Below are 144,179 nucleotides of genomic sequence, written 5' to 3' on the forward strand. Positions count from 1 at the left end.
TTACATATGGGGCATTCATTATAAGGTACTATGTTCTCCTGGAATACAACTTCCATTTTTTCTAGGTGTTAATGAGAACCGAATTCACCTCTCGAAAATTTATGCATCTGAGGGTTGGGAGACTTTCCCACAGCTCACGTGACTCCATACACATCACATATTAATACTCCTTTATGACCTATATACGGGTTTCCCTGGTAGCTCAGCTGGTAAAGAATCCAGCTGCAAAGCAGGAGACCCCAGTTTGATTCCTGGGTCTGGAAGATCCTCTGGAGAAGGGATAGGCTACCCACTCCAGTATACTTGCCTGGAGAATCCTCATGGGCAGAGGAGCCTGGTGGGCTAGAGTCCATGGGGTTGCAAAGAGTCATACACGACTGAGCATGTCAGATGCTAAGCACAGCACAGCACATTACCCATCTACTTCAATGCCAGGTGCAGTAGGGCATGTTTATATCAGGATACATTTAACCCTACACCTTTTTTTTACACTGTTTCTGGGAAGTTGGAATGGTGGGCCATAGGATTATTCCTGGAAGTCATTCCTACACCAGAACCAGCTAGCAATGATTAACTGTACATGGATGTTTGTCATCCTCCTCCATAGATCCCACAAAACCCAAACTAAATGTGTTCCTAACTCAATCTTTCCCTGGTTTGGAGGCTCAAAATGCCTAGGGCCACTCCAATACAATACCACCCCACCCAATACAAGGGAAAAAGTGTTAGAAAGTTGAGGTGAAAAGAAACGACAGTCTTAACCAATTGCAGTCCGAACATCTTATTTTGCAAATTTTATGAAAACACACGCATATGCAATCATATTACAAACTCTATCCCAGAGTGTTGGAAGGAGCTCATGTGTACAAGTGAGGGGCTTTGAAGCAGAAGCTTTATTAGTTTCATGGGAAACTCACATTCACACACTGGCCATATTAGCACAGTTTGGAAATACTGAGTCTACCACTATGTCCATTCTCATGGCCATCAGACCCAGTTAGGAGCTCAGCATCTTCGTTCTGCAACTGTTCTCTCCCTTTTCCTAGCTTTCCACATTAGCCTCATCTTTCTCCACTTTGTTTTTCTACTTCCCACGTCAGAATCTTAAACTAATGGCCAACTGTCTCACTGAAAGGTGAAAACTCTTCATTCTCCAAAAGTAAATTTCTAAGAGTTGGTGTTCAGTTTAGCTAATGGTAGATCCCGTGGCGGTGATGAGAGCTACTTTCTCCTATAGCCAAGTATGTGCCTGTAGGTACGTCAGTGTAAGAGTTGCATTCACATCCACTCTGTCATTCAATCCTTAGAACATTCATGTAAGGTAATAACGTTATTAACGTTTTAAAAAATGGGTCATTAAACTCAGAGTTTAAGTAATTTGCTCAGGAACACACAGTTAGTAAGCAGTGGAGGATCCCATCTGACTCTCAGTCGCTTAATTAAATCTGTGTGTGCTTAGGAAACTAAAGCTGTTTGCGGACCCCAGTTCTAATCATATGGCCTAGGATGAGTATCTCTCCAACGTCTATGCAGCTCTCTTCAGTCACTGTTATCAATTTACTAAATCCTTCCTCTAGGTCCAAAGTGTGTCCATCTGGCTCCTTAAGGCAGAAAGTTACACATAGGAGACTTTGTGTTATACACCCATTCAATTTCCAGCTTCCTTCCCATCTTGACAATACACTTTCCAAAGCACAGGAGTTAGGGAATTACAGGGAGGATATGGACATTTAAGATTTTTCTTCATGCTAACAGCCCTATGATATTTATAAATAAAGCACATTTTGAATATTCAGAGAACAGGAAAAGAACATGTCTTCAAAAGACTACAAATACAAATATCTTTTCAAGGGAATAAACCTGAGACCAAGCAGATGAAAAATTATGAAAGGAAATACATATAAAATAAACTAACAAGTGTCAGGCTATAAGAATGAACATGAAGACAAAAAAAATTAATGGACATTTTAAAAATTTTTATTTTTTGACCTCACGGCATGGCATCTGACATCTTAGTTTCTCAGCCAAGGATCAAATCCGTGCCCCCTGCACTGGAAGCAGGGGAGTTGTAACCACTGGACTGCCAGGGAAGCCTCAACGGAAATTTTTAAAATGATTAACAAAATCCCCTTTTCTTCATCCCTGCTAGGTCTCAGGGAAAAGCTGTTGGCACTTGCATTTTATTCTCCTGCTAACTTTTTATAGCAAATCGAACCAGGATGCCCTTGAGTTTCCTACCACCAAATGTGTAAACTTACCATCATCTGCTCTGATTCCATTTCCTTCCCTCTTGTTAAACAGACCAGAACAAGTGTCTTTTTTTTTTTTTTTTTCTATTTAAGGTCAATTTTATGTTATTGAAAATCATCCCAATGTGTATAGTCAGAAATCTTACAGAGTCCATTAAATTGATTCTTATATACTCATGTTTTCCCACTCACTGCAATATTCCCATTAGCTTAACAATTGTTTTGTTATCAGATTAGTACATGTACATTATGCAAAAAAGGCAAACAGTAAAACTAAACCTGTGTGAGAAAGAGCAGCTCCTACTTAACTGCCACTCCTGTTTCCCAGAGGCAAACTCAGCCAACTCTCAACTCCTCCTTCTTTCCAATTCCAAAACTTGCTGTTGCAGCTATTTATTCTTTCTTTTTTTTTTGGCTGAATCTTGGCATATGGGATCTTAGTTCCTCAATCAGGGATCAAACCCATGCCCCTGCAGTGGAATGACAGAGTCCAAACCACTGGATTGCCAAGGGATTCCCCTATCATTTCTTTTACTTTTTAGTTTCAGACATTATCTATCAATTTCCCACTGAGAAAGATTAAGAACATCACAGTTCGTAGCTATGGCAATATTCAGTGTTTACATATCATGGTAGTTCCCAGTTAAACTACATAGTATGATCTGACTACATTTCTTCCCTGTAGGATTATTTCTGTTCCCTAGAGTTAACAAACGTTTTTGTATATTTGCTTAGTTTTCTAGTTATCAAACATTAACTTATTCACTAACTCTGCGCAGAATTCTCTAAATAAGTGCAAAAACAATAGAAGAAAATTCAGATCTAGGGGAATAGGTAAAGAGAACTGAAATTGTAAATATGCAGTTAAATGGAAAATATTTTATTTTCCTTCTTTTAATTTCTTTAAAAGATATTGGCTGTTTAGAACAATAACAATAACATGATAATTTGGGGGCTTATAAGGTATATACCCTTGGAGGAGGAAATGGCAACCCACTGCAGTATTCTTGCCTAGGGAATTCCATGGACAGAAGAGCCTGGGGAGCTACAGTCTATTGGGGTCACAAAGAGTCAGAAATGATTGAGCAAACACAAAACCACCATAACATATATAGAAATAAAGCACATGACAAGGGTGGTACAAGAGATGGAGAAGGCAATAAATGAAATTAAATAGCTGTACTTTTTTTTATAACTTACATGAAATGGTGCAACATTAATTATAAGTAGACTGTGATAAGTTAAGGATATATATTTTAAGTCTAAAACAGCTACTAAAAATGCAAAACAATAAAGCCTAAAAAGTAAATAGAGGAAATGAAACAGAATATTAAAAACATTTTTAAAAAAGGGTGAGGAAATTTAACTTATAACAACTACAAAGAAGGAAATAAAGTAGGAAATCAATAAAATAGAAAATAACAATAAAAAGAATATTCAAAAGATTATTAAAAAAACAAAATTTGATCTTCAAAAAGATTAATTAAAGCTGATAAACTCCTCCCATGATAGTCAAGAAACTAAAGGAAAATAAATACCAATATTAAGAATGAAAAATGGGTATCACTACAGATTCTATAAACATTAAAAGGATACAAAAAGGAAACATGATGAGAAAAAAGATGAGAAACAATTCATGCCAGTTAAGTTTGACAACATATATAAAACTGTCATAAGTAAAAAAATACAATTTACCAAAATGTCCATGAAAAGAAGTAAAAATCTGAATTGCTTTATATTATTAAATAAATTGCATAAAAATAAAATTCCTAGAGAGAAAATTTCTGGTCTAGATAACTTCACTGGTGAATTCTTTTGAACATTTAAGAAGGCAATACTACCATGTTACAGTCTCTTTCAAAAAATAGAGGACAAAGGAACATCACCTAACCCATTTTAGAATAATTTAGCTAGAATAATTGTAATACCAAAAGCTAATACAACTGCTGCTGCTGCTGCTGCTGCTAAGTCGCTTCAGTCGTGTCCGACTCTGTGCGACCCCATAGATGGCAGCCCGCCAGGCTCCCCCGTCCCTGGGATTCTCCAGGCAAGAACAATACTACAAGATAAAATGAAACAAACACACATATACATACCAAAATCTCTCACAAACACACACACACAATTCCTTAAACATATACTGGCAAATTTAACCAGTAAAATAGAAAGAGTATCTTATAGCCAACTTGGCTTTATTCCAGAAATTCAAGATTGGTTTAAACAATTTGAATTTCTCAATGTAATTCACCACATTAAAAGAATAAAATCATCTCAACAGATAAAAAAAGAATATTTGCCTAAATTCAACACCTGTTCATGAGAAAACCTGCAAACCTGGAATAGAAGGAAGCTTGTGTCTGTTAAAAGCATCTATGATAAATTGCAGATAACACCATACCTAATGGAAAAATAGTAAACTTTTCCTCTTTAATTCAGCAAGCTGGGAACGACGCTCACTCTTTTCACAACTATTCGACATTGCACTGGGGGTTGTAGATAATGAAATAAGCCCCTTCCTCGAAACAAAACAAAAATTATAAAGAATAGAAAGGAAGAAGCAAAATTTTATTTTGTTCTAAAAGATAAAAATTTATGTTGAAAATTGTAAGGAATATACAAAAAAACAAAAACAAGTGATTTCTTCAACAGAAATCAGGAATGGAGGAAGAAACAAGTGGATGAGATAAATATCAAGATGGGAGAGTTAAACCCAAACACATCAACAATCATATTAGTTGGAAATAGACTAAACATCCAAGTAAATTGCAGAGTTTTTCACACTAAAAAAGCAAGATCCAACTATGTCCTCTTTATAAGAAATATGCTTAAACATAAAGACAGGCAGTCTGAAAGTACAAAAAATGGAAAAAGATATACCTTGAAAACAGTGTAAGAAAGCTGATGGGATAATGTTAATCATTAAATCTATATCTCAAAAGGAAGAGTATCACTGTAGGTAAAGATCTTTTATGAAGATAAAAGGATCAACTTAGCAAGAAAATGGGCTTCCCTGGTGGCTCAGCAGTTAAGAACCCAACCGACAATGCAGGAGACATGGGCCTAATCCCCTGGAGAAGAAAATGGCAACACATTCCAGTATTCTTGCCTGGGAAATCCCATGAACAGAGGAGCCTGGCAGGATACTGTCCATGGGGTCACAAAAGTTGGATGTGACTTAGCGATTGAACAATTGGGACTTTATTTCTCATAAATGATTCCTGCCATGACCTATTATATTGCAGAGTGTCTCCAGATTTTCTTAGCTATTTTACTAAACTAGCATTAAATTTTAAATTGAATTTGGGTCTTTTAGGACAACAATTATATGTACCTTTCAAATATAGGTTTCCTTCCCCATACTTAACATTTCTTCATAGCTATTTCATTGCTTAAACTTTCTAGAATAATTAAAAAAAAAAAAACATAGTGTCAAACTACTTGTATTTTGGCCCTGATTCTGGGGAACTGCCCTAATGTGTTGTCATTGTGATGTTTTTGGCTAATGGTGTGAGGGTGAAGTCTCCATGGTTTTGAAGAATCTCTCTCATACTAGGTTTCTGAGAATATTTGTGCAGAATTCAATTAGAGGATTGCATCATAATACTGAACTATCCTCAGAGTTTTAGGTTAACCTTAGGTGACTTGGTTTTTCATTACTGCTTTCTAGCTCTTAGGGTTTTATTTAGGACTTTCTTATGCTTATAATAGAGATGGGTGTGTAAGCCTCACTTTTGGGTTTTCTCTTAGTAAAAGGGAGAAAGACACTAGGAACTAGCATTTACTAGGCTACTGCTACCACTAGGATAATGCATTAGTATCTTACATATATTCATTTTTTTTGCAGTTTTGTAAGGATTTCTGGTTTCATATTACACTAGTTTAATAAAAGTATTGCTGAATTTATCTTTCAGTGTTTACTTCAATGCATATATCATGTGAATTATCATGAACGTCCTAGAAAGTTCAAATAACTTCCATATAAGTCAACCTATTAATAGTTCCAAGACTTGTGTGGAGGTAATTTGTTTGCATTTTTCCCCCTCGATTGTCAATTTGGCCAGTAAGAGATTAAAAGGCCTTTGCTGACTGCAGTCCTAGGTACTCTTTCAGAATTCTTACTTGTATTCATTCTTACTCCCTTCAAAAAAAGACCTGCACACAGAGGCACTACACAAACAGAAAGCACTGCTTTTCATCTCTACTGAATTTCAGTAAAATCATCATCTCCTCTCACCCCTGAGCCTCCACACTTACTCCCTTATAAAAACACTCTCCTTTCTGCCCAGCTAGCATAACTATTGTTGAGATATACTACACAATACCCACTGCTCTCCTATTCACAGGCTCATATTTTATTATTGATTTTATTAAACTCCGTAAGAACAAGGATGTCTATAACAGACCACAAATGAGATAATCACTGAATAGGTTTTTCTGATAGTAGATACATTTTGTCATACTACTTCTGCTAGATCTTTGTGATGTTATCTTTGCTTTCTTCCTTTTTTGTTTCCTACTTGGTTCTTTCCCCCGACTTTGCCACACACACAGTATTTTGTGCTTTTGAGAATATATATTAAATGCTACCAGTGGATAGCTTAATTATTTTCAAAAAAATGCTTAAATGTTTATAACTCAAAGTTTAAAAATGAGAAAACATTTTAAATTCTTAATTTATAGAAGAATTTTGCACTTTTACTTCCCAATTCCAGCCCCTTGTTCCTCTCATCCAGTTTCCTGTTTATTTACAATAGGTGATCACCATCATGTTTTACATTTTCTATTTGTGAACCAGCCAGGGTTCATCAGTGAGGGAAGGGAAGGAGTACCTTCTGTAGGGTTGTGGGTCAAACTTCAATGTTTATACTTGTAAGTTCAGTTCAGCTCAGTTCAGTTGCTCAGGTTCCGACGACCCCATGGACTGCAGTACCGCCATATTTGTAAACAATGTTACAATTTGTCAGATTTCCTTCTAACAGTTTAATACTCATGGCCAATCCTTTTAAGCCTCAACTTCCAACGCTTGAAATACTTTTGATCACTTTTCAGCGTTTTCTGTGCTTTGGGTACTGTTAATACAATGTCCCTGTATAATTTGTGTTAACTTTAGAAGTGAGTTATTAAACAGCTAAGAAGTCTTATTCAAAATTTTTTTTCACTTAAAAAGTACTGCCTAAAAAACACATTTTAAATTTTATTTAAATTTATTGCTTACTCACACTACTTTTGTTAGAAACATTAATCACTCCTTCTATTCCAATTATTTTTGAACCAATTATGCCAACTCCTCCTCTGTAAAGTCATGGCCGCTCCAATTTCAAGTGGGCCATCAGGGTTTTCCTTCACATCTGCTATTCTAGAACTCCTCTGCTCTTCTCAAATTTCTGAAATCAGCAAACTGTAGCACTGAAGTGAAATCCAGCCCACTGCCAGCTTTTGTATAGTTCTAATGGAACAGTCTGGAGAAGGCAATGGCAACCCATTCCAGTCCTTTTGCCTGGCAAATCCCATGGACAGAGGAGCCTGGTGGGCTGCAGTCCATGGGGTCGCCAAGAGTCGGGCACGACTGAGCGACTTGACTTTCATTTTCACTTTCATGTATTGGAGAAGGAAATGGCAACCTACTCGTGTTCTTGCCTGGAGAATCCCAGGGACAGAGGAGCCTAGTAGGCTGCCGTCTATGGGGTCGCACAGAGCCAGACACGACTGAAGCGCCTTAGCAGCAATGGAAGAGTCACCTTGTGTTCACAGTCTATGGCTGCTTTCATATTACAGTGGCATGGCCAGTGAGTAAAATATTACTACCTAGTCCTTTAGAAAACCAGTTCGTTGCCTGTGTGCATGCTCAGTCGTGTCTGACTCTGCAACCCCATAGACTGGAGCCCACCAGGCTCCTCTGTCCGTGAAATTCTCCAGGCAAGAATACTGGAGCTGGTCGCCATTTCCGACACCAGGGGATCTTCCCAACCCAGGGATGGAACCCACATCTCCTGCATTGGCAGGCAGATTCTTTACCACTGAGCCACCTGGGAAACCAAGGCTCCTAGGCTTTTTCAATTGCATGCTACTTTCAACTTTTCTTACGCTTGCAAAATTTTCCAATGACCCCCACATACTTTGGGCATTTATAAAGTACACATTCTAAAAACCTTCTGTGTCGGTAATATCAGTCTTCATGACAGTGGTTGCTTTTATGCGTGTGTGCATGCTGCAGTTGCTATTCCTAAATTCCGCAATTTTTTTCTTTGCACTTACCCATTAAGGCCGGGTCTGAATTTGGACAAGAGGTAAGATTAGATACCAGAGGAATTGTTTGGCTCTGATGTTAGACTGGACAGAACTATACCTGAATCCTTTAAAAATGGGAATTAAGGGCAGAGAGAGAAGGGGAAATGAAGTACTCATAACAGGGATGACAAGCTCCTTTGCCACTATCCACTGCAGATGCATGCAAACCTCGGCACAGAATGTAAGAAGGCAGCAATAATGTAAATGTCTCTATTAATGTCTTCTATCTAAAAATAGTGATCAAAGCAAATGCCCGTCTTGACTTCTCTTAGAAAAGAATGAGGTGATAGAATGAGGAAAACACAAATTCAAGTGTTCTAAAGTAAAGCATGAAGGGGGCCAGCTGCTGCAGAATAAGGGAGGTCAAATATAGTTCAAAGTTTACAATATGACCACTTGTCCTATCTTACTGTAGTTGTATAGGTAATATTTAAGTGTTTCAACTCTTTTATTATTTTAAGGATAATTTAGTGTGTGTGTATGTGTGTGTTGAGTATATAGACTTTTCACTGTACATTTCTGTCACTTTGGCCATATATGTGTGTATGTTTGTATGTAAATTTTTTGCCACATTTTGTGGCATATGGGATCCTCGTTTCCTCACCGGGGAGAGAAGCCACGCACCCTGTATTGGAAGGCAGAGTCTTAACCACTGGATAGCTAAGAACTTCTTGGCCATAATTTTTAAGCACTAATTATGTTGCTGTTACCAAGTTGGCCCAGTAATATGCTGTCCGAAAGTTGCTTTTTGACAGCAGCAAATAATTAGTTGAAATTAAAAAGGGGTAGGAGAACCAGGGAAAGGAAATATTTAAGTGCTACATTAAATTACATAATATGAGCATTAAGTCACTCAAGAAAGGTGGTGAAAAGTGAAAGTCGCTCAGTCGTGTCTGACTCTTTGTGACCCCATGGACTGTAGCCCACCAAGCTCTTCTGTCCATGGAATTCTCCAGGCAAGAATACTGGAGTGGGTTGCCATTCCTTTTTCCAGGGGATCTTCCCTACCCAGGCACTGAACCTGGTCTCCTGCATTGAAGGCAGATTCTTTACCATCTGAGCCACTAGGGAAGCAAGTACACACATATGCAATATCCCCAGATCAAGGAACAGGTCTTTAGTAGGTTCCAAAAAAACACTAGCTTCCCTATGCAGAAAAGACAATTACTATGCATAATTCTAAAGGTTACCACATCAAATACATAGCTCTTCTTGTAAAACATCACAATAATCTGAAAAAGAATCATTCATACTTTTCAAATAAACACAAAATAAACCACATAATTCTGAATAAGTAGTAACAACTTTATTTTAACTCAACGTGCTGAAATGCAAAAAATATTTTCAGCAACAAGATACAAAAAGTATGTATCTCATCATTGACATCAGCTGATTAAAAATGAGGCTGAAAAGTTCAATGTGTCTTTATACATTTGAATCTTGAAAATCAATTCCCCCCAGAACTAATTTTTAAATAATTTCAGCAGACTTTTATTTTCAAAAATGGGACTCAAGTTATATTTTCATTCTAAAAAACTGAAGGCAAAAATTAACTGGGTTACAGTATACAATGATAAACTCTAACAACAAAAAAAGATTTAAATATAAGAATTCTTTTTCAAACGTAAAGTACACATACTGCAAACAGAAGACACGGTGTGGTGATTTCATTCTTAGTGAAGAGGAAATCTCGCATGGTAGGCACTCAATATTTGTTCAACTGGACCTAAAATTTACATCATTCCATTTTAATACTTAAACAAAGTAGAGCTCATAATCTGTATAAAAGAGGTTTGCAAAATACTCTTATGTGTGCTGAAAGTGCTGTCTTTATAATCTGAAAACGCTAAAACCCACCCACCCACCTTGTTTTCCAAGAATACACTGAATATTTTCATTCTACCCATCAAAGAGCATGAACATCCAACTCAGAATAATTCATCTCTTCAAGCAGACTTGGCTTTGAGAAAAGCTTGCTGAGTTGGACTTAAACAAAACAACTTGCTGAAGTCCTAGTGTTCTATTTTAGTTAACACTAGGAAGCATACAAAGATTTTGCTTAGATTTTGAATTTATGCACAAAACTTAAATGAGTAAATAAATTAGTTAATTACATGTCTGGCAATTTAAGCTCTAACTTAAATTTAGTTTAAAAATAGAACAATAATGTCCATGACAAATTTTTAAGAGATCTTCATTATATTTTTAAACTCAATTTCAAAACTGATGTCCTAAAAAGGCACTGTTTTCACATTTCATCATGCAGTAAATTGGTCACATTTTTGAGAATTATAATTTCCTCAATTGTCCCCCCAAATAAAGCACATTTAAATGGAATACATTTCAACTAACCTAAACTTTCAACATTTAACTGAGTCCTATTTTCAGAAATTCACTTTTGAACATACCACACACAAATCCAAGCAAATATACATATACACACATACACACGCACACACACATGCCTAATGACCACATAATACATGCAAGGATCTCCAATTACTATTTCAAGACAATGACACATGAGTATTCAAGGAGGTAACAATGGCAGGCCATATGTGATGGCACCTTCATATTTGTGCTCCAAATATCGATACATACTAAAATTAAAAAATGAAAAAGGCACAAATATAGTGTTTCTGTATCTCAATCTAAAGAACAGTTCTCCAATGGTTACTTTTATAATATGTAACGTTAAGACCAGTAACTACTTTTCTAAGAAAGAGCTGTTTAGGTGACAAAAGGGAAACAGGAGCAGGCTTTAGTTCAAAAGGCAACACTGCTGTGAACAAAATCTGTGTCTACTGAAAACCATGTGAATAGTTGTTTTTTTTTTTTTTAAAGGCTATTAGAACACTCATTTCAGAATACATTAACAGTTTTACATTGCCTCAAGAACCCACAATACCAAAAATATACATAATAAATAAAAAAAATAAATCAACTACCATGTGATTCTGTTAATATAATTGGTAGGCATTAAATTATCTGAAAAGTGGACATTTCTACAAACGTGGATATCCTTACAGCACAGTGTTTGACATTTTTGGTACAAAATGTGTTACCAAACTAAAAAAAAAAATCTTTATAATAAAACCCTTCAGATTTGCAATAAACACAAAAGTAAGGGTAAGCTGAAATGTACATTATAGATGTTACCACTGAAGTCACTATGGTTAGAAATGTAGATTCAAGCAGTGAATTAATTCACAATGCATCTGTGTGCATTTGATATAAATGGATACACCAGTATTTTTTTTTTTTTTTAATATGTGACAACAAAATTCTAGGGCCTGAGAGAGGAATTTTTTTCTTCTAAGACCCTGGCAAAATCTCAAATCCTTAAAGTGTGTATGTATGTGTTTTGTTTTTTTTTTTAAGCTGCACACTGTAAATTTAAAAGGCTCAATCTTATGGTTTAGTTAGGAAGTGAATTTCTGCTCTTTGTAATACTCTTACATAGTTTTCTACTCCCTATAATACTCTTACATAGGACAGAGTCCATTCATATCTAAGAATCCTTCTTCTATCCCAAGGTAGTCTTTCAATATTAAATTTAACTTAATACAACAAAGACTCAAACTACAAAAGAAGAAATGAAGATATCTGAAAATACCATCTTTTCAAACTTCAGTTTGATGTGGATAACAAACGATTATTTGACAGTGTTTGTTCAATGTAAATATGAATCATTCTTGGCATATTAGGATTCAGTAAATACCTAATAGAAAACAAAAATAATATCTATTTTAAAACTTTAGCTTCATTTTTTTTTTTTCCTTTTGCCCTAACTTCAAAAACTAAATAAACAAATTATACAAATTTTAATCTGGAGAATAGTTACATAGGTAAATATATAGATATATGCATTCTTTTTTCCAGTGACACACTTTTTCCCCTTGTGGTCAAACACAAATCTTGCCTAAGAAGCATATACTACCACTGTTAGAGGAAATCCGATGCAGGGCTTGACACTGATCACTCCTGCTTCGCCATGACAATGCAATAGAACAGACCTCTGCTGTGAACAAACTGAAGATGTGTATGTGTTTAAAGCTAAAATTCATTTATAATAAAGAACTGGCCTGTGAAAAGCAGTTTATAAACAGTTTATCCTGTTCACATTATGCATTATTTCAATTATCATCCACAATGTTGGTACAGTTACTGAGATAGACAGGAGAAACCTAGGGAGGAAAAAAGGTTTCAGAGTGTAGCCTGACATATTCTAAGGGTCCTCTCCTTTGGTCTTCACATAATAACAACAGTTCATTGTTTTTAGAAGGAGAGTAGACTGCCTAGGATTCATTTACTGTTCAGGTGCCTTCTCTAAAGTGTGATCAAATAGTAGTAAATTCAATAATGAATGTCTGAAAGTCAAACCAATGTAACTGTAATTGGGAATATCTTTCTTATCTATTATCACAAACATCCCAGTTGCCTCCATCTTTCTTAAAAAATTCTTTCAAAAGTTAAGACAATTAATTATACCACATCAATTCCCTCAAAAGAAAGAAAAAAAAGTACCATTTAGCATATAAAAGTTACACATTAAAAGTGCATATATATCTTCTTAATTGGCCCAGTCATTAAATTTACATTTGGTCATCCTTACTTTTAACATATAGAATTCTTCATGTAAATGTAGGTCACTATAAATTAAAAAAAAATTAATTCAGCACTAAACATGCTTTCTTCTTATTGAAATCTTAACTTCAATCAGTTCTCAATCATTGTAAACTTGGATAAATTCACAAAGAAACACAAGTAAAGGTTTGTTATGCTTCTCTTAGTTTGCTGGACAATTAACATACAAACATAACAAATTTCACTAAAAATTTGGGCCAATTCATTGCATATTTGCCCCCTGAAAAGAAAAATAAATTAGAACTGAAGCAGTGTATTGCCATAACTTACCTTGAAGGTAAGCAGGTTCTCCTGTATTTATAGAACGTAGACTACAAACATTACCAGTCATCTCCAACACAAGTGCTTTTTTAAAGGAAAACCTAGTTTTAAATTTTTAGTACAGGACAAACCCTACAAAATTCATCTGCCTTTCTCAAACTAATGGAAGATCTTTTTGAAACTTAATATCTTCAGTTATCAATATTACTGCATTATGGAGCTAGTGCAATCCTGCATAGCCTTGGTCACAATGACAAGGCACAATAAAAAAATTAAAGTATTATATGAACAAGAGAAGTCACTGAAGATAATTTAAGGCCTTGAAGTGAATTAGAGTATAATCAGTCTAATTTAAAGCTGAAGAATAAACCATAAATTATCCACCTGAAATGCAAGCAATATGCTTTTTCAGCTTCTGTTCTGTGGACAAGACAACAGAAACAACTCTTGCTTATGGTTTGTGTATTAGAATCCTTCTGGACCTGGAGGAATAAAAGTCAATTCCATTTTTCTACAGTTCATGGAAGGTTTCAAGACTGTTTTAGCCGTTTTCGTGGAATACCAAACTGTGGACACTGTGCAGATGCTAGTGCTCGGAAGGCTTCTGCTACCAAATGTGGGTGAGAATGAATCATGGACTTCCACCCGGATGTTTCCATTATGTCCGCTGCTTGGCTGAAAAATAAAAGTAAGAGATGTTTACTAAGGAGTACTTTTCAAAATGCATTGTTACACTATCTTTTTTTTTTTTTTTAATTTACAGATTTCAAAATTCTGTCTCCCTATGTATCCACACCACTTGAATTCATTAAAATATCATCTTTACCTTATTGGTATTTTCTGTTGTAACTGAAACTGTTCAATTTTTCTGCAAATTCTACTCTCCTGAAGTGTATGACACTTGTCTGCAGAGCTCTACTCCCACTGTTACCATTTCTACACTCACTCTTTCAAGAGCTCCTTTCTCTGGCTCTTACACACAGGTTTTCTCTAGAGTTCCAAGTTTTGCCCTCTACTCTTCTTTAGTATTCATTGTTCATCTTATCTCAGCCACTTTCACAATTTTAACTATCATACTCAACAATGATAAACAGTGATTTACTAAGTCCTAGGCCTCCCACAAGGTCTGTCCCCAACCACCTCTTTTCTTTACTTGGACGTGCCTTGAAAGCCGTAAATTTCAGAATGAGGATAAGAACTCAACACATCTCTCTTGAGCCCCAAATTCTTCCTCTCTCATTTCCAATAAGCTAATGCTTCCACCATCACCCAGTGATTCAAGTCAGAAACCTGGGAGTCACCCTAGATGCCATCCTTTCCAATCAACCATTAAAGCCCTATTTGAATTCCCAAAGGTATCCTGAATCCCTAGTTAAGGTCCACAACATCTCATGCTTGAATTATTATCAGAGTCTCCTAATTTGTCTTCTACTCTCCTATCATGCTCTTCTCAAACCAGCTTCCATGCTACCTCAGTAATAAACATCTTAAAAAGGTCTTCTTCTGTTGTTCTCCAATGCCAGTACACAGGTTCTTTAGAAAGAGAAATCAGAAACAAAGTTTCCCAGTTTTCCCCCTAGCTTTCTACCTCCCATTCCATGCTTTGGCACTGTGTAAATTATTAATAATAATAACAACAACAACAGCAATACTGAACTGTTTATTGTTAAAGGATGTACAATATGCTCTGAGTTAACACTGTTACTCAAGCAACAAATCTAGTTATCCTTGCTTGTCTCCTGTCTTCTCTCCTTTGTACCTACCTACCATCCAAATAATACCCAAATATTACAGACTGTCCATTCAAAATATTATATCCTTTTATTTCTTTCTAGCCCCACTATCACTAATCAAGTCAAATTTTTACCTTCATCTCTTGCCTGAACTACCTTCCATACCTTTCTAACTGGCCTACCTATACATAACCATGCTCCTTAATTACCACCAGCACCTCAACCTCCCCACGCTCAAGCATGTGGAGAGACTGCTAAAACAAACACCCGATCACATTCTACTCTAGGTTAAACTCTTTTACTGTATGACCATCTTCTTTGAATAATGTCTAAAAGCCCTAATGTTATTTAGATGGCCTTCCATGATCTGATCTTTGACTTTTTTCCCCAGCTTCTAATACTCCTCATCCCCATACTCGTCTTTCTTATCTTCAAACCGTTGCACGCCTGTATCTTTTTTTTTTTTTTTTTTCTGGGACATACCTTTCCACCTCTTCCCTCTTCTTCACCGAAGTAACTTCTACTAATACTTCAGGTCTTTATACAACAATTCTTCAAAAGGACTTTCTCTGACACTTAGGTCAGGTTCTTTTGCTATGTGCTCAGATGGGTATGCTCTGCCTTACCTATTATTACACTTTATTTCAACTACTTTGTTTAGTTCCTATATATCTCCTGCTAAACCATAAACTCCAGGAAGGCATGAAAAACAGATGCTGTGTTCATAAATATCTGTCAAATGAATGATCTACTATTGCTTCATGCATCTATACTTAGATTCAAGCGATGCTTTCTGTCTGCAATGCCTCTTATTTCCTCCTCAGTTCTGCTTATTTCTATTCAGATTTTAAGACAAAGCTCAGTCATCTTTACATCTAAACCTCCAGCCTTAGTTGTGTCCTGAACATACCCTTCTTTATGACATTACTTACCATATTATAATGAAATATGCATGGATGTGTTTCTATTATTAGATAAACTTCTTAAGAACAAGGATTTTTCCTCTTACTTGTTTCTATATGCAGCACCTTAGCATAGTGCTTGACACAAAACTGATGCTAGGCATTTAGTTTAGTTTGCTGAACTAAATAAACATTAGCTAATAACAATTAAAAAATTTGCCTGACATCAAATTACCAGTGTACTTTCACGTTTATAATTTCAACTCGCTGTTTAGAATCACACAGATTGTTAATATGCCTGAGGTTTTCATTGATTTAATTCAACAAGTCTCTATTGATGGTCTCTATGTACACCATAGTTTCTACATGGGATACAAAATAAGCTTATATTTTTTGACATTGTAAAATAGTTTAACAGACTAAAATCAGAGATTGAATGTGGCAAAGTATGAAGCATCACAAAATTATCATTTGATTTTTTTCTAGGAACACATACCATGATAATATATTATTTATCACACACTGACCAATATATAGGCTAGCTAGTAAAAGTATTCACTCATTTTTACCTTCAGAAACAGAATTCACGAACTATTAAGAATTCAGTTAACCAACTTCAAATCTATCAAAACAGATGAAAGCAAGGGAACTGTAAGTCATTCATTTTCTTGTCTTTGACACAATCTTTTTTAAATTTCTTACATCAATTTTTGATAATTTCCAAGAACAGAGTTTAATGGTACATAGGTAAAAACTAATCAAAAGCAGATGCAAATTCTTCAACCTACTGACTCTCCTTTTGATTCTGAGTAACTGCAAAGAGTAAAAAAAGTCACTCGAAAAATGAGTGAAGAAGAGGGAAAAAAAACGAATAATAAATTCTCATGGTTATGTCATTCTGAAGATTCAGGCTTAGAAAGATGTCACGACTACCCTGCTCCTTACGAGTTTTACCAGAGGAAAGATCAAATTGCTACCATTTATGGAAGGCTAGGTAATTAACCTAATGCAGATGTGATGCAAGGTACCTGGCTGCCCTAAGAAGCAGTGGCATTCAAATGTCAAGACTTTCCAGGTAAACCTGGAGGGTACATTTCCTCATAGGATAAAATAAATATTTCCCACATTTTTAGAAATGCTTTCTGAAGGGGCAGGCACAGGGTCTCTAGTAGTCACTGAAATACCTGGACTCAGCCACATGCTAATGTGAACATATATGCTTAAGAAAAGACAGTGTCCATCCCAGTTCACATTATAAGCTGATCTACAAGGGAGCATAGCCTCAAGAATCCACTACATGGTTAAATTATTATTTTTTTAAACTGGCAGTTTGCTTCATGTCATTAATATCTGGATTCATACTTATTGTAGATGAACAAAAGGCTATGCAACAAACACTTAATTTCATGTATGCAGATCAACTTTAAGTCAGAAACTGATGTCATCTTACTTGCTGTTCCAGTTTTTCCCATCTTTACACCCAAGCTGTCGAAGTACACTGCACCTGCATTGAAGATTTAAACACACTTAAGAAAAAGTCAGGTGAAAAACTGTTGAAGGTGTCATGTCCACTGAAATACAAGCACAGCTTACCTATTAATAAAGTCTATGGCTTGTGCTTTCAATTGTTCTGCACTGTGCAAATCTGCAAGGACAAGGGTATCAGCAACATTTTCTACTGAGAGGTTACTACACAAAGCTTCTTCACACATGACCTTCAGCCGTTCCAGTGCATACTATCCAGAAAGGAAAACACAAAATAAAACATTTATTCAAACTACCAAGTTCTAAATACATGATATTTATAACTTAGAAAATGAAGTTAAAGCACATTACACATCGAACTGAGGGTACTTTAAAAGTCTTTATTTTAAATATAAAGAAAGTATGAGTTACTGCATTCAAGATAAAGACTAATTTTTCTTAAGAAATTTCTATCTTAAGAAAATTTCTATCTAAGTTCAAGATAGAGGATGAACTGTCAACCCACTCCAATATTCTTGACCGGAGAATCCCGTGGACAGAGCAGCCTGGAGGGCTGAAGTCCAAAGGGATAGACTGAGTGACTGAGCATACGCAAGATATAGTGTATTTTTAAAACAGAGTTTCTTTAAAATCCTCTTAGTACTCAAAAAACAAACAAACAAAAATACCTTTATTGCTTAATACTCTTAATGAGTATATTTCTCTTTTCTAATATTTTAAACACCAATCAGGACACAGCATATTGTCACTACTTAATCCTGAAGAAAAATGATAAAGCTTAATACTCATAACCATAACTTGTATTTGACATACACGTGAAGAGAACATACTTGGCAGCTTTATTGAGGTATAACTGGCATACAATAAAATGCACATATTTGAAGTTTATACAGCCACATAACCATCATTAAATCAAGAGTGAACATAGTCATTATCCCCCAAATTTCCTTCTACCTCTTTGTAATCCTTTCTTACCCCACCCCAGGCAAGACCTCTGATATGTTTTCTACTGCTAGAATTCACATTTTCTGAAGTCTTCTATAAAAGAAATCATACAATTTGCACTTGTGTTTATCTGGCTTCCAGCAATTATAATTATTTTAAGATTCATGCATGCTGTTGTCTGTGTATCAATAGTTCTATGCGTTTTACTGCTCAGTGGTATCCCATTGATCTGTTGATGAACATTTGGGTGTTTCCAGTTTTTAGCCGTTACAAATAAAGCTGCTACAAACATTCATATGTCATTTAACAGGCATATGCTGTCTTCTCCCTTGAGTATAAACCTATAAATAAATGCACTGGATAATATGGTTAAGTGTAAAACTTTAAAAAAATTGCCAAACGGTCTTTCAAAGTGGTTGTATCATTTTACACTCTCATAAGCAGTATATGAGAGTCCACATCCTTGACCATACTTGGTATGCTTTTAATAATTTTAGCTGTTAAAACAATCATAGATGTATCTCATGGTGGTTTTAACTTATACTACACTAATGAGGTTGAGCATCTTTTGAAATACTGAATGGACATTATTTTAAGAAGTGTCTATTCAAATATTTTTATTTTTAGAAATAACTTTGTTTACTTATAATTGTTTTGAGAGTTCTTTATGTAGTCTGAATATGAAAGACCTTTATCATATATATTCTGGATAAAAGTTGTTCATCAGTTATGCTTTGCAAATATGTTCTTCCAGTCTGTAGCTAGTCTTTTTATTCACCTGTGTCTTCTGAAGAAGTTTTAAATTTCATTGAAGCCCAATTTATCATTTTTCCTTTTATATATTTTTGGTGTCATAGCCAAGAAGTCTTTGCCTAATGTAAGACTATAAAGACATTCTCCTGTATTTTCTTTTAGAAGTTTAAGATTTTTTTAGGTTTATAATCTATTCTGTGTTACTTTTTGTATATGATGTGAAGTATACATACAGAATTCAGTTTTTTCAAGAGTTCAACCACAGTTCATCTTTTTGGGTACAGACTACCAATTCCTACAGCACCATGTACTGAAAAGACTATTGTTTCTCCAATCAACTATCCTTGCACTTTCATCAAAAATTATATAGTCATACATGTGACAGTCTATTTCTGTACTGTCTATTCTGTTTCAATGAGTTATCTATCTTGTCACCAATACAACAGTGTCTTAAATACTAAAGCTTTATTAGTTCTCCATTTTATTAATAATGTTTTTCAAAGTTATCTGATTATTCTAGGTCCCTGCACTTGCATATAAAATTTTAAAACAGCTTGTCAATTTGTACCCCTCATCCCTGCAAAGGCAGGTTAGGATTTTGATACTGACTTGCTGCTTCTCCTAATCAAAAGAGAAGTGCATTGTCCGTTAACAAGACTTTCTCTCCATTTACTGAAGTGTACCTGAATTTCTATTATCAGTATATTATAATATTCAGCATACAGGTCTTGAACATCTTTTGTCAGACTCATGTCTATGTGTTTTGTATTTTTCATTCCATTATAATGGCATTTATACATTTAAATTCTGAGACAGTTACCGATTTGAATAAGCTATAAGAAATAAGAAAGCTATAAGCTATAAGAAATAAGATTCCATATACACTTGTCCCAGTTTCTCCCTATGGTAACATTTTTCAAAATGAGTATAATTATCACTATAAATACATATTCATGCGTACACATACAGACATATACATGGACAGAAGCAGCATGGATATTAGTACTTTTGGAGAAAGCTCCCAGTGGGCTTTAGCGTTTTCAGGATTGAGAACTACTGACTTTGAAATCTCCCGCCACTTTTACATTGTTTCCCTATCTTCAAGAATTTAGCACTGTGAAAGAACATTACAAAATAAGACTTTTTTTTCTCTATATCCTTGTATTAAAAAATAAATCTATGAATACAGGATTAAATTAGGAAAATACAAAATATTTTCTTCCTTTTTTATAGATGAACGTCATGCAATGTATCTTAAGACTATCTCAAAATTGCAATAAATTATATGCACTATTGCGTGTGTTCTCATAAAACAGAGTAAAGATACACTCAAAACTACTGAGTCTGAAGTTAACATTCCATTTGTTCCATATACTCTAAATCAGCTCAAGATATTTTTATGTCTTACTGATTTAAAATTTTTTCATTTCCGTATTATCCCACTGTGTTATTTCATAATACTCTCAAGAGGCATCCTCAAATAGTATAAATTAATTCAATACTTCAAGTTATTGAGGGTTCTCATTTGATGGTAGCTTTCTAGATATGTCAAGCTTGAGGACATTTTTCAGCTCTTTAAGACCTAATTACTTACTTTGTCTGCAGCTGCCAACAAGTTGTCAGCCATTTTGTCAAGGTTTGGCGCTTTCCCTGTGTAAATGAATCTCATCATTTCTTTAAAAACCTCAGGGTCTACATCATTTATTTCCACTCGATTCTGGTATTGAAAACACAAAAAATGTTGTATTTCAAAAAAGCACATAGATTATGAACCAGAGCAAAACTGACAATAGTTTAAAAGCCCAAATCTGCACTTAAGCAATGTACAACTCAAATATTCATTAAAGTATATTTTAAAAGTTAAGAAGGCAGGTTTAAGAAGAAGTATACCAAGTCCAGCACTACCATGTAGAAATAGAAACCCCAGTTTCTCAGTTAAAAACTCAAATACAAATAAAAACAAATCTGTAAGGTCAAACTAAATATATCTTTATTCAGTTTCTGACCTCTATCTTAGAGGAAGATGGCTATTAACTTTTTTTGTTCCTCTAGTTCTTTAGGGAGGAGAAAGCTGAGCCACGTAAATAAACTTAGGAAGGAGTTGCCCAGTTGGAGCAATAAGGCTCACATGTAATACAACCAGCAAAAATCAATCTCCGGTCTTTAGTCTGATTATATTTCAAAATGGCAGATAAAAGAGAAATATCTGGGAAAACCAAATGGGTAGTATTACAGTTCAAGGAGACTAATAATAACATAATTTATATCCTTTATTAAATATAATACACTTATTACAGTGGTAAAAAGAACGTAGGAATTGTTTCTGTTCTAGAAAACAAATTCCAAAATCAACTCAGAAGTCTGGAAATAAGGAATATACACTTTAACTGGAGAACTCTCAAATAGGTATGGATCAGAACAGTCCTTTCAGATAGCTATCCTTTTTTAATAACAACTATTCACTTATTTTGCTATTGTGACACGCCACAATAGCAAAAGCTGTTATTTGGAATGTTAGCCCACATTAAGCTAAATCTATTTTTCTACTATAGAACCCATTTCACCCCATCCTCTTATTTCTTTCTAAAATCCTAACAATAAGAACATGTACTGTTACTTGTAAAATATACATTCCAAAATTCTACATGTATATAAATTAGATGTGAGCCCTTTAAACAAGGTTTACCTTTTTACTTTCTTCCATTTCATGTTCAAACATGGCATTAAAAACTGGGGATCGAGCTGCAACAAGATTAAGCATCATTATTTAATGCAAAAATTTATGAAAGAAATGTAATATATTACTCAAAAGTAGAAAGTACCTGCAAGAACAGATTTATGAGCTTTAAATTCTTGTCCTCTCACAAAAAAACTGCAATCTGTAAATCTTGTGTTTTCCCAGAGATTACCTAAATCTTCTGCTAGTCGGCATTCAGGTACCTTTAACATATTTGTATTAGTATGTCCTGATATATTTACTGAATCTTGGACCACACTCACCTAATAAAAAAAAGAACAGCAAGAAAAAATACTTTTATAAATTAATATCAGTAGTAAGCTACTAAGTTTCAACCTAAACTTATCATTAAAATCACGTAGAAAATTCAATGTACTCCGTATCAAAAATGCTAACATTTGGGAACTGAATTTAAAGTCACAAATTAAAAGAGAGAAATGATACAGGAAAAAAAAAAAAATTGAAACGAATTAGATCATTTTAAGTGACATTTTATGTAAATAAATGGCTTACTGATTACTGAGAATGCTCAGTTTTTAAAGTAATCACAAAAACTATTTCTCAACAACAAAAAAAGGTCATAATATAATTCCAAATTCAAATAGGAGAAAATACTTTTCTGAGGAGAAAGAAATTTAATTTTTTATTTCTTCACATTACAGAACTATCAACATTTAAAGTTTATTGACATATAATAAACACAGCATAACACTTATGACATTTTAGAATACTTTAAAATGTTGTTTAAAACTACAGACTATAATATGCAATTTGGGCAGCATTTTAAGTATTGTCCCTACATGTTTCAATGCTAATAACACTGATTTAAATATCTAGTAATATTGATTTAAATTTTAAAGTATAAGAATTCTCATAAAACAATGTAATTATTAATGTTCATGGAAATCTTTCATTAAAAAAAACAGAACAATATAACTTAGTTCGATTCAAAGACCTTTAATTTACCTATGAAATAATCAATAAATAAAAGTTGGTATGATTAAAACCAACAGTGGAAACAATGTCAGACTTTATTTTTTTGGGCTCCAAAATCACTGCAGACTGCAGCCATGAAATTAAAAGACGCTTACTCCTTGGAAGGAAAATTATGACCAACCTAGATAGCATATTAAAAAGCAGAGACATTACTTTGCCAACAAAGGTCCGTCTAGTCAAGGCTATGGTTTTTCCAATGGTCATGTATGGATGTGAGAGTTGGACTGTGAAGAAAGCTGAGCACCAAAGAATTGATGCTTTTGAACTGTGGTGTTGGACAAGACTCTTGAGAGTCCCTTGGACTGCAAGGAGATCTAACCAGTCCATCCTGAAGGAGATCAGTCCTGGGATTTCTTTGGAAAGACTAATGCTAAAGCTGAAACTCCAGTACTTTGGCCACCTCATGCGAAGAGTTGACTCATTGGAAAAGACTCTGATGCTGGGAGGGATTCGGGGCAGGAGGAGAAGGGGTGACAGAGGATGAGATGGCTGGATGGCATCACCGACTCGATGGACGTGAGTCTGGGTGAACTCCGGGAGTTGGTGATGGACAGGGAGGCCTGGCGTGCTGTGATTCATGGGGTCGCAAAGAGTGGGATACGACTGAATGACTGAACTGAACTGATGATTAAAACATTGCTTTTACATGGAGCCCAACATAATATGGATTAAATTATTTCTCATTAAAGATAACTATATTTTAAATGAAATCTTAAAACATCACTAAGTTTGGCACAAACTTTAAGAAAAGGAATACACTATTAATATTACTAGAAATTTCATATTATATTTAAGTGGAAGAAGATACTACCTCAACTAGTAAAGCAAATGTTTCAGAGTAAATGAACCATCTTTCACAAAAAATGGTGTTTTGGTTACCTATGTTTTAAGCTGCTAAGTTTTGTGGTTGTTTGTTATGCAGCAATAGATGACTGTTAATTTAAAGCTGTATTTCATAAGGTTTTCTTTAATTAATAGTAGGTATGTACATGGACAAATAAACTGTAGAAACTGTACACTAGAAATGGATAAAATGGACCAAATTACTAACATGCTAAGAAAGTATAATAATCGTCTAATATAAAATGCTTGAGAATATTAAGTTTCATTAGTCCTTACTCACCTAGATGTAATAACATCTATTTCATACGAATGAACAGACACTTCTAAAGAAAAGCTTTATTTTCTGAGGATATTCTCATTAACCATTTTGTTTTCCTGATTTTACTAATCTTTTTGAAATCACATGTCATAAAAATCATCTAATCCAATCACCTTATTTTATTAAAAAATTTGAAAAAGTGAGATCCAGTGAAGATAACTAAAGCGTCCTAAATCCACTGCTAGTCAGTTTCAGAGGAAGATTAGACCTACATTCCCAGATTCCCTTTTTTAGCATTCTTTGCAAATGGCAACCCACTCCAGTGTTGTTGCCTGGAGAATCCCAGGGACAGCAGAGCCTGGTGGGCTGCTGTCTATGGGGTCACACAGAGTCGGACACAACTGAAGTGACTTAGCAGCAGCAGCACTATATAGTCGGAGAAGGCAATGGCAACCCACTCCAGTACTCTTGCCTGGAAAATCCCATGGTCGGAGGAGCCTGGTAGGCTGCAGTCCATGGGGTCGCTAAGAGTCGGACATGACTGAGCGACTTCACTTTCACGCATTGGAGAAGGAAATGGCAACCCATTCCAGTGTTCTTGCCTGGAGAATCCCAGGGGCGGCCTGGTGGGCTGCCGTCTATGGGGTCATACAATATTAATACTTTAATGCAGTTATGGCTCTGAAGGGATTTATTGCAACAGTCTTGTAAGAAGTTTTTTCAAGTACAGGAGCTAAGACATTATGCATACAAATAAGTCCTCCAATAAAAATTCTTCTATTAACTTTTAACTTATTCAAATTGTTTCTAAAATTTTACAAATTACAAAACAGGAAAAATCTTCAGTAATTCTTACCTGATTGCTGTTATATCATACATTATAACTTAAAGATACTTAAATAAAAAATACTGGTATCACTATTCAGGGTTTAGTCAAGGGTCACAAAGACACTATTCACTTGTTCATATCAGCACTGCTCTTGTAACTTCTAGTGAGCAAAAGCTGGAGTGAATTGAACAGTTCAATTACTTGCATAAAGTACGTAGGATGTAGTGGAGTCATAAGAATGTGATCATATTTAAATTTAAGAAAGGATTTAAGTTCTATATATTGTTTAATAATCGTAACTCAAAACAATATATTTAATGTGTAAGTTTCACAAATATCAGGTGATAGAAGGAAAAAATATTAAAAAAGATACTTCATACATATTGATGTTATATTTGACTATATATAATCATAATTCATAAGAAATTATATTATTGGCATACACATCTACATATAATTATCATAGCAGCCACAAATTTTAAGTAAGACAGAATTAACGCTTCATACACTCTAAAGAGTATTCAAGGGACTACAGAGCAGAAATTAATGATCTAATTTAAACTGCTATGCAATGAGTTGTGATGATTATTTTTTCTAATACCTATAATAAAGAAATTGGTAAAATTTTAGCTTTTTCTAGTACATATTCAAATATAGGTAATGAACATTCTTATGAATGGAACTTAAGAGTAAAAAAAAATTCAGAAGAAAGGCTGAGATTCTTTTCTGAAGTGGTTGTTCTTTCAAAATAAAATGACAAATGTACAATAATCAAAACTGACAAATGCTGCAAAGTAATACCTCAAACCCGTTTGACAGCTCTTTTTCAAATCTGCTTTTGGCTCAACTCTGAGGATATAATTCAGACTAAAGATGAACATGTGCAGGCTCTAATCAGCTATGACTGTCCTAGAAATCTGGGTCTCCTCTAGTGTGGAATTAAGGTGACTACTGGTTCCTATTTTTAAAACTCGCTTGATTCTCTAAACAAATTGTAAAGACTAGCTAGGAATTTACAAAGGTGCATAGTACTACAAATCTTAGTGCTCTAATCAACTATTGAACCATCCCTCACACCGGCTCTAAAATGAGAAACTTCTAAGTAGTCCAATTTCATATCATTTTCCTGAATAGTGGGTCTTAAACTTTCTGGCTTTCAAATATAGGTATCCTTTTTTAGAAACTGGGTGATAGAAATATGGTTGTCAATTTTCCATTTTGTCATTTTTAGAGAATAAAACACAACTCCCATCCATTACCCAAAAGTATATTAAAACAGAAAGGATAACTTAGTAACAGAAAAATAGGAGGAAAAAAAATTCTAAATAAATTTTTTTAATTTTATGAAAAATTCATTACCTATATTATCTATCTGTATATAGAGTCTTCTGTTTACCACAGACTAGCATGGGTCTAAGATTGAGACTATTTAAAATCCGTTGGATTCCAAAAGATAAATTAATCTAACCAATTTTCTATTTTTCCTCCTTATTCTTCAATTCCTGTTTTCTGCATCACTTTGGAAAAGAAGCAGCAGAAAGAACTGTTTACACTGACAGAAATTTCTAGCTCTGGCTACTTGATTCACAGGACTTGCAAGATTACTTATGTCTTGCACAAAAGGGTAGCACCAAACTGCCTTACCTGTCTACAGCACCACTTGCAGGGGAGGGGGAGGAGGCAGTTCTTTAGGTAGGGCAGTGCAATGCTTCCTCCTCTTCTGCAAGCAGTGCTGGAGATGCTGTAGAAGGAAGGGCATCAATGAGAGGTATGGAAGAAACGGTGGAGGGCATGAGGAAAGTTTGTTCAAAGCCCACCTATGTTATATACAGTGCCCAAGGTATCAATGTCTCTATCAGTAAAGGTATGTATTATAGTATCTAACACTAAATGTGATCAACTTAAAATATATGTCACTGGTAGGTTCTATTTTTAGGAGATGACTAGCACGTAAAATTTAGCATGTGGATAAAAAATATACTTCAAAAACATGTATCAAAATAAATCTTAGTTTCAGCCTTCATTCTGAATTTTTTAGTTGTCTAGGTTCCAATAAAATATACTTAGGGAAGCATATTTTAGTAAACAATATTTCAATTCTAAAAACAGAAACAGTTTCTTAAAATTCACAAAAAGACTTTTAGCTGCAGTAGGTAGATTTTTTTTTTCCTTAATTGGATTACATAGCCTTTAATGTCCTTTAAAGTCTACAATTATGTGATTAAAATAAATTAGTATGTTGAAATTTAGGATAACTACTAAAATTCTGAAAATATTCTACATTAAGAATGCTTAAATAACACACCCTATAATTATTTAAATACTACTTAGAATATCTCTCTATTGGCAACAAATGCTTTAGTGTATATTTTTATCAAATTATTTAATGATAAGCTCTGCTCAAGACACTTGTGCCATGTGCATTATCAACCAAATAATAGTATTCATAACAAATTCATCTTATAGTTCGTTTAACTTGTCTAAGTGAAAATAAGATGCATTCCATTTGCACTATGTAGTCTCTGGGGCCATATTTCAATTATTCTTCTGACACAGCATAATGACATATAATTAGTTTGTAATCCTGCCAAGAAATTTTACACATTTTCTATAAGAAGCGTCAAGCTAATTCAGTAGCAGTTAAGTAAGTTATTGTGCTTTTAAGACACTCATCTGTCTAAAATAACCTACTGAAATATATTTAATGTTGAGGTTACCCTATCATTTCAACAACTCATATAGATAAAGCTATGTAATAACAATGACAGAAGCGAGTTCAAGCCTCAAATTAAGACAAATCATAAGTGTAAATTATTGGAAGGAGCAATGCTAGCAACTTTCAAAAGATGGCATTTCATGCATATGATTATATCATACATTTGTCAAAAAAAGTGTAGCTTAAAAATTTTGAGATGCCATTATTTATAATGCTAACATCTGTTTGAATAAGTGAACAAAAAGCTTCCCAATCTTTTCTCAGGCACTTTCACTACCAAGCAAGTATGGATTCAAACTGATAAGCCACTATATTTAATATCATCAATCTGAATATGACAAAAAATGCTGGCCATTTAGAATTATTCAGAATGAAGAAGATATTTAGAAATTTTCATATAAAGTCATACACATCCAGAGTCTTTATATGAGGAAGTATGTGACAGTATAACTGTATAAACAATTTATAGCTAACAATAGGACTTTTTTCAGGCTGGCTACTATACTGATTTCTAAGAACTTGTTAGCTTTTACTTTTAGAATATTTATATAAAACCTTACCAATTATACCAGTTAATTTAAAAAGTGCAATCAATATTGTTCTAGTGCATATTTTTGCTTTACTACTAAATATAACCAAACACTGAGTTCCTTGAATAAAAAAATGTACCCACCTCACAAAATAATGTAAGCTTGTCATCTGGTAAAAGACCATTAGCTTCATCAAGCAAAAAATCTCTTCGAATGAATTTTTTAAAACCCCAGTCCTTCCCTTGTACAAATCGATACGCTCTTTGGCTTTCTGGTGGAAAATACAATATAAGTTTAAATAAAACAAGTATTCACGAAACATTCTGCTAATAATAACAATTAAATGAATGTGCAAAAACAGGACTTGACCAATACATCCATCATAGAAATTACAGATATGTGTTTTCATAAGTAAAATGGTAAGAGTAACACTAGATAGAATCAGATCATTTCACAGTACTACCACAAATTCTGGCTATTATCAATGAGCTCACTTCCAGATTCCTAGATATCTAAGTAGAAGAAAAGCCAGATCAAATCTCAAGGAGAAATAAGAGATCTTTCAAACAATCTAAGCCATTTAATAATAAAGTAGGATCAAAACACATTGGCAAAGGCATAGTATTTATTATCTAATATCAGAACCAGATTAGAAATATTAATTTCTTGCTTCTTCCTTTAAAAAAAGGATGCTCTAAATCACTAGGGCCTTCCTGGTGATAATTCCTGGTGATATGAGCTTTCCTGGGATAACCATCCCACTGATATAAGTTTTATGGAACTAGAGAAAAATCCATTAACTGGAGAAAAAAGCTAAAAAAAAGTCCCCTATCATTGCTTAGGTCTTTAAACATAATCCCATTACCTCTAAAAACAATTTTCATCAAGGTCCACAAGATGGTTTTAGTGTGATGGGTAAAATATTTAATAAATGTCTAAAGTAAATGTTTCTTATGCCTTATATAAACAGGTTAACAACTATATATTATGAAATAAACAAGGTCCTTTCTATATTCACTATTGCTATACAAATTGAAGGTAGAAAACCAGTAATACATCTAATTGAGATACTCCATTTTATGGACTAAATGTATACCATTAAAAGTTTAATGTTGAAACCCTACCCAAAGTGTAATGGTATTAAGAGGCCAATGACTGGGACTAGATGAGATTGTGAGGGTAGAGATGCTCATGAATGGTGCTCTTATAAGAGACTGCACAAGCTCCGTAGTCCTTTCCACCATGTGAAGACACAATGCAACGTGGGCAGGTCTGTAAGTAGAGTCTTCACTAGAATCTGACCATGCTAGAACTCTGACCTTAGATTCTCGGCCTCTAGATTTGTAAAAAATAAACGTCTGTTGCTTATAGGCCACCCAGTCTTATGCTACTTTCTTACAGCAGCCTGAACTAAGACATTATCTTATCTTACATGTCAGAATTATGAAAATTCATGTGAAACTATGTATTACTTCAGCAAGGAGATATAGTATTTAAAATGTGTTTTGGAAAGTTTTTTTGTAATGATGTTACTTGATTTTGTTAATCCCTTCTAGAAATCACTTAAAATTTAATGCACAATATATCTTCCTACTATACACACTGTACATTTTCTATAATGATCTTTTACTATGAAGTGCCAGGCTACATTTTTAGCTGGCTATAATTCAGAGGCTTGAACTGAATTTAACAGGTTCTAAGACTAAGAAGAACTGTTTCCTTTCAGTCACTGTTTAGTCCACTGCTCAAAAAAATTACAGTGACAAAATATCAGGGCATTGAAACACCATTCACATTGTTCTTTAGATTTTATTGTCTGGCAAAAATGGCAAGGAAGAAAAAGAAATGCTTTCTGAACGCTTATTATATATGCCAGGCACTGAACCAGGTACCTTGTCCTAACAGCAGCTATTTTTACAAGTGAAAAATGAATATCATTTTAGGACATGAAAAATTTAAATATGATTTAAAACTAATTTTACACGTCTTATGAAGACTTAGTAAAACAACTGTAACTTTACCCTGGCATTTAAGATTATCAGCCAAAATGAAATGTTTTTGGTTAAGCAGATTTTAGGAAAAAAAATCCTAAGTTTTTCTAGGTAAAAGTGCAAAAGTCACAGTACATGTACACAGTTACATAAAGACGTCTTCCAGTCAGTTTGGAAATCACTTACCCATTGCTTTTGTTTCTTCCCTTTTAGCATTCAGAAGGGAAAATTTGAATTTTGCTCGAACTTCACTTTTTGGACAGCTGACTAAAAGCAAATATAAGGACAAGTAGTCTTTACTTTCATCATCTAATCCCTTTGGATTTACTCTCAGGCACCTAAAATAAAACAATAGGCTCACATGGAGGAAGATAATAGTTTAAACATTCAAGAGAGACGCAATACTGAAATCATCTGTTAAATAATCTAAATAATACAACAGATTTCCTGTCAATATTCTCACAGTTCTTTATAATTCTCTATACCACTAGGAACTTATTATAAATCAAATGTAAAATCTGACAAATATCCATTTAGAAACTAACAATGAATCTATAAAGTGCTAATGATTACATCAAAAACAAATATCTGAAAAAACCAAAAATCTTACCATTTCATTTTGTCACTGGGGCTAGATGAGAATGTTGAACTTTTTAACACTTCACCCATTTCTTCTCGACAAAAACTGAAGTTATTAATGGTCCACATGTAGGAAAATTTTACTACTTTAACCTGGAACATTCAGAAAACAACTTTTACAATGATGACTTTTACATTCTTGACTTGTCACATGTTGAACATCCTATGACTCATCTCCTAACACTTCTAATAACAATGCTGAAGTGCTTCATAATATTCTCAAAATAGTATACAATACCTAGCATAAAGTAAGGCATTTTTTAATAGCATGTACCTGTGTATAACACCAGCTTTCTGCTATAGGACCGATAGACATATCTCCAGAGAGAGGTGGGGTGGGTTCCCGAGACATTGCCACTTTATTGCAGTCTTCTAAGATGTATGCAATATCCCACACAGGTGAGTACTTTACTACAAAGAAAAGAAGTTTCATTTAATAATCACTAAGTTTAACTGAATCAAGACGGAAGAAGTATTTAAACAGTCATAAAACAATTATTTTCTCAAATTATATTATGAGGAAATGTGATTTCATTTAAATTAATGAAAAATAATTTTTTAAGAAATAAATCATAAGCCTTTATGCCATGTAATACTTGAATCTAAATGAAGTTAATACTTACAGAAGCTATTTTACAAAGGCATACTTAAGTTATCACAAATCAAAAATAAAATACTGTAACAGCAAGATCATAAACATAAAAATCACATGGAAACTTACTGACAGCAATGAATATCTGATTCACTTTCCTTCACCTTTCTATTGACATATATGTGAAAATCAAAAGGGTTAGAAAGTTAGAACAGCCCTGGAAACTACAAATATCACTTACTCATCTGTCAGAGCTCAAAGCTTTGATCAACTATAAACAAAGAATGTGGCCTAACAGGCAATGCTGAAGAATTATATTTCACAGAACTCTACCTCTATCTCAGACACACAGGTTCTCTAATAAGACTCTGTCCACATCGGTGTTTCCTACCAGATAACATCTACTGTATCATAAAATTTCTTCCCAATTAGCTGTTCTTGAACTATATCCATTTGGACACACAATCATCATAACCTGGCCAGGACATTAGTAACTAGATGATGCTTTCCAATTTGGAAAAGTCTATAAAAGAAAGAAGCAAAATCCAAAAGATATACATAATTATTGTACTTTCAGGGGTATGGATGGTTTCAAGATTACATTCTAGTACAAAGATTCAAGTCTGGAGAACTCTTTTTCATTTAAGAATAATTAATGAGTGAAGAAAACCATATGAGTCCTATAAGAAGAAACTACTAAAGGAAAAAAGGGAAGGATTTCATTCAAAATGCAGAATAGTTGCTCTGAGTAAGTATCACGCTCCATTAAAGGAACAAGAATCAAGATGGCCCCATTCTTCTTCTCATTGTTAAGTACATATAGGAAAAAGGATTAATTATTACAGAGTTCTAAGGAGAAAGGGGCTGTAGCAAAAAAGATTCTACACTATGTCAGGTTTTTATTCCTTTATGATTAAATTATTTCCCCTTTCAATAATGGCATCTATACTAATATACTGACCCAAATGTTATTTATGTAGGTTCCTCACATACGGAAGAGTTCCTATCGTATCACATACTTGGAGCACAATGCAATAAACTAGGGAACCAGCAAAGTAGCCAGACAAGAAAGTCAGGATGATAACACTGGGAATGTTCTATGAGGAGCACTTGTAAGATAACGACCATTAAAGGAGAGGTGAAGAAGAGAGAAGGTGAAGATGCTCCTTAATGAAGCAAGAAGAGAGGAGATAAATGGTTGGAGGTAGAGTCTCAAAGAAAAGTGAATACACAATTTAAGAGTATTGTACACTGTCACTTTAACAATTATTCACTTCTACATAAAAATTAGGTACTTCTCTTAATGAAGTACCTCCAGTTGTTGTCTTCAATTACTTTTATAAACTACAATTGGTTATTTACGTTTGAAAACAGAACAGCAGACTGACAGTCACAACAGGGAGCTGAGATCACTAATAAGAGTACTGTTGTTTTAAAGATGTTGGTTCCCCTTCCACATTTAAACAGTTTTATTGTGGTATAATTTACATATCACAAAATCCACTCATTTTGAATGTACAGATCAATGATTTTTAGTGAGTTTAGTTATATAGCTGTGCATTTATATAGTTTTAGAGTACTTTCAGTATCCCCAAAAGTCCTTCCCACCCCCAAATTTAGGGAACCACTAATGTGCTCCCCATAGTTATATGTTATCTAGAAATTCCATGTAAACAGAATTGTACAATATGTAGTTTTATGTCTGGCTTCTGCTTTTTTCCCTGAATATGTATCATGGTTTCCCATTTCTTTGCACATCTCATAATACTTGGCTTAAAGCTGGACTGCAGCAACTCTGCATTATGATTTATTTTTCTATGCATGGCTGTTTTCTTCTTAGTAACTTGCTAGGACTTCACTGCAGTATCTCTCTCTACCATATTGTGCAGCTGCTGCTGATACCTGTTTGGCTTTTCATTCTTTTTTTTTTTTTTTGACCTGGTTTGTCCCCTTTCTTTCAAACCAAGTTTGCTACTTTCAGTTGCCAAGGCCATGGTCTTCCCACCCCCTCCTGGCCCCAGATCAAGTCCACCTTATCCGGCTGCAAAGCTCTGATTTTCCTGGCTAGCCCCATTCTAGTAAAACTACCACTGTCGTCTACTGGGCTGAAGGTAGAAACAGGAGCAGAAATATGAGTTGGATATTTCTGAGAAAACTCATAGTTAATAAATGTACCAAAAGGGCAATGATTATTGACTTACCCATGTGAAAAGAGCCCGATCCTAGTCAATACTTTTGCCAGTGATTCTGAAGCAAGCTAATAAGCCACCATGACCAATCTTGAAATCAACAAACCAACAAAAGTATTTGCAATGCATAGAGCACAAAAAGGGGGTAATTTCCCTAATATTTAATGATTTCCTAAAAATTAGAAAGAAAAAAGTAAAGAATACAAATTAATTCACAGAAAAAGAACTTCACTCATAATTATAGTAGTATAAATTAAAACTAAATTAAGAAGCCATGTTTTAACCCAGCATTATCGTAATAATCCAAAAAAAAAAAAAAATGGTTAGAGTTTAAGGATAGGCACTCTCATACACTTCTTGTGGGAATATATGTAACATTTTAATAACCTCCCTTCTCATTTTTTAATGGTAAAATTTCTGGCAAAAAGGAAAGGAAATGATACTAATAATAAGCTACTAATTTTAAAAGTATAAAAATGCCTATGTGTTATTTGATGTCCATGAGAACCAATTAGATGGTTGTCAACCAAGAATTACTTCATAAAAAATTCAGGAAAAGATGAAGAAGCAATTTGCAGGAGAATAGCTAAAAGCAGGGTGTGGGGGGAGAGTTGAATTTATAATTTGTAATTCATTTGTAATCAGTAGAGTATAAAAAAAAACCCATACCATTTTTCAATACAGTATAGTCCAAGATTCTTTTAAACTATTAATTCGTACAGCCAGGAAAACTACAGGGAAGCATATAAATGTTACTGGCAAATCTTTTCTAGGACAATTTTATAGCTAATATCAAGGGAAATTTTTTTTGGTCAGATTCATCCTAGAAATTTATCTTGAGACAAGTATTAACAACTATGGGAAAAGATAAGAATATGCCTTTAAGGACCTCACTTTAACTAGCATACATAGGCATAGCTCAAGATATTAAGGATTCAGTTCCATACCACCACAATAAAGCACTTATCACAAAACAAGTCACATGAAATTAGTCTCTTCTATAACTATGGAGACTAAATTAGCCACTATTAGAGAATAAAGTACTTTAGTTTATTTATATTATTTTTAAAAACCCTCAAGAGAGTCATTTTCAACAACTGTGTAGTATTCCTACGTGTGTTAGCCATCAAGCTTCCAGACTAATGGAATTAGTCGTTGAACTTGGAAGTACTACAAAGATGAATAACATGTAGTCCTTGTTTTGGAGAAGACTATAATACAGTAGGAGAGACAGGTACATGTGTGATTACTTTCAATATGGTAATATGATAGAGGAAGGTACAGAGTAATAATGGAGCACCTTCAGGACAGGAGGATGTGGTCCCTGAGCTGGGTTCTAAAGGAAGCAAACAAATTATAGAAGACCACAACTATAGCAGAGATTTTAATAGCAAGAGTTCTATTCTAAGACCAATGTGAATCATTGCTTTGTCATGAATTCTGTAATCTTACAGATACTGGTTCTTTCTTTTACCTATTAAAAGTTTATAGTACCTCATTTCCCAATGGTTGGTGAGTGGATAACATGAAATTTTATATATATATATATATATATATAAATATAAATATAAATATATATAAAGTACTTACACTTAGCTTAATGTGATTACTAGAACAGACACATAGCAAGGAAAACTTCACAGGTGACAGCTGAAGATAATTTAGGCAGTGGTGGTTAAGACTGGTAATAACCAAGATAATTTAATGTATACAAAAAGTACTTATAGGCTATCATGGGGTCTTCTACCTCTGAGTATAATGAAATAGCTTGCAAGAGAACTAAGTTATGCTGTGTAGCAGAAAAACCTGGATAAAAATAAAGTAACTATCTATTTAGAGGGATTTAAGAGCTACTCAAGCAACCAGCACAGAGGGTCCCAAGATTCCAGAGAAGAGGGAATAATTTGAAGCCAAGCTGACAAGTCTTCAGATACTTTTTTCCTAAGAATATTTGCTGAGTCTAGCCACAGTGTATAGTAGCTTTGCCTCAGATTCAGAACCACAGATACGAAGGAACTACATATGGAGGGCTGACTATAAAGCTACATGAGAATTTTCAATTGCTTAGGAGGTTGGTGCCCCTAATCTTCATTTTGTTCAGGAGTCAACTGTATTTGCTGTTTGGAGAAGACTTCAACATAGGCATCCCTCATAGATATTGTGGGTTCTAGACCACTGCAATAAAGTGAATAACACAAGTGACTGACAGAACTTTTTTCTTTTCCAGTGCATCTAAGTTATGTTTATACTATACTGTAGCTTACTAAGTGTGCAGTAGTACTCTGTTAAAAAAAAATGTCCATACATTAATTAAAAATATTTTCTTGCTAAAAATGCTAACAGCCATCTGTCAAAACCAGGTTGCCATGAACCTTCAATTTGTAAAAACAACAAAACAAACAAACAAAACAAAAAACAAAAAACCCCACATTATCTGTGAAACACAATAAAGCAAAATGCAATAAAAGTTGTGCCTGGATAAGTGTATAAAAAGATCTAGGTTAAAAAGAAAGAGAAAATATATAACTTACATCAGGTACAGCTATATTAGGATCAGATAAGAGAGATTTTAAAGCAAGAAGCATTAGGAAACATAAAGAGGAAAATAAAATGTGAAAAAAGGTCAATCATGAAAACAATTCTAAATTGTCTGTATGCAGTATGATTGATTCAAAAATAATCACAGTGGGAGACTTTAATTAGCTTATGAAAGAACAATCTTAATGACATATATAAATATGCAAACATACATATATGTATTCATATATACATATATGAATGTATATGTATATACATTTTCTGTCCCTTCCATATATACATATATTTATACGTATTTATGAAGGGTGGAAGGGACGGGAAAAGGCAAGAGGCAAGGAGCAAGACGTAATACCCAAAAGCAAAAGAATGAAATTTACTTTCAATAGCATAGGAAACATTTACCAAAACTGACCATATTGCTGCAGGATAAAGAAAGTCTTGCAAATACTGGTCACTGAAATCATTCAGAGTATAAACCTTAATTGCTGTGAGATTAAGTTAAAAATCAATAAGGCAAAGATAACTAGAAAATACCTATATCTCCAAAAATTAAAGAGATTTTTCTAAATTTATGGGTAAAGAAAGAAATCACAATGAGAATTAAAAAAGTTTGAACTGAATATTAAAGATAAGAAATGTCCAAACTTTTTAAAGATGTAGCTATAATACTCAGGAAATTTATACCTTTTGTGCACATATCAGAAAAGGCAGGCTGAAAATCAATGACTTAAGGTTCTATCTAAAAAAGCTAAAAAAAAGTAAGTAAAACCCCAAAGACTGTAGAAGGAATAACAGAGGTATGAACAGGAACCAGTGACTTGGAAAAAAATGTACAAGAGAAAAAAATACAAAGCCAAAAGCTGGCTCTTAGAAAAAAGTAGTAAGATTGACAGCTTTAGTTAGACTAACCATCAGAAGAGACAGAACCAAATTTACAACACTAAAAATAATGCTCTAAAAGATAATGAAAATATCATGAAAATGTTACATCAACTTAACTACCAACTTAGTTGATAATTTAAATAAAATGAGAAAATCACCTGAAGAACATCACTTTCTAAAACTGACATACAATGTGAAAGAAAAAATCATAAATAGTCCTGTTTTTACTTAGTGGCTACTTTGGAAAACTGCAATATCTATTAAAGCTAAATAACTAAATACCTTGAAACCCATCAATTCCACTCCTAGGTACACCGTCAAAAGCATACACTCACATGTTCTTCAAAATATACGTACAAGACAGTTTATAGATTGGCCCTAGGTATAAATACAGACAAAGCAATAAAGCACTTGTGACTGCCAAAAGCTGAAAACCACCCAAATGTTCATACGTAATAGAATGGATAAACTGTGGTACATTCATATAGTGAAATATACAGCAATGAGAATGATCTATTACAACATGCAGCCTGAATGAATCTCACGAATCTCCTAAAGTTAAGCCAAAAAAGTCAAACATGCTGTATAAATCTATTCTAAGCTTTAAACAGGCAAAACTTAAGATGTAAGAAGTCAGAAGAGCAGAGGTATAAATGATAAAGTTTTGAGGAATTATGGATGATATCAAGGTTTGTAGTTTAGAAAACAGGTAAGTCAATGATAAAGGGGATTCATTTAAGTCACAATAAGAAGCTGGGTTTTGGGACAATTTAAAGAGTTTGGGAGTGGGGAAGGAAGTGGAATTATGAACACAGTCAAGAAGACCAGAAGAATATACATTTTTATTATACCTTTACATAAGTATACACACAGAAAAATGATACAATTAGTTGAGTGTTTAATTATTAGCTCCCTATGAGCCTAATCATGTAAAGATCCTACTATTATTCCAGTAGGTACTTACTAAGAGGGAATAGCTTATGGATCAGAGGAAGTTTTCTCTGCAAATGCATTTTCAGTATTATACAGAGAATCATTGTGAAAATTTATTACATAATAATCCACTTCATTAGCCCACTTTGTAGAAAGGGCTATCTAAAATGTGTAACTTTTTCCTGAATAGAAGCAATCTAATAATATCAAGAATAAATATTTTGTAAAGGCTTTTTCTTGATATATGCCAGGCTTAAGTATTTGTCTAATTTGACTCCCAAAATAACTCTATGAGGAGGGTAATCACTGTTTCTGCCAATGTTACGGGCGAGTAAAATAGAGTACAAAAAGGTTTACGTAATTTGCCCAGGATTATAATGCTAAAATTTGGCAATACCTGCCTGGCTGCCTGGATTCAAGCCTAAGCTTATACTAAATTCTTAAAGACAATCTTTCCAGCATGTTACTAACAGAAAACACACACACACACACACACAACCAAAGAAATGAAAAGACAAAGCAAAGGTAATTCATACTGTCCTCCAAACTCATATGATAGATAAATGGCCTTCTTATCAACTTTCTAATTTCTAGACATCTGGATCACATACTATAGCCAAAATGGAACCCTGAAAACAGTGCACAGTTCAAGGCAGTTAAGTGAGCACACTTAGCTGTCTCTTTTATTTCCCAACATTCCAATGAGATGAAAACACATTTTAACAAAACAATGAAGTCATAACAGGACTAGAAAATAAGGATGATATTGGTATATCAGAAATTTTGACTAGTTCAAGGTAGATAAACAGGGACAAATTAGCAGAAAAATCAATTAGATAGGAAAAGATCAGCAGAGAAACTAAAGGAGAAAAATCACAACAGACATTTGGGGAACAGTCCAAAAATGTAAAACAAAACAAAATAACAATGGTAGAAATGGAGACAATTTAGGAGATGGAATGGTACACTTAAATAATATAAGCGTCTTAGAAAAAATGGTCAGAAAATAATTCTTGTTAATTAAAAATGTAAATGATAAAATATTCAATGGGCAAGATAAACAATAAAATGTTACAATTGATGGAAACTACTCTTGATAAAAACTACTCTTGAATAGACAAACTAAAAACCCAAAGAATATAGGAAATAAGAGAAGTTAGGAAGCTGGAGATCAGATAGAAAAGATACAATATTCCAAAAGGAGACCCAACAGGTGTTCCTCAAGGGGTAACAGAAATAGGGCTTCCCTGGTGATCCAGTGGTTAAGAATCCATCTGTCAAAGCAGGGAAATTAGGTTTGATCCCTGGTCTGAGAGGATTCCACATGATGCATGGCAAATGCCTGTGTGCCATAACTACTAAGGCTATGCTCTAGGGCCTGCAAACTACAACCACTGAGCGCATGTGCCTAGAGCCTGTGCTCTGGGACAAGAGAAGCCACTGCAATGAAGTGTAGCCCTCACTTGCAAGCTGAATAAAGCACATTTTCAGATAGCAAATACTTGAAGTTTGCCATTCTATTTTGAAAATTACTCAATGAACTCTAAACATTTTTGTATGACATGACTTGATGAGTTAAAAAAAAAACATATGCTCTCAGCACACATGTCTATTTAAAATTAACATAATATTATACTAACATATGTACAAAGCATACAAAATTAAAAATAATCAGATAAAATCAAATAATTTAATTATTAATATATTGACACCCCCTAAAATGATCTTGTGAAATCCCTTTACGTGGATGCTTCTTTTGAAGACCACAGCGCTAACCAAATGAAAAAGGAATCTAAAGAAAAAAATCATGGGACTGAAAAGACAATAGAATAGGTCTTGGAAGAGAAAGAAACTGAAAAAAAAAAAAAAGAAAACTAGAAGAATCCACTAGAACTTGATATTTAGAAAATTTTCCACTGTACACAGGATTTCATTTCATTCTGTGAGGCTATTCAACTTTGTTCTATAGTAAATATTTATATTATCACATTATAAATATCTGGGTTTAAAAGTTTTAGAACTGGCCTGTAAATAAAGTAAGAGAAATTACAGTTATAGAAAAAAAAATTGCAAACACCTTGATGATGTAAAATTAACAATGAATAATAATTGAGAGACTGAAGAGAGGGAGGTAGGCAACACTGCCTAGACTATAAGCAGGTACAATTACAGTGGGAAGTAGAACTGGGAGTGGGAAGGTAGCTTCCTATTCTTTTTACTCTTAATGTAAAATGAACCTCAATATAATCATGACATTTACTTTTAAGAAGTATTATAAGCAGGAGGGGGGAGTATTTAACATGATATGCCCATTTAGAATGGCAACCCACTCCAGTGTTCCTGCCTGGAGAATCCCAGGGAGGGGGAAGCCTGGTGGACTGTCTATGGGGTCACAGAGAGTCGGACACGACTGAAGCAACTTAGCAGCAGCAGCCCATTTAGAAAACTGAAATTGGTTTGCCAGTCAGTTCAGTTCAGACGTGTACTACTCTTTGCGACCCCATGGACTGCGGTACGCCAGGCCTTGCTGTCCATCACCAACTCCTAGAGTTTACTCAAACTCATGTCCATTGAGTAGGTGATGCCATCCAACCATCTCATCCTCTGTCATTATTCCCTTCTCCTCCTGCCTTCAATATTTCCCAGCATCAGGGTCTTCACAAATGAGTCAGCTCTTCACATCAGGTGGCCAAACTATTGGAGTTTCAGCTTCAACATCAGTCCTTCAAATGAATATTCAGGACTGATTTCCTTTAGGATAGACTGGCTGGATCTCCCTGCAGTCCAAGGGACTCCAAGAGTCTTCTCCAGCACCATAGTTCAAAAGCATCAATTCTTAAGCACTCAGCTTTCTTTATGGTCCAACTCTCACATACATACATGACTACTGGAAAAACCATAGCCTTGACTAGATGGACTTTTGTTGATAAAGTAACGTCTCTGCTTTTTAATATGCTGTCTAGGTTGGTCATAACTTTTCTTCCAAGGAGTAGGCATCTTTTAATTTCATGGATGCAGTCACCATCTGTAGTGATTCTGGAGGCCAAAAAATAAAGTCTGCCACTGTTTCCCCAGCTATTTGCCATGAAGTGCTGGGGCCAGATGCCATGATCTTAGTTTTTTTGAATGTTGAGCTTTAAGCCAACTTTTTCACTCTCCTCTTTCACTTCAATCAAGAGGCTCTTTGACTCTTCTTCACTTTCTACCATAATGATGGTGTCATCTGCATATATTAGGTTATTGATATTTCTCCTGGCAATCTTGATTCCAGCTTGTGCTTCAGCCAGCCTGGCATTTCACATGATGTACTCTGCATATAAGATGATTAAGCAGGGTGACAATATACAGCCTTGACGTATCCCTTTCCCTATTTGGAACCCGTCTGTTGTTCCATGTCCAGTTCTAACTGTTGCTTCCTGAACAGCACACAGATTTCTCAGGAGGCAGGTAAGGTGGTCTGGTATTCCCATCTCTTTCAGAATTTTCCACAGTTTGTGGTGATCCACACAGTCAAAAGCTTTGGCATAGTCAATAAAGCAGAAATAGATGTTTTTCTGGAACACTTGTGCTTTTTCGATGATCCAGTGGATGTTGGCAATTTGATCTCTGGTTTCTCTGCCATTTCTAAAATCAGCTTGAACATCTGGAAGCTCACGCTTCACATATTGCTGAAGCCTAGCTTGGAGAATTTTGAGCATTACTTTGCTAGCATGTGAGATGAGTGCAACTGTGCAGTAGTTTGAACATTTTTTGGCATTGCCTTTCTTTGGGATTGGAATGAAAACTGACCTTTTCCAGTCCTGTGGGCACTGCTGAGCTTTCCAAATTTGCTGCCATATTGAGTGCAAAACTTTCACATCATCATCTTTCAGGATTTGAAATAGCTCAGTTGGAATTCCATCACCTCCATGAGCTTTGTTCGTAGTAATGCTTTCTAAGGCCCACTTGACTTCACATTCCAGGATGTCTGGCTCTAGGTGAGTGATCACACCATCGTGATTATCTGGGTTGTGAAGATCTTTTTTGTAAAGGTCTTCTGTGTATTCCTGCCACCTCTTCCTAACATATTCGGCTTCTGTTAGGTCCAAATGATTTTTGTCCTTTTTTGAGCCCATCTTTGCATGAAATGTTCCCTTGGTATCTCTAGTTTTCTTGAAGAGATCTTTAGTCTTTCCCATTCTATTGTTTTCCTCTATTTCTTTGCATTGATCACTGTGGAAGGCTTTCTTATCTCTCCTTGCTATTCTTTGGAACTCTGCATTCAAATGGGTATATCTTTTCTTCTTTGCTTCTGGCTTTTCTTCTTTTCATAGCTATTTGTAAGCCCTCCTCAGACAGCCATTTTGCTTTTTTGCATTTCTTTTTCTTAGGGGACAGCCTTGATCACTGTCTCCTGTACAATGTCACGAACCTCCATCCATAGTTCATCAGGCACTCTATCAGATCTAGTCCCTTAAATCTATTTCTCACTTCCACTGTATAATCATAAGGGATTTGATTTAGGTCAGACCTGAATGGTCTACTGGTTTTCCCTACTTTCTTCAATTTATGTCTGAATTTGGCAATAAGGAATTCATGATCTCAGCCACAGTGAGCTCCCGGTCTTGTTTTTGCAGACTGTATAGAGCCTCTCCATCTTTGGCTGCAAAGAGTATAATCCGTCTGATTTCAGTGTTGAGCATCTGGTGATATACATGTGTAGTCTTATCTTGCGTTGTTGGAAGAGGGTGTTTGCTATGACCAGTGCATTCTCTTGGCAAAACTCTAATAGCCTTTGCCCTGCTTCATTCTGTCCTCCAAGGCCAAATTTGCCTGTTACTCCAGGTGTTTCTTGACTTCCTACTTTTGCATTCCAGTCCCCTATAATGAAAAGGACATCTTTTTTGGGTGTTAGTTCTAAAAGGTCTTGTAGGTCTTCATAGAACCGTTCAACTTCAGCTTCTTCAGCATTATTGGTCAGGGCATAGACTTGGATTACCGTGATATTGAATAGTTTGCCTTGGAAACCAACAGAGATCATTCTGTCATTTTTGAGACTGCATCCAAGTACTGCATTTCAGGCCCTTTTGTTGACTATGATGGCTACTCCATTTCTTCTAAGGGATTCCTGCCCACAGTAGTAGATATAATGGTCATCTGAGTTAAATTCACCCATTCTAGTCCATTTTAGTTTGCTTTTATCCCTAGAACATCAACATTCACTCTTGCCATCTCCTGTTTGACCACTTCCAATTTGCCTTGATTCATGGACCTAACATTCCAGGTTCCTGTGCAATATTGCTCTTTACAGCATCAGACCTTGCTTCCATTACTAGTCACATCCACAACTGGGTGTTGTTTTTGCTTTGGCTCCATCTCTTCATTCTTTCTGGAGTTATTTCTCCACTGATCTTCAGTAGCATACTGGGCACCTTCCGACCTGGGGAGTTCATCTTTCAGTGTCCTATCTTTTTGCCTTTTCATACTGTTCATGGTGTTCTCAAAGGAAGAATACTGAAGTGGTTTGCCATTCCCTTCTCCAGTAGACCACATTTTGTCATAGTCAGTTCACATTAAATATACCTACCACCTTTTATCACGTACTCCCCTTCATTTATTGTCTTTTATGACTGAGATTTAGGTGCACAGTTTTGTTTTTAACGTAAACTATGATCTCCATGAAGGTTTTTCTCTTCATTTCTGCAGTGCAAGGCCTAGAGTCTATTTTTTAAAAAGAAGGAAGGGACTAATTAAATGGTCTGAGGAATTAATGGACTAGCTAAGTCAAATCTAGATGCAAAAAGAGAATAGCCATCTTGTAGCTGTAATTCACTTAAACCAGTTTATTTCAAGTTTACTAAAGTTCACTAAAGTGTATATAACACAGAGAGAAAGGCTTCTCTTTGAAACAGAAACAGCTGTGACTCTAAGGAGAGTGATTAGACTCAGTGGCATCACACCTAGACACAGGTACTGGTAAAAAAAAGTCTTTGGGGAACAAGAACAGGGGGTGATAAAGGATACAGCAATGGAAATATTCTGAAACCTGGAGAGAGAAAAAAAAAAGCTGGCTAAGGGTGGAAAGACCCTTCTTTCCTCCTGATTATATATACTCCTATATAAGAGGAAAGAGCTGGGGAGAGCGGGAGGAGGGTTTTGGCATCCAGGAGTTACAGCCAACGATGATGAAATTACACAGGGCCTTACTCCCCGCCTTTCCCCACCACAGGGGTTGAGCAAATACTACCTTTTACTTTATAGTCTACTTTGTTGTTATTGTGTTAGTTACTCAGTCATGTCTGATTCTTTGTGACCCCATGGACTGTAGCCTGCCAGGCTCTGTCTATGGAGTTTTCCAGGCAAGAACACTGGAGTGGGCAGCCATTTCCTTCTCCCCAGGGGATCTTCTCGACCCAAGGATCAAATCCCAGGTCTCCTGCATTGCAGGCAGATTCTTTACCATCTGAACTACCAGGAAAGCCCCAGTCTACTTTACCTGGGCCTTTAACTTTTTCCTATTTTGGCTATTAACAGAGGCCTAAGTGAAGTAATTGTTGACAGTCTGAACTCTCTGCCCAGAATAAAAGGTGACTTTTCTTTAGAATTTGGTAATTTGAAGTTTCTGTAAATCAAAAGCAGACTATCTGTAACTTGATATAGTCCAAATAAGTAGTTCCAGCCTCTTACATAATTACAAATGGTAGACTCACAGCTTTATATTTCTCTAGGGCAGTGATTCTCAAATTTAATTGTGCATGAGAATCACCTGGAAGGCTTGTTAAAGCAGAATATTGAGCCCCAATCCCAGGGTTAATGGTTTAGTGGGTCTGGGTCAGGCCCCAGAATTTACATTTCTAACAAGTCTCAGGTAGTGCTGATGGTGCTGATCTAGGAATTTCACACATTTCTAGTGTGAGGATTAGACTAGAAAGCTATTAATACCAATAATACATTCATCTCATCATCACTGCTGCAGCTATCCATTTGTCCTCCACTTATGACTCAGTCTTCACAGACTTCCGTCTACAGGCAGACTCAATATTCTACCTAGGTATTATTCTGAAAGACTAGGCTAGCTTTCAACTTCTTTGTCCCAGGGTTTTATTCCAGTGTTATGGCACCTCTTTTGAAATCTGTAACATCCTCTAACACCAATAGTAAGGAAGAAATTTTAATTATACATATATGGAAACTTAATTAGAACAGACAAAATAGACTTTTTAAGACCAACTCTTTCTCTATTTGATAAGTCCTAAAAGTCATTAATACTTGCTGGGGAAGGTTTGTACACAAGCAGGAATTTAAAACCTCTGCTTACTGTTGCCTTATCATTCAACACCAAGGTTCTCCTTAAAAAAAAAACAAAACAAAAATAAAACAGAGAGGAACCCCTGTGTGCACACACTGTAATCCCACAAAAATCACTACATTTCTGTTGATTTAACTTTTTTTTTTTAAAGGAGTAAAAGTAAAAATCATTTAACATTTCTCGACAGAGACACACTATAGTTTATCTTAATAAAGGTAAAAATGGAAAAAAGCTCTGGAGTCTGTGTTGAGAGACCTGGATTCTACCCCTAGTCCCTTTAGGCTTCAGATCACATATGCTCTTGCACAGCACTGAGCTTTTGGCTAAACAAAGCATTCAGGGCAAGAATCACTAAATGTGATCCAGTTTTATCATAAGCTTATAAAGGAAGACTCATACACTGTAGACCAAGAGGTACTCGGTATCACTACATGGTCTCCTCACAGGGCAATCAATGACATTCTTGGGGAAAAAATAAACTACCAATCACTTCAAAACCTGATTGCTTTTCCTGTAGCATTACATATTAAGGACACTCTGGATCTTTGGCAACCATTCAAAAAAAATCATCATTTAGTCCAGGTTCGATGCACAATACTGGATGCTTGGGGCTGGTGCACTGGGACGACCCAGAGGGATGGAATGGGGAGGGAGGAGGGAGGAGGGTTCAGGATGGGGAACACATGTATACCTGTGGCGGATTCATTTTGATATTTGGCAAAACTAATACAGTTACGTAAAGTTTAAAAATAAAATAAAATTAAAAAAAAAACACACAAAAAAAACAACTAGACATGTATGTCATGCTAGTTGCTACAAGCTCATTTGTTTTCTTATTACTTATGTAAATAACTTAGAGACAAGGCACAATAAGAAAATTAGAAGCCCAGACAGATCTGTATTAATGGCCATATTCCCTTAAAAATATATGAAGCACATAATTTCACTTTTTAAAAGGAGGCTATTTCCAGAAATCTTATAAAGACAGTATTGGGATTTTAAAAAATCAGCCTTATTTAAATGCTTAGCATGGCACTTTATAACTATGTTCATTAAACTCCATGAAGTAAGATTTTAAATTATAGTGATATATAAACTGTGGTGAACCAAAAAAGGGCAAAACTAGCAGTCAGGAGACGACTCAGTATGGCAAGCTGCAAGACCACTAACCTATTATTTTTTTTGTTTTTACTCATTCATTTGTTCCTTTATAGTCTATTTCTCTCAGCCCCTCCCCAATCACTGACTTGTGCTCTACACTGAGCACAAGTGGAGGAAACAAGAAAGGAAGACATAATATGAACTAGATCTCCCAAGTCCCTTCAGGTAAAACCTTTATCAGGGCTCTAATTTATAAACTATAACAACACTTTTTTCTCAAACTCGAGAGAAGCTATCTCAATGAACAATAGATAAGTTAACCATATCTCTTCTTTAAGCACCAATAGTGTTTTAATCTGTCCACCTTAATTGCCACTTCTGTAAAACATTTACTAACCAAACACTTAAGTTTATTCCCATTCCATTTTCTTCAGCAAAATGAATAATTCCTTAGCTACTACCCAAACACTTTCATAACCAATGCCTCACATACAGAATTAATCAAATGTAGTTATTAGTATAGTAATCCATAAGATTTTACTTCATAGTTTAGAATTTTATTCTTACACATATTATCTCATTTGATCCTTTAAACAACTAAATGAAGTAGCTACTTCTACAGAGAAACTGAAAAAGAGAAGTAATATGATCTAAAGTCACAGAGTTAAAAAACAAAACAAAACAAAAACCCAAAAAAGTAACTCAGAAATTGAATCCAGGATTCTTAATTGGAAATACTACAGTTTTTCAATTCATCAAACAGGAAGAACTCCTTGAGATGATTCTATTTTCAACTTTACATAACTACTGCCTATTGTATAAGATGGCATATACTAAGCAAAGACATACTGACTCGATTTGAAGTCAACTATATGCAGGTCAGGAAGCAACAGTTAGAACTGGACATGGAACAACAGACTGGTTCCAAATACGAAAAGGAGTAGGTTAAGGCTGTATATTGTCACCCTGCTTATTTAACTTCTATGCAGAGTACATCATGAGAAACGCTGGGCTGGAAGAAGCACAAGCTGGAATCAAGATTGCCGGGAGAAATATCAATAACCTCAGATATGCAGATGACACCACCCTTATGGCAGAAAGTGAAGAGGAACTAAAAAGCCTCTTGATGAAAGTGAAGGAGGAGAGTGAAAAAGTTGGCTTAAAGCTCAACATTCAAAAAACGAAGATCATGGTATCTGGTCGCATCACTTCATGGGAAATAGATGGGGAAACAGTGGAAATAGTGTCGGACTTTATTTTTTGGGGCTCCAAAATCACTGCAGATGGTGACTGCAGCCATGAAGTTAAAAGATGCTTACTCCTTGGAAGAAAAGTTATGACCAACCTAGATAGCATATTGAAAAACAGAGACATTACTTTGCCAACAAAGGTCCGTCTAGTCAAGGCTATGGTTTTTCCAGTGGTCATGTGTAGATGTGAGAGTTGGACTGTGAAGAAAGCTGAGTGCTGAAGAATTGAGGCTTTTGAACTGTGGTGTTGGACAAGACTCTTGAGAGTCCCTTGGACTGCAAGGAGATCCAACCAGTCCATTCTGAAGGAGATCAGCCCTGGGTGTTCTTTGGAGGGAATGATGCTAAAGCTGAAGCTCCAGTACTTTGGCCACCTCATGCAAAGAGCTGACTCATTGGAAAAGACTGATGCTGGGAGGGATTGGGGGCAGGAGGAGAAGGGGATGACAGAGGATGAGATGGCTGGATGGCATCACCAAGTCGATGGAGGTGATTTTGAGTGAACTCCGGGAGTTGGTGATGGACACGGAAGCCTGGCGTGCTGTGATTCATGGGGTCGCAAAGAGTCGGACACGATTGAGCGACTGAACTGACTGACTGACTGGAAAAGTATTACATATTTACTAGACAGCATATCATTTGTTGCCTCCTAAAAATCAAAGTACCAGGTAGCATTTAGTATTATAGAATAATAGACAGAACACCATCAGGGTTAAGAATTTGGTTTCTGATTTTAGACTTGGGTAAAAATCCTGCAGCTGTGTAAGTTCTCTGGGTCTCGATTTTCTTGTTTGTAAATTGGGAATAATAAATGGTAATATCTCAAATGACTGCTATATTGAATGAGACTGTATAGACAACACCTAATATACTGCCTGGTACACAGAAAGCACTCAATAAATTGGTTCAATGTGTATGAGTACTCATACAAAATTCAAAAATAGAACTAGTTAACAATATAGTAATAATCTCATGAACTATGAGGAACAGATAAATTTGCCTTAATATGTTTTTGAGGTTGTTTTTGCTTTTGTAACCTTTATCATTTGGCTCTTCATCAGCTATTACTGAGCTACAAATGCTGCTGCTCTCACACTGCTTATCTCTAACAGCTTCCACCTCCCTTTTAACGCAAGTAACGTGGAGGTGTAGCTGTACAAAGATAAACTCATGCCCAAAGTGTCTCTTAAAAATTGCATAATCTTCAAGAGAACTTTCTGGAGTAATGGAAATGATCCTATATCTTGATTGGGCTGTTGTTACATAGGTGAATATACCTGTCAAAACTCATCAAAATGGACACATAGGAAAAGATCTGTACATGACATAATGCAAATTAAAAATAAAAACTTTTTTAGATTTTATAACTCTTGAACAAGTTACTTTCTCATTCTGGCCCTTACCTTTCTCATCCTCAGAAAGGCAATAATTTCTCATTCAGAAAGAATATAATGAGTGTTAAGAGATAAGGTCCATAAAATACTTACAGTAGTTTCTGCACAGTTAGTTGCCAATTCTTGATCCACTTACATTAACCCTAGGCATTGTTCAGATTTATGAGTCTTAAAACATTCATCCATAATAAAAGCTATATTTCCTCCCTTCCCTCTCCTTTTTCCTACTCTTCCCCTCATCTCTTTTATTTTAGGAAAATATGAATAAACATTTGATTAAAGCTTTAGCCTCCACAAGGTATTATTTTTTAAAAATCATAAGTCATTTTTCTTCAAAGTTCTCCTTCTTCTCATTTAATTACAGTAAAAAACATGGCAGCTGCCTGGTGAACAAGTGGTTAAGACTCGTACTTTCACTGCTGATGGCCAGGGCTCAATTCCTAGTGGGAGAACTAAAATTTTGTAAACCAAGTGGCATGGCCAAAAACAAAACAGAGTAGTTTACTTTTATTAGTTTTCAAGTCACTTTTTAAAAAGTGTCTAAGGAGATCAGTCCTGGGTGTTCTTTGGAAGGAATGATGCTAAAGCTGAAACTCCAGTACTTTGGCCACCTCAGGCGAAGTGTTGACTCATTGGAAAAGACTCTGATGTTGGGAGGGATTGGGGGCAGGAGGAGAAGGGGACGACAGAGGATGAGACGGCTGGATAACATCACCGACTCGATGGACGTGAGTTTGAGTGAACTCCGGGAGTTGGTGACGGACAGGGAGGCCTAGCGTGCTTCAATTCATGGGGTCACAAAGAGTCAGACACAACTGAGCGACTGAACAGAACTGAACTGAACTGAAGCAATGTTCTTTGTTCTAGAATTCCAGGACACTGGAACAATTTCACGTTCATCTAGCATTTACTGAGCAAACATTTATTAAGAACCTAAATCAGCCAGGCAGTGAAGAAACATAGATAAGGTCAGGGAGGCAAATACCTAGCTAAAGCAGATCAAGTAGAATCACTAATAAAAAAGTCTTACCAAATAACAAAATATTTAAACTAGAAATTCAGCTCCTCAGTTGTACTAGACTCATTTTCAGTGCTCAATAGATGCAAGTGACCAAAGGCTACCGATAATGGAATGTGGGGATCATTGAACCCTTCCACCATCACACAAAGCTCTACTAAAAAATGCTGCTTACCCATTCTATTCCAGGACCACTCAATCACAATTTCAGCTTATATAACCTACAATTTTCCACTGATACCACTTGCTGCCATCATTCTAATTTCATGAATCTTGTAAGCTGCATGAACATGGAACAACAGGCTGGTGCCCAAAGAGATGAAGGCAGAGGCATCAAGTCTCTTACCATCAACTGAGACCAAGAGGAGTTAATTGCTCCTTATCATTAATGTCCCAGCCCACTTCTAATCATGGAGAGCCCCACCCTGATACTGTCACTGGTTATAATGTATCTGAGATGGGTTCGGGAAAGAGAGGAGTACTTAAAATTTTACCACCTGTTAAGACAGACCTCACTATTACACATGTCTCTTACCTATCACTAGACCACACCATGGTAGCAGCTAGAAATAAAAATTCTACCAAACTACTAAGGCTTATTTTAAAGCAGTTGTTAACAATATTTCATTAAAAATTAGACATTACAAATGTTAAGTCAGACAAGATGCTGGGACAGAAGACATAAACTAGTACTAACCTAGACAAAATTAGGAAAAACCATCATCTTTGAGAAAGATATGAGGAACTACAACTTTTGGGAACTCTTAAATTATAAAATCTAGGGGAAAGAAACTGTCTGTATCTTTATACCCTGCATGTCTATAACCATTAAAATGGCTTAATCCTCCTTAAAGGAAAACATTTCGTATAGCTGCTTGGTTTACAGAGGGGAAAAAAGATGAAAAAAAAAAAGGGAGGAAGGGGGCGGACAAAGAGAAAGAAGTTGAAAGAGAAAGAAATGAAGCTGATCCATGAAGAACACTGTGTTAAGAGACCCTGGGTTTTAATTCAGTGTTTTTGAAATGATGTAACACATGGTCAACCTAGACTATATAAAAGGAGGCTATTGCCATCTACCTACCAGCCCTGACCTCTCAAAGAAAACCTTTGCAAAATAGATGTTCTTATACCTCAAGAGAACGCTTTAACTACATGAATGCCATCTCAGCTCTTCTCATGATAAGCTAATAATTTCAAGATTTTTATGACTAGCAAATCAGTAGCTACTCAAGAATATGTAGAGCACCAGTATTAATCAAAGAGCTGCACTACCCAGGAACAGTACTTTGTAGCAGTTAAAAAATAAGATCAGATATTAAAATACTAGCTCTACAAATGCATAAGATAATGTTAAAAAGGGAAAACTATGAGTTCATCTGCAGTTATGAATCTCTATGAGTGTTTTAACAGAAGAAATCAACAACTAATTACGGTTTCCAAAAGATACAGGAATGGTGCTTCCCTACATATGATTCTAACATGATCTATATTCACTGGGGAATGAGAAGAGACTTACCACATCCTAAGCCTCAAAAAGATACACAGGTAAAAATATTTGTCACATCCTTGGTATTTGCTATACAACCTGATAATTAAAAAAAAAAATACTAGTAGCAATACTGTCTTCTGTGACACAAGAAAGATTTCACATATAACAGAAAATTAAGTCTAAAACAACATAGCAAGCTGTGAGCATTTGGTAAAATTTGCTCAACTTTCAAGTTCTGAAAATTGAGTAAGCTTGGCTGTGTAGACAGCACTTCCTTTATTTAAGGGGCAGCAAAACCTCACAACATGAATGAACACAACCTACAATCTGGGTAGACAGTCAAGAGCAAGTGCATTTCAGCATTGCATAATTAGAGCTTTGGGGCAATCCTACAGACTAACTCAATAAAAGGGCCTACAGAACTTTTTGCCAACTTGCAAAATCTTAAAACCTTTCCCATGTTTAGCAACAGCTAGGCAGAAATGCACCATTTATCAGAAAGTCAGTAGACTATACAGTGAAGCTGCAATTTTCATGACAGCATTATTTGCCTTAAATCATACTTACAATTGTTTTACACTCTGCATCTTACCAACTGACAAGGCAACCAGAATCATTTGATGAGTTTGATGAAAATATACAAGTCTCTATTTTCCTTTGGTGTGCACACAGGAGGGGTATATGAGTATGCCTGAAGAAAGGAATCATGTATATTTTGAAAAACTAGCTATACCACTTTACACCCACCAGAACAGCTAAATAAATCAAACAATATCAAGCAAATGTTGCAGAGTATGTGGGACAAATAGAACCCTCATTCACTATTGAAAAGACACTTTGGAAACACTGGGTAATATAAACTGAAATGGAACAAAAGCACATATGATCCAAAAATTCTACTACAGCAATTATGTGCATATGTGCAGCAAAAGATATGTACAAGAAGACTCTATAGGGGCATTAGGCATTGTGACTCAAAACTGGAAACCACCAAGATGTTCATCAACAGTAGAAGGGATAAATTACAGTATTTATACATACACAGTCATACAACGGGATGGAATACAACAGAATGAGAATGAAGAAGCTACCACACTATACCGATGTATCACATAAAAACTGATTTAAGAAGCCATACACAAGGGTGTTGTTGCTGTATGTTACATGCATGTCCATGAACGTATGTTACATTCCAATAAAAGTCTACCTAAAATTGGAAAACCAAATCAATATATAATAAATAAGCAACTTTAATGGCTAAACATAACACAATCTGATTCCCAGTGCCACGTCTCCTCCATGCCAAAACTGGGATAGAACACTTAAAAAAAAAAATCCTCCCTCATGCTAATCTAAACCATTTCTACATTAAAGCAAAGAAGGCTATATTAGGGTAACAGAATGCAACAGTCAAATCATTTTTAGGAGAAGACACTAATCTGAAAAGAATTTTAACACCAAAGCTCTCCCTCTCCACATTACCTTGACCACACTCAGATCTTCACCACCTAAAAGGGCACTCTTCTCTGCCATTTATTTAATGGAAACATTTGAAAAGTAATGACCTATCCTAGCAGGGTAGTTATGAGGATTGAAACAAAAAGAGTGGATATATCAAGTCTTCAGTATTGTGCCTATGCACTGAATGACTAAACAGTATTAAAAATCCCAAATAGTGAGTCGTCCAGGTCAAGGGCTATTTCCAATTTATTACTGAAATACAGAATCCAGCATTTAACAGTTGGTCAATTTATGGAATAAATGAATGATGTGAGTGTAAAACAAAAAGAAAGAAAAACAAGGCAAAAGTGGGAAAAGGGGAAATACCAGGAAGCTCAAAGGAAGGGCTTATTTTTACATCAGGGTAAATGACAAGACTATAAATCTCAAATGAAGCAACAAGGAACTTCTCCGGTGGTCCAGTGGCTGAGAGCCCACCTGCCAATGCACAGGACACGACTTCAATCCCTGGTCCAGGAAGATCCCATATGCCACAGAGCAACTAAGCCCACGTGCTGCAACCACTGAATCCCATGCACCTAGAGCCTATGCTCCCCAACAAGAAAGGCCACTGCAGTGAGAAGCCCATACACTGCAAACAGAGTGTAGCCCCCTCAACTAGAGCGAGCCTTGGCTCAAGAAGGAAGACCCAGTGCAGCCAAAAAGAAAGAAATAAACCCAAAAAAATATGAAGCAACAGGAACTTCTCTGGCAGTACAGAGGTTAAAACTGTGCTTCCAATGCTGAGGGGGCGGGAGCACGGGTTTGATCCCTGGTCAGGGAACTAGGATCCCACATGCCACCTGGTATGGCCAAAAAAAAAAAAAAAAAGTGAAGCAACAAAATCACGTACATATTAAAACTTTTAAAATAAAAACTGCCTCATATATAAAAATAAAAACTTTTCCTCCATATATTTCACAGTGCAGAAGCCAGATGTCTTAAATACAGTTCTTTAATATTGAAACTCTTAAAAATATTTCTGAATGAATTCCTTATGAGGTTGACAGGAATCACAAGTATGTAACAGGTTATATTTAAGACATCTGTCACAGCACATCAATATTCTGATTAAATATGTCATAACAGAAAGGAAAGCGGATTTCACTGAACCCTTATACAGTGGTATTATTTTTATGAATTTAAGTATCAAAATCGTCAAGACTGCAATCTTACGAATACATTAGACTTTCAAAGACAAAGTAGTAAAATACTTTTAATCTCTGTTGTGTGCACAAAATAATAATGAACTATTAGATCCTTTTCCCCTTCCTTTTAAGCATCTCCTTATTCTTAGATTAAGAATAAGAATCTTATTTAATTAACTGTTTTCAATTAACCAACATTTACACAAAGCGATTTATGTGGAAAGCATTACTCTAACTCTAAATGTAAATAAAACTCATTTGGTTCTTGTAACAACTCTTACAAGGTAGGTACAGTGATCCTTTCCATTTTACAGATAAGAACACTGAGGCAGAGACGCTAAGTAACCTACCTAAAGTCAGAAAGCTATTAAAAAGCAGACTGGATGCACTCTTAACTTCTATGCTATACTGCCTAGAGATCTCTGAGGTAAAGTAAAACTAAATTTATCCTGACTTCACTTGATGTTGGGAGGTTAGTTATGTTGATGATCTTGGGTGATAACCATAAAGTGAAAGAGCACTAATGGCACATTTCACAAATTCTAAGATACCCATCTTTTTATATATATATATTTTAGTATGTCTGAAACTGATGGCATTTTATAACTGCAACTGACAGTGCTCTCTCTCTGGCACACAAAACAACAGTGCATCTGGTAACTGCTGGCAAGTACACTTCAAAAGCTTACGGTATGGCCCTCCTGGGTTAGTGCTAAGTAAGTAAGACAAAATATCTAAATTACCTCACAGGTCTGGTACAAGGGCTTTAAAAAGGGTATTTCTTCCCCATAATGATCTATGACAATATTCCAGGTAAACGTAAGGTAAATTCCACTGGAGTAAGTTGTCACTTTCTCAGGCCCACATTGAACTAACCTGGTTATATACTGGTAGGGAAAAATAACTAGTTTCATTATACAATTTGATGAAGAAATACAGAATTTTGGGTGGGAAAAAACGCTGGCAGACAAAATAACAGCCAAAATGAGATACCTGAGAAAATAAAATCAACAGGAAAGCATAAATCAAGATACCTCACCAGTACCACTTGATTCAAGCCAGTTCTCAAACGCCACTGATAAAAATGCTCACCTAAGTATCTTCAGTTTTTTAAAAAATATACTTTGAATGCAACCAGAACTGACCAAATACGCTCAGTGTATGCCCATGCCCTACTTGAACTACTCTAACAAAACTGGACATGTTAAACTTAATGGCCGTATCGCATAGCTAAACTGGTTAACAAAGGTTTAAACTGATCCTAAGAGTGGCCGCCAAAAAAATTTAAATAAATAAAGTTCAATTCATTCAGGACTTCCCTGGTGGTACAGTGCATAGGAATCTGCCTGCCAATGCAAGGGACATGGGTTTGATCCCTGACCTGGGAGGATTCCACAAGCTGAGGAGCAATTAAGCCCCTGCACCATAACTACTGAGCCCCCACTCTCGAGCCGGAAAGCTGAGACTATTGAGTCCATGTGCTGTAAGGAGCGAAGCCCGTGTGCCTAGGGCCTGTGCTCCACACCAAGAAAAGCCACTACAATGAGAAGCCCACACACTGCAAGCAAGAGTAGCTCCACCTGCTTTAACTAGAGAAAGCCCACACACAGCAAAAAAGAACTAGTGTAGTCCATAAATAAATGTTTTTTAAAAATTCAATTTATTTAAATATTCCTGTCAATATTTGCCGTGATAATTTCAGGATGAATAATGTTCAATTTTTTCTTTGTCTGCTTTTGTCTTAGTGGTTAAAACTACCTTTCAGGGTAATTTCCCACTAAAACACCAAAACTGCATCGAGATTACAACTAAAAAATTCAATTAAAAAAAAACCCAACTGTACACTTTACCTTAAAAATCACTTAATTTTGATAGGGCAGGAGGGAGGAGACTAAAATGAACTTTCACAAAACTGAAAATTTGTTCTGTAAATATACCCAGACAGGAAACAATGGTATCTTCTTTAATGGTGTATTAAATTTCAAATAATATTTTAAAAGCCTCATACTACTTTTCAGTTACACTACAACCTTTGAGATACTGCATCACCTAATAGCAGAGTGAAACCTCTCTTCTTTTGTATCCGTTATTCGTAATTATTTTTATTCCTATATTTCTTATGCTTTAAGTGTATAAACAACCTATCCCAGCCATAGTTTGAAGCAAGCTATTTTATATCTGTAGATCAAATTTTTAAAAAACTATTTTTTATGTATGTAAAGTTCTATTTCACAGTTATATAATTCACAATTTAATGCTAATAATTATCCTGTCCTCATTGAGAACACGTAGGTAAGTCTGAAGACTATCTGAAGAGTTCTACATATGTATATATAAATAAAAGACTTGGGAAAGTGTACCTGTAAGGACCATAATATACAAAAAATATATAGTTGTCGTACAAGAATTTATTAAGATTTAAAAAACTAAAAGCCAGGGAGAAGACGAGCAAAAGACAGGAGGAACTAATAAAAGCACTTTTTTTTTAAGTTACAATTTTCTTAATATAAAATGGAAGGAAGACTGCCTTAGCAGATTAGAATAATCTAATGATGTTTCTACAAAAACTTAAGAAAGGTTATCAGAAGCAAAATTTTTGATAGAGACTATCCTGTTTTTTTAAAACAGATGTCTTCTAGAACCTTTATTTACTGTGTTGGTAAACCATAAAGAAGGCTGAGTGTCAAAGAATTGATGCTTTCGAACTGTGTTGCTGGAGAAGACGCTTGCGAGTCCCTTGGACTGCAAGATCAAACCAGTCAATCCTAAAGGAAACCAATCCTGAATATTCACTGGAAAAGAGCTCCCTGATGCTGGCAAAAGGAGAAGAGGACGGCAGAGGATGAGATGGTTGATGTAACAGGCATGAACTTGAGCAAACTCTGGGAGATAGTGAAGGACAGAGGAGCCTTGTATGCTGCAGTTCATGGGGTTGCAAAGAGTCAGAATTCCAATACTTTGGCCACCTGATGTGAAGAACTGACACGTTTGAAAAGACCCTGATGCTGGGAAAGATTGAAGGCAGGAGAAGAGGACGACAGAGGATGAGATGGTTGAATGGCATCACCTACTCAATGGACATGAGTTTGAGTAAACTCTGGGAGTTGGTGAGGGACAGGGAGGCCTGGTATGCTGCAGTCCATGGGGTTGAGTCAGACTCGACTGAGTGAACTGAAATCAAAGAGTCGGACTCAACTTAGTGACTGAACAACAACAAAGCCCATTTTAACATAATTTCTCTTTCTAATACACTTTTTTCTTGTCAACTAAGGTTTTGCCAATTACAACATTCTTTGTGAAGGAATCCCTGAAAATAAACTGTGTTCTACTATGATGTAAGACTAAGTCTCAGACCATTTAGACTATCTAAAATAGCATTTATGGTACCAGAGGACTGCTATTATTCCACTGAGACCCAAAGTATGATCACTGACCATATATCTGATGGATAGGAGTAAACTCCTAGCAATCCTTACTAAGGCCTTAATTTTAATTCTCTAAATTTGAGAAAAAGTTGTATGTATAAAATTTCTCCCATCCAAAAAAAGAAAATCATTAAAATATAACCAAAATATTCAAGTTACACTATCAGTTACTTAATGATTCTATAAACATAGGTTATAAAATATAAAGCTAACCAGCAAAAACAAAACACCACCTAGGACAATAACAAAGAAAATCCTTATGTTTTGAAGGTATTCAGAAGCTATCTCCGTGTTTGGTGGCTAAATAGGTAGTGATGATATTAATCAAAACAGCAAACAGAAAGATGTTCAAGTTCAAGGGACAAACTTCTGGATGGTATGGCCAAACTCTCTCATCTACCACCCATACGTGACAGCCACAATCCCTTGCCTTTGCAAGCTTTCAAAATAAACTCCTCTACCCCTGCATTGCCCTTTCCATCCCTCCATTTGTCCTTCCGAAATGCTCTGCCCAATGGTCTATTTTCTTTTGAAAGCTTTCCCTAAGGTACCTTCTCTCTGCTTACAAGGCAACCTGAATAAACTGCTATGATAGCACTAATCACACTACACAACATTTAACTGTCCATTGCCCCTAGACTCTGAGGTCTAAGTGAATTTCGAAAACTCTAATAATAGTTAATACTCGATAAACAGTACTTAAAAACTACATTCTATTTGAATATATTCTAAATAAATGAATGAATGAGTTTGAGATGCTTATAGAACACCCAGATAGTGATAAACAGAAACATGGCTCTGAGCTCAGGAAGGAAGACATGGTTCATGTTATAGATAACATTTTACCCTAAATCTGTAACTGTTGCTTTGGCAGACAGTTAAATGAACAAAATTCAAAAAACAAAATTCATAATCAAATAGTTTATGGACGGACAGACAACTGAGACATTAAATGTTTTGCCCATAAAATACAATGTGTACTCTTTGTTGTTGTTTAAGTCATTAGGTCATGTCTCACTCTTTTGTGACCCCATGAACTGCAGCCCGCCAGGCTCCTGTGTCCATAGGATTTCCCAGGCAAGCATACTTAAGTGGGTTACCATTTCCTTCTCCAGGGGATCTTCCTGACCCACAGATCAAACCTGCATCTCCCATATTGGTAGGTGGATTCTCTACCACTGAGCCACCAGGGAAGCCCTGTGTTCTAATTTCCAACTTAATTGATTTCTCAGCTTCAATCAACATAGATTAGCCACACCCTCCTTTTTTGGTCTATTGCCTTGGCTTCAGTGATGCTAAGGAAAATCTCCTTCAACCTCTGGCTATATCTTCTCTGTCCCCTTTGCTCCATTTCTTTTTCTCAATGTTAAATACTGAAGAGGCGTAGGGGGCCACATTCCTTTATCTTCTCTATGTACTTTCTGCTTAGGCAATCTCATCCCCCACCTTCCACATTAAGACATCCATTAACAGCTATATACTGATTATTCCCCACTGAACTACAATCAACATGTCCCCTATTACCAGAAACTAACACAAAACTGCTCTCCTCTCCCCAGTATTCCCCTGTATTAGGCACAAGAACCACCAACCCTGGAAATCAGCCTTCTCCTTTCCCTAGACCTCCAAATCGAATCCACCACCTAATTCTATTAACTCTACTTCTCAAATATTTGTCAAATTCAGCTACTTTATCACTGCCAAGTCTGGACCAAGATTTCATTATCTTTTGCTTAAATTACAAAAATAGCTGAATTCAATTCTGCTCAAAGTGTGATCTGTGGACCCATACTGATCCACAAACTCTTTGTTATTGGTGTGAGACAAGGTAAATACAGCAACAGAGGGCACTCAGAAATTTTTAGAGCAATTGACAGACACTGCCACAATATCCATTTTATTGTACATTACCAAAGTACCACACAAACTATAAAGTAAAACAAAACAAAACAGATCCTTTACCACCGATAAGTTTGAGAAGCACTGGCCTAACTGGTCTCCTTGCTTTTACTCTTGCTTATCTCCAATATGTCCTCAACAGAGCGGCCAAGTGATGGTTTTAAAGCAAAAATTTAAGCAACTTATTCAGCTGTTTGACATTCTCCAATGGCTTCCCACTACCCCTAGGATTAATTACAAAAGACAGGTAAAACCCCACTGCTGAGATTTTTACAAAAAAATATTTTTTTTCCAGAAAGGTGAAGAAATCTTGTTTAAAGTAACCAATGAAGAATTGGAAGATCTGAGAGGCAACAAAGGATAATAGACTCTACAACCATATGACCTGGCTCCACTGCTTACTTAGCTGTGTGATTTTGTAGAAGTAATCTGATTCTCAGGTTCCTTATTTGTGAAATGGAAATATAATTAAGGCTCTTCAAAGGGGGATTGTTGAGAGGTTTAAACAAGTTAATATATATAAATCATTTGAAAGAATGGCTAGCCCAGTGCTTTAGGAGTATTAGTGATTATCATTATCTTTAACATTTTACTAGTGCTCTTAGAAGATAATTTTATCTTCTTGCTTGCTTATTGTCTGTCAGTGCCACATTAAGATATAAATTACAAAAAAAAAAAAAATCCGTATTATTATTCTCTAATAGAACTTTTCTCAGAGGACTTAAACCCTACAGAAACTGAGTTAAGTGACTATTTCCTCAGTTCTTTCTCAAGCATAGGGCAGAGCTAGCACCAATCTAGATGCATTGAAGAGTAGTTAATTCATTACGTACTTTGGATGCTTTAGAGCAATAGGACCTGATATTTACTGGAACCCCTGCTAAAAAGGGCTGCTCTTGTGTATTCCCCAAAGTCTGGCATGATGTATGCTATGCTATGCTATGCTATGCTAAGTCACTTCAGTCGTGTCCGACACTGTGTGACCCCATACACGGTAGCCTACCAGGCTCCCCCGTCCCTGGGATTCTCCTGGCAAGAACACTGGAGTGGGTTGCCATTTCCTTCTCCAATGCATGAAAGTGAAAAGTGAAAGTGAAGTCGCCTAGTCGTGTCTGACTCTTAGCAACCCCATGGACTGCATGATGTAGGTGTTCATTAAATATTTTTGGAAAGAATGGTTCTTTTCAAAACCACAGTAATAGTGCTTAGCACAAAGTAGCTACTAACTGTTAATTTCATTCCACCCCTTCAAAGTTTCTACCAACTTTAAAAGTATGATTCTACCGGATTCATTTTTCTTGAACTGAGGGAGTCTATATAATTTAAAGCCAAAAATGCAGAATACAGACAGTAGGAACGCCAAGAAATAGAAACCAATGTTGGCAGGAACTATATGGAAACAGTAAGAGGTGGAAGATACGTAGAATTTGGATATGCAGGGGAAAGAGCAAAGGTTATTCTAGGTCAGGGAATAGCATAAGCAGTAGAGGCAGTGTCACCCAAAGTTTAAAGAACATTCCATTGGTGATACCAAAAAAAAAAAGATTTTAAGCTATACATAGGCAAAATATTTGAAAGTTCCATATGCACATGTTTTTATGTGTAATCAGGACAGCAAATTGTGATTCCAAACTTTTACTACTTAACAACATTAAGTTAACAGAACTTATTTGGACTTTTCAAAGAAGTGAGTTGTTTGAAAAAAGTATCAAGAAAACAATGAACAGGAAGTGAGCAAATATGACAAAATTAGTCAGGATTTTAAAGAGCAAAACTTGGGGAACATTAAGACACAGTCATGTGAATAAAACCCATCAATAAGAGAAAAGCAATGTCTTCTGAATGAAGCCAAAGCCCTAGCCTTAGTAGCAATTCAACATAAAGGACAAGCAGGTATGAAGTATCTTATCAGTTTTGAGTATTTAACTGCAGTACTACAATTTTCCTCAGTAAAATCCTCATTTTTCCCTATGATAAATATGCTACACAATTTCAGTTACTCCCAAAACAAAGATAATTTTAAATTTCCAAATAGATACTTGAAAATGATACAACATATAGCCTGGTAACTCACCTGAAAATACAGAGCTAAAACTATACTTTTCACACCAGAAGGAACTACTTTATACAGAAACAAAGTATGAATCATACCTACATCAAAAAAGCTGTTAAAATAAAAAAAGCAAAAGACAGCTTTCCTTCCCTCCACTTCCTCTCTCAAAATTAACCAATAGCCAAATCAAGCTAAGAAATGATGATAAAGAACACTTATTGAACTTTTATGAGGCACTGTTGTATCTTACCTGAATTAAGTTATGCAATTATCACCACCATTTTATGAAGTACACTCCTATCCACATTCTACAGCTGTAAGAATATGAGGCACAGAGAGATTAAATAACTTGCTCAAGGCCAGATATGGTAGATGGAAAGGCAGGGATTTAGATCCTGACAGTTCAGTTAGAGTCTGAGTTCTTAACCACTGGACACCATTTATCTCAATAGGAGGATGATAATTTGAAATATTCCACCTTCCCCATTATGACAGGAGAGATGTAATGTTTCAAAGTATGAACTTTTTTATTAGTTAAATTTCCAGCCTAAGAAACAGGACGTTCATCAGTTTTATGGAAAAACTAGGAAGATGAATATTATAATGAAATAATATAGGCCCAGGAGTCTTTCAAATACAGACAAAGCACCAGAAGCTTCAGAAGTCTGGCTGTGAAAGACACTATTCACAGAGAAAGATGCCAAAAGTTGGGATAAGCAGAAGGTGAATCCTATTTCTACTCGACCTACTGCTTTGAAGGAGAAAATCCTGCCCATCCCCTTGCCTTTCAGTAATTCAGTTACACAAATGCATAGATTGAAGATTGAGGGGAAATGATGGCAGAGGGAGCAGAAAGATGGTAAGTCAGGACGTCGTGGACCCTGACCCGCAGAGTCCTTCTGATGTCCCTAGTGAGGGAGAATTCTGAGAGGGCAATGCATATCTGGGGGTAGGGAGATTGAGGGCAGGGCCACCAGGGTGGAGGCACCGAGAGGTCCGGCTGGAGAGCTGAGAATTCATCGTGAAACGGGGTAATGGAGATACTTTCAAGTGTATACTTTTGGGATAAGGAGGTATGGACGTGAACGCGGGGGTGGAGGACAGTTTCTCGCTCTAGGCAGGACTCAGGGTGGGAAAACAGACAAGGTATTGAAGGGAGGGCGCGGAGGTCTACAGTTTATAAAGGGGGGAGACTGGGCCAGGCAAAGGGGCAAGGCTTGCGGAGGAAGGTCGGGGGGATCCTGATAGAAGGAAGCAGGGAGTCAATGGGGGAGGGGATGATTCCCAGGGGAAGTAGACACTCGAGAGGTTAGGGAGGTCCGGGGGACTGGAGGCACACCTCAGGAGCGGGGGTCCTGGGCCGAGGAGGAGGAGGGTGCCGAGATGCGGGAGGAGGCCGCTGGGTTCCAGTGCAGGTGAGTCCCAGGGAAGAGGGGGGAGCAAGCGACCACGGCTGTGGCCGGGACCGCGGCGGGGGAGGGGCACCTACCCGGACGTGAGGGGTAGCAGCGGGCAGTCCCAGTGGCGGCTCCTCTCCGGCTGAGGTGATGGCGGCGAGTCCCTGTGGCGACCGCCTCCGCCGAGCCGCATCCCTCCTCCCCAGTCCGCCCTTCTCCCCTGTCTCCCGCTCCTAAACTTCTTCCCCGGGATAAACAAACCCGCCGCCAGGGGCGGCCGCCTCCGCCGCTCCCGCCCCCACGCAGCCCCCCCACTCCGGGCCCGTCCGGGCCCCGGCTTCCGAGTTGCGACTCCGGCCCCAGCCCCAGCCCCCGAGCGCGCATGCGCGCGGCGGAGGCGGCTCGCGAGGCAGTCACTCCCTCCCTCCCTCCTGCGCCGAGCACTTCCGGCCCGGGCCGGATCCGCCGCCGTGGTTTGAATGTAGCCGGCGCCGTTTGCGCCGGGCACTGGCTCGCAGCCTGCCGCGCTCCACATCCCCGGCCGAGCCTCTCCTGGTAGGGACTCCCCCGCTTCAGTGCAGCATAAAACTTTTCTAAAAAACTCACTGATCCCCCCTAACAACTTATCTAATTGACCTAGGGTCAGTGTAAGAGGCGGCTGCTGTTTTCTGCGCACGGTTTTCTTAGGGCTGTACCAGGCTGGAAAGCCAAGATAAAATTTGTACCGATCGCTTCCTGTGAGCTCAGAACTATATGACTTCCTAAAACAAAAACAGCAGTATAGAGACTTCCCTGGCGGTCCAGTAGTTAAGACTCTGCGCTTCCACTGCAGGGGGCGCGGGTTCCATCCCTGGTGAAGAACTAAGTTCCCGCAAGCCACTCAGCGCGGCCAAAAGGGAAAAACAGCAACAACAAAACAGGAGTATACAATCTCTTAATAGGGTTAAAGACAACAGTCTGATAGGCAAATGAAGTGCCACGGTGGAAGCGTTTTGCATAGGAGGAGATGAGCCGTAACTTATCAGGCTTAGGAAGGGAGGGGGTCCGCCGAGGGGCGGCTGAAGGATGCTTGAGAAGCATAGCAGAGCAGGAGGCATCCAGAGACTGGACGTTGGTAAACAGAGCTATAGCTAAGCAAATGTCTTAAGAGATGAGGTGACTGCCTCATGGAGTTCAGAGAATATAATCTTATTTGTGTATTTAACACAAAAAACGTGCGTGGAATACAAACAGCTCCAGCCAGATTTTCAGAAAGGAGATAAGATCAGCATAATCAGGTCTCAAAGTTGCCTTAGGCAAAGGGTTAAAAAACAGAATCGATCCCTGGGTCTGGAAGATGCCCTGGAGAAGGAAATGGCAATCCTCTCCAGTACTATTGCCTGGAAAATCCCATGGACAGAGGAGCCTGGTAGGCTACAGTCTCTGGGGTCGCAAAGAGTCGGACACGACTGAGCGACTTCACTTCTTCACTTTAAAAAACAGAAGTGAAAATGAGCATTGATGTATTGGGGACTGTAGGGAGAGGAAATATTAGTGCAGAATTTCATGTTCTCCAAACATGAAGAAAACCAAATACTATTATTTGCTGTACTCATTGTGGGTGTGTGTTAACTTTATGGTATGTGACAGAAACAGTACAAATTACATGTAATTTTTGCCCAGGCCTTTTAGCTGTCTCAACCTCTTATCACTCATGCACTTTCTTTAATTGACCATTATTATGCACTAATAAATGTAATATGTTCAAGGAATTGAACTGCAATAAATCCTTCAGAAGATTTCCAACTGTGAGTTAAGAAATGAGTGGTACTTAGTGGCTCTTGATACTTGACTGAATTCTAGTTGGGGAGTGGTTCAATATACTTGCCCCCACAGGATGTCAAATTGCTCCTCAGGGTATTATTACAGTCTTTCCCCTAGGCTTGCTCTCTTTGCAGTATTAGGATATATCATTCTTTTTCTGCTAGTATTTGGTGAATTTATCCACTGATAAAATAACAGTAAATTGTAAGAGATGACGCCACCCTTATGGCACAAAGTGAAGAAGAACTAAAGAGCTTCTTGATGAAAGAGGAGAGTGGAAAAGTTGTCTTAAAGCTCAACATTCAGAAAACTAAGATCATGGCATCCAGTCCCATCACTTCATGGCAAATAGATGGGGAAACAGTAGCTGACTTTATTTTTGGGGGGCTCCAAAACCACTGCAGATTGTGACTGCATCCATGAAATTAAAACACATTTACTCCTTGGAAGGAAAGTTATGACCAACCTAGACAGCATATTAAGAAGCAGACACATTACTTTGCCAACAAAAGTCCGTCTAGTCAAGGCTATGGTTTTTCCAGTAGTCATGTATGGATGTAAGAGTTGGACCATAAAGAAAGCTGAGTGCTGAAGAATTGATGCTTTTGAACTGTGGTGTTGGAGAATACTCGAGAGTCCCTTGGACTACAAGGAGATCCGACCAGTCGATCCTAAAGGAGATCAGTCCTTGGTGTTCATTGGAAGGACTGATGTTGAAGCTGAAACTTCAATACTTTGGCCACCTGATGTGAAGAACTGACTCATTTGAAAAGATCCTGATGTTGGGAAAGATTGAAGGCAGGAGGAGAAGGGGGATGACAGAGGATGAGATGGTTAGATGGCATCACTGACTCAATGGACATGAGTAAACTCTGGGAGTTGATGATGAACAAGGAGGCCTGGCGTACTGCAGTCCATGGGGTCACAAAGGGTCGGACATGAGTGAATGACTGAACTGAACTGAATATGGCTTGTAACTAATGCTAATAAAAATGTGATTGGGAATTCCCTGATAATCCAGGGGTTAGGACACCTTGCTCTCACTGTGGAGGGCCCAGGTTCCATCCTTGAGGGAGGGAACTATGTTCCCACAAGTCTTGGGGCATGCCCACCCCACAAAAAAGAGAAGTTTGGCAGAGTAAAAGATGACTCTATGATCATCATAGATTAAAGATTTATTACCAATCCCCTAAAGAACTTCCTTTCTTGATTTCCTACTTGTTGGATACCTATTAGAAAACTAGATTATTAAAAGAGGTTTTAGTTTAGTGCTGCCATAAGTGACTTTTAAAAATATAGAAATAAGTAACAGCTTTATCACTGGTGTAGAGCACAGTGAGCTTCCAGTCATGTATCAAGTTTGCATTGCTTAAGGCGTTAGCTGTCATGACCATCCAACTCCTTAGATGCCAAGAAACTTTATTATAACTGATTTTTCTGCTCACTGTCGGTTTTCTATAGGAAACCAGTCAGATTCTCAGTGGATGTGGCTGATTCAGAAACTCTTATTGCAGATAATAGGTTGGCAGTTAGCACAGATCAGAAGAGCCATTCCTTCTCTGAGCTTAATGCACACAGAGGAGGACCAGATTTTGAACCTTCTTGACTCAGCCCTATGAGACTGTCTGAAAAGCTATCCATGCACTCCACTTTGATGTTTTAGTGACTGTGGCATCTTATGCCTCTTTTCTAAATTAAACATCACAGTTCTTTCCATTTCATGGCATAACCGACTTACCAGTGTTTTCCATACTAGCACCCCGTTTTGTACTATCATTGTCCAATTCTAACTGTCAAAACCTATAGAATTCATAAATCCAATATTACGTTCTGTTTAGAGATAAAACAGAAGTAACGATGTGCTTATTAGCAAACAGTATCCTTCATGAATTCTAAGTGACATGCTCTCTGAGCTCCCCTGGACATTTTGCCTCATACCCTTACCCTACTAATGTGGTTCACCAAATGCTTCTCTTCTAGTGAGCTGGCTTCTGCTAACCATATTCCCTCCTATCTGAAATTTTTTTCAAGGGAACCACTCTGGTCTTACTTTTCACAAGCTAACACTTGTGATCAGACACTTAACATTTAGTTTTTGGAATTTAGGTGGAAAGAAAAGAAAAACTCTTGGTAATTATCTTTCACTGTTGTTGATATTAGGCCTTTTTTTCTGGAGGAAAACACTAAAACCTTTGTTGAATAGCCTGTCGATTACACATAATCTCATTTTTTCCCCCTTTGTCTCCATTTCTTTCTTATCTCTGGCTTTTCATCTTGCATATAAATTCCTAGTTTTGTAGTACTTTTACATTTATAATATTCACTTTTTAGGGATCTAAAAACCTAAGAACTCTAGCATTATACTTAGAACTCTTGTGTAGTGATGCCCCCCAAAAGGGAAAGTTTGATGTACTTATCACTTAAAAATCACTCCAAGAAAACAGAATAGGCACCAGAACTCTGAGAACAGGTTCTTTTATGTCTTTTAAGTCCTTCCTTGGCATTTTTTATTTTCATGTCCTCAGCTATGATATGTCAAATATTTTGAGATGTTCCCTTGTTTCAGACACATTCATGTATTTAATGCTTTGGTTCTTTGCATACTCTGTCTACTGTAGGAGAAAGGATTTTTGTTGTTTTATCACCATGTGGAGAGTAAGAGTTGAGTTGCAGCATACTAGTTGGCATACTGTTACATTTTCTAGAAATTTAACTGAATATTAAATTTAACCAAGTTTGAAACATTTTGAGGCTCTTAAACCACCAATAATCCCTAGATTCTGGATCCATAATGCTCAATGAGTGAGATAGCAATACCTCTACCTACACAATACATTGTCTTGGAAAAATCTTGGTTACCCTACTTGGAAGTCCTCTATTCACAATGTAATGTGAGAAAACAACAAAAATGATCTCTTCTACAGGATTATCCAAGGCCCCTAGAGCATCACTCTAGGTGCACCCTGAGAACTCTCACCCAAGGTCACTTACGGTTGCTGGAAATATTTTTACTGTGCCAGGATCCAGGCGGTCGCTGCTGCCATGATCTAGTAGTCCCTGATGATCTCTCCCTTCTTCATCGTGGCCAGCTAAACTCTCCTCTGCTGGTGCCCCGACCTTGCCCCTTCTCAGCTTCCCAGGTAACCTGAGAAGTTGCGTTGATTCTGGTCCTTGGAGATAGTCCCAGGGGAAGCCTGGAACACTCCACTGTGCTCTCCAGCCAGGATCACCAGCCTCTGCAGCAGCCCCCAGTGACTCTAGAGGTGCAGCCGCTGTCTCCTCCTCTTTTATCTCTGCTCAGTCATCACAATGTCTCCAGGTCAGGGTCTTTGGTCCCCTCCCAGAGAGACACACCCTAATGCCTATCAGGGCGGTTTCTGGTTAGAGGAGTTTATTTAAAACATCTGCCTCTGCCACGCCCACTGGGTGGGTCTCAGATTCTAACCTTCTTCAAAATCGGGGCATATCACTCCACTTTCTTCTGACCCTAACTCAAGAAATGGCAGCCCCATGGCTGTTTTCTCTGGACATATTAAAGGGCCCTGCCTCCAGTGGGATCTCAGATGGGCTTCAGTTTCACTCAGACTAAGGACTCCTTCTACAGGGGACCGCATGTAGAACTGGGCCCTGCTCCCAGACCAGCAATCTAGAAGTCCCACAGGGCCCATTGGGTGAGCTGCAGCGGTGCTCCTGGGGCTGCCCAGGGGCCAATCAGATGCTAGTGAACCCAGGAACCTTGGAATCTCCGGGCCTCAGTGTTCCTTGACTTGCTGCTTCTTCCTGCCCTACAGCCTCAGATGGATTGAGTTCTGTCTTACCTTCTGCTGCCTCCCTGCTTTAGAAACTACGCCATGCTATCTAGCTGTTGCCAAATCTGCATTCATACCCTTACACCACACTGAGTGGCCGCCTGCCTCCAGATGGTTTTCTCTGCTATTCAGAGCCCTTTGCCGCCAGTGTGCTTGCCAGATTGGAAATCCTGGTATGGCCATTTCCAAAATTAGAAACCAGACAGTGCCATCCATATCTGGGGACACTGCGCCTGCACATCCCAGCACCCAGTCAAGCCTAGCCTTTGTGAAGGTACCTGCCAGACACCCTCCCTGCAAGCCTCCCTCCCCTTCCCTGCATTTCTAGCCTAGGTAATTTGTTTTTTTTGCCTTCCCCTCCCTGCCTGTCCATCCCTGCTGAAGTTTTAGCACCCTTGACCTTCTCTATCTGAACTATGCCAGGCTGGAGAAGGGCCAACTTTAGGGCTATATAAATCCTAGATATAGAGACCTCTTCCCAAACATGAAAAGATGTAGCCACATCTTACATGAAAAATACAATGTTTTGTTATGCAAAATGAGATTCATCTAATTTTCCTTTCAAAATATTTAATAATTTCATTTTGCAATTCTCTATATATTTTAGAGCCAAAACATTTTCTTTTCCAGCTCTCAAAACAATTTGATAAAACCTGGAAAAACTTACAGGTCCTGGGCACTGTGCCTGTAGTGAGAACCTGAACCCTTAAAAGGATTAAAAAATGGCACTGGGAGGGGGAAGGCAAGCCCTTCCACACTTGACTCCATCTCAGGGCTTTTCCCCTCAATCTCATCATCACTGAAATCTTTCTCTTCCCCAGTTTTTATTAACTGGGTTTCTCTGATCCTTGCCTTGGTCACTCATTTTTTACCCATGCTGCTCACATGTGTTCTTGTTGTTTAGTCATGTCTGACTCTTTGCGACCCTATGGACTGTAGCCCACCAGGCTCCTCTGTCCATGGGATTTCCCAGCAAGAGTACTGGAGTGGGTTGCCGTTTCCTTCTCCAGGGGATCTTCCTGACCCAGGGACTCAACTTGCCTCTCCTGCATTGGCAGGCAGATTCTTTACTGCTGAGCCACCAGGGAAGCCCTGTTCCCAGTGTTAGCTGGCTGGTCTGATTGCACAGCATCACCATCCTGTAGATTCCCTTTTACAGCACTCCTTCCACCACTGAAGGCCGTGGGGTATTGTCTTGAAGCCCCCTCACCCCCAAGACTGCAGCTTTCAACTATGGCATATGTTTGCTTGACCCTGTAGGTATGACAGTGACGATGTTTTTGGAATGTACTTTTGTAAGTGTGCAGCTCCATCCATCTCTCTGCCTTCCCCCACCCCCCTCATCCCCCACAACCAACTCCCTACTGTATGAGACAGGTCTCCTACTACAGTTTGGATGTACAGTATTACCCTGTCTGCTAGGACTGACCAGCAAAGCCCACTTGTGTCCAAAGCAGAATAACTACCAGAAATCACACTTTGCATTTTTCTACTTAAGTACCTGCTCACATTTCTCTGTGTTGTGTTTTGAGCATCTCCTTCCCTGAAGGAGGCGCTATTAATGCCTCTGTGACACATGGCCTTACTGCTACACTTTTTTCCTGATTATTCATTATTGCAGATTGAATTTATATACAAGAAACCAAAATGTCCCCAACAGTTACCCCAGATTATATCTCTTCTAAGTACTAACTGTTACTTAGCTGAAATAGCCATTAGAAGTTTGGCTTTTACTTTCCAGGATTTCTGGATTTTATTCTAGTGACTCTATCATATCAATATATTTATTAAAATTGAATTATGAATATTCAGTGCATAGAGTGAACCAGTATTGCTTCTTCAGTCTCCTTTTCTTAATATTTCTATCCCCAGAAAGAAAATTAGGCTAGTCTTTTAAAAATTGTGTTCTGCTGCAGTCTACAATTTTAAGAGGAAAGGTGATGCATGTTTTTATTTTCATGTTGTCAAGAGCTCAGCAAGAATTTGCTTCTATTTTGAATGTGGAGCCTACTGTGTGCAAAACGTGTGAAAAAGCCCAGCTTCCTTTCTGAACACCTACTAAAGCTGTTTTCTTTCTTTTCTTTTCTTTTTTATTTTTCTCAGTTGTAATCACTTAACCATAAAAATTCTGGATATTTATACAAAATGATATTACGCTTCATTTGTCAAGTTGACTTTCTGAGTTTGATTTTTATTTTACTGATTTATTTGTTTGAGCCAGTGTAGGCTAAAGATATATTTTCCTTTACTTGAAGGAAAACATGATTTAGGTCCTGGACTATTCACTTAATGCCATGCACTAATTCGTGGTGTCCCTCTTTTGGCATATGCTATGATTCTGAACCTGTTTGCCTTCCCATCCACCCAGTGCCCTTTCCCCTCTCTGCTCCACATCTTAAACAGCTCTTGCAGACTATTTCCCAGGCTCCTGTGTCAACTGGCTTCCTGCTGGAAATTCAACAGGAGACATTGTCAGGATCCTGGAAGGAAGGAAGGAGTGGAGAAGCTGGTGTATTATTCCCCTCTTTTTCTGCCTTAGGCACCCTCCCCTGCAGCAACTGTGATATCTCCCAGGCTCCAACTCTGCTGGACAAGCCTACCACCGAATCAGCCCTGGCAATACTGTCTCCTCCCTCTGGCCTGTTTAAAAGTGTAATGGCTTCTTGTGGTTGCTAATCCCTGAATTCTCAGTTTTTCCATCATTTGTGCAATGGGTATACCAAATCCTCTGTTGAAAGTAATGAGTGTGGTTTATTTTTTTCTGGTTAGAGTCAGCACATTTGTCCATTTTATGTTTTTGTAAGGGTCTTGTCTTATTTATACAGGAAAGAATGATGTTCACAGAGAAGTAGTCATTTTATTTTACCTTATTTTTTGCTGTACCTTGCGCCTTTCAGGATTTTTGTTCTCCCACCAGAGATTGAACTGGTGCCCCCTGCAGTGGAAGTGTGCAATCTTAACCATTAGACTGCCAGGGAAGACTTGGGAGGTTGTTGTTAAGTGGTCAAGGCATGTCTGATTCTTTGCAGCCCTATGAACTGCAGCACACCAGGCTTCCCTGTCCCTCACCCTCTCTTGGAGTTGGCCCGAGTTCATGTCCATTGAATTGGTGATGCCATCCAACCACCTCATCCTCTGTCACCTCTTCTCCTTCTGCCTTCACTCTTTCCCAGCATCAGGGTCTAACTTAGGGGTCTGTTTGTGTTCCTCCACTTGGCTTGGCTAATGTCATTGTTCTTTTAGCTCCTTACCTCCCATACTTGCTTTCCAGTATGTATGGTATTGGACTGGTAATACCCAGCCTGAGACCAGTCCTTCTCCCATTCTCTATCTTTAAAGCACATGACGTCTGTCTTCTGGAGTCATATCCATATAGATGCACAATAGCCTGCTTTAAAATATTTTAAATCCTCTTTTCTATAGTGTTCTGAACAAGAGTGTGACAGCTGTAGGATGGCAGACAGGGCACTAGATTATCCACCCAGAAGCTGAACTTGTGTGACCTCACTCCAGTACCTTAGCTCTTTCTGCACAACAGCATTCTGGGTAGTAAAACAGGGAAAAAAGATGACTTCTTCATCAGAGCTGTGAAGAGCAAATGAGATTAATGAAAAGAGTTTATGAATGATAAAATGTAAGAAATTACTTAAAAGTGGTGAATAAGACTTTTTTCCTCAAGACAAATGTAATTTTGAAAGTTAGCACAAAGGTATTTCTCAGTTGGAATTTATACTGAAGTTTAATAGCATCACACGGCCTTCTTGTAACACTGGATTTCTCAATCTCGGTTCTATTGACGTTTGGGACTGGATAGTTCTTGTTGTAGGAGGCTGCTCTGTACATTGTAAAACGTTTCGTGGAATTCCTGCCTCTAGATGCTAGATGCCAGTAACACCTTCCTCCTCAGTTTTGCCAACCATAACATTTCTAAACATTGCCAAACTGCACTGAGAGAAAAGGTGGAGCAAAAAGCATAAAACCTTAGGTTGAAAACCACTGATCTAACCCAATCTACTTGGAAAAACAGGTATTTTTACTCTTTTAAATTTTTATTTTAGGAAAATTTTAATTTTGCTATTCTTTTTATAAAGTCACCTCTTAATTTAGGCTGTTAAGAAATAAAGATTTTGACTTTCAAAGAGATTTTGGAAAAGGACTTTAAAAATGCAATTCAGTCATGGAACGTACCCTAACATTTTAGAGATCCATAAACCCTGTCACTGGTCACTGTCATAGCACTCGTGTGTGTTCTACTAAGTATTTATTTTGGAGAGACTCATCTTCCTGCTGAATACTGTGGTTGGGCTGCCTAACTAAGTGGACTGACTTAATACAATTAATACCTTTTGTTATTTTTATTAGCTATTAAAAAACCACACTAATACTTTATTCATATGCTGATATCTTTTGATGTCCTTTAAGGCAAGGGACCTCTAATATTACTAGGAGCCTATATCTCTATCATAACTCAGATATTCTGGGTCTACTGAGCGACTTCACTTTCACTTTTCACTTTCATGCATTGGAGAGGGAAATGGCAACCCACTCCAGTGTTCTTGCCTGGAGAATCCCAGGGACGGGGAAGCCTGGTGGGCTGCCATCTATGGGGTCGCACAGAGTCGGACACGACTGAAGTGACTTAGCATAGCATAGCATACTTATATAGACTACCTTGAGTAGCAGCAAAGTTAGAATTTTATGAGCATGACTGCTAGATCATAATCAATCGAATTTTTCATATTATTGGTTCCTAATATGATATTCTTCTTCACCATTGGATGTCTAGGACACTGGAAACAAACTGTAGCTGTTTAAGATCCAGAAATTATTGGGAGTTCCCTGATAGTTCAGTCGTTAGGACTTGGTATTATCATAGCCATGGCCCAGGGTTCAATTCCTGGTTGGGGAACTAAGATTCTATAAGCTTCCCAAGCTACCAGGAACAGCCAAAAAAGAAAAATCCAGAAATTATTATTTTAAAAATATTGATGCCAGATGTCTGAAACTATCCTAGCTTATGTTGTCAACAAGTTCCTAAAGCCAGTTTCCCGTCTCAACTCTGACACTTAGCTTTCTTACTAGCTTAAGAAAATGTTGATCAAAGCAGGTTGTAAAACAGGAGAAACAGGTTGTAGCAATAGGGCTCTTTTTGCTGGGAAGATAGAAGAGATTAATATATTGCTAAGCTTTATGTTTCCAAGATTGATAAAAAGGTTGCCGCATCAGGAGAATTAAATTCATTTCCTCATCTATGTTTGTTTCCCCCCTCTGCCCCGCTGCCGCGTTCTGGTTAATCTTCTTTGGGAACCTATGGACCCTCTTCAAAAGACTTATCAACATGAATAATAATATCACTATAATTAATATTGTAATGGGGTGGAGTGGGCACACAGCTGTTAGTGCCTGTTATTGCAAGACCTTAGTGGGAGGTTAGAGGTCCTACTCTGCCAATAGTCAGCCTCCCAGTGCTGCTCCCAGCATACATTGCAGCGAAAGAGCCTTCTCACTAGGGTCCTCTGGGTCCTCTAGGCCCTAAGGCCTGGACCTGGCAAGTAAGCTAAGGGCACAGGGTCAGGCTGAGGGCTATGTGCCACAGAGCTCCAGACCCCTCCCCATGGCCTCCCACTGGCCAGGCCCAGGCCTCGAGGCAACAACGAACCTCTCCTTCATCCTCACCTCTGCAGCCTAATGATGGCAGCTGTCTCCATGGGTCCCAGTCCACGGAGGCCTCGGCAACTGGAACATATGGACAATGCTATTAAGGTGGCACTAGTGGCAAAGCACCTGCCAATGCAGGAGATGTGAAGAGACACTGGTTCGATCCCTTGGTTGGGAAGATCCCCTGGAGGAGGGCATGGCAACCCACTCCAGTATTGTTGCCTGGAGAACCCCAGGGACAGAGAAGCCTGGCGGGCTACAGTCCATAGGGTCACACAGAGTCAAATATGACTGAAGTGACTTTGCACACATGCACTCCATTAAGGTAACAGCTTCAGGTAGCTTCAATCTCTCTGTTCAAGTTTCAAAAATTCGTACAGTGTGGATATATTGTCTACCCCTGGGAGGTGGCCAGAGGTCAGGGTTAAGCTGCAACGATGCTGCACATCATTACTTCAGGTCCCCTTCTGTAGTTGGGGCTATTCTCAAACAAGGACAGTTGTGAGCTGGAAATGAACGTGAATGGCATTTGCTGCAACATGCATTCCTTTTGATCCTGTACACATAGTCCTCTCCAGTTTAAATGAAAAACCTGAGTCCTGGATGCCTGGTTTGCTCGGTGATGACACCTGAGCAGGGTCTGGTACTGAAAGCACCTCCAGCTGAGATCTGCCTCCTCGTAGCCAGGATTTGGACCTCAAAGGGTGAAGCTGAGCCTTGGTACCTTGCACTGTCTTGTCAGACCAGGTAATAATATTTTGTTTGGTGGAGGTTTATAGGAACATCATTCATTCCTTGGCCATGACCTGACCTCAAGGGCAAAGGGTCTGACACCAAGAAGTGTGCAACAACTAACCATGCCCCTCCCTCACCTTTCCTATAAAAAGGGCTTTGCTAAGTGCTTTCGGGGAGTTTGGGGTTTTTAAGGCATGAGCTTTCCAGCTGGCTTCCCAGGTGGTAGTGGTAAAGAATCTGCCTGCTAATGCAGGAGACACAAGGGATCCCTGGGTCCGGAAGATTCCTTGGAGAAAGAAATGGCAACCCACTCCACTATTCTTGCTTGGGAAATCCCATGGACAGAGGAACCTGGTGGGTTATAGTCAATGGGGTCACAGAGAGTCAGCTAAGCAACAGCAAGGCATGAGCCACCAGTCTCCTTGCTATGGCCCTGCAGTAAATCTTTCTCTGATCCAAAGTCAGACGTTTTGGTGGTGTTTGGCCTCATTGTACATCAGGCACACAGACTTGCATTTGCTAAAAGTATATTACTCTTACAGATTTTTTTCATAAAGTATTTTAGTAAGAACTGTCTTATAATTGAGGTAAGTAGTAGGAGTTTATGATCTAGAAAGTGCCATTAAGCTGAGCCAGAAAGTTTGGGTCCTCTTATTTGCTCTCATACTATTGAACTTGAATGACTTTGGGCCAGGCCTACCTCTACATTCACTGTCATTGCCCCAGTTTATCACGTATTGCTTCTGGCTTACAGCTTAACATCTTCTGTCTACCCTGTGTACACATTTGGATCTGCAAACTCTGCCAGAACAAAACTTTGGCTAGCATACCATACTATAAGTCAATATATTCCCCAGTGGAAGTCTCTTCTTTCTGGAGAAGGAATCATTTGAAGTATCAGTGTTTGCCTCATCCATTTTTTGAGATCTGAGAAGCAAAAACTATCATATATAGAAATGGCCTAGCCAGATTTCCCATCCTCATCATAAATATTGGAGGAAAAATGTTGATGATGGATTATTTCAGATTCCTCCTTGCTACCTCTGCTTAAGAAAAGCTGTATGGCCAAGACGGAATTATAGGGACTAGGTTTACCCTCCCACCTGTAACAACCAAAACAAAACACACACACAAAAATGAAAACAAACCCAAAGCAGATGAAATACATAAAACAGTGGTTTTCAAGACACTGGCTATCAGGCAATGAATGACAGTGATTGTTGAAAGAAAGAACCATGAGAGATGAGACCAACTGTTGCCCCAGTGTAATCACTTGAGAAAGTTTTCAGGCCATGGCATATGGAAGAACTGAGGTAAAGCCTAATTAGGACCCTGAATTGAAGAGATGGAGGTTGGAGTCTAGAGAGATCAAGACAGAGTTGAGATGAGTGACAAAGAGGACAGAGCTACCAGGAGAGCACTGGCAGTCTGCAGAGGGACCCTTATCAAATATTCTGCAGAATCCTGATCAGCATATGCCAATGAGGAAACTACATGAGGCCCAAGAAAGAATCATCTGGAAGCATGAGAGTCTATGCCATTGTCAGTTCTTAGGAGCCGGATGGAAAAACTCATAATTCATAAGGCACTGGGTAGATTATTTAAGAAGGTCCTGCCTCATTAGTGGGAAATAATTAGCCTTATACTGAGAACTGCTCCCAACCTGTCAAGCTGTAAAAGCAAAAACTGAAGGGATCAAACTGTTTCCAAATAACTTATCATCATCCTGAGCAAAGCTCAAGAAAATCTATGAGAATTCAAAAGCATCCAGTACCCAACAAAATAAAGTCCAGAAAGTATGTGCATGTGTGCCAAGTTGCTTCAGTTGTGTCTGACTCTTTGTGACCCTGTGGACTGTACCCTGCCAGGCTCCTCTGTCTGTGGGATTCTCCAGGCAAGAATACTGGAGTGGGTTTCCATGCCCTCCTCCAGGGAATCTTCCTGACCCAGGAATTGAACCTATGTCTCTTACATCTCCTGCATTGGCAGGTGGGTTCTTTACACTAGTGTCACCTGGAAAGCCCCCACAAAGTATGCATGCAGCCAAAGACTACCAGGCATGCAGAGAGATAGGAAAATACAACCATAATGAGGAGGATAATCAGTAAGTCAAAAGTGACACAAATTGGTACAAATAATATTATTAGCAGATAACATTAATACAATTAATGTAACCATGCTGCTAAGTCGCCTCAGTCGTATTGGATTCTGTGCGACCCCACAGACAGCAGCCCACCAGGCTCCCCCGTCCCTGGGATTCTCCAGGCAAGAACTCTGGAGTGGATTGCCATTTCCTTCTCCAATGCATGAAAGTCAAAGTGAAGTTGCTCAGTCATGTCTGACTCTTCACGACCCCATGGACGGCAGCCCACCAGGCTCCTCTGTCCATGGGATTTTCCAGGAAAAAGTCCTGGAGTGGGGGTGGCATCACCTTCCATATTCAAAAAGTTATGCAGAGGTTTAAAAAAAAATCTCAGTCATATTTCTAGAGATGAAAAGTACAATATCCAAGATGAAAAATACACTAGATGGGATTAACAGAAAATTATGTATATCAGTTCAGTTCAGTCGCTCAGTCGTGTCCGACTCTTTGCGATCCCATGAATCACAGTACGCCAGGCCTCCCTGTCCATCACTAACTCCCGGACTTCACTCAGACTCACATCCATCGAGTCAGTGATGCCATCCAGCCATCTCATCCTCTGTCATCCCCTTCTCCTCCTGCTCCCAATCCCTCCCAGCATCAGAATCTTTTCCAATGAGTCAACTCTTCACATGAGGTGGCCAAAGTACTGGAGTTTCAGCTTTAGCATCATTCCTTCCAAAGAAATCCCAGGGCTGATCTCCTTCAGAATGGACTGGTTGGATCTCCTTGCAGTCCAAGGGACTCTCAACAGTCTTCTCCAACACCACAGTTCGAAAACGTCAATTCTTCAGTGCTCAGCCTTCTTCATAGTCCAACTCTCACATCCATACATGACCACTGGAAAAACCATAGCCTTGACTAGATGGACCTTTGTTGGCAAAGTAATGTCTCTGCTTTTCAATATGCTATCTAGGTTGGTCATAACTTCCTTCCAAGGAATAAGCATCTTTTAATTTCATGGCTGCAGTCACCATCTGCAGTGATTTTGGAGCCCAGAAAAAATAAAGTCAGACACTGTTTCCACTGTTTCCCCATCTATTTCCCATGAAGTGATGGGACCAGATGCCATGATCTTCATTTTCTGAATGTTGAGCTTTAAGCCCACTTTTTCACTCTCCACTTTCACTTTCATCAAGAGGCTTTTTAGTTCCTCTTCAGTTTCTGCCATAAGGGTGGTGTCATCTGCATATCTGAGTTTTTGATATTTCTCCCGACAATCCTAATTCCAGCCTGTGCTTCTTCCAGCCCAGCATTTCTCATGATGTACTCTGCATATAAGTTAAATAAGCAGGGTGACAATATACAGCCTTGACGTACTCCTTTTCCTATTTGGAATCAGTCTTTTGTTCCAAGTCCAGTTCTAACTGTTGCTTCCTGACCTGCATACAAATTTCTCAAGAGGCAGGTCAGGTGGTCTGGTATTCCCATCTCTTTCAGAATTTTCCACAGTTGATTGTGATCCACACAGTCAAAGGCTTTGGCATAGTCAATAAAGCAGAAATAGATGTTTTTCTGGAACTCTCTTGCTTTTTCGATGATCCAGTGGATGTTGGCAATTTGATCTCTGGTTTCTCTGCCTTTTCGAAAACCAGCTTGAACATCTGGAAGTTCACGGTTCATGTATTGCTGAAGCCTGGCTTGGAGAATTTTGAGCATTACTTTACTAGCATGTGAGATGAGTGCAATTGTGCAGTAGTTTGAGCATGCTTTGGCATTGCCTTTCTTTGGGATTGGAATGAAAACTGACCTTTTCCAGTCCTGTGGCCACTGCTGCATTTTCCAAATTTGCTGGCATATTGAGTGCAGCACTTTCACAGCACCATCTTTCAGGATTTGAAATAGCTCAACTGGAATTCCATCACCTCCACTAACTTTGTTCGTAGTGATGCTTTCTAAGGCCCATTTGACTTCACATTTCAGGATGTCTGGCTCTAGGTGAGTGATCACACCATCGTGATTATCTGGGTCATGAAGATCTTTTCTGTACAGTTCTTCTGTGTATTCTTGCCATCTCTTCTTAATATCTTCTGCTTCTGTTAGGTCCATACCATTTCTGTTCTTTATTGATCCCATCTTTGCATGAAATGTTCCCTTGGTATCTCTAATTTTCTTGAAGAGATCTCTAGTCTTTCCCATTCTGTTATTTTCCTCTATTTCTTTGCATTGATCGCTGAGAAAGGCTTTCTTATCTCTTCTTGCTATTCTTTGGAACTCTGCATTCAGATGCTTATATCTTTCCTTATCTCCTTTGCTTTTCACTTCTCTTCTTTTCACAGCTATTTGTAAGGCCTCCCCAGACAGCCATTTTGCTTTTTTGCATTTCTTTTCCATGGGGATGGTCTTGATCCCTGTCTCCTGTACAATGTCACGAACCTCTGTCCGTAGTTCATCAGGCACTCTATCTATCAGATCTACGCCCTTAAATCTATTTCTCACTTCCACTGTATAATCATAAGGGATTTGATTTAGGTCAGACCTGAATGGTCTAGTGGTTTTCCTTACTTTCTTCAATTTCAGTCTGAATTTGGCAATAAGGAGTTCATGATCTGAGCCACAGTCAGCTCCTGGTCTTGTTTTTGCTGACTGTATAGAGCTTCTCCATCTTTGGCTTCAAAGAATATAATCAATCTGATTTCGTTGTTGACCATCTGGTGATGTCCATGTATAGAGTCTTCTCTTGTGTTGTTGGAAGATGGTGTTTGCTATGACCAGTGCATTTTCTTGGCAAAACTCTATTAATCTTTACCCTGCTTCATTCCGTATTCCAAGGCCAGATTTGCCTGTTATTCCAGGTGTTTCTTGACTTCCTACTTTTGCATTCAAGTCCCCTATAATGAAAAGGACATCTTTTTTGGGTGTTAGTTCTAAAAAGTCTTGTAGGTCTTCATAGAACCGTTTAACTTCAGCTTCTTCAGCATTACGCCTTGGGGCATAGACTTGGATTACTGTGATATTGAATGGTTTGCCTTGGAAATGAACAGAGACCATTCTGTCGTTTTTGAGTTTGCATCCAAGTACTGCATTTCAGACTCTTTTGTTGACCATGATGGCTACTCCATTTCTTCTAAGTAATTCCTGCCTGCAGTAGTAGATATAATGGTCATCTGAGTTAAATTCACCCATTCCAGGCCATTTTAGTTCGCTGATTCCTAGAATGTCGACATTCACTCTTGCCATCTCTTGTTTGACCACTTCCAATTTGCCTTGATTCATGGACCTAACATTCCAGGTTCCTATGCAATATTGTTCTTTATAGCATCAGACCTTGCCTCTATCACCAGTCACATCTACAACTGGGTATTGTTTTTGCTTTGGCTCCATCCCTTCATTCTTTCTGGAGGTATTTCTCCACTGATCTCCAGTAGCATTTTGGGTACCTACTGACCTGGGGAGTTTGTCTTTCAGTATCTTATCATTTTGCCTTTTCATAGTGTACATGGGGTTCTCAAGGCAAGAATACTGAAGTGGTTTGCCATTCTCTTCTCCAGTGGACCACATTCTGTCAGATTTCTCCACCATGACCCGCCCGTCTTGGGTTGCCCCACAGGCATGGCTTAGTTTCATTGAGTTAGACAAGGCTGTGGTCCTAGTGTGATTAGATTGATTAGTTTTCTGTGAGTATGGTTTCAGTGTGTCTGCCCTCTGATGCCCTCTTGCAACACCTACCATCTTACTTGGGTTTCTCTTACCTTGGACATGGGGTATCTCTTCATAGATGCTCCAGCAAAGCGCAGCCACTGCTCCTTTACTTGGACGAGGGGTATCTCCTCACCACTGCCCTTCCTGACCTTGTACATGGAATAGCTCCTCTAGGCCCTCCTGCCCCCGTGCAGCCACTGCTCCTTGGACGTGGGGTTGCTCCTCCCGGCCGCCACCCCTGGCCTCGGATGTGGCGTAGCTCCTCTTGGCTGCTCCTGTGCTGTCGCAGCCTGGCACTCTCGGCCACCGCCCCTGACATTGGATGCGGGGTAGCTCCTCTCGGCTGCTGCCCCTGACCTCAGACGTGGGGTAGCTCCTCTCGGCCATTCCCGCCCCATCGCAGTCTCGCGCTCTCGGCCACTGCCCCTGACCTTGAACGTGGGTTAACTCCTCTTGGCCACTGCCCCTTGGGCATGGGGTCCTCCCGGCTTCTGCCCCTGACCTCGGACGTGGGGTGGCTCCTCTAGGCCGCGCTATGTGTGCCGTCGCAGCCGCCTGCACTATTTGACCCTTTCATGGATCACAGCCTTGTCATGGCAAAGGGGCTTGTATAACTCAATGAAGCTATGAGTCATACCATCCAGGGTAACCCAAGATGGACAGGTCATAGTGAAGAGTTCTGACACAACTTGGTCCACTGGAGGAGGGAATGGCAATCCACTCCAGTATTCTAGCCATGAGAACTCCATTTTCCCAGTAGTCATGTATGGATGTAAGAGTTGAACCATAAAGAAGGCCGAGCACCAAGGAATTAATGCTTTCAAATTGTGGTGCTGGAGAAGACTCTTGAGAGTCCCTTGGACAACAAGATCAAACCACCAGTCAATCCTAAAGGAAATCAACCCTGAATATTCATTGGAAGGACTGATACTGAAGCTGAAGCTCCAATACTTTGGCCACATGATGAGAAGAGCTGACTCATTGGAAAAGACCCTGATGCTGGGAAAGATTGAAGACAAAAGGAGAAGGGAGTGGCAGAGGATGAGAAGGTTAGATAGATAGCATCACCTACTCAATGGACATAAATCTGAGCAAACTCTGGGAGATAGTGAAGGACAGGGAAGCCTGGTATGCTGCAGTCCATGGGGTTTCAGAGTCAGACATGACTGAGTGACTGAATAACAGCAAGAAGATTAATGAGTTTGATGGCAGAGCAATGGAAACAATCCAAAAAGAAACCCACACACACACAAAAAGAATCCAGAATAATTAAAGAGCATCACTGAGTTGTGGAGCAACTTCAAGCAGGCTAATAAATGAGTAGTTAGAGTCCCCATAGGAGAAAAGAAGATAGGGACAAAAAAATATTTGGGAAAATATGTCCCCAAACTTTCCAAACAGTAAAACCTATAATTCCACAAATTCAAGAGCCTTAATGAAACTCCATCACAAGAAACATGAAGTAAATAAATTACACGTAGGTCTATCATCACAAAATTGTAAAAAAAAAAAAAAAAAAAATAGTGATAAAGAGGAAGAGCCTCACTATCCAGAGATAAAAGATGTTATGTACAGAGCAATAAAGGTGAGAGTGACATGAGTTTGTTTTTTTTAAATTCAGTTCAGTCACTCAGTCGTGTCCTACAATTGAAAACACAGTGGAGGAACATCTTTAAAGTAATGAAAGGAAAAAACTTGTCAGTTTGGATTTATATGTCCTGCTAAAATGTCTTTCAACAAAAGTGGTGAAGTAAATATATCTTCAAACATACAAAAGCTGAAAAAATTCATTAGTAGCAGACACTAAGAAAAGTTACAAGCCATTCCTCAGGCAGAAAGAAATTAAGAATGAAATTAAGGAAAGAATTGTATGCACAACAGTATAAAATTGATAGTCATGTAACATATACAAAAATTAACTCAAAATAGATCAAAAACAAAAATGTAAGAGCTATAATTATAAAATTGTTGAAAGAAAACATGATTATGAATCTTAATGACCTAATTAATTAATGCTTAATTAGGCAGCAATTTTTAGATATGATGACACAAAACAACCAAAAAAAAATCTAAATACATTTGACTTCATTAAAATTAAAAACTCATTTATTAGAGGACACTATCAAGAACGTGAAAAGACAACCAAAATAAAGGCAGAAAATATTTTCAAATTATATATCTGGTAAGGGACTTGAATACAGATTGTATAAAGAAGTTTTACAACTCAAAAATAAGATGAATAGGGACTTCCCTGGTGGTCCAGTGGTTAAGAATCCAACTTCCAATGTAGGGGACGTGGATTTGATCCCTGGTTGGGGAACTGAGACCCCACATGCCATAGAGCAACTAAGCCTGTGAGCCACAACTAATGAAGCCTGCTCACCTCAACGAAGACCCAGCACAGCCAAGAATATATAAATAAAATCACTGATTTATTTTTAAAAATAATATGAATAATTCAATTTAGGGAATTCCCTGGCAGTCCAGTAGTTAGGACTTGGTGCTTTCACTGCTGAAGATCCAGGTTTACTCCCTGGTTGGGGAACTAAGATCCCACAAGTGGCATGGCCAAGAGAGAAAATTATGGTTAATTATATCCTGGTGACTCAGACTGTAAAGAATCTGCCTGCATTGTGGGAGACCTGGGTTCGATCTCTGGCTTGGGAAGATCCCCTGGAGGAAGGCGTGCAACCCACTCCAGTATTTTTGCCTGGAGAATCCCCATGGACAGAGGAGCCTGGTGGGCAACAGTCCATGGGGTCACAAAGAGTTGGACACTCCTGAGTGACTAAGCACAGCACATATCATATTAAGGATGTTTCAAGAATGATTATAATCAGAAGGTAACCAACTTATCTTCCCACTCTCAAATCAGTTATATAAACTGTCCTCCATTTAACTTCTCTCATCTCTCCTTCATTCATCCCACAACTCCACTGACACAGTCTTTCAAGGTCACCAGGGACCTGAGTGTCTAACTCATTGTCAACCTTTGTCCCAATTTTATTCACTCTTAGCAATATCAAAAATAGTTTACCACTGCATCCATTTCAACACAGCACTTTATTTTTTCTTGTTCCAGGAAACCAGGCCTAGTTTTCTTTTAGCAAATCTGTATAACCAGCTGCATATGCATAATTTTCATTTTGATGTCTGATAGGTCCCTAAAACCTAACACGTGCATGACAAAATTCTTATCTATTCATTGTAACCCCATCCCCTAAACACATATCAGACCCATTCTACTCTTCCCATATCTTTCTTATGAAAGTTGGTAACACAATTATTTGTTCACATGTTCAGGCCAAAAACTAACGATTCATTTACCATTTTTGATTACTCTCTTTCCATAATCTTACCACATCCAACCCACTACCAAGTCTTAATAGTTCCAGCCCCTAAATGTATCTGCATTTGCCTTACTCTCCAGTTTTTTATTCAAGTTAATCAAAGAGGGAACATGTGGAGTAATGCTGGGGATTAGATTCTATGTGGTCTTATGGGCCTTTGTAAGGACTTTTGCCTTTCTTTACTCCAGTGAGTTGCAGAATTTTGATTGACGTACTAACATGATCTAACTTAAGTCTTTAAAGATCGCTCTGATTTCTTTGTTGAAATTAGACTGGGGAACAGGGCAGAAATAAACATAGGAAACTCAGAAGGCTATTGCAGTTTTTAAAAATTGATAGTTTGGACTATCAGTGGTACACTGTTAAGCTGGTACCTCAGTGGGTGACTGGAGCTTAACCTCCTCAGTTAAAAATGGGGAAATCTGAGAAAGGAGAAAAACACACCCCTTCCAATTAGTCCTTCTCCAGGGAGAGAGAAAGTAAATACACACCATCATCTGGGAGGCATTGTCTGAGTCCTGCAGATCTGAAGAATGGGGCAAAACGCTGACAACAACTGATAGCAGGATATAAAATAAAGGTTTATCTGTAGGATAAATTACAATAAGCATAATTGTTGGGTCAAAGGAGAAGTATGTTTATAATTTTGATAGACATCTTCACTGATAATGGAGGAGTAAGTGGTGGTTGAATTCTATTCTAATAAAGTAGATGTAACTCATGAGAGAAAAATAAAAATCAAATAATGATACCAGGAGTATGGTCTGAACAACTGGAAGGATGGGTATGCTGTTTCCCAAGTGGGTGAAGACCACTGAAGGAGCATGTTTCAATAAGAAGAGATAGGAAGTTTGACTTGAACATTTCCATTTAAAACCATTTATCCAGGTATCCAGATAGAGATCAAGTAGAATTTTGGATATGTGAGTCTGGAATTCAGAGGATAGGGCTGGAGAAATAAATTATGGAGTTGTTCATGTGTATGTGGTATTAAAAGCCATGAAACTGGATGAAATCACTAATATAGGCAGCATAGAGAAAAAATCATAAACTGAACCCTGGGGCCCTCTATTGGTTAGAAATCAGGCGAATAAGGCAGAACCCACAAGGAAAGCTATGACACAGCAGCCAGTAAAGTAGGACAAAAACCAGGTGAGTGTATTAACATTTTCTGATGGGTAGAATTGCAGTGTACATGAATGCCAAAAGTAGTGACACAGTGGAAAGGGACAAATTGGTGATTCAGGCAGAGAGATGCGATTTCCTGGAGTGATGTCCTTGAGTAGGCAAAAATGTATGGGGTTAAGATACTAGAGAATATGTTGGTCTAGATAGGGTCAGGGACAGTTCATTTGTAGTAACAGGAAGGAAGGCTGTATGGGGCACAGATACAAAGAGGTAGATAGATGTTGTAGTGAGAAGTTCTCTTTTGAAAGAGATAAGGACACTGGAAAAAGAGAGAAGGTCAGGGAACTGAGAGGCCATGGTAAATATTATGGTCACCAACAATCATTGTAGGAGTAGTGTTGGATAGAATGACAATGAACTGGGGGATAAAATCTTCAAGGAGTGAGAAGAAATCTTCATTGGGTACCCTTATGATAAGGGATACATGTTATGGTAGGAAGAAATGAGATTCAAAGCTGGAGTTTGGGGGAAGAGTAAGATAAATGATCTAGAAGCAGTAAATAAAACAGTAAGGAGGATGCCTAGCCCACCACTAGGTCCAATGGTGAGAGGCACATGAGAGAAGATGTTGGTCCTGCTTGTGAGGGCTCTGGGAAAGCTTTGTTCCCAGGAAGAGACAGAGACATGTGGAAATGTAAAAATTCATGGATTAAGTTTTTGATTAAGTAACTAGAGCATTATTGACGTTTAATTTCTAGGGAAGAGGGATACTAAAAGTCCCCAAATGTGGGGGTTGGCCTATATAACATAGACTTACCCTGCCCAAATTCTAGGAACACCCCCATTAGGAATCTAACAAGAGAAGAGGTTAAGGGTACTCTTAGTTGGGTTCCTCCAGAAAGCAACATTGATTGTAAGTTGTTTATTTAGAGGTGCTAGGAAGACCAGTAAAGGAAGAGGAAAGTGATGCAGTGAAAATAAGGCAACCAGTGGTATACTGTTAAGCTGGTACCTCAGCAGGTAAGTGGAGATTAACCTAATAGGAAGTTAAAAATGGGCAAATATGAGAAAGGAGCAAAACATATTCCTTCCAATTAACTCCATCCTGAAGTGGGGAGAGAAAGGTAAATACATACCAACATCTAAGAGGCATTAACTAAGGGCTGCAGCTCTGAGAAACAGGGACAAAACACTGACCACATCTGTTACCAGGGTGTAGAATAGAGGTTTATCTGTAGGATAAATTACAATAAGCAGAATTGTTGGGCATTACAAACAAGTTCCTTTGTGATTTTGATAGACAGTTCCAAATTGTCCATTACACAAAGTATACTAACTTACATTCATACCAGAAATGTATGTGTCTATTTCTTCATATTTTCCCCAAATTCATGTTCTATTAAACTCTGCTTTTTGCCAATCTTCTAGTTAAACAAGTGTTTCAGTGTAATTTTAATTTTCATTTATCTTATTAGGAGTGAGGTTGAGCAACTTAACATATATTTAGAATTCCTTTTTATTTCTTTTTTAACATGCAAACTGCATGTTAATATTCTTTGTTCATTTTTCAGGTTATCAGTCTTCTTACTGATCTGTAGAAAAACAACCCTTTTTGATATGAGTACAAATATTTCTCCAATTCATTGTGTGTCTTGGAAATTTCCTTATGGAATTCTGTCTGTGCTTCTCCTTCTCCATTGCTGGTCCAAGCCTCCATCAGCTCCCACCTGGACTGGAGACCTAAGCTCCTACCAAGTCTCTGCTTCCACTGCTCTCTCCTGGACCCCAGTCTCTGTACAAGACAGAGTGGGCTTTGTCAAATAGGAATGAGATCATACTCACCCCTAAAAACACCCCCCCCTGGGCTATTTGCTACTTTTCAGCATGTTTAAATATAAGCTCCACTCCATGGCTAGTATGACTGTATGAGTCACATCTTACCTGCTCCTCTCAACTAATCTTCTACAGCTCTCCATCCAGAGAATGACCCTCTTTCAGACTCTTAAACAAACTAAACTTGTTCATACCTTATGGCTTTTGTGCTCTGTGCTTAATACTCCTGGCAGGAATGTCCTTCCCTTAAACCTCTCATGGCTCACTCTCTAGCTCACTTGGCCTTCAGCAAGTGTATCACCTCTGTGAGCATCCTACCCTCCCTACCAGAGTCAAAATGGCACACGCACACATATCCACACCCCTAGTTCTCAGGTCTGTCCCTGCCTCTGTGCATTATCTTTGTTTTAGGATTTAGCATAATGCCTAGAATTTAATAAACTCTTAATATTTTATGCAAAAGTATGTCTCAGAATAAAAGGATACCGTCTTACATTCAGATTCTTTTAAGTCTTTCACATTTTAGGGCATTTTTGAAATAATTTTAAACAAATAGTATTGTTTGGGGAAAACAATCAAATTGAGATGGCCAAAATCAATGCTAATTTAAAATGCTTATATAAGTCACTTGACTGAATTGTTCCAAAAGGATAGAAAAAAAGGGAGGCACAATAATGTAAACAGCTTTAGTTTTTTGGCAGGGGTGATGAGTGATGAGGGTATGTATGCCTTTACAAAGATAATCATGTAAGCATGCTTTTAAGTATCACTTAAAAAGCAATGTAGCAAGTGTAAGCATTGTGAAGATAGATGAAAAAAAAAAAAACAAAAACCCCTATCCTAACAAAGAATTTATAGATAGATACAGCTTAGAATAAAAGTTACAGTTGATAGCATCATATTATACTTAAAGAATTCCCTCACTCAATTTTGGTAAAATTAAAAATGATATTAGAAGATGGTGAAGCAGCCTCAATCTCTTGAGTCTCTTTGTGAAGGATATTTGCTTGAAGAGCTACCCTGACTCAAAACAGACTTAAAGTAAACAAGAAAACAAATTTTTGATTTTATTAAGCTGCTAGGACTTGGGGTTGTGTGTGTGTGTCTGTTTTTGTTTTTACCGAAGCACAATCCTAGCCTATGCTGTCAAGTACAGCTGTTTACTCTACAGTATAGCCCTGAATTAATCTAATCATCTAGGAGTGAGTAAGTGAAGTTGCTCAGTTGTGTCCGACTCTTTGCAACCCCATGGACTGTAGCCCACCAGGTTCCTCCATCCATGGAATTTTCTAGGCAAGATTAGTGGAGTGGGTTGTTATTTTCTTCTCCAGGGGATCTTCCCGACCCAGGGATCAAACCCGGGTCTCCCACATTGCGGGCAGACGCTTTACCGACTGAGCCACCAGGGAATCTCTCTGCAATATAATCCTGAATTAATCTAATCATCCAAAGGTAGATTCAAATAGTTGATATGTTTTTAGTCTCCCTTGTATTCTTTTAGGAACAGAGCAATGTATAAAATATATAAACAAGTAAATCTGAACATCTTGTCTATAAATACTCACCTATAAGTATGAAATTTTAAAAATACTACTTTTAAAAAATAAAAAAGTTCCATCAATCATATAGAATTTATACCAGTTTAGCCTAACTTTTAAAAAAGTATCATAACCACAGTGTGGTACATATACACAATGGAGTACTTACTACTTAGCCATTAAAAAGAATACATTTGAATCAGTTCTAATGAGGTGGATGAAACTGGAGCCTATTATACAGAGTGAAGTAAGCCAGAAAGAAAAACACCAATACAGTCTGCTGCTGCTGCTGCTGCTAAGTCTCTTCAGTCGTGTCTGACTCTGTGCGACCCCATAGATGGCAGCCCACCAGGCTCCCCCGTCCCTGGGATTCTCCAGGCAAGAACACTGGAGTGGGTTGCCATTTCCTTCTCCAATGCATGAAAGAGAAAAGTGAAGGTGAAGTTTCTCAGTCGTGTCCGACTCTTAGCGACCCCATGGACTGCAGCCTACCAGGCTCCTCCATCCATGGATTTTCCAGGCAAGAGTAATGGAGTGGGGTGCCATTGCCTTCTCTGATGCATATATATGGAATTTAGAAAGATGGTAACGATAACCCTGTAAGCGAGACAGCAAAGAGACACAGATGTATAGAACAGTCTTTTGGACTCTGGGAGAGAGAGAGGGTGGGATGATTAAGGAGAATGGCATTGAAACATGTATAATATCATATATGAAATGAGTTGCCAGTCCAGGTTCGATGCATGATACTGGATGCTTGGGGCTGGTGCACTGGGCCGACCCAGAGGGATGGTATGAGGAGGGAGGAGGGAGAGGGGTTCAGGATGGGGAACACGTGTACACCCATGGCGGATTCACGTTGATGTATGGCAAAACCAATACAATATTGTAAAGTAATTAACCTCCAATTAAAATAAATAAATTTAAAAAAAGAAAAAGAAATTTGTGGGTCTTCTCATAATTTTTATAAGAAATATCAATACCAAAAGATTTTATTCTAAAACAAGAAAAAAATATACATGGCCACATGCACTAGAGTTAAGAGTGTTAATTTACCAGATAGAAGTCTTAGTTCACACTGTTAATGTCAAGAATCAAATCTTCAGTTTTATAAAATATGTTAAAACTGTATCATGGAAATACCTGTTTACTTTAATAACATTTTAAAACATGATGCATTTTTAACAATAAACTGTATTTTCTATATCCTCGTTTTTCACTGGATATGAGAATTTCCCAAAGACTGGCTTGAGACAACACACAAGCTTCTTGAAAGTGAAAGTGTTAGTCGCTCAGTCATGTCTGACTCTTTATGACCCCATGGACTGTAGCCTGTCAGGCTCCTCTGTCCCTGGAATTCTCCAGGCATAAATACTGGAGTGGTTAGCCATCACCAGGAGATCTTCCCAACCCAGGAATAGAACCTGGGTCTCCTGCATTGGCAGGTGGATTCTTTACCATCTGAGCCACCAAGGAAGTGCCCAAGCTTGAGACTATCTGGAAACTCCACTTTCCTCATTTTGGTGTCTGTTGTGTGGTACTCTTCTTCCTTGGAAAACCAGGATTTTGAGTGAGCTATGCTTGGTGGTGTGTGATGGCATTCTTTGGGGCAAGGGTAGAAGAGTGTAAACTCATCATTCCCATTTGGAAATGTTTAATCCTAGGTTTCCCATATCCTTTTTTAAAATATTAATTTATTTATTATAATTGGAGGTAATTACTTTACAATATTGTGGTGGTTTTTGCCATACATTGACATGAATCAGCCATGGGTATACATGTGTCCCCCTGTCCCAAACCCCTCTCCCACCTCCCTCCCCATTCCATCCCTCTGGTTTGTCCCAGTGCACTGGATTTGAGTGCCCTGTTTCATGCATTGAACTTGGACTGGTCATCTGTTTCACATGTGATATAGATGTTTCAGTGCTATTCTCTCAAATTATCCCCTTCTAGAGCCATCTACCAAAGGACACATGGGATCACAGCAAATTTCTTACCATATCGTGCCAGCATGTTCTACCATATCTTTCTGTATAGGAGTCTTTTTGTTTGTTTTACTGGTTACAATCCTTGACTGTAGAATCTTATTCCAGACCAGAATATATTCTCTATGATATGTAAAAGTTCTATAATTATATGTGTTCATATAAAGATCAGAATAATTACCAATAATGCCTCCTATTATTATTTATCACTGTATTAAAAAGAAAAAATATTTTATTGCCTACAGTATTCTACAATACCTTCTTTTAATTATGATATCGTTATTGTGAAGATACTCTTGAATCATTGTCATCTAGCTTGGAAATTCCACAGAACTCAATTACTAAGTTAGTGTCTATGGCCTGGTTTGTAATAATATAATTTAAATCAGCCATTGTTCCAGGAGAGAAACAGCATGGGGTAGTGGTAGATCAAGGCCCTCCACAAGAGGCAGTTGTCCTGGATTCTTGTGCTTTCTGAGTTGCAGAGAAATTCTAGCATGATATTGAACTTTAGTCCATAAAATGAAGACAGAGACATAGTTATATCTTGATGATTAGAACACAGGGGATAAGGCAAGATGATCTTTTCAGGCCTCTTCTGATCCTAAAACCACTGGCTGACTTAGAATTAATGCGATATTAAGGATCAAAAGTTGTAGAAATTACCTCTTTTGGGTGGAGTTCTATTTATCCAGAAATAATGTCTGTCTATCCAAAACCTCTAGCTATATAGAAAACAATTATCTGTTTAAAAAAACAGAAAACATAAAAAAGTACCCAAACTACCAAAAGATCTTTTTAATTTTGTTGTTAAATAGTATGACTCTGGGAAAGAAAGGGAAAAAGGAAAAAAGCCAATGAATGAATGAACATACCATAAATCAAGTCAGCTCTCATAAGAAGTATCTTACTTTTTCCCTTGCAAGTATAACAGAAAGACAGACAAGGAATTATTCCAAGTTTCCCAGGTCCAGGTGGCTTTAACTGTGGACTAAAGAGTTGGATTACAGAAGAAAGCTCTTTTGAGTTTCTTAAGTCATACTTTCATCCACTTTCTTAAGTCTTTTCTTTCCAAAGAGAAGTAAAATGACAGAATGTTTAGGTTTGGAAAAGTGCTAATTGCTAGAACACTCAGCCACCAACACTCTGGGTTCAGCTGGAATGGAATGGACAAAAAAACCCCCAAACTTCAGCTGGTTCATTTAAAACATACCTGCTTGAAATCTCTTTGATTTGTGGCTTTTTCTTGATGACTTCTCCAGACATCTGCTTTTATTTCCCTACAAGTTGTTTCAAAAGATAATGAAAGGTGGTTAAAAAAGATTTTTCAGGCTCTATGGGAAAAAGAAAGTATAGATTATTTTTGTCCTTGCTTTGATCATTTTTTCCATGACTCTACAGTCGGCTTCATAAACTATTACTGAGATCAAAACAACAATTCCTGTTATCACTCTGAACAGATATCTGTCTGAGTAAATGTGCAGAAGTTTCTTTTCATTGGCCTGCTCAGAGCAGAATTCTTAGAAATATACAGCATAGAACTCCTATAGCCCTATTCATTAAAAACTCTGATTTGTTACTGACAAGGGTTCCTTGGACTCTCAGCAGAGATAACAGCTTTGAAATGAGACTCAAGTGTCATTTCATTTTATGTAGCTACAGATATGTTCCTGTTATCCTTAATGATCTCATTTTTTCTACTTTTATTGTCTCCAGTTCTTCCCAGCTGGAGACAATAATGTCCTTCACTTGCTGGACTAGTCTGACCCCAGTTTCCTAGAAGATCCTAACCAAGTCAGGAGGTTAAAGCAGTTTTGTTAGCACCACCTGTAGATAGAACCTAGAATCACTCTTGCTAGTTTGTAACTGGTATGGCTGTAGGAAGCTCTTGGATTGGAGTACATTTTGTTGCAGGACTTTTTTGCCACTGTTACCCCCCTATATTAATTCAGATCACGAATATGCTCTGCTTTCCTTGCTGGACTGGATATACTCCCTGAGCTGGAGTTCACTTGGCTATGACTCCAACTCCCTATTTGGCTTGCACCAAGTCTCTTTCCTGTGGACTCTGGTTCCTGGCAAGAGCCTTGCTGTGAAGAGAGTTATAATCAACATCAGATGGAATCTGGATGCTATTCTTTGCCTGACTGATGGGGATCCTTAATTATCAGCTTTGAGGCTGCCATGTCCTTTGGCGTTTGACTTCCTGGCTATTCTAGAAGCTAGCTACTCAAGACTGGTTGGTATCCTTATGCCCTGTTTTTCAGTCTCAGCTTTTCTGCCTTCCCTTGTTATTTATGTTGCTAAGGTACCAATGTACCTTAAGTCTCAGTCTGCCTTTTTTTTTTGTGTGTTTTTTTTTTTAATTATAGTTGATTAACAATGTTGTATCTCTGGTGTACAGCAAAATGATTCAGTTATATATGTGCTTACCTGGTGGTTCAGTGGCAAAGAATCCACCTGCAATGTAGGAGATGCAGGAGACTTGGGTTCGATCCCTGGGTCAGGAAGATTGCCTGGAGGAGGGCGTGGCAATTCATTCCAGTATTCCTGCCTGGAGAATCTCATGGACAGAGGGACCTGGTAGACTATAGTCTGTAGGGTCACAAAGAGTTAGACACAACTGAAGTGACTGAGCGTATATATGTGTGTCCGTGTGTGTGTATCAGTTCAGTCAGTCAGTTCAGTTGCTCAGTCGTGTCCAACTCTTTGTGACCCCATGAATCGCAATACGCCAGGCCTCCCTGTCCATCACCAACTCCCAGAGTTCACCCAATCTTATGTCCATCAAGTTGGTGATGCCATCTAGCCATCTCATCCTCTGTCATCCCCTTCGCCTCCTGCCCCCAATCCCTCCCAACATCAGGGTCTTTTCCAATGAGTCAACTCTTTGCATGAGGTGGCCAAAATATTGGAGTTGCCGCTTCAGCATCAGTCCTTCCAGTGAACACCCAGGACTGATCTCCTTTAGGATGGTTTATTACAGGATATTGAATATAGTTCCCTGTGCTATACAATAGGACTTTGTTTATCCATTCTATATATAAAGTATCCCAAACTCCCAATCCAACTCTCCCCTACCCACTAACCCTTTGACACCCACAAGTCTGTTCTCTATGTCTGTGAGTCTGTTTCTGTTTCACAGATAAGTTCATTCTTGTCATATTTTAGATTCCACATGTAAGTGATATCATACCACATTTGTCTTTCTCTTCTAAGTTACTTTACTTAGTATGATAATCTCTAATTGCATCCATTAATTGTTGCTGCAGATGGCATTATTTCATTCTTTTTTATGACTGAGTAATATTCCATTGTATATATTTGCCACATGATCTTTACCCATTCATTAAGGTTGCTTCCATGTCTTGGCTATTGTAAACAGTGCTGCTGTGAACACAGGGGTGCATGTATCTTTTCAATTTATAGTTTTGTCTGGATATATGCCCAGGAAAATAGGTGGGGAAACAGTGAGAGATTTTATATTTTGGGGTTCCAAAATCACTGCAGATGGTGACTGCAGCCATGAAATTAAAAGACACTTGAACCTTGGAAGAAAAGCTATGACCAACCTAGACAGCTTATTAAAAAGCAGAGACATTACCTTGCCAACAAAGGTCTGTCTAGTCAAAGCTATGGTTTTTTCAATAGTCATGTATGGATGTGAAAGTTGGACTATAAAAAAAACTGAGTACTGAAGAGTTGATACTTTTGAACTGTGGTGTTGGAGAAGACTCTTGAAGGTCCCTTGGACTGCAGGGAGATCAAACTAGGCCATCCTAAAGGAAATCAGTCCTGAATATTCTTTGGAAGGACTGATGGTGAAGCTGAAGCTCCAATACTTTGGCCACCTGATGTGAAGAACTGACTCATTTGAAAAAACCCTTATGGTGGGAAAGATTGAAGGCAAAAGGAGAAGGGGGTAGCAGAGGATGAGATGGTTGGATGGCATCACTGACTCGATGGACATGAGTTTGAATAAGCTCCTGGAGTTGGTGATGGACAGGGAAGCCTGGCATGCTACAGTCCATGGGGTCACAAAGAGTCGGACATGACTGAGTGACTGAATTGAACTGATGCACATGTGTGGGATGGCTGAATCATATCGCAACTCTATTTTTAGTTTTTTGAGGAACCTCCATACTGTTTGCCATAGTGGCTCTACCAGTTCACATTCCCACCAACAGTATATCAGGGTTCCTTTTTTCCACACCTTTTCCAGCATTTGTAGAATTTTTAATGATGGACATTGACCAGTGTGAGGTAGTACCTCATTACAGTTTAAATTTGCATTTCTCTAATAATTAGTGATGTTGAGCATCTTTTCATGTGCCTATCGACCATCTGTGTGTCTTATTTGAAGAAATATCTATTTAGATCTTCTGCTCATTTTTTGATTGGGTTTTTTGTTGTTGATGTTGTTATTGACCTGTATTAGCTACTTAATCAGAGAAGGCAGTGGCACCCCACTCCAGTACTCTTGCCTGGAGAATCCCAGTGATGGAGGAGCCTGGTGGGCTGCCGTCTATGGGGTTGCACAGAGTCGGCCACGACTGAAACGACTTAGCAGCAGTAGCAGCAGCTATTTAATATTTTGGAAATTAACAAACATCATCAAATGTCATCAAAATTAATGATGTTGGTAACACCATTTGCAAACACTTTCTCCCAGTCTGTATGTTGTTTCATTTTGTTTATGGCTTCCTTTGCTGTGCAAAAACTTATAAGTTTGATTAGACCCCATTTGTTTATTTTTGCTTTTGTTTCTATTTCCTAGGTAGACTGACCTAAGAAACCATTGGTATAATTTATGTCTAAGAACATTTTGCTTATGTTCTCTTTAGGAGTTTTATAGTGTCATGTCTTATGTTCAAGTCTTTAAGCCATTTTGAGTTTATTTTTTTGTATGGTTGTAAGGGTATGATCTGACTTCACTGATTTACATGTAGCTGTCCAGCTTTTACAACCTGACTTGCTGAAGAATCAGTCTGCCTAATTTATGACACTGTAGCATTTATCCCTATATGCACATGTGAGTGCATTTATTTTCATTATTTTAAGAAAAATGCTCTGAAGATTAAGGCATTATATTTCCAACTTTCTCTAGAATCCTCAGATCCTGATGTGGAAGAAATAACTCTTAAAGCTCTTTGCAGCCCTTGAAGCCGTTACTTAATTGACCCAGATCATTGTGCTTACTATTTATAACCTGTCCATCCACTTTTGGATCTTATGACCTACATGAATGACACTTCATGTATCTACCTGAGCCTAATAGAAATCACTGCTTATAATTCCATTTCTTAAGATTACTGAACTCCCCTGAACTTCAGAAGGCATTCCTTCCCCTAACAATCCAGTTTATACCGAAAGTTGCTTTAAATTCGGCTTTTGACCCCAGTTAGCAGAAAACATGACGTTGATATCTAAATACTGTGATTTTATTTTATAGTCTGTGACAGCTGAACGATATCAAAGTTGTGACTCTGGCACTGGGGTTTTGTTTCCCACAGTACAACTTGAGTAGTACTTAGTTTCTTCCCATCTGCTAAAAACATTTTTTTTTTAAATCAACACAACTTTTAGTTCTCCTTTTCCTCCTGGAAATCTTTTCCTTCCTGACATCTTTCCCAGATCATTTCTTCAATCCTGTTCAGAAACCTTCATTTTAAGCATTCATTGCTCAGACCTTTTGTCCCCCCCAATCTTGTCCTTTGTAATGTAGATTAGATTTTTCTTCAGAACACCAAATTGATAATAATTTCAGTCAAAAGCACAATTAAGGCACATCTAGGTCACTGGAAGAGTTTCATGATGTCCCTGTGTCCTGTGCTCACAAGTGAGCAGCAGACTTCTGTGGTTCCACCGATAAATGGCCAGACAAGGCAATGTGTACATTTTTGTCTTGGTCACTCAGAACTCCTGTGGGTATTGTTTTAAAATAGGTCGCCTTTTGTCCTCCCCTCAGGTACTAATCTGTTAATCTGATATGTATTACTGATTTTCACCCTATGTGTATAGCAAGTAGTCCCCTATTATCTGAGGGGGTACATTCCAAGACCCTCAGTGGATGCCTGAAACTTTGGATAGTATTGAATCCTGTTTCCAGTTGACCCTTGAACCACAAGGGTTAGAGCTGCTGTAAATAATCTGAATATTATACTCTGCCCTCCATATCCATTGGTTCCTCTGTAGCTGAAGTTTCCCAGTATCTCTAGTTCTTCTGTATCAGAGGTTCTGAACGTGTAGATTGAATCAACCTCGGATTCTGTAGTTCTGTGTATGATTTACTACTGAAAAATATTCGTGTATAAATGGACCATGCAGTTCAAATCTGTGTTGTGAGGGAGTGAACTATACTCTATGTTTTTTCCTATACTTATGTATCTATGATAAACTTTAATTTATAAAGTAGGCACAATGAGATTGACAACAATAATAATTAAATAAAACAATTGTTACATTATATAGTAGTAAAAAGTTTGTGAATGTAGCCTCTTTCTCAGCACATATCACACACTGGCTGTCACTTTGGGGTTTGCAAAACTAACTCAAATTTCTTTTTCCCTCTTTGCAATTTCATGGATAGAAGATTCATTCTTACCATAAATCTTAGCAACCTCAGCATACGTTTTTCTTTTCCTTTCTTTATTGAGAACTTTTACCTTTTCTCTTAAAGGAAGCATTCTTATGGTAGATCCGGATCACCACTCTTGTGCTTTGGGGCCTTCATTATGTAAAATAAGGGTGACTTGAACACAAGCTCTGTGATGTCATGACAGCCATTCTGAAAACTGAGATGGCTGCTAAGTGATTAATGGGCAGGATGCGCTGGACATTGGGATGATTTGAGTCCTGGAAGGGATGGATGAGATTTCATTACTCATACTCATACTCATACTCAGAAAGATGCTTGATTAAAACTTTATTTCTGAAATCTTTCATTTAATATTTTCAATTGATCCTGGGTACTGAAACCACAGAAAGTGAAACTGTGCATAAGGGGCAACTACTGTATCCTTTTCTGCTTTTCTGAGAGATGTTAGACATCCTATCCAACCTGGTCCACAGCTGTTATCCTGGAAATGTTCAGTCACCATCATTCTGGGATTCCCTTTATCTCTATTTTAAATTGAATTCTCTGTTTGCTTGATCCTTGTCTTCCTCTTTCTTTATTGAGCCTTTCTTTTCGACAACGTATGTTCTCTGTTAGTTGCCTGAGAAAGGGTGTGTGAGAGGATGTCAGTCAGGGTTCAACCAGGAAAGACAGAACCAATAGGAAAGATACACTAAGGGATTTATATCGAGAAACTAGCTTAAGTGACTGTGGAAGCTGGTTAGACAAGTCCAGAATCCATAGGGGAGGCTGTCAGGAAAGGCAGGCCTGAAGTCTCAGACAAAGGCTGGAGCTACAGTCTGCAAAAAGAATTTTTTTTTCTCCTTCTAGAAGACCTCAGATTTGCTCTTAAAGCCCTTGAGTAGATTGAATTGGGCCCACTGAGTATATAGAAAATAATCTCTTTTACTTAAAGTCAACTGATTATATATGGGTATTTTCCCTATTCTTTTATGAAATCCTAAAAGTTGCTTAAAGGCTATAAGAAAAACTTGCCAAACCATCCTCATTCAATGAGAGTTTACCCCAGGTGACTTAGATATAGTACCTTTTCTTAGAGAGTCTTATGAATCTTTATTTTTGGTTCCTCTCTTCCCAGCCTCAGTTTTAAAATACTGTGGTTCCATAAACATGTCCCACCCTTTCTAGAGATGGTAAATGGATACAATTAATTGTTACTGCTTTTGTTATTTACATTTTATTTCTTGCCTGGATTTGGATTTCCTCCGGAAGAAGAAAAGATGTCTTAAGTATGGAACTTCTCCAGATTACTACCTTCATCTACTGTGTTTTAATTCTCATTATTGTCAGTCTCATATTTTGGCCTTTTTCTGATCTTGCCTAAGCTTCTAAGGGTTTCTGATTGTAGCCATCCCTATATTATAAACTATATATAAATTTGAGCTTCTAGTATGAAGATTATAAAAATATGGACATTCTCTTCTTTAGAAAGCAAATTATAAAGTTTAGCATCCAAATTCCTGCTACTGTGACAAATTCCACCCTGAATAGCATTCCAGCTTCATTTACATTAGCAGTGAATTTCAGTTCATAACCAGTTGGCTTTAGAAGCACTACCAGTCCCTTTCCACATCCTTATCTGTAGCTTCAGCCTACAACCAAGTCCCTGAGACATATGGTTTTGTATTTCTTGGAAGGTTTGCAGCAGTTCATTACTACATTCAAAATTCCTTGAGTCCAGCTGCAATGTGTAATTACTCCAATGCAAAGAGTCAAACTACATGAGAATGTACTTCTCCAATAATTTGTAATTCATATATTCAAAGCAACAAACTCATGTTTATTTAGATTTTAGAATGGTAAGGTAGAAGCTCAACTGAGTGTTGGGCATAATGATACTTTGGACAGTAAGTATGGGGAGTACATGGGTTTTATTCAGCAGTGAACATTTGTTGTTGTTCAGTTGATAAGTTGTGTCAGACTCTTTGTTACCCCATGGACTGCAGCACACCAGGCTTCTCTGTCCTTCACCGTCTCCTCGAGTTTGCTCAAACTCATGTCCATTGTGTTGATGATGCCATTCACCATCTTGTCCTCTGTTGCCCCCTTCTGCTACCCTCAGTGTTTCCCAGCATCAGGGTCTTTTCCAATGAGTCGGCTCTTAGCATCAGGTGGTTAAAGTATTGGAGCTTCAGCTTCAGCATCAGTCCTTCCAATGAATAATCAGGACTGATTTCCTATGGGATTGACTGGTTTGATTTCCTTGCAGTCCAAGAGATTCTCAAGAGTCTTCTCCAGCACCACAATTCAAAAGCATCAATTCTTTGGTGCTCAGCCTTCCTTATGGTCTGAATCTCACATCTGTATATGACTACTGAAAAAGCCTTAGCTTTGACTATATGGAACTTTTTCAGCAAAGTGATGTCTCTGACTTTTAATATGCTTCTTAGGTTTAAGAGAAAAGGCAAGCTATACCCATTTGAATTCAGAGTTCCAAAGAATAGCAAGGAGAGATAAGAAGGCCTTCCCCAGTGATCAGTGCAAAGGAAGAGAGGAAAACAATAGAATGGGAAAGACTAGAGATCTCTTCAAGAAAATTAGAGATACCAAGGGAATACTTCATGCAAAGATGGGCTCAATAAGGGACAGAAATGGTATGGATCTAACAGAAGCAGAAGATATTAAGAAGAGGGGGCAAGAATACACAGAAGAACTATACAAAAGAGATCTTCATGACCTAGATAACCATGATGGTGTGATCACTCACCTAGAGCCAGACATGCTGGAATGTAAAGTCAAGTGGCCCTTTAGGAAGCATCACTAGAAACAAATCTAGAGGAGGTGATGGAATTCCAGCTGAGCTAGTTCAAATCCTAAAAGATGATGGTGTGAAAGTGCTGCACTCAATATGCCAGCAAATCTGGAAAATGCAGCAGTGGCCACAGGACTGGAAAAGGTCAGTTTTCATTCCAATCCCAAAGAAAAACAATGCCAAAGAATGTTCAAACTACTGCACAATGGCACTCATCTCACACGCTAGCAAAGTAATGCTCAAAATTCTCCAAGCCAGGCTTCAACACTATGTGAAACATGAATTTCCAGATGTTCAAGCTGGATTTAGAAAAGGCAGAGGAACCAGAGATCAAATTGCCAACATCCACTGGATCATCCACTGAAAAAGCAAGAGAGTTCCAGAAACTCTCTCCAGAAAAGAGAATTTCCAGAGTTCCAAAAAACATCTACTTTTGCTTTATTGACTACACCAAAGACTTTGGCTGTGTGGATCACAGCAAACGGTGGAAAATTCTTAAAGAGATGGGAATACCAGACCACCTTACCTGCCTCCTGAGAAATCTATACACAGGTCAAGATGCAAAAGTTAAAACCGGACAGGGAACAACAGACTGGTTCCAAATCGAGAAAGGAATACATCAAGGCTATATTTTGACTCCAAGAAAATAAAATGTGTCACTGTTTCTACTTTTCCTGCTTCTGTTTGCCATGAAATCATGGGACCAGATTCCATAATCTTAGGTTTTTCAATGTTGAGTTTAAAGCCAGTTTTTTCACTTTCCTCTTTCACCTTCATCAAGAGGCTCTTCAGTTCCTCCTCACTTTCTGCCATTAGAGTAATATCATCTGCATTTCTAAGGTTGTTGATATTTTTCCTGGCAGCCTTGATTCCAGCTTATGCGTCCTCCAGCCTGGCATTTCACATGACGTACTCTGTGTATAAGTTAAATAAGCAGGGTGACAATATGCAGCCTTGTCATAGTGAACCTTTGATAAGGATTTAAAAATATTTCTACACTGAAAGGACTTCTCAACATCACTGCTACTTTCCAATAGTAGCTTTGTCACCAAGCAACTAGATCAACCAAAATGAAATATTCACAGTCAATCAGTGGTTGGGGAAATATTGCTTACTGTCAAACTATTTTTGTGCTATAAAACCCATTTTACAAACAACCTTATGTGGAATTCCAATATATAAAACAGATAAAGAAGGAATAACTCAGGTTGATGAGTATGAGATGCACACAGAGAAGTGATGTTAGCTTTCTCTTCATAGCATAATGGCCAGGAAGGCACATCTGTAGAAGTCCAGAGCTATGCAGATCATGCTAGGGATACCTTAAATCTGTATTATTTCCCAGAATATTTTGGTTGTTTTCTGAGTAATCTATTGCTTTTTTTTTTCTATATAAGTTGTAGCCAGTAAACACCAGTCAGTGAGCCTACTTTTTGAAGGACTCATTGTACATAGTCTTAAAACAAACATCCAGGGGAAGAAATTGCCATGGAAAATAAAATATTTGAGCTTGGAGAGAATCTGAGAGAGAAAAAAAAAAAAAAAAAAGGCAGAAGGAAAAGCACTTGGAGCACAAATTAATATAATCGTAAGCAAGTATTTTAGAACATATTAAATAGAGTACACCTGATCTTATTTGATCCAGAAAACTAAGTAAAACTAATCTTGGTAAGTATTATATACTTGACATTTGCTAAAAGAATATATCTTATATGTTATCACCACATACACACACAAAATGGTAACTATGTGATATGAAAGATGTGTCTAACTTATTGTGGTAATCTTTTCATGATATCAGTTCAGTTCAGTTGCTTAGTCATGTCCAACTCTTTGCAATCTCATGGACTGCAGCACGCCAGACTTCCTTGTCCATCATCAACTCCTGGTACATGCTCAGTCTCATGTCTATCGAGTTGGTAATGCCATCCAACCATCTCCTCCTTTGTCATCACCTTCTCCTCCTGCCTTCAATCTTTCCCAGCATCAGGGTCTTTTCCAGTGAGTTAGTTCTTCACATCAGGTGGCCAGAGTATCAGAGCTTCAGCTTCAGCATCAGTCCTTCCAAAGAATATTCAAGACTGATTTCCTTTAGGATGGACTGGTTGGATCTCCTTGCAGTCCAAGGGACTCTCAAGAGTCTTCTCCAACATCACAGTTCAAAAGCATCAATTCTTTGGTGCTCAGCTTTCTTTATAGTCCAACTGTCACGTCCATACATGACTATTGGAAAACCATAGCTTTAACTAGGCGACCTTTGTTGGCAAATAATGTCTCTGTTTTTTAATATGCTGTCTAGGTTGGTCATAGCTTTTCTTCCAAGGAGCAAGAGTCTTTTAATTTCATGGCTGCAGTCACCATCTGCAGTGATTTTGGAGCCCAGTAAAACAAAATCTGTCACTGTTTCCATTGTGTCCCCAAATCTATCTGTATATCAAATCACCACATTGCACACCTTGAATTTAGACAAGGCTATTTGTCAGTTGTATCTCAATAAATCTTAGAAAAAGCAAAAATTAAAAAAAAAAAAAAAGAATCTTCTCTTGCTTATATAGGCTTAAATTCACTTTGTTTTTAATTGTTATGTTTATAAGGCATTTGTCTCCTAAAAGAAGATTTGTGTTTCAGTCACAATGGCAATAATGCTTCCTTTGTAGAACCTATCTGTGTGGCCTTGGCTAAATCTGACTGGGGGCAGAGCACAGAGCACCCATTTGCTGCTTCTTCTGACTGGTGCCTCAATTTGGTGGCTGTGCCACATGGATGGCATTCAAAAATAACATTTGTATATCTGTAGAGTAATGAGCCAGTCCTGGTGATTTTAAAGTCGGAATGTTTTTTTGATTCTGCAACCAAATGAATGCAATCATGCATACTTAGCCTGTCCTTACCAGGCTTTCATCCTCTCGTTAATTAACATATGGAGTTAGTTTTTTATAGGCACTTACTTGGGCAACTATATAGCTGTTATAGGGCCTATAAAGTGAAAGTGAAGTTGCTCAGTTGTGTCTGACTCTTTGCTTCCCCATGGACTGTAGCCTATACCAGGATTCTCAGTCTATGGGATTTTCCAGGCAAGAGTACTGGAGTGGGTTGCCATTTCCTTCCCCAAGGGCATATGAAGTTTAACCCAATATGGCTCTCCCTCTAAGGATCTTGTTATGGTTCATTCCTATATTGTTCCTTCTGCCCATCTCTAGAAATTTCACTTTTCTTCTTGGAACATTGTACTAGGATTACATTTGCTTCCAGGGACTCTCCATGGCTTAGAAAAATGAATCTCTTGCTTGCCAGCATCTCCACGCAAACTCTACCAAGTCAAATTCTGTGCCAGAGGGGATGTGTACTCTGTTTGATCAGCACTGATTTCTGAGCTGGGCCCTGGAAGAAGAAAACACAGATTTTGTCAGTCTCTATGGAGCCCGAGGAAAGGGTCCTGACTGCATTCTGTCCTGGTTACAGCTGTGCTGCTACTGAGCGTGGCTCAGAGTATCTACTGTGCTCACACGGCAACTGAACTCAGTTTCTGCTGCAGCAAATGCGAGGGCCTGTTAAACAGATGAGTTGTACAATCTGTAAAGTATCCAGTTCTTGACTTGGAAGTGACTTTGATAACTTCTCCTTCCTCAAGAACATTGTCTCCTACTATGCACCCAGAATGTCAGGTCTACCAGTCCCCATGATGATCCTTAAATATCTACCCTGAACTCATGACAATGATTGGATTCAGCATTGTAATTGCATATGCCTGACTTTTCCATTTTGTCAACAGCCTCCTCCCTGGAGTATCCCCCAGTGTGCATGTCATATCCTGTTAGGTAGATTTTAATCCTGTAGGACTCCTTCTCATAGTTTTATGAGCAAAGATTTCATTTAATTCTCCATCATTTTTAGCACTTAACACATTGTTAGTGGTTTAAGAGAATGACACAATGCCTTAACTAAGTAGGTATAGAGTGTTTATAAACTTAAAAGTACTTCTACATTGATTATCTTCTGCAATTTCCACAATTACCCTGTGAGGAATGGCAAATCCCTCTTTGACAAATGAGGAAACTGAGGCATAAAAGGCTGAAGTCACAGTGATGGTGACAGTACTAGATTTAGGATTAAGTTCTCTTGACTTCTAGTCTCAGACATTTTTGGTTAAATATTGTCTCATCACATCATTATTCTCTGAAAACTATTCCAACCAGAAATCTCATTTTAATTAGATATTTTGTCTCCTGAAACTCTATAGAGTGTCTAGTGTTTACAAAACCATGCTGGTCAGAGGCAGGGTTGCCAAAAGTAACTAAAAGATATAAGGACAAAGCCAATAGGAACATTTTTTTGAAGACTCTTTGAGACAGGATAGTGCAATGTCAGATCCACCTTGACACTAAGTTGTGTTGAAAACTGTGTCTATCATGGGGACCACTGGGTGCCTTTCTCACAGCCACTCCAGCTTGGTTTTACAACAGTGTTCAAATAGTGAGACTCTGTCCCAGAGCATCGTTGGGCTTCCTGCCATATCTATGGATCTATGATCATGGTGTTAATTTTAGAACATGGAAGAAATATTAATAAGGAGCATGAGTCACACTTTACAAATGAGGATAGAGGATGTGAACTTAAGTGACCTGTTCTATCAAGGCAGTGGAACCGGGCAGGCTTCTTTATTCATTAACTGATTCACTTAGAAAACATTTATTTGAAATCCTATTTTGTTCCAGGAATTATTCTAGGTACTGGAAATACAGTTGTGGGGGGAAAAAAAAGTCCAAAATCACTGCTTCAATAAAGTTTATATCCTAGTGGAGAAAGGAAAATAATAAATAAAAAATTATAGAGTATATTAAATATGGCAACACATAAAAAAATAAGCAGATATCTTTGTTTGGGTTGCTACAACAAAATACCACAGACTGGGTAGCTTAAAAATAACAGTTATTTATTTTTTATCGTTCTAGAGCCTGGAAGTCTAAGTAAGCTACAGCATAGTTACATTCTGGTGAAATTCCTCTTGGGCTTCTCAGGTGGCCTAGTGATACAGAATCTGCCTGCCAGTGGAGAAGTTGCAAGAAAGGAGGGTTCTATTCCTGGGTTGGGAAGATCCCCGGGAGAAGGAAATGGCAACCCTCTCCAGTATTCTTTCCAGGGAAACTCCATGGACAGAGGAGCCTGGTGGGCTACAGTCCATGGGGTCGCAGACCGTCGGCATGACTGAGCATGCATGCAGTGAAGGCCCTCTTTCTGGTTCATAGTCAACAGTCAACATGTTCTCATTGTGTCCTCATATGTTAGAAGGAGTTAGGAGAACTCTGTGAGTTTTTTAAAAATTAACAGCACCAATCCTTCAGACTTCCCTGGTGGCTCAGATCATAAAGAATCCGCCTGGAATGCAGGAGACCTGGGTTGGATCCCTGGGTTGGGAAGATCCCCTGGAGAAGAAAAAGGCTACCCACTCCAGTATTCTGGCTTAGAGAATTCCATGGACTGTATAGTCTCCAGGATCCAAATTTATTATAAAACAAGCTTGCCTTATTAAACTTCAGGTATATGGGGTCTTTTTCATATTCATGGGAGATGAGGGCAACATTTTACAGGGCTGCCCCCACCCCTGACTTCTGGGATTTGATGCTAGTTGCCTCTCGTTATTTCAGTGCATTCTCCATACAGGCAATGATCCTTTGAAGGATTAACCCCCAACAAACTGGGCAAGTACTAAGTATTGGATTCCTACACCTGTGTAAACCTAGTGCTCTGTGGGGCTGAAGAGCTTTCAGGTAACTTTATTTATTTATTTTTCTTGTGGAATGAGAAGATTTTCTGAGAGTAAGTTTAAGGGTAGTTGAATACACATCAGCATTTGATCCCTATCCTTTAGGCATTGGATCTCAGATTTAAAGAGTATAAACTGTGGAAAATTCTGAAAGAGATGGAAATACCAGACTACCTGACCTGCCTCTTGAGAAATTTGTATGTAGGTCAGGAAGCAACAGTTAGAACTGGACATGGAACAACAGACTGGTTCCAAATAGGAAAAGGAGTATGTCAAGGCTGTATATTGTCACGCTGCTTATTTAACTTCTATGCAGAGTACATCATGAGAAACAGTGGGCTGGAAGAAGCACAAGCTGGAATCAAGATTGCCAGGAGAAATATCAATAACCTCAGATATGCAGATGACACCACCCTTATGGCAGAAAGTGAAGAGGAACTAAAAAGCCTCTTGATGAAGGTGAAAGAGGAGAGTGAAAAAGTTGGCTTAAAACTCAATATTCAGAAAACGAAGATCATGGCATCTGGTCCCATCACTTTATGGCAAATAGATGCAGAAACAGTGGAAACAGTGTCAGACTTTATTTTTTGGGGCTCCAAAATCACTGCAGATGGTGACCGCAGCCATGAAATTAAAAGACGCTTACTCCTTGGAAGAAAAGTTATGACCAATCTAGATAGCATACTGAAAAGCAGAGACATTACTTTGCCAACAAAGGTCCGTCTAGTCAAGGCTATGGTTTTTCCATTGGTCATGTATGGATGTGAGAGTTGGACTGTGAAGAAAGCTGAGCGCCGAAGAATTGATGCTTTTGAACTGTGGTGTTGGAGAAGACTCTTGAGAGTCCCTTGGACTGCAAGGAGATCCAACCAGTCCATTCTGAAGGAGATCAGCCCTGGGATTTCTTTGGAAGGAATGATGCTAAAGCTGAAACTCCAGTACTTTGGCCACCTCATGCAAAGATTTGACTCATTGGAAAATACTCTGATGCTGGGAGGGATTGGGGGCAGGAGGAGAAGGGGACGACAGAGGATGAGATGGTTGGATGGCATCACCGACTCAACAGACATAAGATTGGGTGAACTCCGGGAGTTGGTGATGGACAGGGAGGCCTAGCGTGCTGCAATTCATGGGGTCGCAAAGAGTCAGACATGACTGAGAGACTGAACTGGACTGAACTGAACTGAACTGAAGAATCAGAATAACATGTATTTAAGCAAACTCTGGGGGAGTGAAGGACAAGGGAAGCCTGGCGTGCTGCAGTCTATGGGGTTGCAAAGAGTTGGCCAGGACTTAGGGACTCAATAACAGCAACAACAGCAAGAATCAGTAGGAGTTATTTAAAAATGTAGATTCTCTGGTCTTCAGAGATTTAGATTTATTCACTTTGGAATGGAGCCTATGAATTTGCACAGCAGGTGATTCTGACGCTGATTCAGTATGAGGAGAGAAACTTACTTTTGACATAGATAAATGAGCCTATTACACAGTGTCTTTGATTCAGGAGGAAAAATTAGTAGTGTTCGTGGGAAGTTTATGGACCGATTATGATCTTGAAAGAAATCCTCAAAGTGCATTTTGTTAAGCCAAACAAACTGTTATAGAAAAGAGAATGTGAATACATACAAGGGAGGTTTTTCTAATAACTAGCTTTATTAAGTCATAGGAAAGCAGCACGTGGATAAATGTGGGACTTGTCATTGAAATAAAAACAAAGCATCAGTTTGAGATGATACAGACTCTTTCTGTGGGAAATAAGATTCTACTAATTGCTGTCTAAAGCCATCATGCATAATTATTATTATTTAGGCCCTGGGGCTTGTGGGATCCTAGTTTCTTGACCAGGAATCAAACCTGGGCCCCCTTCAATGGAAGCATGGAGTCCTAACCACTGATCATGCATTTATTTTAAAAAACAAAGCGGAAAATATATACAGAGATAACTTCTTAGGTCCCTAACAATTCTCAGATTCTTTGAATGTTTTCAATGTACTTGAAACACAGAGGACCGGCCCACATTTCATCATGATTTTCCCCTACTTTCTTCACCCCAGGGACTTCCTGGTGGCACAAAGCAATTTGAAACCCTTTCCAGATATTCTGGTGAAAGTTTCCTTCTTACCATGGTAATACAAGAGTGAAACAGAGTTGAAATGACAGGGATTGCTACTAACTTTGAACAAGACATATAAACCACATGAATGACAGGAGAACCTATTACAAGAAGGATCTGTATTGGATAATTTCTGAACTCTATCTCTGAGTTCTAAAACCCCGAGTTCACATATACTCATATCTACCCTTGTGTAAAACTGTGTCCTGTTCTGGGAGAACTCACAGAATCACATTTTTATACCTCATTCCCTGAGTAAACTCAGGGGCAACATGTCACACAGCAATAACCCTATCTCTTTTTTCCATCTTTTAAATGATTTATAGATAGCAAATACTTAATTCTACTAAATGCCTCATTACAATCAAGGAAAACAGTTATGGCAGTTTTCAAAAAAGAAGGTTTTAATTTGCATGTAATATGCCTTTCAAAATTCATTTCAAAATGCACTCACTGTCTTGTTTTGAATTCTTAGTGTCATTTTTCCCCCTCTGGCTCTTCTGTATGTAATGATTTGTCAGTCAATGGCATTCCTATAGGTACATCTCTGTCAGAATTCCAAAAGCACATTAGCAGTGGTAAAACAAAGCCCTCAGAGGTAGGCATATTTTACTGTAAGATAACATTCCCCTTTTAGGCATTGTTTGCCATGTGTCTTTGAACACCTAGGGATTGTATTATCTCATTGTAGCAGAAGGCTTAGTGTTTTCTAATGTAATTATGTGATGAGAGAAAGTGGAGTTTAGAATGAACTATATTGTGCTGCTTATGTTTTTAAATGACAGTATAATAACAATACAGTAAAATAGGTAACTATAAATAACATACTAAGAGAGTAATATACAACTACATCTAACTGGAGGTACTGAGAACTTCTAGAATAAGTCTCTGTAATGATTAAATAGGATAATCTTAAATCAGCTTAATTTATTGTCTTTTGTTTTTCTGTTTAGTCGCTAAGTCATGTCCGACTCTTTGCGACCCCGTGGACTATAGCCTGCCAGGCCCCTCTGTCCATGGGATTTCTCAGGTTAGAGTACTGGATTGAGTTGACTTTCCATCTCCAGGGATCTTCCTGAGCCACCTGGAAGCCCTAATTTATCATCTTTTCCTGAGGCAAATTTTTCCCCTATAGAAAGATGCTGCTACTGCTGCTAAGTCGCTTCAGTTGTTTCCGACTCTGTGCGACCCCATAGACGGCAGCCAATCAGGCTCCCCCATCCCTGGAATTCTCCAGGCAAGAACACTGGAGTGGGTTGCCATTTCCTTCTCCAATGCATGAAAGTGAAAAGTGAAAGTGAAGTCGCTCAGTCGTGTCCGACTCTTCAAGACCCATGGACTGCAGCCCACCAGGCTCCTCCATCCATGAGGTTTTCCAGGCAAGAGTACTGTAGTGGGGAGCCATTGCCTTCTCCACCTATAGAAAGCAGTAAATCTAAATGAGACATTGGATATTTTATTTAAATTCATTATATTTTTTGCAGTCTAGCATTATTTTCTTTCTTTTGATTAAGCACCATTGTTTTCTTTTGGGAATTACTTCTTACTGTTTGCAGTCTTGTTAATTGTCAACTCTGCTCTCAGCTGGTTAAGGTATGAGCAGTCCATAGTTGCTGTATAACACAGGGAGCTCAGCCTGTTGCTCTGTGACAACCTAGAGGGGTGAAACAGGGGTGGGGGGTGGGTGTGCTGGGAGGGAGGCTCAAGAGGGAGGGGATATGTGTATACTTATAACTGATTCACATTGTTATATGGCAAAAACAAACACAACACTGTAAAAAAATTATCCTCCAATTAAAAATAAATTTTTTTTTTTTAAAGTTTGAACCCATGACCCAATCAGATATGTTCTTTCCCAAGATTCGACTCTTTTTAAATATATGTTAGCTGCTTCAGTCATGTTTGACTCTTTGCGACCCCATGGACTATAGCCTGCCAGGCTCCTCTGTCCATGGGATTCTCTAGACAAGAATTACGGGAGTAGGTAGCCATACCCTTCCTCAGGGGATCTTCCTGACCCAGGGATTGAACCTGGGTCCCCTTCATTTCAGGCAGATTCTTTACTGCCTGAGCCACATATATATATATGTGTGTGTATATATGTATGTATATATATATATATATGTATGTATATGTATATATATAATTTAAAAATTACTTGTTTATTTTTCGGCTGTGCTGGGTCTTTGTTGCTGCATGTAGAATTTTCTGGTTTACTCTAGTTGCGGTGCGTGGGATTCTCATTGTTGTGGCTTCTTTTGTTATGGAGCATGGGCGCTAGGGCACACGGATTTCAGTAGCTGTGACACATGGGCTTAGTTACCCCCTGGCTTGTGGGATCTTCTTGGATCAGGGATCATATCTGTGATGCCTACATTGGTAGGTGGACTCCCAACCACTGGACCACTAAGGAAGTCCCCAAGATTTGACTCTTGAAAGGAGTGATAGAAAGAGAAAAAATAGAACCCATTCATCCTCTGAGGGACCCTGATAAAACCCTAGACTGGTTCTTACTGCTTGCGTCCCTGGAGCTCTTTCCCGATCACCCTTCTGCACTTACTCCTTTGGTCTGTGAGTCACTCCATAGCCTTCAAATAAGTCCTTTTTGTTATTCAGGTCTTCCAAAGCTTCCTCGTTTGACGGACAAGAACTTGCACTCCTCCTCAATCTGTGTTATCTTTCTAAAGGATTCTATATATGGAATATTCTTTCCATGGATTGTATGTTGGTGTGCATGCTTGTGTGAATGCATGTTGGTATGTGAGACACATGTGCAGATACCAAGATTTCATCAACATTTTTATGAGAACTTGGTCTTTTCTAATTAAGGGCAATTGCTGGACTCAAAGCAGAACATAGGCATATTCTAAGGAGTCTCCTTTAAGCACTCTCTCCATTCATTAGTGAATTTGTAAGCCCTATTTTAGTCAAATGAAAAGAGAAACATTCTTTTTAAAGTTGGTACACAATGCTATACACATACTAATCTCATAATAGGTTTGTCCTTAATATCCAGAGAAAGAGCTTAACTAATTAAATTCTATTAACTACTGTGAATTGAATATGAAAAAGATTGTACAAGCTTAGCAATAACAACAGTCCTGCAGTGTCAACACAGATTCCTTAAAGGGCTCAAAAGAATCTAGAAAAATATGTTAGTGTAAAGATCTGAGGCCTGGAAGGTCTGCGATTTTGGACTTAGTCTTGAGTCTTTTATTGGATGACCTTTGATGTTCATTTTTTATTTGACCTTTCATAGTTGTAATTTCCCAACAGTGAAGGGAAGATAACAATTTGTTTCTTTCTTTCTTTTTTTGGCCATGCCATGTGGTATGGGGGATCTTAGTTCCCAACCAGGGATCAAACCCGTGCTCGCTTCAGTGGAAGCACAGAGTCTTAACCACTGGGCTGTCAGGGAAGTCCTGAAGATGATAATTTATTTATCTACCTCACAAGATTATATGAAGATCAACTAAGAAGCCCTCCCATTATGCTAAGTGGCATAAGTCAGAGAGAGAAAGACAAACACTGTATGACCTACTCATATGTGGAATCTAAAAACACTGAACTCACAAAAACAGGGCTTCCCTGGTGGCTCAGATGGTAAAGAATCTGCTTGCAGTACAGGAGACCTGGGTTTGATCCTTGGGCCAGGAAGATCCCCTGGAGGAGGGCATAGCAACCCACTCCACTATTCTTGCCTGGAGAACCCCATGGACAGAGGAGCCTGGCAGACTACAGTCCATGGGGTTGCACAGAGTCAGACACAACTGAAGCGACTAAGCAGCAGCAGCAGCATAAAAACAGGGAGTAAATTGATACTTGCCAGAGGTTGAGGGGTCGGGGGGATTGGGAATGTTGATCAAAGGCTTCAAACTTTCACTTATAAGATGAATAAAATTATCAATGCTGTATTACATAATTGAAAGTTTCTCTAAGAGCAGAGCTTTAGTATTCTCACCACAACAAGATGGCAATTATGTGGAGTGAAGCATGTTTTAACACTGTAGTAATCATTTTGCAGTATATACATGTATCAGATGATCACATTGTACACCTTAAAAGTACACCATATTATACAGGCATATCTCAGAAGAAATATTGTGGGTTTGATTACAGGCCACCACAATAAAGTGAATATTGCAATAAAATGAGTCACACCAATTTTTTGGTTCCTCACTGCATATAAAAGTTACATTTCCACCATATTGTAGTTTATTAAGTATGGTATAGCGTTGTCTAAAAAAGCAATGTGCATAATTTAATTAAAAATTCTCTATTGCTAAAAAGTGCTAACCATCATCTGAGCCTTCAGCACTTCTGTACTCTTTTTGCTGATTGAGGGTCTTGCCTTGATGTTGGTGGCTACTGACTGATCAGAATACTGATTACTGAAAGTTGAGGTGGCTGGGGCAGTTTATTAAAATAAGACAGAAATGAAGTTTGCTTCTGCTTTTTCTGAACAATTTCTCTGTAATCAGAGAAATGTTTGATAGCATTTTACCCAGAGTAGACATTCTTTCAAATTGGAGACAACTAAATTTACATAATATTCTAAATCCTTTGTTGTCATTTCAACAATCTTCACAGCAGCTTCACCAGGAGTAGTTTCCATCTTAAGAAACTATTTTCTTTGCTCATCCATAAGAAGCAACTCCCTATCTGCTGAAGTATTCTTGTGAGATTGAAGCAATTCAGTTACATCTTCAGGTTCCATTTCTACTTTTAGTTCTCTTGCTATTTCCACCACATGTGCAGTGACTTCCTCTACTGACATCTTGAACCTTTTAAAGTCATCCATGATAGTTGAAATCAACTTCTTCCAAACTCCTATTAATGTTGATATTTTGATATCTTCCCATGAACCATGAATTTTCTTTATGGCAACTAGAATGGTGAACCCTTTCCAGAGGTTTTCAGTTTACTTTGCCAAGATCCATCAGAGGAATCATTGTCTGTGGTAGTGATAGCCTTACAATATGTGTATTGTAGGTAATAAACTTGAAAGTTGAAATTAGTCCTTGATCCATGGGCTGCAGAATGGATGTTACGTTAGCAGGTATGAAAACAACATGAATTTCATACATCTCCATCAGAGCTCTTGGGTGACCAGGTGCATTGTCAATAGGCAGTAACATTTTTAAAAGAATTTTTTTTTTTTTTTCCTGGGCACTAGTTCTCAACAATGGGATTAAAACATTCAGTAAACCATGTTATAAACAGATGTGCTGTCATCCAAGCTCTGTTGTTCCATTTATAGAGCAGAGGCAGAGTAGCTTTAGCATAATTCTTAAGGGCCCTAGGATTTTAAGAATGGTTAAGTGTGCAGTGGCTTCCCACGTGGCAGTAGGGTAAAGAATCTGCTTGCCAATGCAGAAGACAAAGGAGATGGGTTCAACCCCTGGGTCGGGATGATCCCCTGGAGGAGGAAATGGCACCCCACTCCAATATTCTTGCCTGGAAAATTCCATGGGCAGAGGAGCCTCGTGGGTTACAGTACAGGGGGTCACAAAGAATAGGACTCAACGTAGCGACTAAGCACGGACTCACGCAAGTGAGCATTAGTCCCTAACAAGAGAGTGAGCCTGTCCTTGGAAGTTTTGAAGCTAGGCACTGACTTCTCTCTAGCTGTGGAAATCCTCGATGGCATATTCTTCCAATAGAAGACCGTTTCACCTACGTTGAAAATCTGTTGTTTAGTCACCTTTGTGAATTTTCTTAGCTAGACCTTCTGGATAACTTGCTTTTTCACCTTGGACTTTCATGTTATGGAGATAGCTTCTTTAAACTTCAGAGACCAACTTCTGTTGACTTCAGGTGTTTTCTGTGTAGTCTCCTTACCTCTCTCAGCCTTCATAGAACTGGAGAGAGTTGGGGCTTTGCTCTGAATTAGGCTTTGGCTTAAGGGAATGTTGTGGCAAGAATTAGCAGAGTGTGACACAGAGACAGAATGTGAGCAAATGCTGTCGGAATTATGCCAATAGACTTGCTCAACATAGGGTTCTCACAGACCTTCAGTTTCTAACAAAAAAACCCAAAAAACTCAATATCTGTGAATCAAAACAAAGTGAGGCGCAATAAAATGAGGTATGTCTGTATATCAATTGTATCTCAGTAAAGCTGGAAAAAATTGAGGTGCCCTTCAAGTAGTTCAAGGGAAGTATTCTTTAAATTAGAAGCCCATAAAAGTAAAAGATAAGATGACAAATAAAAGGAGTAGAAAATAATTAAGTCACTGTATGCAAGGGATTACATGCTTTGCATGGAGGACCCAAAATAAATGAAACCATTGAAAAGCAGATTTAAAACAATGCTAATCACAACTGTACACAAATGTGAGGCTTTGACAAAATTGGACTTCCCAGGCACTCCAGTGGTTAAGATTCCGTGCTACCAATGCAAGGACAGGTTTGACCCCTGGCTGAAGAACGAGGATCCCACATGCCACAGTTCAGTTCAGTTCAGTTGCTCAGTCGTGTCCGACTCTTTGCGACCCCATGGACTGCAGCGTGCCAGGCCTTCCTGTCCATCACCAACTCCCGGAGTTTACGCAAACTCATGTCCATTGAGTTGGTGATGCCATCCAACCATCTCATCAAGATTTAAAAAAAAGTGGGGGGGGGACTTATTTGAAAGCTGGTTTTATGAGGGGAGCTCCCAGTTTTCTTTTAATAGATTATTTCTTTTACAGAGGAGGTCATGGGAACCCATTCCAATATTCTTACCTGGAGAATCTTATGGACAAAGGAGCCTCATGGGCTACAGTCCATGGGATTGCAAAGAGTTGGACACGACTAAAGTGACAGAGCACACATGCACGCACCACCCTTTTGCAAGTGTATAACAAATAGGAATTATTATCTACCAGTCAAGTACTATTTCTTAAGTTCTCTGCTAGCTACATTTTTATTGTCTCAGCCCCCCAAATAAAGTGAACTGAGTACTGTCTTTATTTTACAGAAGAGGAAACCGAGATGCAGAGAAATTAAATTACTTGCCAAAATGGTAGCTGAGATTCAAATTCCCTGTACATACACTTACACCCAGAGAGTGGCTTGACCATGTGACTTGCTTTGGCCAGTGAGATATTAGCAAGCATGATGTAAGCAGAAGCTCAATAAGGGCCTTTTCTTTGGGGGCTTGTCTCTGCAGTTCTTCCTGTTGGAACTATGAGACTACCCAAACCAGCCATGTGAAGGAGAAGGGAGGTGCCCAGAGGAGGGTCAGAACCAAGACCCCAAACACATGGCCTCAATTGATCACTGATCACTATAACAAATATGAAAAAGTGATTCCCTGCTATGTGTGATGAGGACATTAGCATGTATGAGATATCTCCTCTCATCTCACTCTATCTGCCTTCCAGGTATTAAGAGTTCTTTTTTAACTTACAGAAATATATAAAGTACTATAACAATGATTCTTTTTCCCTGAGAACTTTGTAGAACTGTGCTCTGTTGTAAAGGGATCTGAGGGCAGCATGGTTTCTTCCCCTGTGACACTGTTTTTTTTTGGATTTTGCTTGATTTGTTTTTCTTTATTCTTGATAATGGTCTAGCTAGCACATAAAGGATAGCATACCTAGAATGTAAGTTGGTGTTGACTGCTAGGCATCAAGTTTACTTCAAACAGCATATGCCTTTAGTCTGTAGCATTTATTTTCTTCATTTCTGGGAAACTTTTCTTGTTCTATATTTTCTTTTTTTTCCTGCTTTATTTGTTTGGTTCCTTATATCCCAATATCTTTATGTTAGATCGTCTTTAACTTTCTTTCTTAACTCTTAGCTTCTCTCTAATCTCTTAGATCTTTATTCCTCCTCTTCTTTCTCCTTCACCTTCTTTTTGCATTTATTATTTCTAGCCTTTTCTTTGTGAGAGCAATTCCATAGTCAGCAGAGCCTTTTTTCTTCCCTTTGCTCTTTCTAATTTGTTTATCTTTTCCTAATTTGGCCAAAATCAGTTTCAGTTTTTACAACTCAGAATCGTGGCAAGAAACAGAATTGCCCTACCATGCTTAAGATTTAGAGCTATTATGAAAAGGATTACTGTTGGGATGGGGATGAGGTTAAGAGAAAAAAACCCCAAGATATAGTAAGATCCCAGGGACTAACAACTGCTTGAAGATGCTACCATCCCTAGGACCATGGCACAAGGGGAGGAAAGAGTGTTCCTGGAGTCCACTGACAGTGAACACATGGAAGAGGGGATCCCTCCCATGTAAGCTAGAGTTGTGGAAATGGCAACCCACTCCATTAATCTTGGAGGGAAAATCCCATGGAGAGAGGAGTCTGGTGGGCTACAGTTCATGCGGTCGCTAAGAGTCAGGCATGATTGAGCATGCACATATATGCATGGGAGCAGGGAAAGAGAAGGAAGAAATACCTAAGATTTTCCCTCCTCCCACCCTCTAATTTCCAACCCACTTGGAAACCTGAGGACATGGGAACAAAGGTGGTGAGTCTCAGGGGTCTGCTTCGCCTGGACCAGAGCAAGGCAGAGAGGGGCAGGGAATGGTGGTGACGGTGGTGGGTGGAGGTTGGCCAGTGAGAGTAACCAGCACATTCTTGTCAACTTACGTTACTGTCTTAGAGAATCACAAAGATTTTAACTCTTCAACAAGTCTCAAATATTTACTTCTGTTCACTGCAGAGTGTGTGTCGGCACGTGCACAAACACACACACACACACGTGTGTGCGTGCATATGTACATGTGTGTATTTGCTGAGTTTCCACCAGTATCTTCATGAAGCCTGATCTTAACAAATATGAGGGAAGGTATAATATTTAAAGCAGGAAACAGATGGTATCTTAGAGAATCTCTGCAAATAATGAGTCCACTTCATTTTCTGTATTCATCAGCTCTATTTTGTTTAAAGAAAGGGAGAAGAGTCACAAAAGTTTATAGCCAGAGAACAATATTATCCATCCTCAATTGTTTTTCTCAGACTAGCAAATTTCTTTTTATCTCATACTTTTGCTTTATTTATTTGTTTTTGAGCCATAAAAAGTTGAATTTTTATTCTTATTAAGTCCATCCATTGCCTGAAATAATTGGGAGATATTACCTTCCTGTTTTAAGTTAGAATTTCTTCTAAGTGGGACGCATTTATTTCATGTTAAATATTTGTTTGTTCTTGCCATGCTATTATTTTCATTTTGATCATGCTCAGGTGATGCTCCAGTGATACATTGTTGATGCCTTCTTCCTACCATGTGAGGAAGATTTATTTCTTTTCCTCACATATACAGGTGGTAGGCTGAGTATTTTACATTTTATCCACTTTTCTATAGCCTGAGGGAATGGTAGGGTCAAAGGATCAGCTCAGCTGAGGGGAACATGTGCAATCTTCATTTTCTTTGAGTGCTTGGACTCTGTCCTATCTCTTGAGAGTTTCTCAAAAACTTTGCACCAACTTGCTGTGTTCCAGTCTAGGGAGACAGCTGTCCAGCCATGTTTGGCAAGCACTATTAAAGAATGTTGACATTGAATGGACCTTAACCTTATTACACTAACTGAAGTCAGTCAGACAAAGACAAATATCATAAGATATCACTTATATGTTGAATCTTAAAAAAAATGATACAAATGTACATACTAATAAAACAGAAATAGACTCACAGACATAGAAAACAAATTAATGGTTACCAAAGGTGGGAGGAGGGAGAAGATACATTAGGAGTGTGGGATTAATATACATACTGCTATATATAAAATAGGTAACAAGGACCTACTGTATAGCACAGGGAATTATATTCAATATCTTATAATAACCTATAGTAGAAAAGAATCTGAAAAAGAATAGATATCATTGTATATGTATTACTGAATTACTTTGCTGAACACTTGAAACTAACACAACATTGTAAATTAACTATACTTTAATAAAATAATTAATTATCTTAAAAAAAGGAATGTTGATATGAGAACAGGTCTGGAGAATTGTCTGAGCCACCAAGGAAGCCCAGAAACAGGAGAGCATCGCAGAATTAAATAAATTGAGTTTCCTATGTGAAGTCAGAAGATGTTAGATCTAGACAGACAGCCTAGCATATTTCTCTGAGAAGAGATATTTTACTTGGCTCTCTTTAAGTCTGTTATGGATAACTAGCAGCCACATAATTTCATTCTGATGTTGGCTTTATGAATTAGAAAGAAAAGATACTAACCGAGAAGTTGGGAAAGCCCATGAGCATCATTGTAGAAACAGAAACCCAAATAAAGGAGTTGGATAGAGATGTTTCTAAACAGTACAGTGAGAATGGGTCAGTGAAAAGAACTAAGAAATAGCTGGTTTAATTCCATTTCCATAAACTCCGGGAAGAAGACTGCAGAAAGTATTAAGCTACACAGTTTCTTACCACTATAATTTGGTTATGTTTTATTCCCTGTTAGTAAAATGGCATGCTGAAGTCCATGAGGCAAAGAGTTGGACATGACTTATCGTCTGAACAATGACAAGTAAAACAATCTTTAGAAAATATTAAAGGAGTTCTGTGTAAAGTGAATATGCATTTGTTTCTTCATAGCACCTCTCTGGTGAAGAGTCCGTGGAAGTTTTGCTCTAGTTTTAAGGAATGGGGAGAATAGGGGTGGGACAGGGAGTGGAAGAAGGGGATAGAATTATTAGCTGTAAAAACGATGCAATCCTAGAGCTCCTGGTGGCCATCTTTGCCACTTAGAGGGGGAGAATCAGTCCAGAGCAAAACAGAGACAGAGAGAAAAAGTCAAACCCTTGAAGACATCATTGAAGCACCATGATCTAGCCGTACCTCAAGTTTATTGTTTGAACTTCCTAGTTAGTTAGAAAGCTAGACAAGTCTTTGTTTTGACTACATTGGGTAAGATTTCTGTTACTGAAGTACAAGTACAAGCAAAAGTCACTCAGTTGTGTCCGACTCTTTGTGACTCCCTGGACTATCCAGTCCATGGAACTCTCTAGGCCAGAATACTGGAGTGGGTACCCTTTCCCTTCTCCAGGGGATCTTCCCAACCCAGGGATCAAATCTGGGTCTCCCACATTGCAGGTGGATTCTTTACCAGCTGAGCCACAAGGGAGTTCCCTTATTAATATATTATATTTCCCAGGGATCAGCAGGAAGAAGAGTGGTTAAACTTCAGAAATAGCTAGGCCTGCACTTTAGAAAAGAGAACCCTTTTGAGAGCACTTAGCAACTGTGTGAAAAACAAACAAACAAACGAAAGATAACAGAACAAGCAATAATAAAAAAAGCAGGGGAAGAACTTAAATCCCAAGAGCCCCACTTGATACATCTGATTTGCCTGGCTAGGTGAATATTTTCTTTTTGTTTTCCCAAAAAAGTTTGTTCCTTACCACGTATTGGATAATGCCAGGGGATTTCCTTGTGGAGGAAGGAAGCATTAGGAAGTGAGCATGGGGGTGTTATTATTACTGTATTTTTTGTAATTTCTTACAAAAATTTGTAATTATTTACAAATTTTGCTGTTTTATAAGTTTATATCACTCCTGTTTTTTTCCCAGAGACTGCAAGTTCTTTGGAAACATGGATTATATCATATCTTGTTATGTCAAGACACCTAGTGTTTGGTACAATGTTGGACAACACCAGTCATGGAGCATAGAACATGTTTGTGGCAGAAACCAGAAACTTTAACTCAGAATCAAAAACAGTTGCCTTGGGTCTGATGGAGGTATCTTGCTCCAAGGAATGGCACAAAAATAGAAACCTCAGAAAGGTAAGGGACCAAGGACCAGCTTATGGCTTAAAAGTATCGTTAAGCATCTGATCTACTTTGACATTGTTAAAAAATTATCTTCAAGGCTGCAGCAAGTAGTATACATCTGTTTTGTATCAAAATTTAATATTGTGCTGATTTTGTGAATGACGAAATGGTCTATTTTACAGCCACAAAATTTCAAGCCATCACTTTGTGACTGGTAATACTTTGCCTTTTAAAATTCTAAATACTTATCATGGATACTTTAGGAAACTAAACTTTGGAAGTCAGAAGAGAGCAACATTACTTCATTCTTTTTCTTAAAAGAAAAGTTGTAAAGCATATTTTGAAACATTGTGATAAAGATCCTAAATGTAGTTGTAGTTTTACTTATCTGATTGTTTGGCTTAATGCAATCCTACTGAGCCAGCAGACCAGCTATTCAGAATTAGATAACAGGTTGGCAAAACATGACATCATCATTTGTGACAGTCTTAGACAAAGTTATAAAACAGGTGAATTTAGCCTTCAGAAAATGCTGCCTTCTCTTTCTAACCTGATCCCCATTTTCAGTGCTCTCTTTCTTTCATTCCCACACTATCTAAGAAAATAATCAAAATACCAATCTGGTCATGTCACCTTTGATTGAAAGTGGTCCAATGGCCTTTGCCTCCTGGTAGAATAAAATCCACCTTCTTCTGCAGGATAAATAAATTTTGGTTTTGTGATATGGACCTTTCTTAGCTTAGGAATCTGCCAGTGAATTTGATCCCTTTCTGAGTTCACTGTTATCCCACATTATTGGAGATCAAGGTCTTCTAAATAGCACACTTCTTCCTCATTTAATGTTTCAAAACCAATGGAGAGATCAGACAAAAGTATAAAGGCATATGGGAACCAAAATATGACCTCTGTTACCAACAGGATATTAGAAAAATTCCCATTGGTGAACAAGTGGGCTTCCTAATACTGGTTCCCAGAGCTACCATCCCAGTAGATGGTCATAGTAACCAAGGCATAGGCAGTGCAGGACGAGGGCAAGCTCCCCACACTTGGTCCCTGTGTGCCCCACAAGGTACTTCCCTGCAGGCAACCTAGGTCCCAAGCAGAAAGGGAGAAGGGGCTGGCCTTCTTACACCCAGTGTCTCTCTTCAAATTTTCCAATCTTGTTAACTCATTCTTCCTCGGAGGAGGACTGAGTGAGGTCAAGGTGAGGTGGGATGAGGAAGGCCAGGTTTATGGTATACATGAAGGACCCTCCAGGGAACGTGAAGCATAGTAAATGGAGAAGCATCACTCCAGTTAGACAAACTGACTTTCCAGCTTCACTTTTCTTATTGCCAATGCAGAGTTGTTTTTTGTTTTTTTTTTTTTTAAGTGAAGATTTATGGATGTTGGAGTCTTTATTGCTTGTATGTCTGAAAACATCTTTATTTTTTCTCTTGCTTTTGAATGATTATCTAGCTTGATGGCTTTTTCAGAAACTTCACAGACCACCTTCAGTGGATACGTGATGTAAGGCAAGGAAAAATGCTAAGTTCGGGTGGTGGCTGAGGGATGCTACCTTCTAGCCTCAAGTATTTGTCTATATTTTCTTTACGTATTGGTTTTTGCATAATGCTATTTTCAAGAAAGATCTTGTCAACAGATCTTGGGAAATGCTACTGTAGACTAATCCTTCTTATAAAAATAGTGAGAACAAATACTTAACTAGCACTTTATATGTCAGGTACACTAAGTAATGTGTGTGTACAAACATTGATGAAGTGAAGTGAAGTGAAGTGGAAGTCACTCAGTCATGTCTGACTCTTTGCAACCCCACGGGCTATACAGTCCATGGAATTCTCCAGGCAGGAATACTGGAGCGGGTAGCCTTTCCCCTCTCCAGCGGATCTTCCCAACCTACGGATTGAACCCAGGTCTCCCGAATTGCAGACAAATTCTTTACAGCTGAACCACAAGGGAAAACATATTGCTTTATTTTTCAAAACAAACTGGTGAAATCATTATGATATCCCTCTTTTATAGATGAGGAGATTGAGGCCCTAACAAATACCTTTTCTGAATTTACATAGCTAGTAAGAGGTACAGCTGGAATTTGACCCCAGTATTCTGAATTCAGAGTATATATTATAAATGATTGTGAAATGTTTGTGCATCATTGTGAAACGTAGAAAGGTGGAATGAATCCCACGTCTAAATACTGGAAGGGGAGAACAAGAGCCTTGTTCTTGCTGCTGGACTTTTCCTCTGCCACCACACCACTCTCAGGGTGGCAGCTTACTCTGTACACATGTGATGCTGACTCTGGTCAGTGCCACGATCACTGCTGCTGACTTAGTGGAGATGATTCCAAACTCGGATATTCTACATCCCACTTGACTTTACCAGTTAGATGACTCAAACAAGCTTCTTGAACTTAGGCAGTCCCCCAAAGACCTTGAGATTCCACACCCCACAGACCTGTTTGCCCTACCCGCTTCTGTTTTCAGTAAATGGCATCATCTTTTGTCAGTTGCTCAAGCCAGAAACTTGTTTGTCATCTTTAATTCCTCTTTCTCCTCACCTCCCACATCCAACCCACAAACAAGTCTTTTTGATACCAACCCCAGATACAGCTGGAATCTATATAATTCCCTCAGCACCACCACACAACCCTCTTAAGAAAAACAACCGAGTAGCTATTACTGCCCCATATCTTTTCCTTTATCTCTGCAGAATGAGTGCCCTCTATATACCATCTGTTTCTTCAGAAGTTTACACTTCAAAACATTCAATAGCAACACTACCCAATCCTTTTTCTTGTTTTGGAAGCTTATTTTGTGGGAAATATATTGTCACAAACATCTCAAAATTTACCATGAAAAATTTCTTTCAAAAATATAAGAAATTATGAATATACACATCCTACAACCGTCTTATCCCCACTTTCTGTATGCTTGATCTAATGTCTAATTCATTTGGTTAAAATGTTGTTAATATTTGAAGTAAGCCATGTGGGCATATTTTATGGAAATTTTCCACAAAAAAACTTTTGCTATCTGTTTCAGTATTTAACTTTTCAAGATTTGATATCAAAATATATACTTGGGAAAATTTAATTTCAAACAAAGTACTTAAACTGTATTGAACTTGTTTAGTTTGGACATATTTTAATCTTCTTGTTATATTGGCATGTTATAATTAATGGCCTATTTGAAATTCCATTAAATCTTTTATTATCAGAGGTTCATAACTGTAGCATAAAATTTCTTCTCGGTGCTGAAACTTGTTATACAAGGTTTCAGCCTAGAACCAATTAAAAAAATTAGTCATTAAATAGTTTGTCTTTGAATGCAGACTTGTCATTTTCATTAATTTTTTGACTAAGCTGTTTAGCCAGGTCTATACTGCTCCGTGTTAATACTCTAAAAACTGTTTTTGAAATGTTCGTAGGAATAGTGATGAGAAACATAGGAAGAATATTTCTAATTTTAGACCGGGAATGGTGTGCCTCCCCATGCCCTCTCTAGTGTCCAGTGTCCTTCAGTCCAGTATCTTTCTGGCTCATGATTGCCACCAGGTAAACCTTTATTGCTGCTCCAGGGCTGCCTATCCTTCAGTCTAGTATCTTTCTGGCTAATGGTTGCCATCAGGTAGATCTTTATTCCTGCTCCAGGGTTGCCTATCTGTGCAGGATGGTGTGTGGAATCTTAATCAGACATTCAATGAATTCTCCTGTTTTCAGCCCCACATTCATCTCCCATGTTGAGGAGTACACAGCACCACAGGTTTCTGAGGCTCCTCAGGATTCTGCAGTGAAAGTCAAGTTGCTTCCTGGTTAGAGAGATGGAATAATGCTGAAGAGCAGTCACTTGAGTTCCCATCTTGTATACCATATGCTGGCCTTTTAATCTTAGATCACTAACTCAACTTTGAGTCTCAGTCTCATCTATAAAAAAGGGATGGCAAGGGATCACAGTTTTTATGGGATCAAGTGAATTAATTAGGATAAGGTTAAAAAGGCAACAGAGGGCTGGATTAGGCAGGACACAATAGATCACTGTAATGACCTGGTTTTTACTCTGAGTGATATGGAGAGCCATTGAAAGGTTTTGAGTGGAGGAGTAAAATGATCAGATTTATACTTTTTAAAAATAGAAGTTTTTACCATTAGAATTTTCTGAAAGATTAAATGACAGATTGTAAGGAAAGAGTTAATATTGATTGGAGGGATTTTAGCTTTAGCAGTGATGGAATTTCCATCAAGTGGGATTTGGTTTGGTATAAAGGGAGTTGCATTTTGATTTTCTGTTGGACAACTAGATAAAGTGTTGGGGAGAGAGTTGTGGACATGAATTGTAAATGTGAGAGTTTTTGTATAGAGACTATGTTTAATTCCATGAGAAGGGATTAGATGAACAATGTGGTGAGTGTAAACAGAATACCAGGGACTGAGCCTTGGGGCACTCTACCAAGAGCTCAGGGTGAGGGAGAGAACTGGAGACGAAAAGGGTTGCTCAGTGAAGTGTGAGGAGTTAAAGGAGTGGGTGTCCTAGAAAGCAAATGAAGACAGTGGTTAGAGGAGAAGTGAGGATTAATGTTCAGTGTGGCTGATAAGTAAGATTAGAATTATGAATTGATTATTGGATTCAAACAGTGAAATTCATTGATGATGACGAGTAATTCTCATGGGGATTTGGGCAAAAGTAAATGAAGTGGTTTTAAATAACAACAGAAGGAGCGGAATTGGAGCAAGGTAGATAAGTCTAAATGAATTTTTCTGAAAATTGATGGGGTGGTAGCTTGCAGACATTGGAGACAAGAGCTGATTATTATTATTTTTTTTTTTAGAAGAGAGAAACAATGGCTTATCTCTATGTGATGGGAATCAATCTTGGTGGACAGAACTCTAAAATGTTACAGGCTAGTTCTAGATGTAGAATCTTTACATATAATAGCTAATAAATGAAATCTATGGTCACAGTTGTGTTATTGTGTTTACAAGAGAAAAACATTTGTAAGCATAAAGCACAATGATTAAGTGCATATGTGAAGTTTTGTCTAGCTTCACAATTCCAACATATGTGCTCAGTTGCTTTAGTCGTGTCTGACCCTTTGTGACCCCATGGACTGTGGCCTGCCAGGTTCCTTTGTCCTTGGGATTTTCCCGGCAAGAATGCTGGAGCGGGTTGCCACATCCTCCTTCCGAGGATCTTCCTGACTCAGGAATCGAATCCATGTCTCCTGCATCTCCTGCATTGCAGGCGTTTTACTGCTGAGGCACAGGGGAAACCCTCCAACTCTCAACTTCAAAGAGTTTTGATGAGGATGCCTTCAGTCTACTGGTATTTATTGAATGTCTGATACATCCCAGGCATTCTTCTAGGTGCTGTGTATATAAGCACTGAACAAAACAGATAATCAACGCTTGTGCTTTTTCACAGTGACTGACATATAAAAAGCATTCAGTAAACATAGGTTCTTCTCATTGTTATTTTCATTGTTATCATCATCATCATTCTCATCAACATCAATACAGGCCAAGTAATGTCTGGAAATACTCAGAAATATGGAATATAATAAATGTTGGAGAGAACAGTGAAAATATAAAGAGAAAAAGCACAGAATGAATCTATTTTTTGAAGATAAGAACTAGGAATACAAGGTAGAAGAAGGAATATTATGGTTTGATATAAAAGCGGAAACTCATAAATTAAATAGAATGGCTGTGAGGGAATGAGCTCTCACAGGTACTATTCAGGCCACAACATAAGGAATGTTGTATTAGGTATTTTGACTTGGCAATGATATGATAGTCTTTGGAGTTTCTAAGATCTCTTATGGGGTTTCCCTGATGGCTCAGTGGTAAAGAATCCCTCTACCAATGCAGGAGACTTGGGTAGGATCCCTAGGTCGGGAAGGAAATGACAACCCACTCCAGTGGGGAGCAGGAAATGGCAACCCACCTCAGTATTCTTGCTTGAAAAATCCTGTGGACAGAGTAGCCTGGAAGGCTACAGTACAAAGGGCCGCAAAGAGTTGGACACCACTGAGCGACTGAGCGCACAGGCACAGCACACAAGATCACTTATGGATCTAAAATGTAAGAATTCTATACAATTTCTATAAATATAAATGATTCGTCCTGCTTGGAATTTTGACTCATGTGTTCTTAGGTGAGCCACTTAACCTCTTTGGGTGTTAGTTTTGGATCTCATCTGTAAAAAGATGAGTCCACTGACAATTACCTCTAATAAATTTTTAGCTCTAAAAACACTAGTGAATGAAACCCACCTGAGAATTTTTCCCACTTGTTTTCAGTGTTTGTTTTTCTTGGAGCTGGGAATGTGGAGAATTCTGGCATATGCATAATATATAATTCTATGATTCTTACTTTTCTTTTCCATTATATGAATTATATTTGAAAGAAACTTTGTTTCGCAAGCAAGCAGAGATGGCTCAGTAAATAAAAACTGTATTTCAGAGAGAATAACATGCAGTGTAGGCAAAATCACTTATTCTTTGTACTGAAACCAAAGTTATGAGAAGTGAACAAAATTGCAAACAATTATTGTGAGAAAGAGCTCCTGCTTGTCGATCTTAGGATGTTGACTCTGAGGGCTGGTTCTGTGGTACCTGGGAGTATTGAGAGTAAGACAACCCTTCCTAAAAAACCCTTTTTTTAAACGTGTCTTTTTTTCCCCTTCAGTGCTCCATCCACCTTCCTCTGCTGCTTCTCTTCACCCTTCCTTTTTGCTCTTTCTAAACAAGTAATTATTTGAGTATCTATTATATGCTCAGGTAAGTGATGAAGAATGGGGGCAAGGGAATAAGTATAAGACTTGGTCCCTCATTTTGAGGTATTTAGAGTATATAAGGAAGGAAGGAAAAAAGAAAATACCATAAACGTAGGTCTTACAGTGACCTTGCATTGTATTAAGTGCCGAGAAGACATAGATTCATGCCTTCACATGGTGTATAGTCTGGTATTTGGCAGCCATCATTCATTTACTCCCCTCAACAACCCTGTGAGATACTTAGCATATCCTCATTTTACAGATCAGAAGAAATTTGTCTACGTGTGTTTGAATCTAAAGCCATATTTCTCTTCACTACATTGTGCTCCCTTACAGGAACAACAGAATGTAATTGGATCTAGTGCACTGTGGGATGGAGTTGGCTGTATTTATAAGATATGAGAAAAGGAAAAGATATTACAGATTGTTGGAAAGATGGGTGAGGACTTTATGGAGAGGTGGAGACTTGAGTCATTTTCTCCATTCATTTCTTAATGAAATATTTATTAGGGACTTTATGCCAAGCATAGTGCTATATCTGGTTTAGTTGTTTGTGACAGACAAATTTTAAAAAAGATTGATGCTTATGGATAAAATTATAACCAAAATTTGCAAAATATGTTATATAGGGCACAAAAGTCATCTTTCATACTTTTTATCTTCCCAAGTTCAACTGACATAAACTAATTTCAGTTTCTTGAATTAAGAGAACCTCTAAGATCAACCAAGTCAACCAAGATTCTTGCTTTATATTAGGTTTTCGTTTAAAACAAACATTTAGCACCATGTTTTCCAAATGTAGTTGAAAAAAGTAATCCCTTGGGGTACTTCTTGAACTTAGAGATTCCCCTAAAATCTGAAAATCTATATTTTTAATAATGGCCCCAGTTCATTTTTTATCATAAGCAAATTTGGAAGTCACTAATTTAGCCCAAAGCCACTGAAATTTAGCCTTTGATTTCATGATAATCAGCTCAGACTTACACCGTCCAAGTTGGTTGGGCACACAGCTGCAAATGTCAGTCAGATCAATGGGCCCAATGTACTTGAAATTGGCCTTAAGTTTTGATGGGAAAAAAGCATTCCAAACCAGAGTTAGGTGAACAAAATTTGAGGTTATTAATTTTTAACCTATTAATAAAGGGAAGAAAAACCATATCAGTGTCATTTAAAAATTCTTAACATTAAACTTTTGAGGGAAGAGAATCATATGGTGCAGGTAAAAAGATGGTGGCAGTATCATTCATTGTAGGTTTATACATGAATATTTGAAGCAAATCAAATATGATAGGAAAGATGGAATTCTGTTTTTGTTGCTGTTATTGTTGTTGTTTAGTTGCTCTGTTGTGTCTGACTCTTTTGTGACTCCATGAACTGTAGCCTGCCAGGCTCCTCTGTCCATGGGATTTCCCAGACAAGAATACTGGAGTGGGTTGCCATCTCCTTCTCCAGGGGATCTTTCTGACCCAAGGATCAAACCTGCTTCTACTTTGGCATGCAGATTCTTTACCACTGAGCCACCAGGGAAGCCCAATATAGTTTTTAGGAAAAGATTATTGTTTTCTTTTCAGTTTAATAGAATTCAAGGCTGAATAGCAAGGGGTGACCAAGAATTTTAGTGACAAAGTTTTTGAATCCTAGAGGAGGATTAGTAAAGAAAAAAACATCTGTTTATATATAAAATGCCTAGCAAATATTTCTTAATGGTGATTATGATAAGATTTCTCAAACCCTGAGCTTTTCTTTTTTGTTTCTTTTTCTTTTTTGATTAGGCAACTCAGGGCTGGCTTGTGGTACAGGGAACAAAAGGTATTTTAGCATTTCAGTCCTTAGTGATAAAGACTAATGTGATCTGTTCTGGATATTAATCTATATGCTTAGGTTTGTGTTGGTCCTGGACTTAACTTACTGAGTGATTTTGAGAAAGTTACTTAACTGCTCTGCTTTTCATTTAATCTCTGTCAAAGAAAGGTAACAACACATATTCTATAAATCTTGTTCAATTATTGTGAATGTTAAATGAGATAATGGGTGTTAATACAGAGAGTTACTAAACTCCACTGATAACCATAAAACCTATGTACTTTGTCTCAAATGGCCTGAAAAACATTACTCTGCACTGTTTAAATGGAGAAGGCAATGGCAACCCACTCCAGTACTCTTGCCTGGAAAACCCCAAGGATGGAGGAGCCTGATAGGCTACAGTCCATGGGGTCGTGAAGAGTTGGACACAACTGAGTGACTTCACTTTCACTTTTCACTTTCATGCATTGGAGAAGGAAATGGCAGCCCACTCCAGTGTTCTTGCCTGGAGAATCCCAGGGATGGAGGAGCCTGGTGGGCTGCCATCTGTGGGGTCACACAGAGTTGGACATGAGTGAAGTGACTTAGCAGCAGCAGCACTGTTTAAAAGGACTATTTGGTCAGGAAACCTAAGTCAGCCAAAGGAAAGGCACTGATAAATTTTCGACATCCTTCTAATGCCCACATTCTCTCAGGTGATACAGTTATAAGTTCACATCATTACCAGAAATCATTTCAGCATCAGAGAATGCAAGAACAGTGGTGTGGGAGCTGCTTGTAAAGCTCCTCATTTCCTGCTGTGCTTGTTGAGCAGCTCAGTAGAGGCTGTCATGATCTCCCACTGGCTGCTTCTCACTGGCCCTGTAACTCAGCAGCTTGTGTTCCTTCCTAATTTACATGCTGTGACTCACTTAGAATGCCAAGTGGGAAAATGCTGGCAATGCAAAGGTTAATAGAAGCGCTGACACAAGCCTAATTGCAGCACCACAAACGTTATCTCCGTAATTGTAGCTAGCACTTATCTCAGTTTCTCATACTCGTCAGTCCATTGAGATCTGCCTCAAGCTGAGGGTGGAAAGGAGGGTCTCTGGAGTCCTTTGAATGAATAGGGTCTGATAGAGTTATCAGGCCTGTGCAGCTAGGATGCCTGCCGTTGTTGGATGTGTTGTTATAATCAGAGTTTAGGCAAAACACCTGGACTTCTGCAAGGACCACCACTCCCCTCCCCACCTCAGCTCTGTACTGGTGCCCTGACTGGGAGGCACAGATGAAACCAAAAGGGATAAAGGTGCCAGTCTGAACTGGTCCTTAGACGCTTGACTGAATGCTTCCCATTAGGTCATTGTGTATCCTCATTTGAATATATGTTTGTTTTCATACTTAGGGTGGCTTGGAAACATGCTCAACTCATCTGTAGTAACTGACTGTAGCGTTTAAAAGCCCAGGCATGCTGATGCTTGTTGAGTGTAATTGGCCATGCTACATAGTGGTGGCTTTGGGAGGGTGGAGATGCTAATATTGCAAATTTGGGATATCAAATTAGCTAATTTAATGAGGACCCAGACTTCTTAATATCAAGATGATATTGACAATCACCATTGTTTATCTCATTGTTAGCACTGAACTTTTGTCTAAATTGTATACCTTTATGGTGCTAATTAGATCAAAGTTTTTTCCAGTAGTCATGTATGCATGTGAGAGTTGGACCATAAAGAAAGCTGAGTACTGAAGAATTGATGTTTTTGAACTGTGGTATTGGAGAAGACTCTTGAGAGTCCCTTGGACTGCAAGGAGATCCAACCAGTCCATCCTAAAGGAAATCAATCCTGAATATTTGCTGGAAGGACTGATACTGAAACTCTAATACTTTGACCACCTAATTTGAAGAGACAACTCATTGGAAAAGACCCTGATGCTGGGAAAGATTGATGGCAGGAGGAGAGGGGGACAAGAGAGGATAAGATGGTTGGATGGCATCACCGACTCCATGGACGTGAGTTTGAGCAAGCTCCAGGAGATGGTGAAGGACGGGGAAGCCTGGAGTGCTGCAGTCCATGAAGTCTCAAAGAGTTGGACATGACTGAGTGACTGAACAACAGATCAAAGTTGTTAGGTTAATGTGCGTAGATAGAAAAGATTGACGTTGGGTTTTTAATTTTAATCTTCATACTCCATGTGTTTGGTTCTGGTTAAAGATTTCATGGAGTAGCATGTATGAGAAATTATGGGTCTTCCTTCCCTCCACCGCCCCCCACCCCCCAACCCCTGTCACACACATTTCTTCCTTCTTTCCTTTCTTTTTGCCAGATGACACTGCTATGCATATGCTTGCTGATATTCATGCTCAGTACTTTTATTCTGATTTTGGGTAGTTCATGGAGCTAACATTTTCCAATTGAAACTATGTTTTTTGGAAAGACACTTCTGAAACTTTGTATTGATTTCCAAGGCAAACACCTTTACCAACTTTTACAAAGGAATGTCTAAGGCACAGAACAGCATTGCCTTTGGCTCCTAGAGTCAACTATTGGGGAACGTTCAATTCTTTCACTTTGTTTCCCAGCAGAATCCAATATATTCAAGAGCCACACATGTCTCATTCAGTCTGACTATTGATACTGTTGGTTGAATAGGTTACTCATTTTCAGAAGCATTTTGTTTGAAAGAGGGAGTCTGGAGAGGGAAGAACTGATGACACAACAGAATGAGTCATTAAGCGTGACAGACTTCCAGTGATTGGTGGCAAGGATGCTTTCAGAGAAGCGACCCTTCATAATAAGCCTCACTCCTCTAACTCGCTTTGGGACAGGGGCCCCTACTCTGGACCATGATTATAACAGTCTGAGTCATGAGAATGAGTGGGTGTATGAGTGTATATGGTTTGTATGCTAGGGGAAACAAAACACATGCAGAAGAAATAGCTACTGAAAATTAAAACAGATCTATAAAACATTGTGAGGGATGACATAAAGGAAGCAGCACTGAATAGATGAATGTGCTGGTGGCAGACCTGGAGCCCAGCAGTAGTATTCTCACGTGGCTAATAATAGCAATAATAAAAATGAGGATAAGCGTCTACTAAGCTTTTATTAAGTACAGGAGCTGTCTTAAGTGCTTCACTGAGTTATATACAGAGGTCCTTGAAGCTACTCAATGAAACAGTTACAGTTCTTATTGACATTTAGATGGTGAACTAAGGCATAGGGAGCCCACATGAATTGTTTGACTAGTAAGTTTTTCAAGTTGTGTCTAATCCAGCTGATTTTGATACCAAGGCCTGAGTAATATTATGCTACTTCCAACAAGACCAGTTCAGAGTGTTCTTTAGTTTTTATTCTCTTCTCAGAAAGTTTTATAGGTCTTTTTAAGTCAAGGAAGGAAAAATGGCTAATTAGGACACAAATTACATGTACTTAAATTATGAACTCTGTGAACTACTATACCTCTAAAAGCATCATTTCATAGTCAATATCAGGTGATACAAAGAGGAAAAGGTTGTTTTCAATACCGTAAAAAAGAAGTTTAAAAAAAAAAGCACTGAATAAAATGAGTATAACACTCTACTTTAAAGTCCTTGCTGATCTCTTCATTTTCAGAGCAAAAATCATTAAATGTATTTAACTTTAGTCAGGAAAATTATATATTTACTTCTTTGGACTTTGTATGTGAGTTTATTCTTAAGGGTCTTTAAAACTCTGAGATTATGAAGCTCTTCTAGGAACTGGATTCTTTTCCCTTATTGAATTTCAGTCTTGCACACACCTGGCCTTTTGAGGGAGTGGGAGAGTGATTTTTTTAGGAATCAGTGAGCTAAAATGGACTGGAATGGTGAATTTAATTCAGATGACAATTATATCTACTACTGTGGGCAAAAATCCCTTAGAAGAAATGGAGTAGCCATCATAGTCAACAAAAGAGTCTGAAATGCAGTGCTTGGGTACTGCAAAAACTCAAAAATGACAGAATGATCTCTATTCATTTCCAAGGCAAACCATTCAGTATCACAGTAATCCAAGTCTCTGCCACAACCAGTAATGCTTACGAAGCTGAAGTTGAATGGTTCTATGAAGACCTGAAAGACGTTCTAGAACTAATACCCCAAAAGATGTTCTTTTCGTCATATGGGACTGGAATGCAAAAGTAGGAAGTCAAGAGATACCTGGAGTAACAAGCAAATTTGGCCTTGAAGTTCAAAATGAAGCAGGGCAAAGACTAACAGAGTTTTGCCAAGAGAACACACTGGTCATAGCAAACACTCTCTTCCAACAACACAAGAGAAGACTCTACACGTGGACATCACGAGATGGTCAACACCGAAATCAGATGGATTATATTCTTTGCAGCCAAAGATGGAAAAGCTCTATAGTAAGCAAAAAGAAGACCGGGAGCTGACTGTGACTCAGATCATGAACTCCTTATTGCCAAATTCAGACTTAAGTTGAAAAAAGTAGGGGAAACCTCTAGACCATTCAGGTATGGCCTAAATCAAATCCCTTATGATTATACAGTGGAAGTGAGAAACAGATTCAAGGGATTAGATCTGATAGATGAAGTGCCTGAAGAACTATGGATGGAGGTTCCTGACATTGTACAAGAGGCAGTGATCAAGACCATCCCCAAGAAAAAGAAATGCAAAAATGCAAAATGGTTGTCTGAAGAGGTCTTCCAAATAGCTAAGAAAAGAACAGAAGCAAAAGATAAAAGAGAAAAGGAAAGATACACCCATTTGAATGCAGAGTTCCAAAGAATAGCAAGGAGAGATAAGAAAGCCTTCCTCAATGATCAATGCAAAGAAATGGAGGAAAACAATAGAATGGGAAAGACTAGAGATCTCTTCAAGAAAATCAGAGATACCAAGGGAACATTTCATGCAAAGATGAGCACAATAAAGGACAGAAATGGTATGGACCTAATAGAAGTAGATGTTAAGAAGAGGTGGCAAGAATACACAGAAGAATTATACAAAAAAGATCTTCATTACCCAGATAACCATGATGATGTGATCTCTCACCTAGCGCCACATCCTGGAATGAGAAGTCAAGTGGGCCTTAGGAAGCATCACTATGAACAAAGCTAGTGGAGGTAATGGAATTCCAGTTGAGTTATTTCAAATCCTAAAAGATGATGGTGTGAAAGTGCTGCACTCAGTATGCCAGCAAATCTGGAAAATGCAGCAGTGGCCACAGGACTGGAAAAGGTCAGTTTTCAATCCAATCTCAAAGGCAATGCCAAAGAATGCTCAAACTACTGCACAATTGCACTCATCTCACAAGCTAGCAAAGTAATGCTCAAAATTCTTCAACAGTACATGAACCATGAACTTCCAGATGTTCAAGCTGGATTTAGAAAAGGCAGAGGCACCAGAGATCAAATTGCCAACATCCACTGGATCATGGAAAAAGCAAGAGAGTTCCAGAAAGACATCAACTTCTGCTTTATTGACTATGCCAAAGCCTTTGACTGTGTGGATCACCACAAACTGTGGAAAATTCTTAAAGAGATGGGACTACCAGACCACCTTGCCTGCCTCCTGAGTAATCTGTATGCAGGTAAAGAAGCAAGAATTAGAACCGGACATGGAACAACAGACTGGTTCCAAATAGGAAAAGGAGTATGCCAAGGCTGTATATTGTCACCCTGCTTATTTAACTTACATGCAGAGTACATCATGCGAAATGCTGGACTGGATGAAGCACAAGCTGGAATCAAGATTGCCAGGAGAAATATCAGCAACCTCAGATATGCAGATGACACCATCCTCATGGCAGAATCTGAGAAGTACTAAAGAGCCTTTTGATGAAAGTGAAAGAGGAGAGTGAAAAAGTTGGCTTAAAACAAAAAAACTAAAATCTTGGCATCCGATCCAATCACTTCATGGGAAATAGATGGTGAAACAGTGGAAACAGTGTCAGACTTTGTTTTCTTGGGCTCCAAAATTACTGTAGGCAGTGACTGCAGCCATGAAATTAAAAGATGCTTGCTCCTTGGAAGAAAAGCTATGACCAACCCAGATAGCATATTAAAAAGCAGAGACATTACTTTGACAACTAAAATCTGCTAGTCAAAACTGTAGTTTTTCCAGTGGTCATGTATTGATGTGAGAGTTGGACCATAAAGAAAGCTGAGCACAAAAAAATTAATGCTTTTGAGCTGTCATGTTGGAGAAGACTCTTGAGAGTCCCTTGGACTGCAAGGAGATCAAACCAGTCAATACAGAGGAAATCATTCCTGAATATTCATTGGAAGGACTGATGCTGAAGCTCCAATGCTTTGGCCACCTGATGCAAAGAGCTGATTCATTTGAAAAGACCCTGATGCTGGGAAAGATGAAGGCAGGAGGAGAAGGGATGACAGAGGATGAGATGGTTGAATAACATCACTGCCTTGATGGACATGAGTTTGAGCAAGCTCCGGGAGTCAGTGATGGACAGGGAATCCTGGCATGCTGCAGTCCATGGAGTTGCAGAGTCGGACACAACTGAGTAATGGAACTGAACTGAACTGCAAGTGATTTGACTCCCTAGCATGAGGAAGTGGGCTGCAGTGGGCAGAGTGGCATTGGATGCTGATGCCAATCAGTTCCCAGTTCTGCCTTTCCAATCTGTGTGTGACCTGAGCAAATCAAGTCGTTTATATTCTCTAACACAGTGATTTCAAACTTTAGCACACTTGTTAAAACTCAAGTGTGCTGGACCCCTCCCCAGAGTCTCAGATTTAATATGTCCAGAGTGTGGCCGCAAATTGGCCCACGTGATACTAACACAGTCCAGGAGCATATTTTGAGAAATGCCACAGCAATTGTTAGTTCTCTCATCTTTTAAAAAATAATTATAGTAATAATTATTGTTAATTGCTTTTTGGCTGTGCCATGTGGCATGCGGATCTTAGTTCCCTGACCAGGGATCGAACCCATGCCCCCTGCAGTGGAAGGGCAGAGTCTTAACCACTGGAATGCCAGGGAAATCCTTCAAGTGTTCTCATCTTTAAAGTGGGAACAGTAGTGCCTCCCTCACTAGACTGTTGTAGGGTTTGGAGACAGAACCTTAAGCTGACTTTCTTACCTGTGTGTGTACACTTGACACTATGACCACCAGTTTTTTTTTTAGTGCAATTTGTTAAATCCACCACTTAATTCTATTTGGATTGTTAAGAGGGTGCTGATAATTTAAGGTCTCTGAATAGGATCACTTTGTAAAATGTTTCAGGTAACAGATTTGTGGAGTTCACTTGCAAAAATTAGAAGCATCTGAGGAGGAGGAGAACAGAACCAGTGGTGGGTGCTTATTCCGGGTAGGGCAAAAGCTCTGGAACAAGCCTGCCTCCCCTTTGTGTACCATTGGGGAACATCTCTCCTGATGTTCAGTGTGGTCTAATGACTTACTAATTACTCAATCCTCATTGACTGTGCATTTCTTTGTTGCAGTGCTGGATTCCTAAAATAAAAAGAAGAAGAAAGATAGTATTCCAGGCCTCAAGAAACTTTAAAAGCCCTTTGAATCTTTGGTTCCAGGCTAACTCCTGGGTCATCAGTCATAATTTTAGTGTATTTATTATTTTACAAATCTAACTAAATCAATCAGCTGTACACATATATTGAACAGCATTTTGTTGTCTGTCCTTCATTAGGTTTTGTGGATGGTATGAAGAAAGTACGTTAAGGATCTCTGAGCTCAAAGAACTAAGAGCTTATTAACTAACGTATATTTAAATATTACACACTGCCAGCACTAAACTGAATATATTAATTAGAAATTAATGAATGGTCAAAGAGGGAAGCCTAAGAAAGATTATCTTGTGACTGAAAGTGCTTCCAACATGTGATGGGCCCCCTCCCCACTACAATTCAGAGATTTAAGATTGAGTCATTAAAACTATGATTTTTAACCTCAGTCCGAACTTGGAGTCTAACTGAAATCTAAAAATTACTAAGTATAAAAGAGATATGTTTATTTTTTTCCCCTATGAGTATTATTTTGCATTTCTACTCTTATTTTTGGGGTTCTGGAAATTCCAATTCATCAAGACATTTACTGACCATACACCTGAGACTCTCTAAGTTTGTTTCTTGGCTCTGATTTTGAAAGTGACTCTACCGAAAGTTGGAGAAAAAAAATTTTTTTGGCCACTCCATTCGGCATGTGGGATTTTGGTTCCCAGACCAGGGATTGAACCTGTGTCCACTGCATTGGAAGCATGGAGTCTTGACCACTGGACTCCAAGGAAATTCCAAGAAAGTCTTTACTTGTAACTAGCTCTGCACATAAGAGAGAAAGAATGTGCAAAGCTTTTTGTGGAGTTTAAGTTTGGTCATAAAATCCTCTCAGTACATCTCTGGCTATTTAATAAAATGTAGCATCTTTCATAGGTAATTGTACTGTTACTGACATAAACGTATCATTAATGTATTCCTTCAGGAGATGGGTACTTAACATCTGTTATGTTTCAACAGTCATAGAAATGGTTTTGTACTGATTTTTGCACATATGCTAGTTTAATCCCACTAGAAACAAAAGGCTCACATTTTAAAATTTTCAATTTAAGAGACAAGCAAAAGACACAAAACAGATCTATCATAAATAAAACTGAATCTTATATAATAAATATACATTATAGTTAATTATAGAAATATGTATGAATTATATTTATGTATATATTATATATAATTTTAATATATTTTAGTTTAAGATTAAGAATCACTAACTTTATATAATTTAATATAGTATATTTATATGATGGGTTTCCCAGGTGTCTCAGTGGTAAAGAATTCGCCTGCCAAGCAGGAGACTCAGGTTCAAACCCTGGCTGGATAAGAATCCCCTGGAGAAGGAAATGGCAACCCACTCCAGTATTCTTGCCTGGGAAATCTCATGGATAGAGGAACCTGGCGGACTACAGTCCACAGGGTTGCAAAAAGAGTTGGATACAACTTGTTATCTAAACAACAATTTATATAATATGTGATTATGATTTATATATTATTTATATATGATATATAATTTTAATTTTATAAAATTCATGTATCATTATTTATATATTAAATAATATATACATTTATATATTATTTATATTATATAATTTGGTTTTTCCTGTGGTCATGTATGGATGTGAGAGTTGGACTGTGAAGAAGGCTGAGTGCCGAAGAATTGATGCTTTTGAACTGTGGTGTTGGAGAAGACTCTTGAGAGTCCCTGGGACTGCAAGGAGATCCAACCAGTCCATTCTGAAGGAGATCAACCCTGGGATTTCTTTGGAAGGACTGATGCTGAAGCTGAAACTCCAGTACTTTGGCCACCTCATGCGAAGAGTTGACTCATTGGAAAAGACTCTGATGCTGGGAGGGATTGGGAGCAAGAGGAGAAAGGGACGACAGAGGATGAGATGGCTGGATGGCATCACTGACTCGACGGACGTGAGTCTGAGTGAACTCCGGGAGTTGGTGATGGACAGGGAGGCCTAGCGTGCTGCGATTCATGGGGTCGCAAAGAGTCGGACACGACTGAGCGACTGATCTGATCTGATCTGATATAAATATAATTTTAATAAAAGATAATGATATTGTATAATTACAATATAAATTATAATTATGAATAATGTAATGATATTTATTATATAAGTTATAGTTTATATAATTATAAGTATGATCATAAGTCTTCTGTTATCAATTGGAATTTGGTGTGAAAGTTTATATATAAATTACATATAATTTATGTAATATATATTTTATATTTTAAGATTGAATCATTAAATTTATGTAATTTAATGTACTCTTTATATAATATATAACATCTGTTTATATGTGATGTTTAATTATAATCATAACATTCATGAAGAGAAGCGAAAGACAAGGGAGAAAGGGAAAGACAGACCCAATTGAATGCAGAGTTCCAGAGAATAGCAAGGTGAGATAAGAAAACCTCCTTAAGTGAACAATGTAAAGAAATAGACAAAAACAATAGAATGGGAAAAACTAGAAATCCTTTAAGAAAATAAGAGATATCAAGGGAACATTTCATGCAAGAATCAGCATAATAAAGGACAGAAATATTAAGGACCTAACAGAGACAGAAGATACTAAGAAGAGGTGGCAAGAATATACAGAAGAACTATAGAAAAAAATCTTAATGACTTGGATAACCACAATGGTGTAATCTGTCACCTAGAGCCAGACATCCTGGAATGTGAAGTCACATGGGCCTTACTTAGAAAGCATTACTATGAACAAAGCAAGTGGAGGTGATGAAATTCCAGCTGAGCTATTTCAAATCCTAAAAGATGATGCTGTTAAAATGCTGCACTCAATATGTCAGCAAATTTTTAAAACTCAGCAGTGACCACAGGACTGGAAAAGGTCTGTTTTCATTCCATTCCTAAAGAAAGGCAATGCCAAAGAATGTTAAAACTACCATACAACTGTGCTCATTTCACATGCTAGCAAGATAAGGTTCAACTCCTTTAAGCTGGGCTTCAACAGCAGGTGAACTAAGAAGTTCCAGATGTTCAAGCTGGATTTAGAAAAGACAAAGGAACCAGAGATCAAATTGCCAGCATCCATTGGATCATGGAGAAAACAAAGAAGTTCCAGAAAAAATGTCTACTTCTGCTTCATTGACTATGTGAAAGCCTTTGACTGTATGTACCACAATGAACTGTGGAAAATTCTTAAACATATGGGAGTACCAGACCACCTGTCTCCTGAGAAACCTATATGCAGATCAAGAAGCAACAGTTAGAACTGGACTGGGAACAGCAGACTGGTTAAAAATTGGGAAAGGAGTACATCAAGGCTGTATATTGTCCCCCCACTTATTTAACTTCTATGCAGAGTACCTCATGCGAAATGCCAGGCTGCATAAATCACAAGCTGGAATCAAGATTGCTAGGAGAAATATCAACAATCTCAGAAATGCAGATGATAGCACTCTAAAATGGCAGAAAGTGAAGAGGAACTAAAGAGCCGCTTGATAAGCATGAAAGAGGAGAGTGAAAAAGCTGGCTTAAAACTCAACATTCAGAAAACTAAGATCATGCATCTGGTCCCATCACTTCATGGCAAATGGGTGGGGAAAAAGTGGAAACAGTGACAGATTTTCTTTTCTTGGGCTCTAAAATCACTGCGGATGGTGACTGCAGCCGTGAAATCAAAAGACACTTTCTCCTTGGAAGAAAAGCTATGACAAACCTAGACAGCATATGAAAAAACAGAGACATCACTTTGCCAACAAAGGTTCATCTAGTCAAAGCCATGGTTTTTCCAGTAGTCATGCACAGATGTGAGAAATGGATCATGAAGAAGTCTGAGCACTGAAAAATTAATGCTTTCGAGTTGGGGTGGTGGAGAAGATTCTTGAGAGTCCCATGGACAACAAGGAGATCAAACCAGTCAATCCTAAAGGAAATCAACCCTGAATATTCATTGAAAGAACTGATGCTGATGCTGAAGCTCCAATACTTTGGTCACATTATGCAAAGGGCCAACTCATTGGAGTAGACCCTGATGTGGGGAAAGATTGAGGACTGAAGGAGAAGGGGGCAGCAGAGGGTGAGATGGTTGGATAGCATCATGGACTCAATGGATATGAGTTTGAGCAAACTGGGAGATAGAGAAGGATGGGGGAGCCTTGGGTGCTGCAGTCCATGGGGTTGCAAAAAGTCCTAAGTGACTTAATTACTGAACAACAACAACATAACATTTATGTTGTGAACAAAGAATGTTTCCTGCTGTTTCAGTAAACAAAGGATGTTTTAATCATAAAGCCTTTATCCCTGGAGCCTCCTCTAGTGCTCCACCCTGAGGGAAATTCAGGAAGGAGAAAAACAGGGTATTGCCCCTAGATAGTTAAGGTACATATCAAAGGAATGATTATAAACCCAGACTCTTGCATCTTCCCATACACGGAAAAGCACTAAAATCATTAATTTGTTGATTTAAGATGTCTGTTTTTGTGATTAGCAGTAGTATTTGAATTTAGACTACATCTGTTTGTTTTTTCAGCCAAAACTCCTCTATATCCTGGCTTCTCCATTACCTCTTTGGAAGAGTCCCTCAGAATTATCTGACAGGCTGCTGTTCTGGCCTATAGTTCTCAATAATGCCCTGAATAAAATATAATTCTCAGTCTTCAAGGTATGCATTTGTTTTTTGTCAACAATATATAATCATTTGCATATATTATACTACTTTATATTTGTGTTTATGATTTATGTTATATATCTAGATATTGTTTATCTATGATAAATATAAATGTAGTCATAGAGCTTCTGTCAGGCATTTTTTGTTGTTAGAATAGTCAAACCATTCAAGTTTGAATTCAAGAGAAAACAGTGGGGGAAGAGTTGAGTGAAGCTTAATTATGTTCTAGACCTGAAACTCTATGACCCCTTATAGCTGGTTAAAAGATTACTAGCTAATGAGGGAATATCATTTTTGATAAAGGTCTTAAAAGTCCTTTTGAGTTTATTTAATCATCATTGCTTCATTCACACTAGCTTTTTCTTTGCTTTGTTCTGTTGGTTCATTTAGGAAGCTAGAGCTTCCCTTGTGGCTCAGCTGGTAAAGAATCTGCAGTGCAGGAGACCTGGGTTTGATCCCTGGGTTGGGAAGAGCCCCTGGAGAAGGGAAAGGCTACCCACTCCAGTATTCTGGCCTGGAGAATTCCATGGACTGTATAGTACTGCTGCTGCTGCTAAGTTGCTTCAGTCGTGTCCGACTCTGTGCGACCCCATAGCCGACAGCCCACCAGGCTCCCCCGTCCCTGGAATTCTCCAGGCAAGAACACTGGAGTAGGTTGCCATGTCCTTCTCCAATGCATGAAAGTGAAAAGTGAAAGTGAAGTTGCTCAGTCATGTCTGAACCTCAGCAACCCCATGGACTGCAGCCTTCCAGGCTCCTTCATCCATGGGATTTTCCAGGCAAGAGTACTGGAGTGGGGTGCCATTGCCTTCTCCGCTGTATAGTACAAGGGGTTATAAAAAGCCAGATAGACTGAGTGAGTTTCACGCTGAGCATAATGGGTCAGTATGATAAATGAAGGCTTATGGGGGAACAGGAGCGTTAAGAAAAGACTGCCAATTGTAAAAACAATTCAGACTAACCATTTGACAATTCTGCCTGGGGCTGTTCCTGTTCTTTGTAACTAACCAATTGGGTAATAGAAAACACTCTTAAACTTGAGGTCACATATTATTTTCAAAATATAATCCAGTTCAGTTCAGTCACTCAGTCGGGTCCAACTCTTTGAGACCCCATGAATTGCAGAGCGCCAGGCCTCCCTGTCCATCACCAACTCCCAGAGTTCACTCAAACTCATGTCCATCAAGTCAGTGATGCCATCCAGCCATCTCATCCTCCATCATCCCCTTCTCCTCCTGCCCCCAATCCCTCCCAGCATCAGAGTCTTTTCCAATGAGTCAACTCTTCACATGAGGTGGCCAAAGTACTGGAGTTTCAGCTTCAGCATCAGTCCTTCCAATGAATACCCAGGACTGATCTCCTTTAGAATGGACTGGTTGGATCTCCTTGCAGTCCAAGGGACTCTCAAGAGTGTTCGCCCAACACCACAGTTCAAAAGCATCAATTCTTCAGCGTTCAGCTTTCCTTATAGTCCAACTCTCACATTCATACAGGACCACTGGAAAAACTATAGCCTTGACTAGATGGACCTTTGTTGGCAAAGTAATATCTCTGCTTTTGAATATGCTATCTAAGTTGGTCATAACTTTCCTTCCAAGGAGTAAGCATCTTTTAATTTCATGGCTGCAATCACCATCTGCAGTGATTTTGGAGCCCAAAAAGATAAAGTCTGACACTGTTTCCACTGTTTCCCCATCTATTTGCCATGAAGTGATGGGACCAGATGCCATGATCTTTGTTTTCTGAATGTTGAGCTTTAAGCCAACTTTTTCACTCTCCACTTTCACTTTCATCAAGAGGCTTTTTAGTTCCTCTTCACTTTCTGCCATAAGGGTAGTGTCATCTGCATATCTGAGGTTATTGATATTTCTCCCAGCAATCTTGATTCCAGCTTGTGCTTCTTCCAGCCCAGTGTTTCTCATGATGTACTCTGCATATAAGTTGATTAAGCAGGGTGACAATATACAGCCTTGACATACTCCTTTTCCTACTTGGAACCAGTCTGATGTTCCATGTCCAGTTCTGTTGCTTCCTGACCTGCATATAGGTTTCTCAAGAGGCAGTTCAGGTGGTCTGGTATTCCCATCTCTTGAAGAATTTTCCACAGTTTATTGTGATCCACACAGTCAAAGGCTTTGGCATCGTCAATAAAGCAGAAATAGATGTTTTTCTGGAACTCTGTTGATTTTTCAATGAGCCAGCGGATGTTGGCAACTTGATCTCTGGTTCCTCTGCCTTTTCTAAATCCAACTTGAACATCTGGAAGTTCATGGTTCACTTACTGCTGAAGCCTGGCTTGGAGAATTTTGAGCATTACTTTACTAGCGTGTGAGATGAGTGTAATTGTGTGGTAGTTTGAGCATTCTTTGGCATTGCCTTTCTTTGAGATTGGAATGAAAACTGACCTTTTCCAGTCCTGTGGCTACTGCTGGGTTTTCCAAATTTGCTGGCATATTGAGTGCAGCACTTTCACAGCATCATCTTTCGGGATTTGAAATAGCTCAACTGGAATTCCGTCACCTCCACTAACTTTGTTCGTAGTGATGCTGTCTAAGGCCCTCTTGACTTCACATTCCAGGATGTCTGGCTCTAGGTGAGTGATCGCACCATCGTGATTATCTTGGTCGTGAAGCTCTTTTTTATAAAGGTCTTCTGTGTATTCTTGCCACCTCTTCTTAATAACTTCTGCTTCTGTTAGGTCTATACCATTTCTGTCCTTTATTGAGCCCATCTTTGCATGAATTGTTCCCTTGGTATCTCTAATTTTCTTGAAGAGATCTCTAGTTTTTCTTATTCTGTTGTTTTCCTCTATTGCTTTGCACTGATTAATGAGGAAGGCTTTCTTATCTCTCCTTGCTATTCTTTGGAACTGTGCATTCGATGCTTATATCTTTCCTTTTCTCCTTTGCTATTTGCGTCTCTTCTTTTCACAGCTGTTTGTAAGGCCTCTTCAGACAGCCAATTTGCTTTTTTGCATTTCGTTTCCATGGGGATGGAGCTGAAGTTGAACGGTTCTATGAAGAACTACAAGACCTTTTAGAACTAACACCCCAAAAATATGTCCTTTTCATTATAGGGGACTGGAATGCAAAAGTAGGAAGTCAAGAATACCTGGAGTAACAGGCAAATTTGGCCTTGGAGTACAGAATGAAGCAGGGCAAAGGCTAACAGAGTTTTGGCAAGAGAACACACTGGTCATAACAAACACTCTCTTCCAACAACACAAGAGAAGACTCTACACATGGACATCACCAGATGGTCAACACCGAAATCAGATTGATTATATTCTTTGCAGCCAAAGATGGAGAAGCTCTATACAGTCAGTAAAAACAAGACCAGGAGCTGACTGTGGCTCAGACCATGAACTCCTTATTGCCAAATTCAGACTTAAATTGAAGAAAGTGGGAAAAACCACTAGACCATTCAGGTATGACCTAAATCAAATCCCTTATGATTATACAGTGGAAGTGAGAAATAGATTTAAGGGCCTAGATCTGATAGATAGAGTGCCTGATGAACTATGGTCAGAAGTTTGTGACATTGTACAGGAGACAGGGATCAAGACCATCTCCATGGAAAAGAAATGCAAAGTATAATTAAGAGCTTTTAAAATTTATCTCTGAAGATTTTACTCTAACACTTTTGGATAAATCACCACTCAGTTAGTATTTGACTTTTTACTTAGAACAAAAGAAAAAAAAATAAAAGCAACTTTTCAATAGAGATTCTTAAGATTTGTTAAATTATACTTTTAAATCATGTTTTGATCAACTTTCCTTTTCATTTCATAGCAGAGATACTTTATATGAGCTTATTTATTCATTTATGAAAGAAAATGTTTATATATGAAAGTTTTGTGACTAGGAAACTTTTTAAGATCATGTTTTCCCTGGAATATGTTAATTTTGAGCAATAAGCCCATGTTTCTTTTCAGAAATTATTATTTATATTTTTAAAATTGTTATTGGAGTAGAGTTGAT

At 38.3% G+C, this 144,179-nt stretch overlaps 1 protein-coding gene across 10 annotated transcripts; it reads right to left on the reverse strand.

Annotated features, from left to right (window-relative positions):
• Nucleotides 1-9,821: 9,821 nt before the first annotated feature.
• On the reverse strand, nucleotides 9,822-67,973 carry SPOPL (speckle type BTB/POZ protein like). Of its 10 annotated transcripts, XM_025276909.3 has the most exons (13): nucleotides 62,992-63,267; nucleotides 33,597-33,756; nucleotides 31,078-31,214; nucleotides 30,775-30,896; nucleotides 30,351-30,502; nucleotides 28,317-28,444; nucleotides 22,086-22,263; nucleotides 21,950-22,005; nucleotides 20,858-20,980; nucleotides 17,674-17,816; nucleotides 17,531-17,584; nucleotides 16,650-16,702; nucleotides 13,893-14,120 (listed from the first exon to the last, which is right to left on the reverse strand). In XM_025276909.3, exons 2-12 carry the CDS (start codon nucleotides 33,598-33,600, stop codon nucleotides 16,687-16,689), a joined length of 1,113 nt encoding a protein of 370 aa, XP_025132694.1. In that variant the 5' UTR covers nucleotides 33,601-33,756; nucleotides 62,992-63,267; the 3' UTR covers nucleotides 13,893-14,120; nucleotides 16,650-16,686. The 10 variants fall into 10 exon arrangements, with proteins under 10 accessions (XP_044791774.1, XP_044791802.1, XP_006071692.1 ...); XM_044935839.2 differs by lacking the exons at nucleotides 16,650-16,702; nucleotides 62,992-63,267 and adding an exon at nucleotides 67,694-67,973 and having other exon boundaries at nucleotides 9,822-14,120; XM_044935867.2 differs by lacking the exon at nucleotides 16,650-16,702 and having other exon boundaries at nucleotides 9,822-14,120; nucleotides 31,078-31,209; nucleotides 62,992-63,266.
• Between the last annotated feature and the right edge of the window lie 76,206 nt (nucleotides 67,974-144,179).

Source organism: Bubalus bubalis, chromosome 2 (assembly GCF_019923935.1).
Source record: "Bubalus bubalis isolate 160015118507 breed Murrah chromosome 2, NDDB_SH_1, whole genome shotgun sequence".
Taxonomy (NCBI): Eukaryota; Metazoa; Chordata; class Mammalia; order Artiodactyla; family Bovidae; genus Bubalus; species Bubalus bubalis.

Coding starts and splice junctions, on each gene's coding strand:
- SPOPL (XM_044935839.2), bottom strand. Junction 22,006..22,085: donor TCATAAATCTGTTCTTGCAG/GTACTTTCTACT, acceptor ATCTTGTTGCAG/CTCGATCCCCAGTTTTTAAT. Junction 20,981..21,949: donor AAATGGAAGAAAGTAAAAAG/GTAAACCTTGTT, acceptor TTTCAATACCAG/AATCGAGTGGAAATAAATGA.